Genomic DNA, 144,179 nt, shown 5'->3' on the forward strand with positions numbered 1-144,179 from the left:
AAAGATATGACTCTATATGAATGCCTCCGGCGGTGTACCGGGATGTGCAATGATCTAGCGTAGCAATTACATCAAAAAACGGACAAGCCATGAAAACATCATGCTAGCTATCTTACGATCATGCAAAGCAATATGACAATGAATGCTCAAGTCATGTATATGATGATGATGGAAGTTGCATGGCAATATATCTCGAAATGGCTATGGAAATGCCATAATAGGTAGGTATGGTGGCTGTTTTGAGGAAGGTATATGGTGGGTTTATGGTACCGGCGAAAGTTGCGCGGTACTAGAGAGGCTAGCAATGGTGGAAGGGTGAGAGTGCGTATAATCCATGGACTCAACATTAGTCATAAAGAACTCACATACTTATTGCAAAAATCTATTAGTCATCGAAACAAAGTACTACGCGCATGCTCCTAGGGGGATAGATTGGTAGGAAAAGACCATCGCTCGTCCCCGACCGCCTCTCATAAGGAAGACAATCAATAAATAAATCATGCTCCGACTTCGTTACATAATGGTTCATCATACGTGCATGCTACGGGAATCACAAACCTCAACACAAGTATTTCTACAATCCACAACTACCCACTAGCATGGCTCTAATATCATCATCTTTATATCGCAAAACTATTGCAAGGAATCAAACATATCATATTCAGTGATCTACAAGTTTTATGTAGGATTTTATGACTAACCATGTGAATGACCAGTTCCTGTCATCTCTCTAAATAGATATAAGTGAAGCAAGAGAGTTTAATTCTTTCTACAAAAGATATGCCAGTGCCCTAACAAATCTAAGTGAAGCAAAAGAGCATTCTACAAATGGCAGTTTTCTATGTAAAGAGAAACAGGCAATCCAAACTTCAAATGACATAAGCGAAGCACATGAAGCATTCTATAAAGCCATACTCAAAAGATATAAGTGAAGTGCAATGAGAATTCTATAAATCAACTAAGGACTATCTCGTACCAGCATGGTGCATAAAAGAAAGATGAAAACTAAATGCAAAAGACGCTCCAAGATTGCACATATCACATGAACGAAACGAACCCGAAAACATACCGATACTTGTTGAAGAAAGAGGGGATGCCTTCCGGGGCACCCCCAAGCTTAGATGCTCGAGTCTCCTTGAATATTTACATGGGGTGCCTCGGGCATCCCCAAGCTTGAGCTCTTGCCTCTCTTCCTTCTTCTCACATCAAGACCTTCTCGATCATCGAACACTTCATCCACACAAAACTTCAACAGAAAACTTGGTAAGATCCGTTAGTATAATGAAGCAAATCACTACTCTAAGTACTGTTGCAAACCAATTCATATTTTGTTTCTGCATTGTGTCTACTGTAATATAACTTTTTCATGGCTTAATCCAGTGATATGAATCGATAGTTCATCAAAACAAGCAAACTATGCATCAAAAACAAAATCTGTCTAAAACAGAACAGTCTGTAATAATCTGAACATTCACCATAGTTCTGATACTTGAAAACTTATACCAAAATTAGGAAAAATAAACAATTTGTATAGGAAGATAGTGCAAAAAGAATCAGAACTGTTTGACATTCCAACTAAAAATGTAAAATCGCGCGTTACAGCCAAAGTTTCTGTCCTGCACCGTACAAACCATCAAGCAAATCTAAACATCCTAAAGGCAAACCTTGGAACATTATTTTTATAATACAATGGAATTGTACAAGGGGATAATTATTTTTATTGAAAAGTTTCTGTAATCAAGATTCACAAAGTTTCCATGAGCATGAACAAAGTTCAAGGCTAGCTCCCACTTCAATAATGCTTTGTCTTTCTCACTTTTGCTTTCCTTTTTGAAAAAGTTTTGGGTTCCCCTCTTTATTTTTGTTGTTTTTAAACTATATAAAAGCACTCAACAGAAATAAATGACTCTCTAAAACTTCTGGGTTGTCTCCCTGGCACTTTAAAGCCATTAAGCTAGGCATATAGTGCTCATGTAATGGATCCACCCGGATCCCAAGGTATATCAAAGCCAATTTTAATTAACAGTGATTTGTAATTTAGTGGTGAGCACAAGGTAACATATATCATGTAATGACGAAGTCTAACTCTCTTCCTATGCATCGGCATGTCATAAAAGAACAATTCATGCACACATAGTAAAGGCCAATGCATAGTATAAACAGTTTCTTGCAATTTTATCATATTGGAAACACAGAGAGGTGGAGATATAGTTCCTCTCTCATAATAATTGCAAGTAGGAGCAGCAAGCACATGCATATTATATTCATCAAAATCATCATGTGCAACGGTAAAAGGCAACCCATCAATATAATCCTTAATAAGGGCAATTTCTCCGATATAGTGTAGTCGGGAGAATTCAAAAAGATAATAGGACTATCATGTGTGGGTGCAATAGCAACAATTTCATGTTTAACATAAGGAACTATAACAAGTTCATCTCCATAAGCATAATTCATATTGGCATCTTGGCCACAAGTATAGCAAGCATCATCAAAAAGGGATATTTCAAGAGAATCAACGGGATCATAACAATGATCATAGCAATCATCCTCCGGTAAGCACGAAGGGAAATTAAACAATGTATGAGTTGAAGAGTTACTCTCATTAGAAGGTGGGCACGGGTAGCTAATCCGCTCTTCCTCCTTTTGTTCTTCGCTCTCCTCATCATCTTTTTCATCCAATGAGCTCATAGTTTCATCAATTTCTTCTTCCATAGACTCCTGCAAAATATTAGTCACTTCTTGGACAGCGGAGTAGTCCTCAATATATGGTTCAACATAGGCATTAGAAGCATAATTATCATAGCAATATTTAAGTATGGCAAAAAAAATTAGATTTGTAAAGAGTAGCACCATACTTTTCAATCAAAGAAGGAATTTCGCAAGCACCCTTAAAAGCAACAAATTCTTCAATTTATTGAACATCATAGTAACTATAAACACCCTTAGCATACGAAGATACGATTCCATTATCACTAAACTCACATTGGCAGGGAAGGTGTTTCTTAGGGTTTTTAGAACAACAAGTAAAATCGTATATTTCACATAAATTCCAAGCATATCATTGCAAACGATGAATTTGACCCAATAGAATTTTCCCCTTTTCAGATATTCGGTGTCGCACATAACAAGCATGCTCATCTAAAGATTTTCCCTCAACTAAGCTAGTTGGGGTTTCAGCACGAGCACATATGGATCGAAGATGATCCAAGTAATAAGCTTCAGCAATGTGATAGATTTTGAGTGGTTCTTCAACCATTGGTTCAGTAGGTACAACTAATTTTTTTTGGTATTTTGCATTTCCTACCCATAACTAAAGATAGAAAACAACTAAGAACAGCAAATAAAAATTACTTAGTGATAAAGCAAACAAGCACACACGAGAATATTCACCCCACGCTATTGCTCCCCGGCAATGGCGCCAGAAAAAGGTCTTGATAACCCACAAGTATAGGGGATCGCAGCAGTTTTCAATAAGTAAGAGTGTCGAACCCAACGAGGAACTAAAGGTAGAACAAATATTCCCTCAAGTTCTATCGACCACCGATACAACTCTACGCACGCTTGACGTTCGCTTTACCTAGAACAAGTAAGAAACTAGAAGTACTTTGTAGGTGTTGTTGGATAGGTTTGCAAGATAATAAAGAGTACGTAAATAAAAAGTAGGGGCTGTTTAGATAAAGAAACAATAAAGTAAATATAGCGAGTGTGGAAAAGTGGTGGTAGGAGTTGTGAAATTGTCCCTAAGCAATTCACTACTTTACTAGACCGATAGCAAGTATTATGTGGGAGAGGCCACTGCTAGCATGTCATCCCTGACTTGGAATTCTATGCACTTATGATTGGAACTATTAGCAAGCATCCGCAACTACTAATGTTTATTAAGGTAAAACCCAACCATAGCATTAAGGTATATTGGTCCCCCTTCAATCCAGTATGCATCAATTTCTATGCTAGGTTGAAGCTTCTGTCACTCTTGCCCTCCAATACATAGTCCTATCAACATACAAATAACCCTAGGGTGTGATCCACATTTGCAATCATATGATGGGCACCAAAGGACAGCAACATAACCACAAGCAAATTAAATCAATCATAGCAATTCATCAACCACCGATAGGACAACGAAAATCTACTCAGACATCATAGGATGGCAACACATCACTGGATAATAATATGAAGCATAAAGCACCATGTTCAAGTAGAGGGTACATCGGGCTGTGGGAGAGTGGACCGCTGTAGATAGAGGGGGGAAGGTGATGGATATGTTGGTGAAGATGGCGGAGGTGTTGGTGTAGATCACGGTGATGATGGTGGCCCCCGGTGGCACTCCGGTGCCACCGGAAGCGAGGGGGAGAGAGCCCCCCTCCTTCTTCATCTTCATTGACCTCCTCCCTAGGTGGGAGAAGGGTTTCCCCTCTGGTCCGTGGCCTCCATCGCATGGGAGGGTCGAGATCCCCTCCGAGATTGGATATGTCTCTCTGTCTCTCTCTGTTTCTGCGTTCTCAGATTCTTCCCTTTCACCTTTTCTTATATTCCCGGAGATCCGTAACTCTGATTGGGCTGAAATTTTAACACGATCTCTATCCGGATATTAGCTTTCTTGCGGCGAAAGAAGGGCATCAACCACCTTACGGGTGGCCCACGAGGGTCAGGGGCGCGCCCCCTGCCTCGTGGTCACCTCGGGCACCGTCTCGCGTGGATTTTTCTTCCTAAAAATCATATATATTCCAAAAAAAATCTCCGTCAGTTTTTATCCCGTTTGGACTCCGTTTGATATGGATATTCTGCGAAACAAAAAACATGCAACAAACAGGAACTGGCACTGGGCACTGGATCAATATGTTAGTCCCAAAAATAGTATAAAAAGTTGCCAAAAGTATGTGAAAGTTGTAGAATATTGGCATGGAACAATAAAAAAATTATAGATACGACGGAGACGTATCAATAATCCCCTACATTAAACTCATGCTTTTGTATCCTTTTGTCATGCCATCTTTTAACCTTTTCTTTAAACAACTTGGCATTTTCATAGGCTTGGGTTCTCCATTCATCAAGTGAGCTAATATCAAATAGCCTCTTGTCACCGGCAATTTTAAAATCATAATTGAGTTCTTTAATGGCCCAATATGCCTTGTGTTCTAGTTAGAGAGGTAAGTGACATGCTTTTCCATAAACCATTTTATACGGAGACATACCCATATGATTTTTATATGCAGTTCTATAGGCCCATAATGCATCATCAAGTTTCTTGGACCATTTTTTTCTAGATCTTTTTACAGTCTTTTGCAAAATTAATTTGAGCTCTCTATTACTCAATTCTACTTGACCACTAGACTGAGGATGATAAGGAGATGCAATTCTATGGTTAACATCATATTTAGCAAGTATTTTACGGAAATCACCATGAATAAAATGTGAACCACCATCAGTCATTAAATATCTAGGACTCCAAATCTTGGAAAAATAACTTCTTTAAGCATTTTAATAGAAGTGTTATGATCAGCGCTACTAGTTGGAATAGCTTCTACCCACTTAGTAACGTAATCAACAGCAACTAAAATATGTGTATATCCATTAGAGGAAGGGAAAGGTCACATATAGTCAAAGCCCCAGACATCAAATGGTTCAATAACAAGTGAATAATTCATAGGCATTTCTTGACGTCTACTAATATTACCAATTCTTTGACACTCATCACAAGATAAGAAAAACTTACGGGCATCCTTGAAGAGAGTAGGCCAATAAAAACCAGATTGCAATACCTTATATGCAGTTCTCTCTCCAGCATGGTGTCCTCCATAAGCTTCGGAGTGACACTTGCATAGGATCTGTTCCTATTCATGCTCAGGTACACAACGTCTAATAACACCATGTACTCCTTCTTTATAAAGATGTGGGTCATCCCAAAAGTAATGCCTCAAATCATAGAAGAACTTTTTCTTTTGCTGGTATGTGAAACTAGGTGGTATAAACTTAGCAACGATGTAATTAGCATAATCAGCATACCATGGAGCAATATGAGAAGCATTTATGACATTTAATTGTTCATCGGGAAAGCTATCATCAATAGGAAGTGGGTCATCAAGCACATTTTCTAACCTAGACAAGTTGTCTGCAACGGGGTTCTTAGCTCCCTTTCTATCAATAATATGCAAATCAAATTCTTGTAGCAAGAGAACCCATCTAATAAGTCTAGGTTTAGCATCTTTATTTTCCATAAGATATTTAATAGCAGCACGATCAGTGTGAATAGTTACTTTAGAATCAACAATATAAGGTCTGAACTTATCACAAGCAAATACAACCGCTAAGAATTCTTTTTCAGTAGTAGCATAATTTCTTTGAGCATTGTCTAGGGTTTTACTAGCATATTGAATAATATTTAATTTCTTATCAACTCTTTGTCCTAGAACAACACCTACAACATAATCACTAGCATCACACATAATTTCAAAGGGTAAATTCCAATCAGGTGGCTGAACAATAGGTGCAGAGATCAATGCTTTCTTAAGTATTTCAAATGCTTCTACACAATCATCATCAAAAACAAATGGTATATCTTTTTGTAATAAATTAGTCAGAGGCCGAGAAATTTTTGAGAAGTCCTTAATAAACCTCCTATAAAATCCGGCATGGCCAAGGAAACTTCTTATACCTTTGATGTCCTTGGGACATGGCATCTTCTCAATAGCATCAACTTTGGCTTTATCAACTTCAATACCTCTTTCAGAAACTTTATGCCCCAAGACAATACCTTCATTAACCATAAAGTGGCACTTTTCCCCATTCAAGACAAGATTAGTTTCTTCACATCTCTGCAAAACTCGATCAAGGTTGCTCAAGCAATCATCAAAAGAAGATCCATAGACGGAAAAATCGTCCATGAAAACCTCGCAAATCTTTTCACAAAAGTCAGAGAATATAGCCATCATGCATCTTTGAAAGGTAGCAGGTGCATTACATAAACCAAAAGGCATACGTCTATAAGCAAAAGTACCAAAAGGGCAAGTAAAAGTAGTCTTTGGTTGATCTTTGGCTGACACAGGTATTTGAGAGAAACCAGAATAACCATCTAGAAAGCAAAAATGTGTATGTTTGGATAATCTTTCTAGCATTTGATCGATAAAAGGTAAGGGGTAATGATCCTTTTTATTAGCCTTATTTAATTTGCGGAAATCAATTACCATCCTATAACCTGTAATAATTCTTTGAGGGATCAATTCATCTTTATCATTAGGAACAACAGTAATACCTCCCTTCTTAGGGACATAATGGACTGGGATTACCCACTGACTATCAGCAACGGGATAGATTATACCTGCCTCAAGGAGCTTTAGTATTTCCTTTCTTACCACTTCTTTCATTTTAGGATTCAGCCGGCGTTGATGATCACGAACTGGTTTAGCATCTTCTTCCAAATTAATTTTATGTTGACATAGAGTGGGACTAATGCCCTTAAGATCATCAAGAGTATACCCAATAGCAGCACGGTGCTTCTTCAGAGTTCTCAATAATCTCTCTTCCTCATGCTCTGAAAGGTTAACACTAATAATAACAGGATATATCTTTTTCTCATCGAGATAAGCATATTTAAGAGTATTAGGTAACGGTTTAAGCTCAAACACGGGATCACCCTTGGGTGGAGGAGGATCCCCTAAGATTTCAATAGGCAAATTGTGTTTCAGAATAGGTTCCTGTTTAAAGAATACTTCATCTATTTCCCTTCTTTCATTCATAAACATGTCATTTTCATGGTCTAGCAAGTATTGTTCTAAAGGATCACTAGGAGGTACGGCAATAGAAGCAAGACCAAGAATTCCATCCTTACTAGGTAATTCTTCTTCATGGTGTTGTCTACTAAATTTAGAGAAATTAAATTCATGAGTCATATCATCTAAACTGACACTAACAACATCCCTTTTGCAATCTATGGTAGCATTAGCAGTGTTCAGGAAGGGTCTACCAAATATAATGGGACAAAAGCTATCTTGTGGGGAACCAAGAACAAGAAAATCAGCAGGATATTTAGTTTTCCCACACAAGACTTCAACATCTCTAACAATTCCCATTGGTGAAAGAGTATCTCTATTGGCAAGTTTAATTGTGACATCAATATCTTCTATCTAAGCAGGTGCAATATCATGCATAATTTCTTTGTATAAGGAATGAGGTATTGCGCTAGCACTAGCACCCATATCACATAGGCCATGATAAAAATGATCTCCTATTTTAACAGAAATAACAGGCGTGCCTACCACGGGTCTAGGTTTATCTTTAGCACATGGTTTAGCAATTCTAGCAGTTTCATCACAAAAATAAATAACATGCCCATCAATATTATCAGACAAGAGATCTTTAACAATAGCAATATTAGGTTCAACTTTAACTTGCTTAGGAGGTGTATATGTTTTAATATTGCTTTTATGAACTATAGTTGAAGCTTTAGCATGATCCTTTATCCTAATAGGGAAAGGTGGTTTCTCAACATAAGCAGTAGGAACATAGGATCATTATAAGTGACAATCTTTTCTTCAACTTTAATAGGTGCAACTATTTTTACTTCTATGGGAGGATGATATTTAAACCACTTCTCCTTGGGGAGATCAACATAAGTAGCAAAAGATTCACAGAAAGAAGCTACTATCTCAGAGTCAAGTCCATATTTAGTGGTAAATTTACGAAAAATATCGGTATCCATAAAAGATTTAACACAATCAAAACTAGGTATCATACCTGACTCCTTACCTTTGTCGAGGTCCCAATCTTCAGAGTTGCATTTAATTCTTTCCAATAAATCCCATTTGAATTCAACAGTCTTCATCATAAAAGAACCAGCACAAGAAGTATCAAGCATGGTGCGATTGTTATCAGAAAGCCGAGCATAAAATTTTTGAATAATCATTTCTCTTGAGAGCTCATGATTGGGGCATGAATATAACATTGATTTAAGCCTCCCCCAAGATTGAGATATGCTTTCTCCTTCGCGAGGCCAAAAATTATATATGTAATTGCGATCACGATGAACAAGATGCATAGGATAAAACTTCTGATGAAATTCCAATTTCAATCGTTTGTAATTCCAAGACCCCATATCATCACATAGCCTATACCATGTCGATGCATCTCCCTTCAAAGATAAAGGGAAGACCTTCTTCTTAACAACATCTCTGGGTACACCTGCAAGCTTAAATAATCCACAAACTTCATCCACATATATTAGATGCTCATCAGGATGTTTTGTTCCATCTCCTAAAAAAGGATTAGCTAGCATTTTTTCTATCATACCCGAAGGAATTTCAAAGCAGACATTTTCATTTTCATTTTCAGTAGGTTCAGTAGGTTGAGGAGCAACTCTTTGCTCTACTGGTCGGGGTGAAGATACCCCGAACAAGCCCCTCAAAGGATTACTTTCCATAGTAACAAGTGACAGTAAATTTCAGCACACTATATAAATTTTTCCTCACCAAATTCCACCTACCAAAGGCGCCTCACTCCCCGGCAACGGCGCCAGAAAAGAGTCTTGATGACCCACAAGTATAGGGGATCTATTGTAGTCCTGTCGATAAGTAAGAGTGTCGAACCCAACGAGGAGCAGAAGGAAATGATAAGCAGTTTCCAGCAAGGTATTCTCTACAACTACTGAAATAAGTGGTAACAGATGGTTTTGTGATAGGATAGTTTGTAATGAGTAACAAGTAACAAAAGTAAATAAAGTTCAGCAAGGTGGCCCAATCCTTTTTGTAGCAAAGGACCAGCCTGGACAAACTCTTATATGATGTAAAGCGCTCCCGAGGACACATGGGAATATCGTCAAGCTAGTTTTCATCACGCTCATATGATTCACGTTCGGTACTTTGATAATTTGGTATGTGGGTGGACTGGTGCTTGGGTACTGCCCTTACTTGGACAAGCATCCCACTTATGATTAACCTCTATTGCAAGCATCCGCAACTACAACAAAAGTATTAAGGTAAACCTAACCATAGCATGAAACATATGGATCCAAATCAGCCCCTTACGAAGCAACGCATAAACTAGGTTTAAGCTTCTGTCACTCTAGCAATCCATCGTCTACTTATTACTTCCCAATGCCTTCCTCTAGGCCCAAATAATGGTGAAGTGTCATGTAGTCGACGTTCACATAACACCACTAGAGGAGAGACAACATACATCTCATCAAAATATCGAACGAGTAACAAATTCACATGACTACTAATAGCAAGACTTCTCCCATGTCCTCAGGAACAAAAGTAACTACTCACAAAGCATAAACATGTTCATAATCAGAGGGGTATTAATGTGCATATAGGATCTGAACATATGATCTTCCACCAATTAAACCAACTAGCATCAACTACAAGGAGTAATTAACACTACTAGCAACCTACTAGCACCAATCCCGGACTTGGAGACAAGAATTGGATACAAGAGATGAACTAGGGTTTTGAGAGGAGATGGTGCTGATGAAGATGTTGATGGATATTGCCCTCTACCAATGATAGGAGCGTTGGTGATGACGATGGCGATGATTTCCCCCTCCGAGAGGGAAGTTTCCCCGGCAGAACAGCTCCGCCAGAGCCCTAGATTGGTTCTGCCAAGGTTCCGCCTCTTGGCGGCGGACTTTCATCCGAGAAGATGGATTGTTATTTTTTCCCATCGAAAGACTTCATATAGCAGAAGATGGCCACCGGAGGGCCACCAGGGGCCCACGAGGTAGGGGGTGCGCCCAGGGGGGTAGGGCGCGCCCCCACCCTCGTGGGTAGGGTGTGCCCCCCCTGGTGAATCTCTTCCGCTGAGTATTTTTTATATATTTGGAAAACGTCTTCCGTGAAGTTTCAGGACTTTTGGAGCTGTGCATAATAGGTCTCTAATATTTGCTCCTTTCCAGCCCAGAATCCCAGCTGCCGGCATTCTCCCTCTTTATGTAAACGTTGTAAAATAAGAGAGAATAGGCATAAGTATTGTGACATAATGTGCAATAACAGCCCATAATGCAATAAATATAGATATAAAAGCATGATGCAAAATGGACGTATCATCCCTCGAACTCTTGATCCAGCAGAGGATCGAGGGAGAGTTTCATCAGCATGACGGCGTGGTGACGCTGATGGTGATGTGATCCGCTCAGAGATTCACCTAAGCACTATGACGCTATGACCGGAGGAGTAGACTGTGGAGGAGGGCACCACACACGGCTAAGAGAACAACTGATGTGCTATGGGGTGCCCCATGCCCCTGTATATAAAGGAGGGGAGGAGGAGGCTGGCCACCAAGGGGGCGCACCATGGGTGGGAGTCCTACTAGGACTCCACTCCTAGTAGGATTCACCCCCCTTTCCCTTTCTCATCGGAGGGGAAAAGGAAGGAGAGGGAGAGGGAAAGGGGGCCGCGCCCCCTTCTCCTTGTCCTATTTGGACTCCCTTGGAGGGGGCGTGCTCCACCGCTTGCGGGCTCCCCTCTCTCTCCCTAAGGCCCATGTAGGCCCAATACTTCCCCGGGGGGGTTTCGGTAACCCCTCGGTACTCCGAAATATACCTGAACCTTTCTGAAACCATTATGGTGTCCGAATACCATCGTCCAATATATCAATCTTTACCTCTCGACCATTTCTAGACTCCTCATCATGTCCGCGATCTCATCCGGGACTCCGAACAAGCTTCGGTCACCAAAAACACATAACTCATAATACAAATCGTCATCAAACGTTAAGCGTGCGGACCCTACGGGTTTGAGAACTATGTAGACATGACCGAGACACATCTCCGGTCAATAACCAATAGTGGAACCTGGATGCTCATATTGGTTCCTACATATTCTAGAAGATCTTTATCGGTCAAACCGCAATAACAACATACGTTATTCCCTTTGTCATCGGTATGTTACTTGCCTGAGATTCGATCGTTGGTATCCTCATCCCTAGTTCAATATCATTACCGGCAAGTCTCTTTACTTGTTCCGTAATGAATCATCCCGCAACTAACTCATTAGTCACATTGCTTGCAAAGCTTATAGTGATGTGCATTACCGAGAGGGCCCACAGATACCTCTCCGATACTTGGAGTGACAAATCCTAATCTTGATCGATGCCAACCCAACAAACACCTTCGGAGACACATATAGAGCATCTTTATAATCACCCAGTTACATCATGACATTTGATAGCACACAAGGTGTTCCTCCGGTATTCGAGAGTTGCATAATCTCATAGTCAGAGGAATATGTATAAGTCATGAAGAAAGCAATAGCAATAAAACTTAACGATCATTATGCTAAGCTAACGGATGTGTCTTGTCCATCACATCATTCTATAATGATGTGATCCTGTTCATCAAATGACAGCACATGTCTATGGTTAGGAAACTTAACCATCTTTTGATTAACGAGCTAGTCAAGTAGAGGCATACCAGGGACACTCTGTTTTGTCTATGTATTCACACATGTACCAAGTTTCCGGTTAATAAAATTCTAGCATGAATAATAAACATCTATCATGATATAAGGAAATATAAATAACAACTTTATTATTGCCTCTAGGGCATATTTCCTTTAGTCTCCCACTTGCACTAGAGTCAATAATCTAGATTACATTGTAATGATTCTAACACCCATGGAGTCTTGGTGCTGATCATGTTTTGCTCGTGGAAGAGGCTTAGTCACCGGGTCTGCAACATTCAGATCCGTGGGTATTTTGCAAATCTCTATGTCTCCCTCCTTGACTTGATCGCGGATGGAGTTGAAGCGTCTCTTGATGTGTTTGGTTCTCTTGTGAAATCTGGATTCCTTCGCTAAGGCAATTGCTCCAGTATTGTCACAAAAAATTTCATTAGAACCGATGCACTAGGTATTACACCTAGATCAATATGAACTCCTTCATCCAGAATCCTTCATTTGCTGCTTCTTAAGCAACCATGTACTCCGCTTCACACGTTGATCCCGCCACGACGCTCTGCTTGGAACTGCACCAACTGACAGCTCCACCATTCAATATAAATACGTATCCGGTTTGTGACTTAGAGTCATCCGGATTAGTGTCAAAGCTAGCATCGATGTAACCATTTACGACAAGCTCTTTGTCACCTCCATAAATGAGAAACATATCCTTGGTCCTTTTCAGGTATTTCAGGATGTTCTTGACCACTATCCAGTGCTCCACTCCTGGATTACTTTGGTACCTCCCTACTAAACTTATAGCAAGCTACACATCAAGTCTGGTACACTACATTGCATACATGATAGAACCTGTGGCCGAAGCATAGTGAATGACTTTCATTTTCTCTCTATCTTCTGCAGTGGTCGGGCATTGAGTCTGACTCAATTTCACACCTTGTAACACAGGCAAGAACCCTTTCTTTGACTGATCCATTTTGAACTTCTTCAAAACTTTATCAAGGTATGTGCTTTGTGAAAGTCCAATTAAGCGTCTTGATATATCTCTATAGATCTTGATGCCCAATATATACGCAGCTTCACCGACGTCTTTCATTGAAAAATTCTTATTCAAGTATCTTTTTATGCTATCAAGAAATTTTGTATTATTTCCAATCAACAATATGTCACCCACATATAATATTAGAAATGCAACAGAGCTCCTACTCACTTTCTTGTAAATACAGGCTTCTCCAAAAGTATGTATAAAACCATATGCTTTGATCACACTATCAAAGCGTATATTCCAACTCCGAGAGGCTTGCACCAGTCCATAAATGGATCGCTGGAGCTTGCACACTTTGTTAGCACATTTAGGATCGACAAAACCTTCTGGTTTCATCATATACAACTCTTCTTTAAGAAATCCATTAAGGAATGCAGTTTTGACATCCATTTGCCAAATTTCATAATCATAAAATGCGGCAATTGCTAACATGATTCGGATAGACTTAAGCATTGCTACAGGTGAGAAGGTCTCATCATAGTTAACTCCTTGAACTTGTCGAAAACCTTTTGCAACAAGTCGAGCTTTGTAGACAACAACATTATCGCCAGGGTCAGTCTTCTTCTTGAAGATCCATTTATTCTCTATGGCTTGCCGATCATCGGGCAAGTCAACCAAAGTCCACACTATGTTCTCATACATGGATCCCATCTCAGATTTCATGGCCTCAAGCCATTTCGTGGAATCTGGGCTCATCATCGCTTCCTCATAGTTTGTAGGTTCGTCATGGTCTTGTAACATGACTTCCAGAACAGGATAACCGTACCACTCTGGTGCGGACCGTGCTGTTGTTGACCTACGAGGTTCGGTAGTAACTTGATCTGAAGTTTCATGATCATCATCATTAGCTTCCTCACTAATTGGTGTAGACATCACTGGAACTGATTTCTGTGATGAACTACTTTCCAATTCAGAAGAAGGTACAATTACCTCGTCAAGTTCTACTTTCCTCCCACTCACTTCTTTCGAGAGAAACTCCTTCTCTAGAAAGAATCCATTCTTGGCAACAAATATCTTGCCTTCGAATCTGTGATAGAAGGTGTACCCAACAATTTCTTTTCGGTATCCTTTGAAGACACATTTCTCCAATTTGGGTTCGAGCTTATCAGGTTGAAGCTTTTTCACATAAGCATCGTACCCCAAACTTTTAAGAAACGACAGCTTAGGTTTCGTGCCAAACCACAGTTCATATGGTGTCGTCTCAACAAATTTAGATGGTTCCCTATTTAACGTGAATGCAACCATCTCTAAAGCATAACCCCAAAACGATAGTGGTAAATCGGTAAGAGACATCATATATCGCACCATATCTAATAAAGTACGGTTACAATGTTCGGACACACCATTACGCTGTGGTGTTCCAGGTGGTGTGACTTGCGAAACTATTCCACATTGTTTCAAATGAAGACCAAACTCGTAACTTAAATATTCACCTCCACGATCAGATCGTAGAAACTTTATTTTCTTGTTACGATGATTTTCCACTTCACTCTGAAATTCTTTGAACTTTTCAAATGTTTCACACTTATGTTTCATTAAGTAGATATACCCATATCTGTTCAAATCATCTATGAAGGTCAGAAAATAACGATACCTGCCGCGAGCCTCAACACTCATCGGACCGCATACATGAGTATGTATTATTTCCAATAAGTTAGTGGCTCGCTCCATTGTTCTGGAGAACGGAGTCTTAGTCATCTTGCCCTTGAGGCACGATTCGCAAGCATCAATTGATTCCAAAAACCCATCAGCATGGAGTTTCTTCATGCGCTTTACACCAATATGACCTAAACGACAGTGCCACAAATAAGTTGCACTATCATTATTAACTTTGCATCTTTTGGCTTCAATATTATGAACATGTGTATCTCTATGATCGATATTCAACAAAAATAGAGCACTCATCAAGGGTGCATGACCATAAAAGATATTACTCATATAAATAGAACAACCATTTTCCCCTAATTCAAATGAATTACCATCTCGCATCAAACAAGATCCAGATATAATGTTCATGCTCAACGCTGGCACCAAATAACAATTATTCGGGTCTAAAACTAATCCTGAAGGTAGATGTAGAGGTAGCGTGCCGACGGCGGTCACATCGACCATGGAACCATTTCCTACGCGCATCGTCACCTCGTCCTTAGCTAATCTTCATTTAATCCGTAGCCCTTGTTTCGAGTTGCAAATATGAGCAACAGAACCGGTATCAAATACCCAGGCGCTACTACGAGCATTAGTAAGGTACACATTAATAACATGTATATCAAATATACCTTTCACTTTGCCATCTTTCTTATCCACCAAATACTTGGGTAGTTTCGCTCTCAGTGACCACTCCCTTTGCAGTAGAAGCACTCAGTTTCAGGCTTAGGTCCAGACTTGGGCTTCTTCCCGGGAGTAGCAATTTGCTTGCTACTCTTCTTGAAGTTCCCCTTCTTCCCTTTGCCCTTTTTCTTGAAACTAGTGGCCTTGTTAACCATCAACACTTGATGCTCCTTCTTGATTACTACCTCCGCAGCCTTTAGCATTGCGAAGAGCTCGGGAATTGTCTTTTCCATCCCTTGCATATTGTAGTTCATCACAAAGCCTTTATAGCTTGGTGGCAGTGATTGAAGAACTCTGTCAATGGCACTATCATCAGGAAGATTAACTCCCAGCTGAGTCAAGTGGTTATGGTACCCAGGCATTCTGAGTATGTGTTCACTGACAGAACTTTTCTCCTCCATCTTGCAGCTATAGAACATGTTGGAGACTTCATATCTCTCAACTCGGGAATTTGCTTGAAATATTAACTTCAACTCCTGGAACATCGCATATGATCCATGACATTCAAAACGTCTTTGAAGTCCCGATTCTAAGCTGTAAAGCATGGCACACTGAACTATCGAGTAGTCATCAGCTTTAGTTTGCCAGACGTTCATAACATGCGGAGTTGCTCCTGCAGCGGGCTTTGCACCTAGCGGTGCTTCTAGGACGTAATTCTTCTGTGCGGCAATGAGGATAATCCTCAAGTTATGGACCCAGTCCGTGTAATTGCTACCATCATCTTTCAACTTAGCTTTCTCTAGGAACGCATTAAAATTCAAGGGAACAATAGCACGGGCCATTGATCTACAACAACATAGATATGCAAAAAAACTATCAGGACTAAGTTCATGATAAATTTAAGTTCAATTAATCATATTACTTAAGAACTCCCACTTAGATAGACATCCCTCTAGTCATCTAAATGATCACGTGATCCATATCAACTAAACCATGTCCGATCATCACGTGAGATGGAGTAGTTTTCAATGGTGAACATCTATATGTTGATCATATCTACTATATGATTCACGTTCGACCTTTCGGTCTCAGTGTTCCGAGGCCATATCTGCATATGCTAGGCTCGCCAAGTTTAACCCGAGTATTCTGCACGTGCAAAACTTTCGTACACCCATTGTATGTCAACGTAGAGCTTATCACACCCGATCATCACGTGGTGTCTCGGCACGACGAACTGTAGCAACGGTGCATACTTAGGGAGAACAGTTATACCTTGAAATTTAGTGAGGGATCATCTTATAATGCTACCACCTTACTAAGCAAAATAAGATGCATAAAAGATAAACATCACATGCAATCAAAATATATGACATGATATGGCCATCATCATATTATGCCTTTGATCTCCATCTCCAAAGCACCGTCATGATCTCCATCGTAGCGTCGTTGTTGTCTCACCAACTATTGCTTCTACAACTATCGCTACCGCATAGTGATAAAGTAAAGCAATTACATGGTGAGTTGATACGTCCATTTTGCATCATGCTTTTATATTGATATTTATTGCATTATGGGCTGATATTACACATTATGTCACAATACTTATGCCTATTCTCTCTTATTTTACAAGGTTTACATGAAGAGGGAGAATGCCGGCAGCTGGAATTCTGGGCTTGGAAAGAAGAAAATATTAGAGACCTATTCTGCACATCTCCAAAAGTCCTGAAATTTCATGGGAGCATGTTTCAGAATATATAAAAAATATTGGGCGAAAGAAGTACCAAAGGGGGGCCACCCACCATCCACGAGGGTGGGGGGCGCGCCCCCTGCCTCGTGGGTCCCCTGGCAGCCCTCTGATGCCCATCTTCTGCTATATGAGGTCTTTCATCTGGAAAAAAAAATCATAAGCAAGCTCACCAGACGAAACTCCGCCGCCATGAGGCGGAACCTTGGCGGAACCAATCTAGGGCTCCGGCGGAGCTGTTCTGCCGGGGAAACTTCCCACCGGGAGGGGGAAATCATCACCATCGTCATCACCATCGATCCTTTCATCGGGAGGGGGTCAATCTCCATCAACATCTTCACCATCACCATCTCCTCTCAAACCCTAGTTCATCTCTTATATCCAATCTTTGTCTCTAAGTCTCAGATTGGTACCTGTGGGTTGCTAGTAGTGTTGATTACTCCTTGTAGTTGATGCTAGTTGGTTTATTTGGTGGAAGATCATATATTCAGATCCATTATGCATATTAATACCTCTCTGATTATGAACATGAATATGCTTTGTGAGTAGTTACGTTTGTTCCTGAGGACATGGGAGAAGTCTTGCTATTAGTAGTCATGTGAATTTGGTATTCGTTCGATATTTTGATGAGATGTATGTTGTCTTTTCTCTAGTGGTGTCATGTGAACGTCGACTACATGACACTTCACCATTGTTTGGGCCTATGGGAATACATTGGGAAGTAATAAGTAGATGATGGGTTGCTAGAGTGACAGAAGCTTAAACCTTAGTTTATGCGTTGCTTCGCAAGGGGCTGATTTGGATCCATATGTTTCATGCTATGGTTAGGTTTACCTTAATACTTGTGTTGTAGTTGTGGATGCTTGCAATAGGGGTTAACCATAAGTGGGATACTTGTCCAAGGAAGGGCAGTACCCAAGAACCGGTCCACCCACATATCAAATTATCAAAGTACCGAACGTGAATCTTATGAACCTGATGAAAACTAGCTTGACGATAATTCCCATGTGTCCTCGAGAGCGCTTTCCTCTATATAAGAGTTTGTCCAGGCTTGTCCTTTGCTACAAAAAGGATTAGGCCATCTTGCTGCACCTTATTTACTTTCATTACTTGTTTCTCGTTACAAATTACCTTATCACAAAACTATCTGTTACCGATAATTTCAGTTCTTGCATAGAATACCTTGCTGAAAACCGCTTATCATTTCCTTCTGCTCCTCGTTGGGTTCGACACTCTTACTTATCGAAAAGGCTACGATAGATCCCCTACACTTGTGGGTCATCAAGACTCTTATCTGGCATCGTTGGCAGGGAGTGAAGCGCCTTTGGTAGGTGGAATTTGGTAAGGAAAAATTTATATAGTGTGCTGAAATTTACTGTCACTTGTTACTATGGAACATAATCCTTTGAGGGGCTTGTTCCTTTCCCCGACCAGTAGAGCAAAGAGTTGCTCCTCAACCTACTGAACCTACTGAAAATGTTTACTTTTAAATTCCTTCGGGTATGATAGAGAAACTGCTTGCTAATCCTTTTACATGAGATGGAACATTGCATCCCGATTTGCACCTAATCTATGTGGATGAAGTTTGTGGATTGTTTAAGCTTGCAGGCATGCCCGAGGATGTTATCAAGTAGAAAGTCTTCCCTTTATATTTGAAGGGAAAGGAATTTACATGGTTTAGGCTATGTGATGATATGGGATCATGGAATTACAACCGATTTGAATTGGAGTTTCATCAGAAGTTTTATCCTATGCATCTGGTTCATCGTGATCGTAATTATATATATAATTTTTGGCCCCGCGAAGGAGAAAGCGTCGCTCAAGCTTGGAGGAGGCTTAAGTCAATGTTATATTCATGCCCCAATCATGAGCTCTCAAAAGAAATGATTATTCAAAAAATTTATGCTCGGATTTCTCTCAGTAATCGCTCCATGCTCGATACTTCTTGTACTGGTTCTTTTATGATGAAGACTATTGAATTCAAATGGGATTTATTGGAGAGAATTAAACACAACTCTGAAGATTGGGACCTTGACGAAGGTAAGGAGTCAGGTATAATACCCAAGTTTGATTGTGTTAAATCTTTTATGGATACCGATGCTTTCATGAATTTAGCACTAAATATGGACTTGACTCTGAGATAGTAGCTTCTTTATATGAATCCTTTGCTACTCATGTTGATCTCCCTAAGGAGAAGTGGTTTAAATATAATCCTCCCATTGAAGTAAAAGTATTTGCACCTATTAAAGTTGAAGAAAAGGCTATCACTTATAATGTTGATCCTGTTGTTCCTACTGCTTATATTGAGAAACCACCTTTCCGTGTTAGAATAAAGGATCATGATAAAGCTTCAACGGTGGTTCGTAAGAGTAATAATAGAACACCTACACCCTCTAAGAAAATTAAAGTTGAACCTAGTATTGCTATGGTTAAAGATCTCTTGGCCGATAATATTGATGGACATGTTACTTACTTTTGTGATGAAGCTTCTAGAATTGCTAGACCTGATACTAAAAATAAACATAGACCTATTGTAGGCATGCCTGTTATTTCTGTTAAAACAGGAGATCATTGTTATCATGGCCTATGTGATATGGGTGCTAGTGCAAGTGCAATACCTCATTCCTTATACAAAGAAATTATGCATGATATTGCACCTGCTGAGATAGAGGAAATTGATGTTACAATTAAGCTTGCCAATAGAGATACTATTTCACCAGTTGGGATTGTTAGAGATGTTGAAGTCTTGTGTGGGAAAGTTAAATATCCTGCTGATTTTCTTGTTCTTGGTTCCCCACAAGATGACTTTTTTCCCATTATATTTGGTAGACCCTTCTTGAATACTGTTAATGCCCAGATAGACTGCAAAAAGGATGTTGTTACTATTGGTTTAGGGGATATGTCTCATGAGTTTAATTTTGCTAAATTTCGTAGACAAACCCATGATAAAGAATTGCCTAGGAAATATGAAATTATTGGTCTTGCTTCTATTGCCGTGCCTCCTAATGATACTTTAGAACAATATTTGCTAGACCATGAGAATGATATGTTTATGAATGAAAGAAGAGAAATTGATGAAGTATTCTTTAAACAGGGACCTATTTTGAAACACAACTTGCCTGTTGAAATTCTAGGAGATCCTCCTCCACCCAAGGGTGAGCCCGTGTTTGAGCTTAAACCTTTACCAGATACTCTTAAATATGCTTATCTTGATGAAAAGAAGATATATCCTGTTATTATTAGTTCTAACCTTTCAGTGCAGGAAGAGGAGAAATTATTGAAAACTCTGAAGAAGCACCGTGCTGCTATTGGATATACTCTTGATGATCTTAAAGGCATTAGTCCCACTCTATGTCAGCACAAAATAAAATTGGAGAAAGACGCTAAACCAGTTGTTGATCATCAACGATGCTTAAATCCTAAGATGAAAGAAGTGGTAAGAAAAGAAATACTAAAGCTTCTGGAGGCAGGTATAATTTATCCTGTTGCTGATAGTCAGTGGGTAAGTCTTGTCCATTGTGTCCCTAAGAAGGGAGGTATTATTGTTGTTCCTAATGATAAAGATGAATTGATCCCACAAAGAATTGTTACAGGTTATAGAATGGCAATTGATTTCTGCAAATTAATAAAGCTACTAAAAAGGATCATTACCCTTTACCGTTTATTGATCAAATGCTAGAAAGATTATCCAAACATACACACTTTTGCTTTCTAGATGGTTATTCTGGTTTCTCCCAAATACCTGTGTCAAAAGAGGATCAAGAAAAGACAACTTTTACTTGCCCTTTCAGTACCTTTGCTTATGGATGTATGCCTTTTGGTTTATGTAATGCACCTGCTACCTTTCAAATATGTATGACTGCTATATTCTCTGACTTATGTGAAAAGATTGTTGAGGTATTCATGGATGATTTCTCCATTTATGGAACTTCTTTTGATGATTGCTTAAGCAACCTTGGTCGAGTTTTTCAGAGATGTGAAGAAACTAATCTTGTCTTGAATTGGGAGAAGTGCCACTTTATGGTCAATGAAGGCATTGTCTTGGGGCATAATATTTCTAAAAGAGGTATTGAAGTTGATAAAGCAAAGGTTGATGCTATTGAAAAGATGTCGTGTCCCAAGGACATTAAAGGTATAAGAAGTTTCCTTGGTCATGTCGGTTTTTATAGGAGGTTCATTAAAGACTTCTCTAAAATTTCCAAGCCTCTGACTAATCTTTTACAAAAAGATGTTCCTTTTGTCTTTGATGATGATTTTGTAGAAGCATTTGAAATACTTAAGAAAGCCTTGATTTCTGCACCCATTGTTCAGCCACCTGATTGGAATTTACCATTTGAAATTATGTGTGTTGCTAGTGATTATGCTGTAGGTGCTGTTTTAGGACAAAGAGTTGATAAGAAATTAAATGTTATTCAATATGCTAGTAAAACTCTAGACAATGCCCAGAGAAATTATGCTACCACTGAAAAGGAATTTTTAGCAGTTGTATTTGCTTGTGATAAGTTTATACCTTATATTGTTGATTCTAAAGTAACTGTTCACACTGACCATGCTACTATTAAATATCTTATGGAAAAGAAAGATGCTAAACCTAGACTTATTAGATGGGTCCTCCTACTACAAGAATTTGATTTGCACAATATTGATAGAAAGGGAGCTGAGAACCCCGTTGCAGACAACTTGTCTAGATTAGAGAATGTTCTTGATGACCCACTACCTATTGATGATAGCTTTCCTGATGAACAATTAGCTGTCATAAACGCTTCTCGTACTGCTCCATGGTATGCTGATTATGCTAATTATATTGTTGCTAAATTTATACCACCTAGTTTCACATACCAGCAAAAGAAAAAGTTCTTCTATGATTTAAGACATTACTTTTGGGATGACCCACACCTTTATAAAGAAGGGGTAGGTGGTGTTATTAGACATTGTGTACCTGAGCATGAATAGGAACATATCCTATGCAAGTGTCACTCCGAGGCTTATGGAGGACACCATGCTGGAGACAGAACTGCACATAAGGTATTGCAATCCGGTTTTTATTGGCCTACTCTCTTCAAGGATGCTTGTAAGTTTGTCTTATCTTGTGATGAATGTCAGAGAATTGGTAACATTAGTAGACATCAAGAAATGCCTATGAATTATTCACTTGTTATTGAACCATTTAATGTTTGGGGCTTTGGTTATATGGGACCGTTTCCTTCCTCTAATGGGTATACACATATTTTAGTTGTTGTTGATTACGTTACTAAGTGGGTAGAAGCTATTCCAACTAGTAGTGCTGATTGTAACACCTCTATTAAGATGCTTAAATAAGTAATTTTTCCGAGGTTTGGAGTCCCTAGATATCTAATGACTAATGGTGGTTCACATTTTATTCATGGTGCTTTTCGCAAAATGCTTACTAAGTATGATGTTAATCATAGAATTGCATCTCCTTATCATCCATAGTCTAGTGGTCAAGTAGAATTGAGTAATAGAGAGCTTAAATTAATTTTGCAAAAGATTGTTAATTGATCTAGAAAGAATTGGTCCAAGAAACTTGAAGATGCATTATGGGCCTATAGAACTGCATATAAGAATCCTACGGGTATGTCTCCGTATAAGATGGTTTATGGAAAAGCATGTCACTTACCTCCTAAACTAGAACATAAGGCATATTGGGCCATTAAAGAGATCAATTATGATTTCAAACTTGCCAGTGAGAAGAGGCCTTTTGACATTAGCTCACTTGATGAATGGAGAACCCAGGCCTATGAGAATGCCAAACTGTTTAAAGAAAAAGTTAAAAGATGGCATGATAAAAGGATGCAAAAAACGTGAGTTTAATGTAGGTGATTGTGTATTGCTATACAACTCTCTTTTAAGATTTTTTGCAGGAAAACTTCTCTCTAAATGGGAAGGTCCTTACATTATCGAGGAGGTCTATCGTTCCGGCGCCATAAGAATAAACAACTTCGAAGGCATAAATCCAAGGGTGGTGAATGGTCAAAGAATCAAACATTATATCTTAGGTAATCCCATAAATGTTGAAACTAATGTTATTGAAACCGTAACCCCGTAGGAATACATAAGGGACACTTTCCAGAACGTTTCAGACTCCGAAAAGGAATAGGTATGTGGTACGGTAAGTAAACTGACCCCAAAACAGTTCTAATGGCAATTTTTCTCTGTTTTGGAATATTTCAGAAAATAGGAAAATAAGCACTCCGGAAAGGACACGAGGCTTCCGAGAGGGTGGAGGGCACGCCCTACCCCCTGGGCGCGCCCCCTGCCTCGTGGACACCTCGCGTGCCCTCCGGACTCTGTTTTCTTGCACGATACTTCTTTTGGTCTGTAAAAAATCATTATATAATCTCCCGAAGGTTTTGACCACCGTATCATGCAAATATCCCTTGTTTTTGTTTCGAGCTGTTTCTGCAGTAGATCTAGAGCAAGATGTCTTCTCAAGAGTCAGTCGGGGAGAGTCGGGTGTCTCATCCGACACCGGGACCAAGAGCAAACAATGATGCTGACCACTCTGGGCCATCAACGGAGGAAGAGATGGAGGCCGGCCTAAAAAGGATAGATGCCATGGAAGAGGATCAAGAATTTACTTCTTGTTTCCGAGCCGAATTCACGATGGTATGACACTAATTGGGGTTGTTGAAAGTTGGCCTGGGGCTGGTATACTCCTGAGGCTGATAGTTGGTGCGAGGTGCATGGGCTCTCGGCTGCTGATAGGTTGGCTTGACCGGGGCTGGCAGCCATGGGCGAGGCTTCTGGTTGCTCGAGCTACCCTTGCTGATCATCTTGCGCTTACGAGTATCGTCCAAAGCACGTCGCTTGTCCTCAAGCATGAGTGCCTTGTTCACCAGATCAGGAAAGGTTGGGCAGTCACACACAACAAGCGAATACTGCAGAGTCTGGTTAAGGCCTTCCATGAAGAGCTCCATTTTGGCAGCATCGGTGCTGACATCCTGAGGAGCATACCTTGAGAGAACACTGAACTTCTGCATGTACTCCTTGACAGTGCTACTTCCTTGCTTAAGGGCTCGGAATTCACGCTTCTTGATGGCCATGATTCCGGAAGGAATGTGGGCCTTGCGGAATTCTGCCTTGAAGTCATTCCAAGTGATGTTTTGCTCAGCATGCATGGACTTGAATCCATCCCACCAAGCTCTGGCAGTTCCCCAGAGACAGTGAGCAGCATATGCCACCCTCTCACGGTCCTCAATGCATCCGACTAGTTCCAGTAGATCCTCAATGGCGCGGACCCAGTCGTCTGAGTCCAGGGGTTCAGTAGTCTCGATGAAGGTGGGTGGTGCATGCTTCTTGAACTCCACCAATGTGGAACGTCCATTGCCATTTCCCGTCGGCTGGCGATTGACAGCCTGAGCAATCATCTGGAGGGCTGCAGTGTTGGCTTGGCGTTCCTCTCGGAAGGCTTGGAGAAGCTGAGCCATGTCCATGTTTGGAGGTGGTGGCGGTGGTGGAGCTTGTCCTTGGGTTTGGTCCTGACTGGCTCCTGCTCCGGCTTCTTGCTGCTGGGTAGAGGTACCAGTACGTGTTACAACAGGCATCCTGTTGGAGCGGTCAAGGTCTCATGATTGGGAAAGAGGAGGGGAAGCAATATAGATGGGATGCCTAGTAAGGGGGTTGGTATGACACTAATTGTTTTCATGCAAGGGCCAAAAGGCCAAACACATTCATTAAAATCCAAATGGGTGATGTAGTCGCTTACAAGTTCCTGAAGGAAAGCATGACGTCCATCAAACACATCAAAAGCAAACACAACACTACATGGTTTCATATGAACCATTACAAGGACTCGACTTCGCCTAGGGGTACATGACCTATCCTACCGTAGGGGTTACTAACAGGCATATCCGGGTTGCGAATGATGCCTAAGTGGTGGAACGCTCGGTTGCGTAGTCTGGCTCTTCCGGGTCTTCCTCCTCGTCATCAGTAGCATGACTTCCTTCATTGCTCGAAGGGGTGCGGGAGTGGAGGAGCTCGACACGGCGTTGCTTTGCCTGTGGTGTGAAGAGCTTGCGGTAATCCTTTGCGCTCATGCGGTGCTGATGTGGTGGTTCTTCATCCTTTGGGGGTCTTCCGCCTCAGTATGCGATTGCGGGCTGACCAGGGGGAGCGCCTTCCTTCTTGATCCTATCCGTCTTCCCTTGTGCTTGGCGAAGAAGTGCCCTGGTCTCATGAAGTTCCTTTCGGAGCTCCATTGACTCCGAGGCCAAGTGTTGTGCCAAACTATCGACACAAAGGCTGAAGTAGGTCTGGAATCGGAGTGCAAGTCCTTCTTCTAATGGTGGAGCTGGTGCACTGCTCTCATCCTCACCTTCCTTCCGGTAAGGCAAGAAGCGGGTTGCCAACTCGTCTGCCATCTCTGGAAGAAGGTCTCAGAGGCGGGTGAGTGCCTTGAGGGTTGCCGTCTCGACGGCAAGAACCAGTGTTGCCATCTGGGGTCCCTCGAAGAACCAGCTTGTTGGAGAGTCATTAGCCTTCATGATCACTTCCACATGATACTCCGTCTCGGTGTCATTGATCCAATGCTCATGGTAGGTGAAAGTGGGGGCTCGGTAAAACTGACACTTCTTGAGGCTATCCTCGAGAAGCACGGGAAATCCGGTGGTCAGCAAGTCTTCGGGTACGGCAACCATCTACAAAGGTTGAATGGGAGAGGTCAATATGGAAATATATCTTGGGTTTGGTAAGCTTAGAAGAGAAGAGGAGTATAAATGGTTTTGCAAAACGGGTTTTATCCTAACTAACGCCCATGCTAACTAAGGCTTCCTACAGTTAGGATGGCTCTGATACCAGCTCTGTGGGGACCCGACTCATAAGTCGTGATCACGGAATGCACGTGTACAGTGATCCCAGAGATCAATGCTCACTGAACACACAGAAGCTGAATAACAAGAGTCTTACATCCATACATATCGTCTTACACAAATTATGACCATTATGGTCAAGTCTTACATAGATAAAGCCACAAGGGTTGAATACCAAATAAACTTAAGCGGCGGAAATCTTTGTTGATAAGTAGAACCCATGCCATCTGCCTTAACCCTACAGGCATTCTGACTGGGAAACATCCTAGTTGACATGTTCGTCTCCAAAGAACTCTTCTTCGAACTCCTGTTCTTCCGTGCCTGGCCAATTAAATAACCAGTGGCAAGCCAATAAGTACTTTGAATGTACTCGCAAGCAACCCATGTTTTGGCTCAAGATACAACAATGCATGACATAGGTAAATTTTTGCAGAAAGCTAATTTTGTCGTGTTATGACATGCTCAATAACTGGTAAATCATGCATCACATGAATTCAAGTAACCATAGGGGCTGGTTACATATATCAACATAAAGGGAGTGGGCTCCAACCCAACTCATCCATGTCAAGTCCTTTGACTTGGCCCAAGTAGTACTTCCCACACACACTGGTTCTTAAACAAGTGGACGTAGCCCAAGAGCGGTTACCCAACTGTCCTTGACCGTGGACACGGCTATTCGAATAGTTTTACACTCTGCAGAGGTTCCACACTTTACCCACCAGATCCGGGGAACTTCCGTGTCATCCACGACCCGTGGTACCTCAAGTACCCGGGGTAAGCACCCGATCACTATCTTTCCCTAGACGACACTAACATAGAGTTCACTCGATTGACAGTAACCCCCGTGCCCAACATTTCACATCTTAAAATTGTGGGGCCTCGCTCCCATTTTCATCACATACCACAAGCACGGGGTACCAACGGTGTGTCTGGTGCCCTGTGAAGACAGTCATGGCCGCCCTACCTGGCACGACCCCGTCCCAAGAGAGCGCAACAACAACTCTCCCGTCACTAGTAATGCGGGCTCCAAGCTAGTATCGGCCTAGGTAATCAATAATGCCCTTTCCCATATAAGGGTAGAGTGGTTGCGCATGTAAGGTTGGAATAACGATCGCAACTTAAACCAATCCGTTTGAAAAACAACACACACACTTGCCTCGGTACACCACTTCATCATCAAGTGGCTACCCAACTCATCATCTCCCTCAGGCATAAGTGGCACCCGGCGGGGTTTTCGAAAAGTCTTTTGAAAATACTTTGTCTCCATCACCATGCATATTCCCGTCCCCTTTTTGCATAGCAACTACTTTAGCATCCTATCTACCCTCACCGGCATAACCCTCATAAGAAGGTAGGGTCATGCACAATGCAAGTATCAACGATGAAGTAACGGTGGCAAACCACCCCATGTGGTCACCACAGTATCATGTCTCCGATGCAAGCAATAAAAGTGCTATATGACATGCATAAAAAGGGTTTCATAGACATGGTCAAAGGGCTGCTTGCCTGTCTCAGCAAAGTCTTCTGGGTCTTCAAAGTCTTCTGGTGCAACTCCTTCGTTGGCAACGCAATCTATCGTCGCAAAATAATAGCGAGAAAAATAAGGCAATAATAAAACAGAAAAACCAAAGTGCTTAGAAAAATGTCAACTCATTTTTGTTAAATACTAGGGTGAAAACTAAGAAGGGGAAAATTCCTAGTTTTGGATTTGGAGTCATGGAAACAGTACTAGAAATTCTAATGACATGCTTAAATGCTCAAATTCAAATTTAAATTTGAACAGTGAAGAAAAGTTGGTTTGATAAGAATGAAAACTGCACCAATAAATAGGTGGGATTATTACAAGAATTTAGGAGTTGGAATTATTGCATTTGGATGAATATTTAATCATGTGGAATTTTTACAAGTTGATAGAAAAGAAAAAGGGGAAGGGGCACTGTGCCTGCTGGCCAGAACAGCCGCTGGGCAGCGGCCCAGCCGAGCCGACGCGCGCGCCAGATTTTTAAACCTGATGGGCGGGGCCCGGCATCAGTGAGAGAGGGCGCGGGAGAGGGAGAGGACAGAAAGGCTGACGGGCGGGGCCCCTTGTCAGGGTCGTCGTCAACCCTCGTCCGACGGCGGCGAGGCTTACCGGCGACGATGCAGGGCACGGCGAGCTTGGCCAAGGGCAGGGACAGACTCAGCGTGGCGTCGCCGTTCGGGTGGGGGTGGAACCGGTCTCCGGGGTGGCCTGGTTGGCCGGCGACGAGGTCACGCGGTGGAGGGGCTTCAGCGGTGGCGGTTCCGGCCATTTCCAGCAGCTACAGAGAGGGGAAACAAGGGGGAAAGGATCAGAGAGCTGCAGGGGTTCCAGATCGAGAGGAAAGGGGGCCGGGGACGGCCTGTACCTCGCGAACTCCAGCGAGCCGAAGCGGCGGAGCTCGAGCTCGATCTCGAGCTCGGGCTGCTCCGGAAAGGAACTGGGGGTGCAGGGGGATGAGAGAGGAGGGAGAAGGAGGAGGGGGACAGAGGCATGGCGTCACAGACGTCGAGGCGCATCGTCGGGCGTGCCGGGGAGGCCCGAGGTGGCCGGAGGCGGTTGGAAGGGGGCGGCTACAATGCGGGATCCCACTGTAGCACACTCCAGAGCGCCCCAATGGCCAGCATGGCCATTTTCTATGCAATGTGGGCGCGGCCAAAAGTGTCTGGTAGCTCTAGGGGGAAGTAAAGAAGTGGGAGATGGCCTTGGATGCCCTGGGTGGCCAGTAGGAGAAGAGAGAGGTAGAAGAAGAGGGAGAGAGGGGCTGTCCAAGGAGGTAAATGGGGGTATTTTACCCCTCAATAATTGAGTAATGGCCAGGGGAGGGTTACTGGAGGTAGGAGAGGACTAGGAGGAGCTGTGGTAAAAAGTTGATCTCAAGGAGAATAGTGTTAGTGGTCAAAATGGTGATCTTTGAAAAGTGGCAGAAAGTGTTTGATAATGGTTTGGGCCAGTAGATGATTTTCAATTGCCATGAGACTCCACAGGGTGAAATGACACATATAATTAGGGCCTTCCACCAATTTGGAGCTTATTTGGGCAAAGTTGCCAATGCAACTTTTGTAAATCCTAGAAATTACCAGAAATAAACTTGTGTAGATCTAGTTGAGCAAATCACTTCCCCTTGATGAACCACTTGGTGTAGTGGCCTCATTTGGTCATGTGAACATGCTCACAAAAGTTGGGGTCAAGGAGAGAAAGTTGGTAGTACAAAATTGTTCAAATTTGATTCTGGTCAGAGAGGGTTTTGGGGCATTTTGGTGAACCAAAATGATCTTGATTGACATGAGGCTTTGCAAGGAGATCACAATATGCATTTGTGACTTGATGGATTTTCCTTGGATTTTCATGAAAATATTTCCTGTAGAAATATTTCAAATCCTTGAAATGGGCAAAAATGGTTTTGGGAGATTTTGTCCAATATTTTGAACATGACCATGTGTTAAAACTCTTATATATGGGAAATATATGCCCACCGAGTTTCCCTGATTTTTGTCAAATATTTTTAAAACAACAAAATAAATTTTCCCTATTAAAGACCATTTCTGGACTTAAGAAAAGCTTTTAAATAAAATAGGAGAATAAATTTTAAAATTATTTTTTTGTGGTTTATGGGAATCCTATATCTAATAGGTTTCAAATATACTCTTTGAAATATTTTTCATACCCCAAATCAAGTACTTGTAGTGCAAGCCTCAATTCAGGGGTTTTTGGAAAATTAATTTTTGAAAATACTATTTGGCCAAATTATTTTTGTAAGAAGATACTATATTGCACTATACACATGGCATGATCATTGGGCAGAAGTTTGGAGCAGGGAGATGAAGTACAGAAGGTGGAGGAGTTGACTTTAAAGAGCACTTGAAAATCACAGAGAGAAAACCAACTCCAAAATAAAAAACCAAATAATGCAAAAGTTTTTGTTGGTCCAAGTTTTCATGCTTTATTAATGCAAATGAAATGTTACAAAATGAGGGTGTGACAGACCTACCCCCCTTACAAGAATCTCGTCCCCAAGATTCCTAAACTAGGCTTTAAAGAGATACGAAAACTCAGATCTAAGGTAGTCTTCACGTTCCCAGGTTGCTTCTGCTTCAGTGTGGTTGCTCCACTGGACCTTGAAGTACTTGATGGCGGCTTCGAGTGCGGCTTCAGCCTCATCCAAAATGCAGATGGGTCTCTCGCGGTAGGTCAAATCGGGCTGAAGGTCAATGGCTTGGTGATCGACGTCCTTGTAAAGATCAGGCTTGTCTGGAACTTGGAGACACTTCCGGAGTTGTGACACGTGGAATACGTTGTGCACATCGGATAGTTCAGGTGGCAGTTCCAACTGGTAAGCCACTTCTCCTCGTGTTCAGTGATCTTGAAGGGGCCGATGTATCTTGGTGCGAGTTTTCCTTTGACATGGAAGCGCTGGGTTCCCTTGAGAGGTGTGACCCGGAGATAGACATGGTCTCCAACTCGGGAAGGTCATGTCTCTCCGACGTGAGTCACGTAGCTCTTCTGCCTTGACTTGGCAGTCTTCAAACGCTCTCTGACAAGCTGGACTTGCTCTTCTGCTTCACGGAGGATATCGGGCCCAAAGACTAGTCCTTCTCCGGTCTCTGACCAATTGAGGGGTGTGCGACACTTGCGTCCGTACAACACCTCAAATGGTGCCATCTGGAGGCTTGACTGATAACTGTTGTTGTAGGAGAACTCGGAAAAAAAGGGAGGCAATCTTCCCACCTAGCTCCATATGCTAAGACACAGGCTCGGAGCATGTCTTCGAGTATCTGATTCACTCGTTCTGTCTGACCTCCGGTCTGTGGGTGGAAAGCAGTGCTGAAGGACAACTTGGTCCCCATGGCCTCTTGGAACTTCTTCCAGAACCTTGAGGTAAACTGGGTTCCTCGATCTGACACAATCTCCTTGGGAACACCATGAAGGCTTACGATTCTGTTGATGTAGAGGCTGGCTAGCTGGTTTCCCTTGTAAGTCGTTTTGACAGGAATGAAATGGGCTACTTTGGTCAAATGGTCGACTATGACCCAGATGGAGTCATGTCCCTTATTTGACCTGGGTAATCCAGTGATGAAGTCCATTCCGACTTTATCCCATTTCCATTCAGGCACCTTGAGAGGCTGTAACAATCCAGCGGGTCGCTGATGTTCAGCTTTGACCCTTTGGCATATGTCACACTTAGCGACGAAAGTGGCTATCTCTCTCTTCATGCCATGCCACCAGAATCTTTCCTTTAGGTCTTGATACATCTTGGTTCCTCCGGGGTGGATGGAATACGGGGTGTCATGAGCTTCTTGCAAGATCAAATTCTTGAGCTCAATCTTGTTGGGTACGCAAATGCGATTCCCAAACCACACAATTCCTTGCTCATCCTCTGAGAATCCTGGGGCCTTGCCTGCCTTGATCTTCCTCTTGATGCCTTCAATACTTCGTGTCCCTTCTGAGCTTCCTTAACATCATCCATCAGGGTAGGCCTAACTTCGAGGTTGGCCAAGAATCCTGGTGCAACCAGTTCCAACCCGAAGCTTTCAAGTTCTTCATACAAGGCGGGTAGCCTTTCCTTAAGCATAGCGTTCAAGGAACAAGCCTTTCTGCTTAATGCATCTGCTACCACATTAGCCTTCCCAGGGTGGTATTGAACACTGAGGTCATAATCCTTGATCAACTCTAGCCATCTTCTCTGCCTCATGTTCAATTCCTTCTGAGTGAAAATATACTTCAGACTTTTGTGATCCGTGTATATCTCACACCGCTTCCCTAGGAGGTAATGTCGCCATGTTTTCAGGCATGAACTACAGCTGCCAACTCAAGATCATGAGTAGCATAGTTCTCTTCATGAGGCCGTAGTTGCCTTGAAAGGTAAGCTACGACTCTGCCTTCTTGCATCAGAACACCTCCCAGTCCGGTTCTTGACGCATCACAATATATCACAAACTCCTTGTGTATATCTGGTGTGGCCAGAACTGGGGCGGTGGTCAGTCTCTTCTTCAGCTCCTGGAAGCTCTTCTTCGCACTTCGGCGTCCATTCAAACTTCTTGTCCTTCTTCAAGAGCTGAGTCATGGGTCGTGCAATGCTTGAGAATCCTTCAACGAACTTGCGGTAATATCCTGCGAGTCCGAGGAAGCTTCTGACTTCCTTCACATTGCTTGGGGATTGCCATTCAGTCACGGCTTCAATCTTAGTGGGATCGACCGACAATCCTTCTTCAGTCAAAACATGACCCAAGAATCCAACTTCACGCAGCCAAAATTCGCACTTGCTGAACTTGGCATACAGTTGGTGCTCTCGAAGCTTGTCTAGGACCATCCTCAAGTGTTGCTCGTGCTCTTCTTCCGTCTTCGAGAAGACAAGAATGTCATCAATGAAGACAACGACAAACTTGTCCAAATATTCCATGAAGACCTTATTCATGAGATACATGAAGTAAGCTGGGGCATTGGTCAATCCAAAGGACATGACCGTGCACTCATACAGGCCATATCTGGTTACAAATGCCGTCTTCGGAATATCTTGGGGTCTGATTTTCAGCTGGTAGTACCCAGATCTGAGGTCGATCTTGGAGAACACCTTGGCCCCATTGAGTTGATCAAACAGATCTTCAATCTTGGGAAGTGGATACTTGTTCTTGATTGTAACTTCATTGAGGGAGCGGTAGTCAATGCATAAGCGGATGGTACCGTCCTTCTTTGCCACAAACAGAACAGGTGATCCCCAAGGGGAGGCACTAGGGCGGATAAATCCCTTCCTCAACTGCTCTTCCAGTTGCTTCTTCAACTCTGCTAACTCTTCCGATCCCATTCTATAAGGCTTCTTATAGATGGGTCCTGCTCCGGGTATGAGCTTCGATGATGAACTCAATGTCTCGGTCAGGAGGCATTCCCGGTAGCTCATCAGGAAAGACATCGGGGTATTCGCATACTACCGGCACTTGCTCCAATCCAACTTCAGTCAGACAGTTGACTTGGTTGGCTTGAGCAGAGGAGGGGTTGGAGGCAAATTTAACTTCGACTCCTTGGTCATTGGTCACAGTGACAGACCGGTTGGCACAATCTAACAAGCCTTGGTGCTTGATGAGCCAATCCATTCCTAAGATCACATCCAAGCCTTGCGATCTTAAGATGATAAGGTCTGCTAGGAAGTCTACCCCATTAATGACAATCCCGACTCCTTTACATCCTATCTTGGCTCTCATCTCTGCTCCGGGGGTTTGTACCACCATAGGGTTATTCAGGGGTGTAGGGGTCATGCCACTTTTTAATGCAAACTTTTGGGTGACAAATGAATGCGTGGCTCCAGAATCAAACAAGACAGTTGCAGGTGCTGAGTTGACAAGGAACGTACCCAGCACGACGTCCGGGTCTTCCTGGGCTTCTTCTGCAGTGACATGATTCACACGACCCTTGCCGTTGTTGGGTGGTTGCGGGGAGCTTGGTTCCTTGGTGGCATCCCACGGCCTTGGCCTGGTTCTCGTATTGGGCGCGGGGCGTCGGGCTTCTTGTTGGGGCAATACTTGGAGTAGTGTCCTGCCTGACCACATCCGAAGCAAGTGACTTGATTGGGGTTGCTGCTCTTGCCGGCATTGTTATTGGGGTTGTTGAAAGCTGGCCTGGGGTTGGCATACTGCTGAGGCTGATAGTTGGTGCGGGTGCAGGGGCTCTTGGCTGCTGATAGGTTGGCTTGACCGGGGCTGGCTGCCACGGGCGAGGCTTCTGGTTGCTGGAGCTACCCTTGCTGATCATCTTGCGCTTACGAGTATCGTCCAAAGCACGTCGCTTGTCCTCAAGCATGAGTGCCTTGTTCACCAGATCAGGAAAGGTTGGGCAGTCACACACAACAAGCGAGTACTGCAGAGTCTGGTTAAGGCCTTCCATGAAGCGCTCCCTTTTGGCAGCATCAGTGCTGACATCCTCAGGAGCATACCTTGAGAGAACACTGAACTTCTGCATGTACTCCTTGACAGTGCTACTTCCTTGCTTCAGGGCTCGGAATTCACGCTTCTTGATGGCCATGATTCCGGAAGGAATGTGGGCCTTGCGGAATTCTGCCTTGAAGTCATTCCAAGTGATGTTTTGCTCAGCATGCATGGCCTTGAATCCATCCCACCAAGCTCTACAGTTCCCCCGAGACAGTGAGCAGCATACGCCACCTTCTCACGGTCCTCAGTGCATCCGACTAGTTCCAACAGATCCTCAATGGTGCGGACCCAGTCGTCTGCATCCAGGGGTCAGCAGTCTCGATGAAGGGGGTGGGTGCATGCTTCTTGAACTCCACCAACGTGGAACGTCCATTGCCGTTTCCCGCCGGCTGGCGATTGACACTTGAGCAATCATCTGGAGGGCTGCAGTGTTGGCTTGGCGTTCCTCTCGGAAGGCTTGGAGAAGCTAAGCCATGTCCATGTTTGGAGGTGGTGGCTGGTCTTGGGGTTTGGTCCTGACTGGCTCCTGCTCCCGGCTTCTTGCTGCTGGGTAGAGGTACCAGTACGTTTACAACAGGCATCCTGTTGGAGCGGTCAAGGTCTCATGATTGGGAAAGATGAGGGAAAGCAATATAGATGGGATGCCTAGTAAGGGGGTTGGTATGACACTAATTGTTTTCATGCAAGGGCCAAAAGGCCAAACACATTCATTAAAATCCAAATGGGTGATGTAGTCGCTTACAAGTTCCCGAAGGAAAGCACGACGTCCATCAAACACATCAAAAGCAAACACAACACTACATGGTTTCATATGAACCATTACAAGGACTCGACTTCGCATAGGGGTACACGACCTATCCTACCGTAGGGGTTACTAACGGGCATATCCGGGTTGCGAATGATGCCTAAGTGGTGGAATGCTCGGTCGCGTAGTCTGGCTCTTCTGGGTCTTCCTCCTCGTCATCGGTGGCCTGACTTCCTTCATTGCTCGAAGGGGTGGGGGAGTGGAGGAGCTCAACACGGTTGCTTTGCCGGTGGTGTGAAGAGCTTGCGGTAATCCTTTGCGCTCATGCGGTGCTGATGTGGTGGTTCTCCATCCTTTGGGGGTCTTCCGCCTCGGTATGCGATTGCGGGCTGACCAGGGGGAGCACCTTCCTTCTTGATCCTATCCGTCTTCCCTTGTGCTTGGGAAGAAGTGCCTTGGTCTCATGAAGTTCCTTTCGGAGCTTCCATTGATTCAGAGGCCAAGTGTTGTGCCAAACTATCGGCACAAAGGCTGAAGTAGGTCTGGAATCGGAGTGGAAGTCCTTCTTCTAATGGTGGAGCTGGTGCACTGCTCTCATCCTCACCTTCCTTCCGATAAGGCAAGAAGCGGGTTGCCAACTCGTCTGCCATCTCTGGAAGAAGGTCTCGGAGGCGGGTGAGTGCCTTGAGGGTTGCCGTCTCGACGGCAAGAACCAGTGTTGCCATCTGGGGTCCCTCGAAGAACCAGCTTGTTGGAGAGTCATTAGCCTTCACGATCACTTCCACATGATACTCCGTCTCGGTGTCATTGATCCAATGCTCATGGTAGGTGAAAATGGGGGCTCGGTGAAACTGGCACTTCTTGAGGCTATCCTCGAGAAGCACGGGAAATCCGGTGGTCAGGAAGTCTTCGGGTACGGCAGCCATCTACAAAGGTTGAATGGGAGAGGTCAATATGGAAATATATCTTGGGTTGGTAAGCTTAGAAGAAGAGGAGTATAGATGGTCTTGCAAAAGGGTTTTATCCTAACTAACGCCCATGCTAACTAAGGCTTCCTACAGTCAGGATGGCTCTGATACCAGCTCTGTGGGGACCCCGACTCATAAGTCGTGATCACCGAATGCACGTGTACAGTGATCCCAGAGATCAATGCTCACTGAACACACAGAAGCTGAATAACAAGAGTCTTACATCCATACATATCGTCTTACACAAATTATGACCATTATGGTCAAGTCTTACATAGATAAAGCCACAAGGGCTGAATACCAAATAAACTTAAGCAGCGGAAATCTTCGTTGATAAGTAGAACCCATGCCATCTGCCTTAACCCTACAGGCATTCTGACTGGGAAACGTCCTAGTTCGCATGTTCGTCTCCAAAGAACTCTTCTTCGAACTCCTGTTCTTCCATGCCTGGCCAATTAAATAACCAGTGGCAAGCCAATGAGTACTTTGAATGTACTCGCAAGCAACCCATGTTTTGGCTCAAGATACAACAATGCATGACATAGGTAAATTTTTGCAGAAAGCTAATTTTGTCGTGTTATGACATGTCAATACTGGTAAATCATGCATCGCATGAATTCAAGTAACCATAGGGGCTGGTTACAGATATCAACATAAAGGGAGTGGGCTCCAACCCAACTCATCCATGTCAAGTCCTTTGACTTGCCCAAGTAGTACTTCCCACCACACACTGGTTCTTAAACAAGTGGACGTAGCCCAAGAGCGGTTACCCAACTGTCCTTGACCGTGGACACGGCTATTCGAATAGTTTTACACTCTGCAGAGGTTCCACACTTTACCCACCAGATCCGGGGAACTTCCGTGTCATCCACGACCCGCGGTACCTCAAGTACCCGGGGTAAGCACCCAATCACTATCTTTCCCTAGACGACACTAACATAGAGTCCACTCAATTGGCAGTAACCCCCGTGCCCAACATTTCACATCTTAAAATTGTGGAACCTCGCTCCCATTTTCACCACATACCACAAGCACGGGGTACCAACGGTGTGTCCGGTGCCCTGTGAAGACAGTCATGGCCGCCCTACCTGGCACGACCCCGTCCCAAGAGATCGCAACAACAACTCTCCCGTCACTAGTAATGCGGGCTCCAAGCTAGTATCGGCCTAGGTAATCAACAATGCCCTTTCCCATATAAGGGTAGAGTGGTTGCGCATGTAAGGTTGGAATAACGGTCGCAACTTAAACCAATCCGTTCGAAAAACAACACACACACTTGCCTCGGTACACCACTTCATCATCAAGTGGCTACCCAACTCATCATCTCCCTCGGGCATAAGTGGCACCCGGCGGGGTTTTCGGAAAGTCTTTTGAAAATACTTTGTCTCCATCACCATGCATATTCCCGTCCCCTTTTTGCATAGCAACTACTTTAGCATCCTATCTACCCTCACCGGCATAACCCTCATAAGAAGGTAGGGTCATGCACAATGCAAGTATCAACGATGAAGTAACGGTGGCAAACCACCCCATGTGGTCACCACAGTATCATGTCTCCGATGCAAGCAATAAAAGTGCTATATGACATGCATAAAAAGGGTTTCATAGACATGGTCAAAGGGCTGCTTGCCTAGCTCAGCAAAGTCTTCTGGGTCTTCAAAGTCTTCTGGTCCAACTCCTTCGTCGGCAACGCAATCTATCGTCACAAAATAATGACGAGAAAAATAAGGCAATAATAAAACAGAAAAACCGAAGTGCTCAGAAAAATGTCAACTCATTTTTGTTAAATACTAGGGTGAAAACTAAGAAGGGGAAAATTCCTAGTTTTGGATTTGGAGTCATGGAAACAGTGCTAGAAATTTTAATGACATGCTTAAATGCTCAAATTCAAATTTAAATTTGAACAGTGAAGAAAAGTTGGTTTGATAAGAATGAAAACTGCACCAATAAATAGGTGGGATTATTACAAGAATTTAGGAGTTGGAATTATTGCATTTGGATGAATATTTATTCATGTGGAATTTTTACAAGTTGACAGAAAAGAAAAAGGGGAAGGGGCACTGTGCCTGCTGGGCCAGAACAGCCGCAGGGTAGCGGCCCAGCCAGCGACGCGGCCCAGCCGAGCCGACGCGCGCGCGCCAGATTTTTAAACCTGACGGGCGGGGCCCAGCGTCAGTGAGAGAGGGCACGGGAGAGGGAGAGGACATAGAGGCTGACGGGCGGGGCCCATTGTCAGGGTCGTCGTCAACCCTCGTTCGACGGCGGCGTGGCTTACCGATGACGGTGCAGGGCACGGCGAGCTTGGCCAAGGGCAGGGACGGACTCAGCGTGGCATCACCGTTCAGGTGGGGGTGGAACCGGTCTCCGCGGTGGCCTGGTTCACCGGTGACGAGGTCACGCGGCGGATGAGCTTCGGCAGCGGCGGTTCTGGCCGTTTCCGGCAGCTACAGAGAGGGGAAACAAGGGGGAAAGGATCAGAGAGCTGCAGGGGTTCCAGATCGAGAGGAAAGGGGGTCGGAGACGGCCTGTACCTTGCGAACTCCGGCGAGCCGAAGCGGCGGAGCTCGAGCTCGAGTTCGAGCTCGGGCCGCTCTGGAAAGGAATTGGGGTGCAGGGGGATGATTAGGGGAGTGAGAGAGCGAGTGGTGAGGAGAGCAGGGCTCGGGGAGACCCTTAAATAGGCGGGCGATGGTCCACCAAGGACCCGTGCGCCGGCGAGCCTGCTGCGGTTGCTACGGGTCACGGGGGCGCGCGTGGGCGTGTCTGGGGTGCTTGTGGGGTTGGTCTAGGGCGAGGGGAGAGAAGAGAGGGAAAGCAGGGGGGCCAGGGCACCGCGCGTGCGAGCGCGCTCACTGGGGCGCTCGGGCGGCCGGCGTGCGTGCGAGCTGGGGCGAGAGGAGGGAGAAGGAGGAGGGGGCCGACCAGCTGCTGTGTTGCGGACGTCGAGGCGTCTCGTCGGGCGCGCTGGGGAGGCCCGAGGTGACCCGGGGCAGTTGGAAGGGGGCGGCTACAGTGCGGGAGCGCACTGTAGCGTGCTCCAGAGCGCCCAAATGGCCTGCATGGCCATTTTCTATGCAGTGTGGGCACGGCCAAAGGTGTCTGGTAGCTCTAGGGGGAAGTAAAGAAGTGGGTTGTGGCCTTGGATGCCCTGGGGAGCCAGTAGGAGAGGGGAGAGGTAGAAGAAGAGGGAGAGAGGGGCTGTCCAGGGAGGTAAATGGGGGTATTTTACCCCTCAATCATTGAGCAATGGCCAGGGGAGGGTTACTGGAGGTAGGAGAGGACTAGGAGGAGCTGTGGTAAAAAGTTGAGCTCAAGGAGAATAGTTTTAGTGGTCAAAATGGTGATTTTTGAAAAGTGGCAGAAGGTGTTTGATAATGGTTTGGGCCAGCAGATGATTTCCAACTGCCATGATACTCCACAGGGTGAAATGACACATATAATTAGGGCCTTCCACCAATTTGGAGCTTATTTGGGCAAAGTTGCCAATGCAACTTTTGTAAACCCTAGAAATTAGCAAAAATGAACTTGTGTAGATCTAGTTGAGCAAATCACTTCCCCTTGATGAACCACTTGGTGTAGTGGCCTCATTTGGTCATGTGAACATGCTCACAAAAGTTGGGGTCAAGGAGAGAAAGTTGGTAGTACAAAATTGTTCAAATTTGATTCTGGTCAAAGAGGGTTTTGGGGCATTTTGGTGAACCAAAATGACCTTGATTGACATGAGGCTTTTCAAGGGGGTCACAATATGCATTTGTGACTTGCTGGATTTTCCTTGGATTTTTGTGGAAATATTTCCTGTAGATATATTTCAAATCCTTGAAATGGGCAGAAATGGTTTTGGAAGGTTTTGTCCAATATTTTGAACATGACCATGTGTTGAAACTCTTATATATGGGTAATATATGCCCACTGAGTTTCCCTGATTTTTGTCAAACATTTTTAAAACAATAAAATAATTTTTCCCTATTAAATACCATTTCTGGCCTTAAGAAAAAGCTTTTAAATAAAATAGGAAAATAAATTTTAAAATAATATTTTTGTGGTTTATGGGAATACTATATCTAATAGGTTTCAAATATACTCTTTGAAATATTTTTCATACCCCAAATCAAGTACTTGTAGTGCAAACCTCAATTCAGGTGTTTTTGGAAAACTAATTTTTGAAAATACTATTTGGCCAAATTATTTTGTAAGAAAATACTATATTGCACTATACACATGGCATGATAATTGGGCAGAAGTTTGGGGCAAGGAGATGAAGTATAGAAGGTGGAGTAGTTGACTTTAAAGAGCACTTGAAAAACCACACAGAGAAAACCAACTCCAAAATAAAAGCCAAATAATGCAAAAGTTTTTATTGGTCCAATTTTTCATGCTTTATTAATGCAAATGACATGTTACAAAATGCAGGGTGTGACATGACCTCTCTATTAAGCCTAGGTTGGGTTGCAGCGTATTGTTTGGCCGAGGCCGGGCATGACCTAGGAAAGTGTGTCCGGCCAGAGTTAATCGAGCGTGGAGGGTATGTTGGTGCACCCCTGCAGGGAAGAAAACATCCATCGATAGCCTATCCTACGGTAACGGACACTTGGAGTTGTATCCCAATCTATACAACTAGAACTGGATACTTGAGATGAGAAATGGATACTATGGCTCTAGGATTGCTTTCTCGTAGGGAGTCGAGAAAGGATCTAAGGGAGTCCTGGATTAGGGGGTCTCCGGATAGTCGGACTATATCCTTTGGCCGGACTGTTGGACTATGGAGATACAAGATTGAAGACTTCGTCTCATGTCCGGATGGGACCCTACTTGGCGTGGAAGGCAAGCTAGGCAATATGGATATGTACATCTCCTCCTTTGTAACCGACCTTGTGTAACCCTAGCCCTCTCCGGTGTCTATATAAACCGGAGGGTTTTAGTTCGTAAGAGGACATACAATCATACCGTAGGCTAGCTTCTAGGGTTTAGCCTCTCTGATCTCGCGGTAGATCAACTCTTGTAATACTCATATCATCAAGAACAATCAAGCAGGATGTAGGGTATTACCTCCATCAAGAGGGCCCGAAGCTGGGTAAACATCGTGTCCCTTGCCTCCTGTTACCATCCGCCTTAGACGCATAGTTCGGGACCCCCTACCCGAGATCCGCCGATTTTGACACCGACATTGGTGCTTTCATTGAGAGTTCCACTGTGTCGTCACCATAAGGCTTGATGGCTCCTTTGATCATCGCTTGCGATGCGGTCTAGGGTGAGGCTTTCCTCCCCGGACAGATCTTCATATTCGGCGGCTTCGCACTGCGGGCCAATTTGCTTGGCCATTTGGCGTCCCTGGCCATCAGGTCAGATTTGGAAACTTGAACTACACGGCCGGCATCCATGGAGACTTGATCTTCGATGGATTCGAGCCCATGCCGGACGCGCCGCACAATCGCGACGAGCAAGACGTAACTCTGCCGTCGGATAGTGTTCGGGAGATCGCATCCGCAGCTACTCCGGCTGTTAATCTGGAGCAAATTGCGCCATCCGAGAGCGGAGGGATAGACCCCACCATGGAGGCCGCACTCTCAGTGGCGTTAGAGCCAGATACTGACTTCACCCCTTTCGAGAGCCGCGTCGCCGAACCACTGGATTTATCCCCGGCCACGGACTCCGAGCCGCCTACATCCGTGCCTGTCGAATCCGACGAGGCACCGATCATGGAGTTCACCTCCGTGGATATCTTTCAGCACTCACCTTTCGGAGATGTGCTAAATTCATTAAGGTCTCTCTCCCTGTCAGGAGAACCTTGGCCGAACTATGTACGGCTAGAATGGGATGCGGACGATGAAGAAATTCGCTGCCCACCACCACCCACTTAGTAGCCACTGTCGACGACTTAACCGACATGCTCGAATTCGACCCCGAAGACATCGACGACATGGAAGACGATGTAGGAGACGAACAGGAACCACTGCCCATAGGGCGCTGGACCGCCACTTCATCACATGACATATACATGGTGGATACACCCAGAGAGGGCAATGGCAAAGAGACAGCGAAGGATGCCCCCTCCAAGCAACCCCGGCGCCGACGTCAGAGGCGCCGCTCTAAGTCCCGCCATAGCAAAAACAACGATAACAGCATAAGAGGAAATAATAGTCCAGTCGACTCTAGAAGAAATGACGACTGCACCACCCCGGTGGCAGAGCATGATCAAGATGCAAACTGCAAACATAGTACGGATCCGACATCCGACCACGACGACGCCAAGGATAAGCCTCATCAAACCCCGTCCGGGGAAGAAAACAGTCCAGACGAAGATGCACACATCATCCCGGAAATTCTGCAGAAGGCTTATTGCCACAACGAGGAGCCTGAAGAAATAGAAGCAAAGGCTCAAGTTCGCACAAGATACTCTCAACAGCAAGTGGAACAAAGTAATAAAGTATGGTGGAAGTTACCATAAAAATAGCTATCCAAAGCGCAAGCTATTACCGGAATTCGACGATGAGGCCTTAGAGCCCATACAGCCGAAAAGTGATACGGCGAACCGGCCGGATCCACCACCTTGTGAACGCGATAGAGCGGCTAACAAAGTCGCACATAAGTCAACACACGATCTACGTGAGAACCTGCGTCAAAAATCCGGCGCGACCAGATCTATCTATGGATCTAGGAAGCGCGCTACGGTACAAAACCAACACCGAATACTACAGCCGTCCGAACACCATAGCGCATCCCATTACAGGGGTGCCGCACACCCCTTATGTTTCACTGATGAGGTGCTGGATCATGAATTCCTAGAGGGATTCAAACCGGTCAACATAGAGGCGTACGACGGAACCACAGACCCTGGAGTCTGGATAGAGGACTTCATCCTCCATATTCATATGGCTCGTGGAGACGATCTCCATGCCATTAAATACTTGCCCCTCAAGCTTAAACGCCCAGCTCGGCACTGGCTGAAAAGCCTCCCCAAAAACTCAATTGGAAGTTGGGAGGAGCTCGAGGACGCTTTTCGGGCCAATTTTCAAGGGACTTACGTCCGACCTCCAGATGCAGACGATTTAAGTCATATAATCCAACAGTCCAGAGAGTCTGCCCGAAAGCTTTGGAACAGGTTCCTCACCAAGAAGAACCAAATCGTCGACTGTCCGGACGCCAAAGCCTTAGCAGCTTTTAAACACAGCGTCCGAGACGAATGGCTCGCCAGACACCTTGGTCAAGAAAAACCGAGAACAATGGCAGCCCTAACAAGCCTCATGACCCGCTTTTGTGCAGGAGAGGACAGCTGGTTAGCCCGTAGCAGCACCAGCGACCCAAGCACATGTAACGCCCTCGATGCGGCTATAGCTCCCACGTGTCGAGGCACGACTTAGAGGCATAACTGCATTGAAAGCAATGTCGCAAGTTAGGCAATCTTCACAACATCCCATGTAATATAGATAATAAAAGGGGAGATACATAGTTGGCTTACACTCACCACGTCAATCAAAGTACATAAATAGCATTACAACATTCAAACACTCATGGCCCGACTACGGTGCCAAAATAAAAGAACAACCCAACATGCGACACGGTCCCGATCACCCCAACTAGGCACCACTACTGATCATCAAGGAAAGACACGTAGTATCGGCGTGAGTCCTCGTCGAACTCCCACTTGAGCTCAAGAGCGTCATCTGGAGCGGAATCATCAGGCCCTGCATCTGGTTTGGAAGTAATCTGTGAGCCACAGGGACTCAGCAATCTCGCACCCTCGCGATCAAGACTATTTAAGCTTATAGGTAAGGGCAAGGTAATATATGTGGAGCTGCAGCAAGCGACTAGCATATATGGTGGCTAACCTGTTCGCAAAAGAGAGCGAGAAGAGAAGGCAAAGAGCGAGCGAGTAACTAGAGGGCATCCTGCGGCAAGCATTACTCCAACACCGTGTTCACTTCCTGGACTCCGCCGAGAAGATACCATCACGGTAACTCACACAGTTGATTCATTTTAATTAAGTTAAGGTTCAAGTTATCTACAACCGTACATTAACAAATTCCCATCCGCCCATAACCGCGGGCACGGCTCTCGGAAGTTCAAATCCCTGCAGGGGAGTCCCAACTTAGCCCATGAAAAGCTCTCACGGTCAACGAAGGAATAGACCTTCTCCCGAGACATTCCGATCAGACTCGGTATCCTGGTTCTACAAGACACTTCGACAGGTTAAAACAAATCCAGCAACACCGCCTGAATGTGCCGACAAATCCCGATAGGAGCTGCGCATATCTCGTTCTCAGGGCACACTCAGATGAGCTCTCCATACAACTAAAAACCAAACCTCGAGTTTCTCCGAGGGGGCGCTGCACAGGACTCTAGTTTGGACCAACACTCAGAGGAGCACTGGCCCAGGGGGGCTTAAAATAAGATGACCCTCGGGCTCCGGAAACCCAAGGGAAAAAGAGGCTAGGTGGAAAATGGTAAAACCAAGCTTGGGCATTGCTGGAAAAGCTTTAATCAAGGCGAACTATCAAGGGGTTCCCATTATCACCCAACCGCGTAAGGAACGCAAAATCCGGGAACATAACACCGATATGACGGAAACTAGGGCGATAAGAGTGGAACAAAACACTAGGCGAGAGGCCGATCCTTCCACCCTTTACCAAGTATATAGATGCATTAAGATAACAAGATAATATAATGATATAAGTAAATAATGTTCCAACAAGGAACGGTCTCCAATCTTCACCTGCAACTAGCAGCGCTATAAGAGGGGCTGAGCAAAGCGGTAACATAGCCAATCAACGGTTTGCTAGGACATGGTGGGTTAGAGGTTTGACATGGCAATTTGGGAGGCATGATAAGCAAGTGGTAGGCATCGTAGCATAGGCATAGCAAAAGAGCGAGCATCTAGCAAAGCAAAGATAGTAGTGATTTCGAGGGTATGATCATCTTGCCTGCAAAGTTGTCAGAGTTGACGGGATCCTCGAAAGCAAACTCAACGGGCTCCTCGTTAGCGAACTCATCTCCCGGCTCTACCCAAACAAGACAAACAAGCAATAAGGACACAATCAACCACGTGCAATGCTCAAACAATATGATGCAAAGACGGTATGCTATGCGGGATGCAATATGTGATGCATATGCAAGATTTGACAAGGAAAGAATGAACCTGGCCTCAACTTGGAAATCCAAATGTGCCAATGGAAATATGAGATGAAATCGCTTGGAAACGATATAAAGAACGCCGGGATCGGAGTTACGGTTTAGAAATGGCAAGCAACTCAAATATGACTACGTTCTGCGATTAACAGCAAGTAGCCATCTAAATGCAACAAGATGAACATGCTACAGCACCCAAACATGGCATCAAAATACATGGCAGGGATCCATTCGTGATGCTTAACAAAATACTAGCACTGAGCTACGGCCAATTCATCCATTAACAGGTTCAAACAAGCATGGCAAAAATGCATTTGGTAAACAGATTTCAGACTTGGTGAAATTAACACTTGTCTGGAATTTTAGATCAGGTAGCACAGTTTGGAGCATAAAAACTATATGCGACAGGACCTGAACATGGCAAAGTAAAGCATGGAATGGAGCTACTCAAAGAGCTTAACAAAAGTCCCTTAGTGACCTTGAGCCAAAAGGGATCAGAAAATACATTTGCAAGCATGTGAACATGGCAAAAACATAATCAGTTCTCAGACTTAGTGAAAACTGGAGCATGCTGAAACAGATATCAAGTAGGCATGTTTACGAGCTCGATGCACTCACTACAGAGCATTTCATGACAAACTAAGCATACACCCATCAAAAATACACAAAATACAAGCTAGACATGGCAAGAACAATAACATAGCATGCACGGATCAACTACAACATCCTCGGCAAAATTGCTAACAAGTAGACAATCTGCCCAGATTCACGAAATGGCAAAAGTAGAGCTCGATTGACTCAAGTTAGGGTGCTCCATAATTGCAAACATAGACATGGATGGATAGAGCACTAGAAGATTAACAGAACATCCTTACTGATCATCCTCAAAAGAGGCACGGATCACTAGGAAACAACAAGAACATATGGCATATTGAGATAAACAGCTCAAGGACTTAGTGGAAATGCCAAGTCCCTGAAATCAGCATTAACGAATGCATCACTTTGCAAGCTTGTGCTACTCACCACACACATCACAAAAATACATGGATTGCACCTCTGGATAGATGGCAAAACATATAACAAAACTCATGTAGAGCTCAGGGGCATATCATGCACACAACAAACATGGCAAAAATGACAAATATCTAATTGGAGCAGCAGATCTAACAATTATCTCAAATAACATTCTTCTAACAGCATTTCGGGCATCAAGATGAACTCAAATGAAAATGATGCAGTGAGATGAAATGATGTTCTCTCTGAGACGAACATTTTGATATGCTATATGCCCAAAATGGAGCTACAGATGCAAAGTTACGACATGATGAACATGGGCAAAATATTAGGGTTTCAGGGATAAAAGTCAACCGAGACGAATCGCAGATCTAGATCCGGCCGGCACGCTTTACGAGGTTCGTCCTCGCCGGAGATGGAGCTTGAGCTCGTCGGAGAGAGGCCGACAGGGAAGGAGGAAGCGCAGGACAGCGCCCGCCGGAGCTTGCCGAGGCGGCGGGATGGCGGCGCGGGCGCGGCGGCAGAGGCGGCGGGCACCGGAAGCCGGGGCGGCGCGCGCCGGTGAGGGAGACGGGCGGCGGAGGGAAGTCCGGTGGGGCGGCCGGCAGCGGGGAAGATGGCCCCGGGCGGCGGCGCGAGGCAACGGGCCTCGGGGGCCCCTCCTAGGCCTCCCGGGCCGGCGGCGATGGCGAAGTGGGGCGGCGGCGCGACCCAATCGGCGGCTGCCACGTGGCGTCGGTGGGCGGACCGGACACATCCGTCGGCGGTGGTTTTGTCCGGCGGCGGCGGGTGGAGATGGATCTAGGATTTTCGGTGGAAGGAGAAGGAGATTTTTGGGGGTGTCTTTAAATAGGCATAGAGGGAGCTAGGAGAGTCCAAATGAGGTGTGGTTTTCGGCCACGCGATCATGATCGAACGCTCTAGATGATGGAGAGGGTTTTGGTGGGTTTTGGACCAAATTGGAGGGGTGTTGGGCTGCAACACACACGAGGCCTTTTCGGTCCCTCGGTTAACCGTTGGAGCATCAAACGAAGTCCAAATGGTACGAAACTTTACAGGCGGTCTATCGGTAGTAAACCAAGGCCGCTTGGCAAGTCTCGGTCCAATCCGGAAATGTTTAATCCCCACACACAAAAGAAAGGTAGAAATGACCACCGGAGGAGAATGAAGCGCCGGAATGCAACACGGACAACGGGGAAAATGCTTGGATGCATGAGATGAACACGTATGCCAATGCAATGCACATGATGACATGATATGAGATGCATGACAACGAAAACAACACATGGAGACAAAAACCCTAACCCGAGAAAATAAAATAACTTAACGCCGGAAACGGCAAGAGTTGGATTACATATTAGGAAAATCATATCCGGGGTGTTACAGCACATCCGAAGTTAGGGATGGCAATGGTAAACCAAGACGCAAGAAAAACAAGCGTCGAATTAAAGAAGGTAGCCCAGATAACACGGCGGTAAATGCCGGATTTAGGGGCTCCCGACCAGGTTAGCGGAAAAAGCCTTTCAAAGGCAGCAGAGAAGGACAATCTGGCCTAAACACAATTCTTGACAAACGCTGTCAGATTCATGGCACCCCAAACAAACCTGCAAATCATACCCACTGAGAATGTTGGGTCTTCAAGCAGGCCGGTAAGCTAAACGCCGAACACAAAGAGGAAGAGACACCAAGCGAAGATGAGGATGAGCCTCGCCAGCAAAGCACCGGAGGACAAAAAAAGTTCCCACCAGAGGTTAAAACAGTAAACGTGATCCATGTGACAAAGAGGAGAAGTAAGCATGCACTCCGAGGCACACGCGCCATAGAGCCCGTCACCCCTAGGTTCAATCCCTGGTTGACCTGCCCGATCACTTTTGATCATAGGGATCACAAGACAAACATCTGGCATGAAGGACTGACGGCCTTGGTGTTAGACCCAATAATAAATGGGTACCATTTCACACGAGTCCTCATGGACGACAGCAGTGATCTAAATCTGATATATCAGGACACAGTCCGCAAAATGGGGATAGACCCGACACAAATAGGCCACAGTAATACTACCTTCAAGGGAGTAATACCAGGCCAAGAGGCCCGCTGTACGGGCTTTCTACTACTAGAGGTGGTATTTGGTTCTCCCGATAACTTCCGAAGCGAAAGGTTAACTTTTCACATTGCCCCATTCCGAAGTGGCTATCAAGCACTCCTCGGAAGAACGGCTTTCACTCGTTTTAACGCAATACCGCATTATGCTTTTCTCAAGCTTAAGATGCCCAGTCCACATGGCATCCTCTCAGTTAGTGGAAATACCGAACGTTTCCCACGTACGGAAGAGTATGCGGCGGCTCTAGCAGCCGCAAACTAGACGGCCTAACCAACCAGAAAAATGGCAGGTCGTAAGACCACGGACACGGTCAAACGAATCCGGCGTTCCACCATATATACATGAGATTGGCTTGGTGATCAAACCCTCATAAACGATACCAGGGGCTTCCCGCGTGTAATCAGGGACAACCCGGCTCAACTTGGCTTCTCTTGAATTTTGATAGTTCATTAATAATAACCAACTCTTCTTTTGTTGGCACGGCAACTTTCACCTAAGTTCTTTCCTTTTGCAGATGACAATCGTGCTACACCCGTCCAGGACACGTCACAACGGAGACACAGGCGCAGATGTGCAGCACGGACCCGCCCAAAGGTTTCTTTTTAGATTAAGACCCTGCGTAAACCTTTCTTACTTTCTCTTGTTGCTCACATCCTTCGGATACTCCACACAACCGAGAAGGATGCTGGCGTTATTGGCATGTGGCCACGCCAGGATTTTGCACGTACCTGGACACATGGGGTTTCTTATTAAGGGCATTGTTTAGGCCGGTATATGTTATAAAGACCGAACACCTTAGGGAGTGTTCGGCGTCGCGAGTTTGGCCCTATATGCATCAGCTCCGAATCATGTCTTTGATCAAATGTTGGGTTTGCCCGGCTCCGACGTTTTGGTACCTTACGTTCCGTTATATCGGCTAAGGTAGCACTGGGAGAACTACGGCGATTGTGTCCTGGTTCATCCGGATGAGCACCTCAGTAGAGAAAGCCGAAAACTAACTGTCATGATATAGCGAGAGACTGGTCAACCACTTGATGACTCATCGGAATCTTCAGGATTCCTCCGCATTAACGAAGGGCCGTTTCCCGGTCATATACGTACGCGCCCCATATTCGGACGAGCGCAGAAGTACCAGGGGCTATATAGTAGCCCCACTGTCAAACTCCTATGGCTAAGTGAAAGTGTTAAAGCAATATAGTCCGATTGCCTCGTTCGCTACACTATCACCTCCTTAACGGACCATGACGTTGGATCAAGTGTGGATATGCATCTTTTGTGAACACCCCCGCATTATATGCATGGGGGCGGAAGCCGACGACTGCAAACTTTCAGGTTATACACATATATACATAAACGGCCGCAAAGAGGCACCATAGTACTTTCGGGAAAAAGTATAAATACAGCCTTGATAATTCAATAAAACATTGTTTTTACAATGGGAATACATCTCACTTCAACATAACATTCTTCAAGCACTGAGCCTCTGTCGAACGAGCGCCTTCAAGAACTTCTTCAAAGTAGTGTTCGGCAGCCACTCGGCCTACGGATGAACCCTGTGTCGCAATAGTGGTGGCCTCCATCTCCGGCCAGTATGTCTTTACACGGTCAAAGGCCATCCGTGCACCCTCTATGCACGCCGATCTCTTTACAGCATCGATGCGCGGCACAGCACCAAGGAATTGTTGCACTAAACTAAAGTAGCTATTCGGCCTTGGCCCTCTCGGCCACAGGTGATCCACAACGGACCTCCTGGCAAGTCCGGACAACCTATGGAGCTCGGCCCACTCGGCCAATCGCTCATTCAATAGTAGCGGACGGACTGGAGCGTGAAACTGTGACCAGAACAACTTCTCGATTTCGGGACCTTTCTGATCCTTGAAGTACTTGGCCGCATCAGCAGCACTCACAGCCAAACCCATGTACGCGTCTGCAGAACTCCATAGCCGGTCCAGAGGAGCATACTTTGGATCTCCGAACTTAGTCCACAACAAGAAGGGTTTCCCAGACACGATATCTGCAGCTTGATTCAGCTCCTCCTTCGTAACTCTGATTTTGGAGCGGGCTTCCTTGGCAGCCACCAGGGCCTTCTCCAGGTCCATCGCCTTCGCCCGGTTTTCTTCTTCAAGAAGCTGGTAACGGTCAGCGGTATCTTTTAACTCTACAGGCACGGTTGGGTTACCCACGTTTGTATTAATGAGAATCCCGTGATCAGGGGGACACGATCTCTCTTTGACAAGACGTGTCAAGGAAACCGCCTCGCGTTATGTGCGGAGCTGGTTAAGAAAAATGGTTCAAATAAAGACCGGGTCGTGACGTGATGTCATGCTATCAAAACATGTCAGCAGATTAGATTTGTGGAAATATTATTCTCTCTGCGGTGGTATGTGGAACCTATTTTGTAGGGTCAGACACTATCCTTGTATTTCAAACTCTTCCATGGTGTATTCGGAGGGGGAACCTGCCTTGCAATGCCGAACACAATACTTCGCGTCGGACCCATCATCTTTGAAGCCTGGTTCAGGGGCTACTGAGGGAGTCCTGGATTATGGGGTCTCCAGACAACCGGACTATATCCTTTGGCCGGACTGTTGGACTATGAAGATACAAGATTGAAGACTTCGTCTCGTGTCCGGATGGGACCCTACTTGGCGTGGAAGGCAAGCTAGGCAATACGGATATGTACATCTCCTCCATTGTAACCGACCTTGCGTAACCCTAGCCCTCTCCAGCGTCTATATAAACCGGAGGGTTTTAGTTCGTAGGAGGACATACAATCATACCATAGGCTAGCTTCTAGGGTTTAGCCTCTCTGATCTCGCGGTAGATCAACTCTTGTAATATTCATATCATTAAGAACAATCAAGCAGGACATAGGGTATTACCTCCATCAAGAGGGCCCGAACCTGGGTAAACATTGTGTCCCCTGCCTCCTGTTACCATCCGCCTTAGACGCACAGTTCGGGACCCCCTACCCGAGATCCGCCGGTTTTGACACCGACAGGATCTCTGGCCGAGGTTGATAATACTACTACTACTTTACATTATGTTGATCTGTACTCTTCTAAATGCTGCAAGATGCTTGAAGATGCTAGTCTTCCATAGGACTAGGCTCTCCCCTCTATTCTGGCATTTCTGCAACCCAGTCCACATATACAACCTTCCTTTGATAATGTTGAGTATGTAGTGTAGATCCTTGCTTGCGAGTACTTTGGATGAGTACTCACGGTTGCTTTGCTCCCTCTTTCCCCCTTTTTCCTTTCATCCCGATTGTTGCGACCAGATGACGGATCCCAGGAGCCAGGCGACACCACCGACGGTTACTACTACACCGAGGGTGCCTACTACTACGTGGAGACCGCCGACGACCAGGAGTAGCTAGGAGGCTCCCAGGCAGGAGGCCTTGCCTTTTCGACCGTTGTTGCTTTTGTGGTAGTCTTCTTAAGTCAAACTTGTTTAACTTATGTCTGTACTCAGATATTGTTGCTTCCGCTGACTCTTGTGTATTTGAGCTTATGTATTTGAGCCCTCGAGGCCCCTGGCTTGTAATATAAAGCTTGTATTATTTTAATTTGTGTCTAGGGTTGTGTTGTGATATCTTCCCATGAGTCCTTGATCTTGATTGTACACATTTGCGTGTATGATTAGTGTACGGTCAAATCGGGGGCGTCACAAGTTGGTATCAGAGCCGATTGCCTGTAGGTAGCCCCCTTTCCAACTCCTTGGCCGAAGTCATGTCTAGTCACTACAAAAAACTTTTACTAAAATGGCTGTGTGGCCTATGGGCCCACATTGCCATTGGGTGGTATTAGGATCTTTTACTCCTCGTCTATAATCCGGGACTCTGATCTCTCTTCTATTCGGGTTAAATGGTTTTACTAACTCAAACATTAGGATCTCGTGATCACATCTGCCCGGAGAGCCCCTTATTTCAGATGATCGCCTACTGCATCAGAAGATTCCGAAGATACTCTATGATATTATCTCGAGACTTTGTGCCTGTTGCCTTTGCAATTCCCTACCACCGAAATATCCTTATGGATAACTACACACACTTGCTAATCTTACATTCTATCCCATTGATCTTGTTATTACAAGATGCCCTGGACTGCTCTCCTTTGTTCCAAGAATCCTTTGAGCTTACTGCCTTGCAGTTCCTTGTCACCTGAATACCCCTACAGATAATTTTGTGCACCTATCGAGTATCCTCTCATCCTCAGTTGATTCATGTATTTCACAAAAGTCTTCGTAATACCATTCGTTCTTGTGAAAATCCTCAACAACCTATTGTTCTTGAATTTCTTGCTTGCTTGCATTATGGTTAATACCATAAGTCTAGTAATCTTATTGTCATCCTCTGTCATTATCATTTTGAGTCTGTTGATACAATATGTTGTGAATGCTCGCAATCCTCAATCAAATCCTAGAATTCATCCTTCCGGCTCAGACGTCATTTTAACATGTGCTGGATCTCGACCAATCAAATCGCCATCGATTGTACCCCTAAGGCTATTCTACCTATCCATCCCTAATCAGAGCATTGCTTCTGATCCCTTGTCTTGGAATTCATAATTCCTTTGCAATTGAGATTTGAATTGTTAGTTGTTTATATAATCTGATCTCCTTGCATTCTTTCTTCCTATGGTTGAATACTGATGCTCACATCAGATCCCTTGTGGACCACTAGACCCCCTTTTTTCGGATTTTATCCGACAACGTCCTTCATATTCAATAAGCTTGTGAGACTTTCCTCGGATACATAATGCTTTTGGTAAATTGTATCCTCTGCTTTCTCAAGCATGCTCTACTACCGAGCTTGTGTTATTTATTCTTGAAATTTATGATATATGTTTCCAAGATGCCCCAATGGGTTGAATCTATGCCTTCCCTAATCTGTGTGAACTCAAAAGTTGTGCGGGTTATACTCTACTGGCTTTTCGTCAGATAAAATTTCAATACTACAGCTTCATCAAGAGCGAGAAGTAAAATGAAAGGTTATGCATTGTAGAAGTGGGAGTCGACCCTGAACCTTTGTGTTCATGCCCACGGACACGGTGTGGAACTTATCATGAAAGCTTCTTGCAAGGATATTTAATCATTTGAATAATTCTTTCGGTATCGTACATTGGATCCCTTGCAATAATGGTCTCGACCATATTTCCTCCTTGATCCCATTTACTGGGTAAGTTAAAATTACTTATCCTCTGCAAATCATTCCCCCCGTCCAACCTCTACTCCGATTTACCTTCTAGCATTACACCTAGTACTTGATAATGGGAAGCTTTATACCCCATCACATCATTCCTAGCCTGATTGGCTATATTTCTATCGTGTCAACTTTTAACTGTGCTACCTGGTCCTTATGCCCGGAGCAACTTCCGACGATGATCTAAGCTTACGTCGATCTTCCTCATCTTATCATTTCGCCTTGAACAACAAGCTTAATTTCGAGTTTGTGTCGTACCCATGGTTCCAATAACCTGTTGCTTCATCATTCCTTTGACTGGATGTCATCGCCGATTGATTACATCTTCATGAAATCTCTTGACAAATGTGTCGTGATCATCATCAACATTCTGAGCTTTTCCAGGATATCAATCGAATTCATGATGAGAAATACAATCCTTCCCCTCGATGATTTATGTTATCACCGATAACATTCTTGCCTTCCCCAACACAAACTTGTTCATATAATTTTGGAAATACATCCTTTTTGGCATGTCGATGGATTGTGGCTGAGCCCGTTGGCCACACCCTCATCTTTTCCCTACTAAAATTGTATGACTTGTTTTCTAAGTTATTTCCGATGGATCCTTGGTGTATCCAAAGTCAGACCTTTGCTTGAAACCATGTCAATGCTATCTCGAAGCATGTCTGTGGTAATCCGATCTCCAATAAGAACATTTGAAGCACGATACTAAATTTTCTTTATCAATTATCCAAACACCGTTGTATGGGTAATGTCATGAAATTTCTTTCCCCTTACCTAAATGGTTTTATACTTCTATCCTGTCATGGATATCATGCTCTGCTTGTCCTTGGGAAGGATATACCCCCTGAAATATGTGTTTAAACACATTTTCCTTTCCATTATTCTGTTTAATCTGACAATTACATTTTCCTTTCCATTGATTTGTTTAAACCTTATTATGATCGATATTATATAAGCAGTAATATTTCCCTGCTTGCAGACTAAGGCATAGCCTAGTGGTGGGAAGGGGCTGATGCCTTCCCACCCACCCAGGTTCAAGGCTTGGTACTTGCAATTTGGGTTTGTTGCACCAATTATGCTGTAGGGGGTTCCCTTACAGTCTTTCTATCAAAAAATATATTTCGTTGCTTATGTAAACACCTCGTTGTATCACTCTGTTAGTAAGACCCTGTTACTATTGTTGATGACATTTCGGTAGCCACCGATGGACGAGAACTTTGCCTAATGGCCCGCCTCATTCAACGAGCAGGAAAATGGTTCTCTTCGTCCCTCGCCCTTGGTACCGACGTTGTTGCCGACATAACTGACAGGCTACCCGCTGACATGCCTTGCTATCATGACCGTGCAAGATGTCATCGCTCCTTCTATTTTAACCCACATGGGGGGCCCATAACCCACAGTTCCACATGATTTGAACCTGACTCTCCTGTATATCCTTTATTCCGAAGTATCATTTGCTCTTGTCTTTGTGTGTTATCATGAGCCATCGTCCGAGAGATGCTCTATTTCCGATGCTCCGAACCCCCTTCTCACACTCTGTTCAGGTATCGATCATTTGTCCATTCGCTTGAAACTTCCTATTGTACCTTCATATTTCTCTCTTGATGTTTTCTTAAGTTTCAACTCGAGAGACACTTCTACCACATTCCCTGAATTGTTCACCAGATAATTAACCCTAGAAGGGTCAGTTCTTTCGAAGTTACTCTTTACTTCCGCACTTAAATCTCGGGACGAGATTTCTTGTAGTGGAGGAGATTTGTAACACCCCCGGTGTAATGATGCTACAGTAACCCGTGGGGTTAAGCTAATCATTTTGCTAAGCAAGTGTTTGGTCATCATTGTCTCCTATCCAGTTCAAATTCCAGTTGAATTCAATTTGAATTTATGTGTGAAATTCAAAAAATGCTCAAACATGAAAACTAAAATGTTCATCATGTGGAAAATAATCATCTGGTAATACTTGTTTTGAACCAACATTTTTGCAAAGTGCCTAAATGGCCTAAAATAGCTATAACAGAAAGTTGTTAAAAGAAAAGGAAAAGAGAAAGAGCACATGCCACTGTGCACTGGGTCAAGTGCACAGTGCCTGGCCCGAGCCTTGGCCCACTCCAGCTGGTCCGGCCCAGCCCATCCACGGGTCGCCTTCTCCCCCCGTTCCCCCTACCAGGGTCGCAACAGGGGCGAGCTCCGCCGGACCGCCTCGACGGCGACTCCCCGAAGAGGATAAGGTCGACCCCTCCCCTCGACGCCTCGACCTCCTCCCCACCTACCTCCACTCACCTGTCTCACCTCCCAGGTCCACCCCGCTCTCCCCCCTCTCTGTCTCGGCCACTCACCTCACCCGAGCGCCGTCGACGCCATGGTCGCGCCATAGCCACGACCACCTTCTTCCCTGCACCGTGCCTCCCTGTCCATACTCTCTGTCGGCGTCGTCTACGCCGCCTACGCCAAGCGCCTGGAGCCGGGGAGCAACGGAGCGCCCGCATCGCCGTCTTCTTCCTCCTTGGCCCGGCAGACTCCATCGACGATTCGCTCCGGCGAGCTCTCCCCCAAGCCCGCTTTGCTCACCTGTAGGTCACGGTGAGCCCCTGCCTTCTCCCCCACCCTTCTCGTCGATGATCGTACCTCGTAGCCACCATCCCTGCTATGGCTGAGCCCTCCGTCACGGACGCTCGTCGCCGGCCACCTCCCGGTGACCAAATGGCCACGCGCAGTAGTCCATCGCCGTCGCACGTGCATGTAGAGGTCCCTTGGTCATTTAGTTCGTCCGCAAATGAGCTGCCGTTGCTCTCCCGCATCGAGCCGAGTTTCGGCTACCGCCGTCGTCGACGCTGCGCCTTGCTCGGATCAACTCCAGCCCCCGCGACCACCGCCGTTGGATGCGCGAGATCGACCGCAGCCGAACGAGCCTAGCCGCATCCGATTTGAGCCACCGTAGCGCCGTTTCCGTCGAGCACCCGTATGCGCCGCCGCCTCTGCTCATCGTCAGCAACAATTCTGGCCAAGTCTGGCTGCGCTACCGCCACCACTCAATGCGCGGCACCGTCAGCGTTCGAACACAAGCAAAACCACGTGAAACGGTGCCCCGTAGCGAAATTCCGAGCGTCTCCGGCGAGCTCGCCTCCGCGGGAGGCCAGCGGAGCAACTCCGACGCCGGCCATCTACGTGGCTAGATGGGCCCCGCCCCTGGGTCACTGACGTGTGGGCCCGGTGGGTCCTATTGACTGGTTTGACCCAGTCAACCGCTGACTGGGCACACCTGTGCCACTGACGTATGGGCCCCACCGCCTAATTGGTCAAATTAAAACATTTCCTAAATAAACTTAATTAGTTAACCTATTTATCCACTGATAGGTGGGGCCCACACTACAAAAAAATACACATCTGTGACATTTTGGGCCAAACGAATTTTTTTCTGTCATACTTATGACACTTCTATGATGATAATTGTGACAAAACCCGGTATCATCATAGATGTGGTGGGGGTCCTACTTCTATGAAAAAAAATCATGACAGAAAATGGGCTTTTTGTCCTGGGCGGGCCGGAGACGCAGCTGCCTGACATTCTTTGGGCCATCCATGACGGGAAAAACCGTGGTAGAAGCGAGGGCGCAGAAAATATCGGGGAGTCCCCGGTTATGGTGGGTGGTCGGGGGCCGTTTCTCTTGTACGTACGCGCGTGTGTGCGAGGCGTTGGGCTCTAACTGAACCCGAGCGATCGCACTGCAGGTTACGCGTTACTGAACCTGAGCGATCGATCGATGCTGCCTCTGGATGAACAGTGAGCGTTGCGTGGGGGGGGGGTGGATGAACAGTTCCCGGTGGGGGTGGATGAACAGGACCCCGTGGTGTTGCCTCTGGATGAATATTACCCCAATCAATCGAGCCGGTTGGGGCTGGATGATAAGGACCCCGTGGAGGGCAGGATGAACAGGACCACCCCGTGGAGGGCAGGATGAACAGGAGGCGGTGGAGGGCAGGATGAATAGTAGCCCGTGGAGGGGTGGTTGAACAGGAGCCCGTGGAGAGGGCTGGTTGAACAGTAGCTGGTGGAGTAGCGCGCGGTGGAGGCTGGTTGAACATGAGCCCGTGGATGAACAGTCGCAGGTGGAGGCTGGAAGAGCTCGACGGTGGATGAACAGTAGCCCGTGGAGGCTGGAGGGGGTCAACGGTGGAGATGAACAGTATCCCGTGGAGTCCCGTTTTGAGGTACGCCACACCCCTCCTGATGAACAGGACCCCCGTTTCGATCGTAGCGCTCCAACACAAGTCCGTTTCCTCCGTTTTGCGGTACGCCACACCCCTCCCGATCAACAGGGCCCCCGTTTCAACCGTAGGAGGTCCATTTCCTCAGTTTTGCAGTACACCAGACCCCTCTCGATGAACAGGATCCCGTTTCGAACGTGTCCGGTCGAACACAAGGCCGTTTCCTCCGTTCTGTGGTACGCCAGGCCTTGTTTCCATCTTTTGTTCCGTCCAGGCCCTCCCAATGAACACGACGACGCATTCTATTCCGACCCAGCCGGTTGGCTCCCCATTAACACGACGACGACGTTGTTTCTCCGTTCCGACCCAGCCATGTACATGAGCCCTGGCCGTACGTATGCACGAGTAGGCGTTCGAGACCCCGCCCGTATGTACGTATGTGGCCGTATTTTCTTTCTTGCACACTGGCCGCTGTACGTACGTGTACATGCTACATGCGCGCCTCTACTACGACATGTGCGCGCCTCTACATCGACCAGTATGTACATACACTTTCGCGACCAGAATGACAATGCTACATACGCTTCGACCAGGTGGGTCCTGACTGTCAGGAACTTCCTTGCGTGCGAAGATGTAGCTGGTGGGTCCCAGCAGTCAGGGAGGCGAATCATTTTTTTTGCCCGGACGCACTTCTTTGCGTGCGAAGATGTAGCTGGTGGGTTCCAGCAGTTAGGGGAAACGTTTTCTTTGCGAAATACGGTGGCCCGTCTGGTGGGTCCCCGCTGTCAGGTGGAGGAATAATTATTTTGCGCGTAATAAGGAGGCACTTCCTTGCTGCGGCCGTGGACCCAGCTGTCAGCCTCTCCATGTACAGACCACGTCCGATGGAAGCCGTTCCTTGACCACGTTGACCACGCCGCACCAAGAGCACCAGGGCGGTGGACGACGGCGAGGCCTAGGAAGGGGACGACGTGGAGCCGGGGAAGACGCGACAGTGGATGCCCACGCGTAGAGGAGTATGAGGGTTCACTGGTTCGCTGCGGTGTGAGGCTGCCGTCGCCGTAGAATAACAGGGGGTGTGGGTGAGTAGAGGGATGGCCTCGCCAACGGTGGGAATAGTAGGGGTGGTGAGGCCTCCGCGGCAGCACAGCCGGCCACGAGAGGCAGGAGCATGTGGCACGACCAGTGCTGCTTTGGGCGGCTGGAGCAACAAGACCAGAGGTTGAAGAAGCACTACGGCCGTTTGATGGACATCGTACGGTCAATGGAGCTAGAATCATTCATATTGACTAAGTTAACAAAGCACTCCATCCCCGTCAACTTAATAGGCCCACAAGTCATCCTCCCACCAAGGTGGGTCTCAACCAGCAGGGGGAGTATTCAATTTTTTGTGCGTAATAAGGAGGCACTTCCGGTGGGTCCGAGCTGACATCGGGGGGAACATTTTTTTCACGCAATACGGTGGCCCGTCCAATGGGTCCCAACAGTCAGGGGGCAAGCGTTTTTTTTCGCGAAATACGGTGGCCCGTCCGGTGGGTCCCTGCTGTCAGGTGGAGGAATCATTATTTTCTGCGTAATAAGGAGGCACTTCCTTGCTGCTGTCGTGGACCCAGCTGTCATCCTCTCCATGTACAGTCCATGTCCGATGGAAGCCGTTCCTTAACCATGTTGACCACGCCGCGCCGAGAGCACCAGGGCGGTGGACGATGGCGAGGCCTAGGAAGGGGACGGCGCGGAGCCAGGGAAGACGCGGCGGTGGAAGCCCGCGCGGTGAGGAGTACGAGGGTTCACTAGTTCAGCTGCGGTGTGAGGCTGCCGTCGCTGCGGAATAACATGGGGTGTGGGTGAGTAGAGGGATGGCCTGGCCAGCGGTGGGAGTAGTAGGGGGCGGTGAGGCCTCCGCGGCATCATAGCCGGCCACGGGAGGCAGGAGCACGCGGCACGACCAGCGCTGCTTTGGGCGGCTGGAGCAAGAAGACCAGAGGTTGAAGAAGCACTACGGCCATTGGATGGACATTACGGTCACTGCAGCTAGAATCGTTCATATTGACTAAGTTGACAAAGCCCTTGGTACGCGTCAACTTAGTAGGCCCACAGGTCAGCTTCCGAAACGGTGCGCCCCAGATGTCAGGGGGAGGAATCATTTTTTGGGTGGGTGAAGCTAGAATATCCGAGATTGAAGGAGAAGCACGGCATCCGTTGGATGGACATCCAACGACCACTGCTGCTAGAACCGTGTGTTGACTATAATAAGTTCACAAAGCCTTGCATACGCGTCAACTTCTTTTTTTAGGGGACGCGTCAACTTAGTAGGCCCACAAGTGTGTGGGAGAGAACTTATAGCCCATTTGCTATTTGTAAGAATGTAAAACCTATTTTTGAATTCTAATGGAATTTACTACAACCCATTTACAGTTTGCTAAAAGTACAACCCATTTTCTAGCTAGGACAATGATTAATAATTTCAACCAACCGTTCAAGACATAACTCAATAAAATTTCCCACATTTTGATGGGATCCGAAATATTTTTATCCCGAAATTTCTAGTCAGATTAAATATTAATTTGTATTACGTAAAAATCTAACTAAACATTGCGCATGCAATAATTAAAAATTAAGATTTTCAAAATCCATAAATAATATTTTATAAACTAATTCCGTGGTTGGTGCATTTTTTTATAGTTACTGCCCAGTTTTTATAATTACATCCCATTTATTAATTTTGAAAGCCCATTTTCCTGTTAAGCCTAATGCATTCCTCCTAGGAAAGATTTGCAGCCCAGCAGGGCGGAGAATAACAAGTTGACCTTGCCTGGGTATTCCTCAAAAAACGTATAGCTAGGCTAGCCATTTTCATCTTGAAAAAAATTAATATCTTTTTTTTGAGGGCTTAAAAAAATTAATATCTTGAAAAAAATTAATATCTGGGCTGGATATCTGTCCTGGGCTAGACGGGCCACAGCCCACCCAGTTAATACCCTGCCCTCCTATGAACAACAACGAAAACATCGCGAAGAAAAACTCTGCAGTTCTCACGCCTCAAAAACACAAATACTGCTCGAGCTGCTTGGTCCCAGCTGTCGGCCACACCTTGTGCAATTCTCTCGTTTATTGACGACATAGGTTGACAATGGTGTGGGACCGTGATGTCAGGAAACCAGGAGGAAGCAAAAAAATGTAGTTGTACATAATAAGGAGGCACTTGCGTACGTACGGCTATGGCCCTAGTGGGTCCGTACTGTCAACCAGTCAAAATAAAGTCATCGTCTGAATCCTCATGTTCATTGACCATGTTAACAATGCTCGGCGCCACAGTGAGCGCAACAACTCGAAGGACGACGGAGAGGGCCTCGCGGGCCCTACGGATGGTCTGATACAGCGTCCACTGCTCATTCAGGAAGCTAGGATCATCAGACACCTATGAGCACCTTCGAGAGACTGAGACGACATGAAACGGTAAGGCCGTGCTTGGAAGCTCTAGTTTATTTCACAACTGTATTAAGATACAAGTGTAATTTACTCGTCATCGGAAACAACGCGTAAAATACAGGCGTAATGAAACCGAGGGCCCGAGGTCTGTAAGTAAACCGGCGGGTTACGCGTGTAATTTGAGAGACCGGTGTATATTTTACTAGTCGAAATCGACCAACCAAGTGCTTCTCCCGAGACCATCTGCTTTTATTTACAAGCGTCAGTTTTACAAGCGGTTTTGATTGGAAAACGATGATCCAATCACAGCCTAAGATGATGAGTTGGTCGGAAGATCATATGATTTCACGTCTAACCTAACCGACTTGTCGTATAGGCTATGAATGAAACATAAGACGATGAACTTTTTAAGCACGGAAACAACAGAAGAGGATGATCTTCCTAACAAGCAAATCACTGGCATTAGATCGACATGCAAAACAATACGAAGCATTCTTCTCAAGAGGCACGGTGAACAGCTCGTGATGCCGCATGCCACAACATTCCAAGCTCAACTTTGCAATCAAACACAAGGTCTGGCATTACATAGACAATATTCAGAACAAACTCTTAAAGTATCTTACATAAGTCAACATTCATGTGACTATGCATCTCAGCAGAGTAAATGTTTACTTCTGAACTGAAGACAGGAATAGGAAAAAACGATCGACGTTGCTCACAGCAAAGGGCGTCCCACTCAAAAATATCAAATGCATGTCTTCTGGCTAACATCAATAAGCAAAAATTGACAAGGTTTTCCAATTCCAATATATTAAACTAATGTCAACTTTGACAAGCTTTTCCCATTCAAAATATCTAATGCCTATGATTGTGGAACGGGCAGGGTTTGTCATCAGTTTGTCATCTGATAGTCCGGTGGCTCAAGGTGACGACGAATGATTAGAGAACCATTCAATGTATTGTGCATGATGAAGTATTATTATGGAGGACACGAACCATCTGAACATTTTGTGTAGTTCCACTAAAATCAAGCTGAGCATCCCTGTGGATTTCGTATTTATATGCTGCCAGAAAACAAAGACACATCATCACACACATGAATATTGAACCCAGTGTCAACCCACCAATCGGTGGGCTAACAAACTGAAAGTACGGTAAACAGATTACCATACCCAGATGCCCCATTATTGTTGCTTAGAGTGACATTGACAAACTTGGAGTCCTGTCCTGGCTTCTTGGTACGTACTTGTTTGGGCACTTGTTTGCCCAGTGTTCCTCCGAACCACAAGTAAAGCAGCCATCTCTGCAGACTAGTCATGTCACCAGCGTCTACTAATACTCTGTAAAGCTTCTCTATCATTCCTTGTGTAATGTAGTGCAAACAGTGACTGCTTCTTTCTGCAAAGTGGTAAGACCAACTGGACCCACTAATGCAGCAGTTTGCCTTAGACACATGGGCTCCTTTTGTTCAGTTCAACTAAAATCAAAGTCGGAATAAAACCGAGCTTTAATTTTGATATCCCTGTAAGCAACAAAAGGTATAAGGGAAACAATTACTGAGAAATAATTGTTGATGAGTTGTACTCCCAGAAGAAAAACATCTACTGATCTACCTTATCTTAATGGGAAACAAAGCAGGAGAGTAGCAATTCTCAATCAGTGTGATTCATTCATATTAACTGAGACATTATCTTAACAATGCCTTGTTTCAATATGTATAAAGAACGACAAAGCACAAAAGTATCATTCCTAAAACAATGCGACTGATTCATTTTAACAGAGACATTATCTTAACAATACCTTGGTTAAACATGTAGAAAGAACTACAAAGTTGGATATTACCATTTGTAAAACACTGTAACTGATATATAATAACAGATACATTATCTGAACAATACATTTCTTAAACATGTACTCCGGCCGATCCCTAACAGAAATGGTACTCCCACCGATCCCTAACAAGTGTTGCAGTTTTGAACTAAGATTCAGTAGTTAATTCTGAGGAAAGTAGGTACTGACCTTTCAAGACCAAGATTTGAAACAACGCCTGAGGTGGATCTAAAAGAGATCTCAACACATATATGGAAATCCGGTCTCATTTTGTGAAGTTCCACCAAAATTAAACGAAGCAAAATGTCGCAATATCAACAAGTTGAATAGTTATCCCTATTTTAACATAGGCAAAAAATGAATCAATTACTGGCCAATAAAGGAGGATGAAACATGCGGCCACAAAAATGGTAATCCCGCCAATCCCTAACAAGTGTTGCAGTTTTGAAATAAGATTCAGTAGTTAATTCTGAGAGTGGCATTGCTTAATTCTACCAGCGGCATTAGATTAACAAAAAGCATAAATAGTTCCATGGGAGAGTGGGCGCAACAACAACATGTGCTTCCATCTACCTATAAAGGGGGTGATGCAGAGTTTGTTGTAACAAAGCAACAAGCATAATGTTTGGGTTGGTCCCATTTTTGTTCACTACTTAATGGGAAAAGACAGCAATACAATAGCTTCAATTCAACATTTATTTAAAACAGTACCAATACAAGTAGCACAACATCTCAAAACACACTGCATGATCATGTGGATGAAGGCAAGTACCAACCTATCATGACGCACACAAGATCACGTAAGAATCTGCCAACACGAATAGGAAATCCAATCTCGTTTTGTGCAGTTACTCTGAAATCAAGTAAAGTCGCCGGTGAGACATTTAAGTTTGCTATAGCAACATGTTGAATAGATATCCCTGATTTAACAGAGGCAAAAAAGGAGACAATTACTGCAATAAAGGAGGATGAAACATGCGGCCACAAAAAGAAGCATCTACCTTATCTTGATGGAAAACAAAGTATAGGACAATAGCATTTCTAAAACAGTTGCATTGATTCATATTAACAGAGAAATTCTCTTAAAATAGTTCAGTAGTTAATTCTGAGGGTGGCATTGCTTAAAAAATACAATAGCTTCAATTCAACATTTATTTAAAACAGTACCAATACAAGTAGCACAACATCTCAAAACACACTGCACGATCATGTGGATGGGACATGGGACATGCCAGCACCATGTGACACGTATAAATGGGTCATGCAGAGTATGTAGCCAAGCAGCATATCTGCGTTGGTCCCATATTTGTTCTCTTTGAAACTTTTTCTGATGTGAGGGCAGCAAATCTAGTCCTGCACAGACTACCCGACACCCTGGTTTCTTTCCCTTTTCAACAAAGAGTTGGGTTGCTTACAGATGTGTGTACTGGGTTACCCCCTTTTCCCCTTTTCGATCAACAAAGCGGCTGGATAGCTAGTCTATACTACTTTCCCTCCCTCCTTTCCTCATTGAACCACGTCCTAGATTCATGCTCCACCCCACCGCACCCTTCTTTCCTCTTTGAACCAAGACCTAGATTCGACTACAGAATCGAAAAAGATCAGCATGCAGCTAGACCAATGACGGTTTCAAAGAAACTTATACCTTAGGGTCGTCGGGATGTGGCAAGGCGTGCGACGGGAGGTCGGATCTACCCACACTACATACGACAGCGAGGAGGAAGGGGTCGGTGGCCCTCCCGCACAGGCGCTGGGTGAAAGAGAAAAGCGCAGCCGACAGCGGATTGCAACCAAGGTGAACTGACGAAGGATATCATCTTTGTGGGTAACAAGCAACGAGCACTGATGGAAGATATCTTGTTTTTCATTGAAAATTGATCAGCTTCACCAACTGACACAACCATGAGGCGCAACCATGAGCATCGATAGGTCATCGTGGTGATGCATCATCCATTTGGCATCAAGTTTGGGTGAGGCACCTATGAAGTTCAAAAAATCCTCACTGTGGTCTGTTTCTTCTCAGTAGTCAAGCTCGAGGAAGGAAGAACCACGTGGCAGAGGACAGTGAGGAAGAACAACAATGGCCATCCAATTTTGTGCAGTTCCACTAAAATTGAGGAAGACATGCCCGGGTATGGAGTTACGCATCGCTGTATCCAAAAATATAAAAAAAGGATATAGTGTTGTTACTTTGTTTTACAAGATTAACAACAGCATCTTTGTTTTACAAGATTAACAACGACATCTCAATTTACAATAAGAATTATGAAAAGTACACCAACAAACAAAAGCATCATGATTATCTTGACGGGAACTAAACCAGGATACCCAAGAAAAAAGCATTTCTTCATTTAACTAGTGATAGTATTAGATTAGCAGCAGCAATAGGAGCATATGGACAATGACCGCACAACCACCATGTAATTTTTGTCGAAACAAAATGTATACCTCCACCGAGGCATAGATCAGGACAACTTTTCGAGCGGCATTTCCTCTATAATAGTAGGTGATGTTGGACCAGCCGACGAACCCTAGCTACTATACATGGGGAGCTGGGGAGTAGTCGCATAGAAGAAAACCCGCATGCAGCAACTTGGGGAGCTGTACCAGTACAAGAAGTTATACCTCAGGTGGGCGAGATGTCGCTTAGGCGGGTGGGCGGGATCTGCCCACACGACGGCAGCGAACAAGGGCGCGGAGGACCTTCGTCCGCGCCAGCACCGGCTCTGAGAGGACGGTGCACATCGGCTTCCTCCATCACCGGCGACGACAACGTCAACGCCGCACCTCCTCACCTCCCGCGGCGGATGGGATTCGGCCGGATCTGTGACCACGGGTGAGGAGAGAGATAGTGTGGACAATGTCATCTTGTTTTGATATGGAGAGGGTGAGAGAGCGAGACGCGAGAAATTCTATCAAACAAGAGGCTATAATGGAGTAAAACAATCTCTCCATAGCAGTGGTTTTAAATAGAATACGCGTGTTCCCCGAAAAAAGAAACGAAAACTGATGGACAATTGTTTAACGTACCAAGAAAGAAAACTCGATCAAAAACACGCCCCCGCTTCCAGGTCGCGAGAGTCGTCGCGCACACACACATAGACATAGACATGCATATCCGTGTTTACGTAAAATTCCATTTCCATCTCCATCTCCAATCATATTTGTCCAACTGGCACATTATTTACGTTGTTAATTATATACGCGGCAATATTAACGTACACCATATCTTGTTTGCGGGCGTCCGGACCGCTGCCACGGCCGTTCCTGACCAACCCGAACCCTCTTCATCACCCACGCGTGCTTCCCGCCCGAAACAGTCAGTGCCGCATTCATGCCCGGCCAGAGCGGACGCGACCTCTCATTGGCGCCAGCATTGAAGTGGCGCGCCGGTCAAGAGAGCGTCGCCCGCGCCGCTTCCTGGTGCACACGACTGCTCCACGTTCAAAGGTCGCAATAGCCGGCCACAACATGCATGTAAAAAGTTCTTGGGAGTCCGTGCTACAGCTAGCTGTCCTCCCAACTCGTCAATCTCTTCCAGTAGTACTAGTACTCCATGGCGTGATCCATCGACAAGCAGGCGGGAAAATTATCGTATACTCGGTTTGCGGTGAGTGGCATGCCAAGCGACCGTGTGGGGTCGAGCCCTGGAGGAGGGTGAGCCACGAACGTGACAGACGTGATTTAAATGTTGGTTTTGCTCGATGGCGCGATTCAACGAAACGAAACGTTGGTTTCTCTCCGTTTCCATTTTTTCTTCGGAAAAACAGAAACTTTCCACTCCATTTTCATTCCTTTTCGACCAACAAAGCGACACGGAGATGGAGCTACGTGTGGAGCTGCGGCAGTGAAGCAAGCCAGATCCAAAAGGAAGATGGACTACCTGGGATGTCGGGCTGTAGCTAGAAGGGCGGTTGGGACGCGACATCAGCCCATACCGCGGTGACCCCCAATTGGGACGCATCGACTGTGGATTTTCTCCCTCGCCGATGTCGACCGCGTCTACGCACAACATTGTTCCCTTCCCCCAGCTGCGGGATCAGGCTGGATATGTGACCAGCGGTGTGGCCACCGTCGTTCTATGCTTGTGAAGAGAGCAACCCAAGCAAGCAGACTTGTAGCTTAGGCTCCTGCTAGTGTATATATAGTGGTTTTCTTTTTCTCTCCATATCAACCATTTGATATTGCGTACGTGTCATTGAAGAGTGAAATGATGGTTGCTTCTTCCGACTAACTTACTGTGTGATTTGACTGCTCCTTTAGTGGCCCCTACACGTAGTCACCCTACGTGTATGCAACAGTGACACATACACATGGACGCAAAAACGCGCGCGATGCCCTAATGCATGCATGTCTGAGCACACGATGGAACACACATGGTCACACTCAAGTGCTCAACCTACACGTGCATGCACACACATACTCAGCCAGGGTGAGCTAGTGACCGTATAAACACCAGAAAATGTATATATTGAGCGCAATGAGTGTATTATGAAGTCCACTGACCGTATTTTTACAAATATACAGTGACAGACAGCGTATTTATCTCGTTTGAAATTAAGCCATATTAACCGGAGAGGAGGTAGTATGGACTAGCATTACTTTTCTGTGTCCCATCAACTTGCCGAACAAGGAGAAGCTTGCAGGATGGGAGAAGCTTGCACGCGGTGGCTCGCAGGACAAGGAGAAACTTTTGACTAATGCAAGCTGTCCTTCGCTCTGGCGGTGGACGTGCAACAGTTAATTTGGTGTCAGATTGCTAGAAGCATACACTATACTAGTTGTACTATTATTGTTGCACTTCCCGAAGAGGCGAAAAGCCAAGCGCAAAGTTTACTAGTACTAGTACTACTACTATAGTCTATAGAGGTAGTACTAGGAACCGGATGGAGGAGCGTCTGCACTCTTATTATATTTTTAAAATGTGATAAAGCAATCTTCAACACATTTGGTTCTCTTCGAGGGTTCTCGCATGTGATAATGGAAGTTGATTGCATGGAACACTCGCCACAATTCTCGCTTAATTCTGGCTCGTATCCTTTTACAAATAGGAGCGCTCGGTAATATTTCCTCTTTTTTTGTTACCCAGCATGTAAACAGGTCAGCAAACCTTGCGGCGCATCTTTGTGCGAACTGTGCTTGCTGCACTTTGAATGTGGCCGAGAGCTGGCTTGATGAAACACCTCGCTTCCTACTTCTTTTTTGCGGGGTACCTCGCTTCCTAGTGATCAGTGTCTTGGCTTGTCCTAAGAATGCTTATATATGAATAAATCTCTCTCATTTACCCGCAAAAAGATTAAGCCATATTAACTGGAAAGGAGGGAGTATGGACTATCACTACTTGTTGGTGTGTCCCGTCAACTCGCAGAACGAGGAGAAGCTTGCAGGACAAGGTGAAGCTCGCTTATGCCTTTTGACTAATGCAACGTACCCTCGCCCAGGCGGTGGACATGCATCAGTTCATTCGGTGTCAGATTGCCAGAGGCATACACTGTAGTACCGAACATGTGGAGTACCATCATTGTTCGACTTCACGAAGAGGCGAAGAGCCAAGCACAAGGTTTAGTAGTACAAGTAGTACTACTACTAGAACCGCATGGTGGAGCCTCTGTACTCTTATTTTTCTTAATCTTTGATAAAGTACACATTTATTCCAGAGAAGGGCGGAAAACGGCAGCCCAACATGTAATGATGATATCAATCAACCATGCTCGAATATATCTTGGCCTCCGTGCAAGCCCGTCTGTGTGTTCTCGCTCCTCGTCTCTCTCAAGGAACGACGGGTTGGCCATTTTGCCGTCAATTGAGATCGGTTTGCTCACACTCCGGTCCCACTTGTCAGTGATATGCCAAGAGGAGGTGCGTTGACCGACTAGCCATACGCGTACTTGGTTTTGCACCTTCATACTACTCCTCTGTAACACCCACGATGCGGCTATATCTCCCACGTGTCGGAGCACGACTTAGAGGCATAACCGCATAGTAGGCATGTCACAAGAGGGGTAATCTTTACACATCCCATGTACCGAATATGAAAGGGATAAAGAGTTGGCTTACAATCGCCACTTCACACAATACATAAATATAGCATTACATCATCCAGAATACAATCAAGGTCCGACTACGGAACCAAAATAAAAGAAGACCACCCCTAATGCATAGGTCCCCGATCGCTCCGACTGGGCTCCACTACTGATCAACTGGAAACGAAACAACACAACGAACACGATCTTCATCAAGCTCCTCCTTGAGCTCGGTTGCGTCACCTGCACGGTTATCATTGGCACCTGTAACTGGTTTTGGAAGTAAACTGTGAGCCACGGGGACTCAGCAATCTCACACCCTTGTGATCAAGACTATTTAAGCTTATGGTTAGGGAAAAGGTAGTGAAGGTGGAGCTGCAGCAAGCACTAGCATATATGGTGGCTAACTTATGCAAATGAGAGCGAGAAGAGAAGCAAAGCACGGTCGTGAACTAGAAGTGATCAAGAAATGATCCTGAAACTACTTACGTCAAACATAACACAAGAACCGTGTTCACTTCCCGGACTCCGCCGAAAAGAGACCATCACAGCTACACACGCGGTTGATGCATTTTAATTAAGTTAAGTGTCAAGTTTTCTACAACCGGACATCAACAAATTCCCATCTGCCCATAACCGCGGGCACGGCTTTCGAAAGTTCAAAACCCTGCAGGGGTGTCCCAACTTAGCCCATCACAAGCTCTCACGGTCAACGAAGGATATTCCTTCTAGCGGGAAGACCCGATCAGTCTCGGAATCCCGGTTACAAGACATTTCAACAATGGTAAAACAAGACCAGCAAAGCCACCTGATGTGCCGACAAATCCCGATAGGAGTCGCACGTATCTCGTTCTCAGGGCAACACCGGATGAGACTAGCTATGAGTAAAACCAAACCTCAAGTTTCCTCGAGGTGGCCCCGCAGGCAGCTCGGTTCGGACCAACACTCAGAGGAGCACTGGCCCCCGGGGGGGGGGGTTAAAATAAGATGACCCTGGAGTCTGCAGAACCCAAGGGAAGGAATATGGTGGTAGGTAGGCAAATGGTAAAACCAAGGCCGGGCCTTGCTAGAGGAGTTTTATTCAAAGCGAACTGTCAAGGGGTTCCCATTATAACCCAACCGCGTAAGGAACGCAAAATCAAGGAACATAACACCGGTATGATGGAATCTAGGGCTGCAGGAGTGGAACAAAACACCAGGCATAAGGCCGAGCCTTCCACCCTTTACCAAGTATATAGATGCATTAATTAAAATAAGAGATATTGTGATATCCCAACATATCCATGTTCCAACATGGAACAAACTTCATCTTCACCTGCAACTAGCAACGCTATAACAGGGGCTGAGCAAAGCGGTAACATAGCCAAACAATGGTTTGCTAGGACAAGGTGGGTTAGAGGCTTGACATGGCAATATGGGAGGCATGACATAGCAAGTGGTAGGTATCGTGGCATAGGCATAGCAATAGAGCGGGCAACTAGCAAGCAAAGATAGAAGTGATTTCGAGGGTATGGTCATCTTGCCTGCAAAGTTCTCCGAGTTGACGATAGCTTGAACCTCGTAAGCGTACTCAACGGGTTCCTCGATCATGTACTCGTCTCCCGAATCTAGCCAAAGCAAGAACACAAGCAAGGGAAAACACAATCAACCACGGTGCAATGCGCAAGCAACAAGATGCAAAACATGACACGATATGCGGGGTGTAATATGCAATGCATATGCGTGCCCCGGAAGGAAAATATTGAACCAGGCCTCAACTTGGCAAATCTAGCGAGCCGCTGGAAAGATGAGTTGATTTCGGTCAAAATCGATATAAAGATCACCGGAAACGGATGCACGGTTTGCAAATGGCAAGCAAAACAAGAATGCCACAATTCTGCGATTAACAGCACGATGCCATCTAGAATGCAACAAGAAACTAAGCTACTGCACTCCAACATAGCAACAAAGCACATGGCAGTGATCTACTCAAGATGCTTGACAAAAGATGAACACTGAGCTACGGCTAAATCACACAATAACAGGCTCAAACAAGCATGGAAAAAGAGCAAAAGATAACAGCCTCTCAGACTTAGTGAAAATAGCAACATGTCAGGATTTAACATCAGGAAGCAATGTTTAGAGCAAGATAACAACATGCTACAGGAACAGGACATAGCAATACAAGGCATGGCATGAATCTACTCAAAGCATATAACAAAAGTCCCTTACTGACCATAAGCCAAAAAGGATAAGAAGATATGATGGTTCCCTTGTAAACATAGCAAGTTTCGTTAACAGATTCAGACTTAGCAGAAAACTGGACATGGCATAAACAGAAATAAGAAGGCATGTTTGCGAACTCGATGCACTCAACACAAGGCATTGCATGACAAGCTAAGCATACTACCAGCAAGAAGACATGTTCATGAAGCTAACCAAAGCAAGAACAAGTTCATAGAATGCATGGATCAACTACAACAACCTTGGCAAAATCGAATTACACGTAAACAATCTGCCAGGAACATTTTATAGCAAAAGTAGAGCAAGATTGAGTCATGCTAGGGCACTCCATAATTGCAAACAAAGACATGGCTGGATAGAGCAGAACAATATCTCAAAATCATCCTTACTGAACATGCTCAAAAGAGGCATGGATCTCTCTGTAGCAACGTGAATACATGCCATAAAAATAACAACAGAGCAAAGACTTAGTGAAATTCTAAGCCTCTGAAATCAGCAATATCACGAGAGCTACTTTGCATGCTTGTGCTAGTCACCACATTGATCACAAAAATACATGGCATACACCCCTGTAAATTGTTGGGGAACGTAGCAATAATTCAAAATTTTCCTACGTGTCACCAAGATCAATCTATGGAGTCATCTAGCAACGAGGGAGGAGTGGATCTACATACCCTTGTAGATCTCGCGCGGAAGCGTTCAAGAGAACGGGGTTGATGGAGTCGTACTCGTCGTGATTCAAATCACCGATGATCCTAGCGCCGAACGGACGGCACCTCCGCGTTCAACACACGTACGGAGCAGCGACGTCTCCTCCTTCTTGATCCAGCAAGGGGGAAGGAGAGGTTGATGGAGATCCAACAACACGACGGCGTGGTGGTGGAAGTAGCGGGATTCCAACAGGGCTTCGCTAAGCGCTGCGGGAGGAGGGAGATGTGTCACGGGAGGGAGAGGGAGGCGCTAGGCCTTAGGTATGGTTGCTCCTCCTTTTCCCCACTATATATAGGGCCAAGGGAGAGGGGGGAGGCGCAGCCCTAGCCCCTTCCTCCAAGGAAGGGCGCGGCCAAGTGGGGGAGGAGTCCATCCTCCCCAAGGCACCTCGGAGGTGCCTTCCCCCTTTAGGACTCTCCCTTTTTTTCTCTTCTCTTGGCGCATGGGCCTCTTGGGGCTGGTGCCCTTGGCCCATATAGGCCAAGGCACACCCCCTTCAGCCCATGTGGCCCCCCGGGGCAGGTGGCCCCACCCGGTGGACCCCCGGGACCCTTCCGGTGGTCCCGGTACAATACCGATGACCCCGAAACTTGTCTCGATGGCCGAAATAGCACTTCCTATATATAATTCTTTACCTCCGGACCATTCCGGAACTCCTCGTGATGTCCGGGATCTCATCCGAGACTCCGAACAACTTTCGGGTTACCGCATACTAATATCTCTATAACCCTAGTGTCACCGAACCTTAAGTGTGTAGACCCTACGAGTTCGGGAGACATGCAGACATGACCGAGACGTTCTCCGGTCAATAACCAACAGCGGGATCTGGATACCCATGTTGGCTCCCACATGTTCCACGATGATCTCATCAGATGAACCATGATGTCAAGGACTTAATCAATCCCGTATACAATTCCCTTTGTCTAGCGGTATTGTACTTGCCCGAGATTCGATCATCGGTATCCCTATACCTTGTTCAATCTCGTTACCGGCAAGTCTCTTTACTCGTTCCGTAACACATCATCCCGTGATCAAATCCTTGATCACATTGTGCACATTATGATGATGTCCTACCGAGTGGGCCCAGAGATACCTCTCCGTTTACACGGAGTGACAAATCCCAGTCTCGATTCGTGCCAACCCAACAGACACTTTCGGAGATACCTGTAATGTACCTTTATAGCCACCCAGTTACGTTGTGACGTTTGGCACACCCAAAGCACTCCTACGGTATCCGGGAGTTGCACAATCTCATGGTCTAAGGAAATGATACTTGACATTAGAAAAGCTTTACCATACGAACTACATGATCTTTGTGCTAGGCCTAGGATTGGGTCTTGTCCATCACATCATTCTCCTAATGATGTGATCCCATTATCAACGACATCCAATGTCCATGGTCAGGAAACCGTAACCATCTATTGATCAACGAGCTAGTCAACTAGAGGCTTACTAGGGACATGGTGTTGTCTATGTATCCACACATGTATCTGAGTTTCCTATCAATACAATTCTAGCATGGATAATAAACGATTATCATGAACAAGGAAATATAATAATAACTAATTTATTATTGCCTCTAGGGCATATTTCCAACAGTCTCCCACTTGCACTAGAGTCAATAATCTAGTTCACATCGCCATGTGATTAACACTCACAGGTCACATCGCCATGTGACCAACATCCAAAGAGTTTACTAGTGTCACTAAACTAGTTCACATCATCATGTGATTAAGACTCAATGAGTTCTGGGTTTGATCATGTTTTGCTTGTGAGAGAGGTTTTAGTCAACGGGTCTGCAACATTCAGATCCGTATGTACTTCGCAAATTTCTATGTCATCTCCTAGATGCAGCTACCACGCTCTATTTGGAGCCATTTCAAATAACTGTTCTACTTGGAGTTATTCTAAATTGTTGCTCCATTATACGTATCCGGTATCTCTACTCAGAGCTATCCGGATAGGTGTTAAGCTTGCATCGTCGTAACTCTTTACGTCGAACTCTTCATCACCTCCATAACCGAGAAAATTCCTTAGTCCACTAGTTACTAAGGATAACTTTGACCGCTGTCTTGTGATCCATTCTTGGATCACTCTTGTACCCCTTGACTGACTCATGGCAAGGCACACTTCAGGTGCGGTATACAGCATAGCATACTGTAGAGAGCCTATGATAAAAGCATAGGGGACGACCTTCGTCCTTCCTCTTTCTTCTGCCGTGGTCGAGCTTTAAGTCTTAACTTCATACCTTACAACTCAGGCAAGAACTCCTTCTTTGACTGGTCCATCTTGAACACCTTCAAGATCATGTCAAGGTATGTGCTCATTTGAAAGTACCATTAAGTGTTTTGATCTATCTTTATGGATCTTGATGCTCAATGTTCAAGTAGCTTAATCCAGGCTTTCCATTGAAAAACACTTTCCAAATAACCCTATATGCTTTCCAGAAATTCTACGTCATTTCTGATCAACAATATGTCAACAACATATACTCATCAGAAATTCTATAGTGCTCCCACTCACTTCTTCGGAAATACAAGTTTCTCATAAACTTTGTATAAACCCAAAATCTTTGATCATCATCAAAGCATACATTCCAACTCCGAGATGCTTACTCCAGTCCTTAGAAGGATTGCTGGAGCTTTGCATACTTATTAGCATCTTTCAGGATTGACAAAACCTTCCGGTTTGTATCACATACAACCTTTCCTCAAAAACCGTCGAGGAAACAATGTTTTGACATCCTATCTGCAAGATTTCATAAATAATGCAGTAATCGCTAATATAATTCCAACAGACTCTTAGCATCGCTACGAGTGAGAAAGTCTCATCATAGTCAACTCCTTGAACTTGTCGGAAAACATCTTAACGACAAGTCGAGCTTTCTTAATGGTGACATTTACCATCATTGTCCGTCTTCCTTTTAAAATCCATCTGCACTCAACAGCCTTATGACCATCGAGCTGTTCTGTCAAAGTCTACACTTTGTTTCCATACATGGATCCTCTCTCGGATTTCATGGCCTCGAGCCATTTATCGGAATCCGGGCCCACCATCGCTTCTCCATAGCTCGTAGGTTCATTGTTGTCTAGCAACATGACTTCCAAGACAGGATTACGTACCACTCTGAAGTAGTACGCATCCTTGTCATCCTACGAGGTTTGGTAGTGACTTGATCTGAAGTCTCATGATCACTATCATAAGCTTCCACTTCAATTGGTGTAGGTGCCACAGGAACAACTTCCTGTGCCCTGCCACACACTAGTTGAAGAGACGGTTCAATAACCTCATCAAGTCTCCACCATCCTCCCACTCAATTCTTTCGAGAGAAACTTTTCCTCGAGAAAGGACCCGATTCTAGAAACAATCCTTTATTGCTTTTGAATCTGAGACAGGAGGTATACCCAACTGTTTTGGGTGTCCTATGAAGATGCATTTATCCGCTTTGGGTTCGAGCTTATCAGCCCGAAACTTTTTCACATAAGCATCGCAGCCCCAAACTTTTAAGAAATGACAGCTTAGGTTTCTCTAAACCATAGTTCATACGGTGTCATCTCATCGGAATTACGTGGTGCCCTATTTAAAGTGAATGTGGTTGTCTCTAATGCCTAACCCATAAACTATCGTGGTAATTCGATAAGAGACATCATGGTATGCATCATATCCAATAGGGTGCAGTTATGATGTTCGGACGCACCATCACACTATGGTGTTCCAGACTGTATTAGTTGTGAAACAATTTCCACAATGTCTTAATTCTGTGCCAAACTCGTAATTCAGATATTCATCTCTATGATCATATCATAGACATTTTATCCTCTTGTCACGACGATCTTTCAACTTCACCCTGAAATTACTTGAACCTTTCAATAATTCAGACTCGTGATTCATCAAGTAAATATACTCAACATCTACTCAAATCATCTGTGAAGTAAGAACATAACGATATCCACTACACGCCTCAGCACTCATTGGACTGCACACATCAAAATGTATTACTTCCAACAAGTTGCTTTCTATTTCCATTTTACTGAAAACGAGGCTTTCAGTCATCTTGCCCATGTGGTATGATTTGCATGTCTCAAGTGATTCAAAATCAAGTGAGTCCAAACGATCCATCTGTATAGAGTTTCTTCATGCATATCTACCAACAAACATGGTTCGCATGTCTCAAACTTTTCAAAAATGAGTGAGTCCAAAGATCCATCAACATGGAGCTTCTTCATGCGTTTTATACCGATATGACTTATGTGGCAGTGCCACAAGTAGGTGGTACTATCATTACTATCTTATATCTTTTGGCATGAACATGCGTATCACTACGATCGAGATTCAATAAACCATTCATTTTAGGTGTAAGACCATTGAAGGTATTATTCAAATAAACAGAGTAACATTATTCTCTTTAAATGAATAACCCTATTGCGATAGACATAATCCAATCATGTCTATGCTCAACGCAAACACCAAATAACAATTATTTAGGTTTTAATACCAATCTCGATGGTAGAGGGAGCGTGCGATGCTTGATCATATCAACCCTGGAAACACTTCCAACACATATCGTCAGCTCACCTTTAGCTAGTCTCCGTTTATTCCGTAGCCTTTTGTTTCGAGTTACTAACACTTAGCAACCAAACCGGTATCTAATACCCTGGTGCTACTAGGAGTACTAGTAAAGTACACATCAACACAATGTATATCCAATATACTTCTATCGACCTTGCCAGCCTTCTTATCTACCAAGTATCTAGGGTAATTCTGCTCCAGTGGTTGTTCCCCTTATTACAGAAGCACTTAGTCTCGGGTTTGGGTTCAACCTTGGGTTTCTTCACTAGAGCAGCAGCTGAATTGCCGTTTCATGAAGTATCCCTTTGTTCCCTTGCCCTTCTTGAAACTAGTGGTTTCACCAACCATCAACAATTGATGCTCCTTCTTGATTTCTACTTTCGCGGTGTCAAACATCGCGAATATCTCAAGGATCATCATATATGTCCCTGATATATCATAGTTCATCACGAAGCTCTAGCAGCTTGGTGGTAATGACTTCGGAGAACCATCACCATTTCATCTGGAAGATCAACTCCCACTCGATTCAAGCGATTGTTGTACTCAGACAATCTGAGCACAAGTTCAACAATTGAGCTTTTCTCCTTAGTTTGTAGGCTAAGAAAATCGTCGGAGGTCTTATACCTTTTGACGTGGGCACGAGCCTGAAATCCCAATTTCAGCCCTCGAAACATCTCATATGTTTCGCGACGTTTCAAAAACCGTCTTTGGAGCCTCAATTCTAAACCGTTTAACTGAACTATCACGTAGTTATCAAAATGTGTATGTCAGATGTTCGCAACATCCACAGACAATGTTCGAGGTTCAGCACACTGAGCGGTGCATTAAGGACATCAGCCTTCTATGAAGCAATGAGTACAATCCTCAGTTTACGGACCTAGTCCGCATAATTGCTACTATCAACTTTCAACTAATTTTTCTCTAGGAACATATCTAAACAGTAGAACTAAAGCGCGAGCTACGACATAACTTGCGAAGATCTTTTGACTATGTTCAGGATAATTAAGTTCATCTTATGAACTCCCACTTAGATAGACATCCCTCTAGTCATCTAAGTGATTACATGATCCGAGTCAACTAGGCCGTGTCCGATCATCACGTGAGACGGACTAGTCAACATCATTGAACATCTTCATGTTGATCGTATCTTCTATACGACTCATGCTCGACCTTTCGGTCTTCTGTGTTCCGAGGCCATGTCTATGCACATGCTAGGCTCGTCAAGTTAACCCTAAGTGTTTTGCATGTGTAAAACTGTCTTACACCCGTTGTATGTGAACGTAAGGATCTATCACACCCGATCATCACGTGGTGCTTCGAAACGACGAACTGTAGCAACGGTGCACAGTTAGGGGAGAACACTTCTTGAAATTTTAATGAGGGATCATCTTATTTACTACCGTCGTTCTAAGCAAATAAGATGTATAAACATGATAAACATCACATGCAATCAAATAATAGTGACATGATATGGCCAATATCATATAGCTCCTTTGATCTCCATCTTGGGGCTCCATGATCATCTATTACAAGAACATGATCAATCTCATACATCACATATATCATTCATCACATCCTTTTGGCCATATCACATCACATAGCATACCCTGCAAAAACAAGTTAGACGTCCTCTAATTGTTGTTTGCATGTTTTACGTGGCTGCTATGGGTTTCTAGCAAGAACGTTTCTTACCTACGCAAAACCACAACGTGATATGCCAATTGCTATTTACCCTTCATAAGGACCCTTTTCATCGAATCCGATCCGACTAAAGTAGGAGAGACAGACACCCGCTAGCCACCTTATGCAACTAGTGCATGTCAGTCGGTGGAACCTGTCTCACGTAAGAGTACGTGTAAGGTCGGTCCGGGCCGCTTCATCCCACGATGCCGCCGAATCAAGATAAGACTAGTAACGGCAAGCATATTGAACAAAATCAACGCCCACAACTACTTTGTGTTCTACTCGTGCATAGAAACTACGCATAGACCTAGCTCATGATGCCACTGTTGGGGAACGTAGCAATAATTCAAAATATTCCTACGTGTCACCAAGATCAATCTATGGAGTCATCTAGCAATGAGGGAGGAGTGGATCTACATACCCTTGTAGATCTCGCGCGGAAGCATTCAAGAGAACGGGGTTGATGGAGTCGTACTCGTCGTGATTCAAATCACCGATGATCCTAGCGCCGAACGGACGGCACCTCCACATTCAACACACGTACGGAGAAGCGACGTCTCCTCCTTCTTGATCCAGCAAGGGGGAAGGAGAGGTTGATGGAGATCCAACAACACGACGGCGTGGTGGTGGAAGTAGCGGGATTCCAACAGGGCTTCGCTAAGCGCTGCGGGAGGAGGGAGATGTGTCACGGGAGGGAGAGAGAGGCGCCAGGCCTTAGGTATGGTTGCTCCTCCTTTTCCCCACTATATATAGGGCCAAGGGAGAGGGGGGAGGCGCAGCCCTTGCCCCTTCCTCCAAGGAAGGGCGCGGCCAAGGGGGGGAGGAGTCCATCCTCCCCAAGGCACCTCGGAGGTGCCTTCCCCCTTTAGGACTCTCCCTTTTTTTCTCTTCTCTTGGCGCATGGGCCTCTTGGGGCTGGTGCCCTTGGCCCATATAGGCCAAGGCGCACCCCCTTCAGCCCATGTGGCCCCCCGGGGCAGGTGGCCCCACCCGGTGGACCCCCGGGACCCTTCCGGTGGTCCCGGTACAATACCGATGACCCCGAAACTTGTCCCGATGGCCGAAATAGCACTTCCTATATATAATTATTTACCTCCGGACCATTCCGGAACTCCTCGTGATGTCCGGGATCTCATCCGGGACTCCGAAAAACTTTCGGGTTACCGCATACTAATATCTCTATAACCCTAGCGTCACCGAACCTTAAGTGTGTAGACCCTACGGGTTCGGGAGACATGCAGACATGACCGAGACGTTCTCCGGTCAATAACCAACAGCGGGATCTGGATACCCATGTTGGCTCCCACATGTTCCACGATGATCTCATCGGATGAACCATGATGTCAAGGACTTAATCAATCCCGTATACAATTCCCTTTGTCTAGCGGTATTGTACTTGCCCGAGATTCGATCGTCGGTATCCCTATACCTTGTTCAATCTCGTTACCGGCAAGTCTCTTTACTCGTTCCGTAACACATCATCCCGTGATCAACTCCTTGATCACATTGTGCACATTATGATGATGTCCTACCGAGTGGGCCCAGAGATACCTCTCCGTTTACACGGAGTGACAAATCCCAGTCTCGATTCGTGCCAACCCAACAGACACTTTCGGAGATACCTGTAATGTACCTTTATAGCCACCCAGTTACGTTGTGACGTTTGGCACACCCAAAGCAGTCCTACAGTATCCGGGAGTTGCACAATCTCATGGTCTAAGGAAATGATACTTGACATTAGAAAAGCTTTAGCATACGAACTACACGATCTTTGTGCTAGGCTTAGGATTGGGTCTTGTCCATCACATCATTCTCCTAATGATGTGATCCCGTTATCAACGACATCCAATGTCCATGGTCAGGAAACCGTAACCATCTATTGATCAACGAGCTAGTCAACTAGAGGCTTACTAGGGACATGGTGTTGTCTATGTATCCACACATGTATCTGAGTTTCCTATCAATACAATTCTAGCATGGATAATAAACGATTATCATGAACAAGGAAATATAATAATAACTAATTTATTATTGCCTCTAGGGCATATTTCCAATATAAATATGGCATGGCATAGCCCAAAACACATGTAGAGATCATGCCCATATGCAGCACACAATAATCATGGCGAAAATGACAAATGCTCGTAAACTGATAAGAATCAGCACCTAACATTATGAAGCACTCTTGCAACAGTCATTAGGGCATCAAGATGGACTCAAACAAGCATGGTGCAATGGAACAAAATGAAGAGGACAACCAGACGAACAATTTGATATATCATGCGCATGAAACGGAGCTACGGTGATGAAGTTATGATGCGATGAACATGGCCTGAAAATATCACAGATTCGGGACTTAGAGAAAATCAACTTCCGGAAAGTCAACTCAGGATGACACGAAGCGGGATGGAGGGATCCGGTTGCGGGCGACGCGTTTGGTTCATTGAAGTGGTGGATCTGGTCCACCTTTTCCAGATCCACCGGAGAGAGAACTCTGGCGAGCTTGGAGCGGTCGCCGGTGGGATTCCGGCGAGCAAAGCAGCGACGGCGAGCTGGAGTCGGCGGGGCCGAGCGGGTGCGGCGCCGGCGAAGAGCTGCGGCAGCGGAGCAGCTAGGAGACGGAGTGCGGCGGCCGGAGCAGCGCCGGCGAGGCGGCGGACGCGCGGCGAGGTGCCGGCGAAGGGCGACGAGACGACCTGCAGCTCGGGCTCCCGCGCGGGGAGTCGCTTGGGCGAGCGGTGGCGGCGACCGGGCCAGGCGGGCCCGCGATGGGCTCCGTGGGCCGGCGCGGTGGAGACGGCGGCGGAGGACAGGTGGCGGCTCCGTATTTGGCGAGGGCGAGGGCGGACACGTCCGGTCGCCGGGCGGACATGTCCGGCGGCGTGAGGAAGAGGAGGGCTAGGGTTCATCCGCGAAAATTTCGAAGGAGACACACACATATATATATAGGTAGAGGGAGCTAAGAGAGTCCAAATGAGGTGCGGTTTTCGGCCACACGATCGTGATCGAACGACCAAGAGGATGGAGGGGGTTTGGATGGGTTTTGGGCAACTTTGAAGGTGTGTTGGGATGCAACACACACAAGGCCTTTACGGTTCCCCGGTTAACCGTTGGAGTATCAAACAAACTCCAAATGGCACGAAACTTGAGAGGCGGTCTACCGGTGGTGTACCAAGGCCGCTTGGAAAATCTAGGTCCATTCCGAGAATGTTTAACAACCACACATGAAAAGAGACAAAAGGGGACGCCGGAGGACATAGGAGCGCCGGATTGCAAAATGGACAACGGGGAAAATGCTCGGATGCATGAGACGAACATGTATGCAAATGCGATGCACATGATGACATGATATGAAATGCATGACACGCAAACAAATGACAAGGCAACAACAACGAATAACTGGAAGACACCTGGCACAACGGTCTCGGGGCGTTACAACACTCCACCACTACGAGAGGATCTCGTCCCGAGATCTAGAATGGCACCGGAGGGAAACGAAAGAGAAGATAAGAGGTAAAACTAAGCTGCTTCTTTGACAAACGAGTGAAACCAAAGAACCTTGCGAGGTTGAACAAATTGAAGGAAAGAATGCAACAGAGATGAATGAAGTTGAAAACACTCCGTTACGAACGAGGAACAAGGGAGAACAAATTCGGGCAGAACTCCGGTTGAAAAGTGATACGAAACTTGAAAAGGTGAAAAGAACTTGAGTAGAGGACACAACACTCCGGATAAAAGGATAAACATGAAAAGATCATGATCTTCACAATTGGAGATGATGACTGAAAAGAGCAACATCACAAAGCCTCCAGAAGAAATGAAAGAATGGAATGGAATGGACGGAGGGGAACAAGATCTTGAGAGAGCATGCTTACAACAAATGCTGGAATGGAGTTGTTGAATTATCAACAACGAAAAGCATAAACTTGATATGGTCTTATGGAATACATCTCAAAATTATGAGGTGACAATCTGCCACTCATGGAAAAAGATTGGATTGATAAGAACAAGGAGACGAGAAACTATTCTCACCGGGAGGATAAGGAATACTTGGGTCATTGATAGGCACCACAATTAGCAACATTCCTTAGGGAAAGCTTTAGGTGAAATCTAACCCAATATACTCCAATGAAGAGATTGATGGGTTTAAAATATCTCATTCTTAATAACTTGTGAATCATGAAACATGAACTCAAATTATCAAGAATGACATAATACCACCTCAAATGATACGATAGAAAAAATTGCATTTTGGAATGCAAGATGAAGAATACTTGAACTCCTCAAAACAAACATGTGTTAATCACCATGTTTATTTGAAAGTATAGCTTGGCGCATCTTACTTCAAGAGCAAAAACTTAAGGACAATTGAAGAATGAAAGGAATCCTTGATGAACCACCATGTTGAGCCTTCGTGAGAACTCCGGTAACAAAAGAATGATAAAAAGAAAGAGAAGTTGAAAACACAAGTTGAATCCTTGCAATGATTAGATGGATCTTCATGATAATGAGAGCTTGGAACTCTGGGAAAAGAAAAGATGAACCAATTGAAACCGAGAATTTGATGAACCTCCGGAATAAGGAATTGAAACAACGAATAAATTGATATGATAATGAAGGAAGAGAACTCTTGAACAAACCACCATAAGAATTTAAAATGGAAGTTGCAAAGGCATAATTCACCGAGAAGAATTGGATAACGAACGAAGATACTTTGGGGATTTTGATACAAGTAAACGAAGAGATCCTGAACTGATTAGACGATATTTAAATGATGCACCGGTAAGATTTAGAAAATGAGAGCTGAAAGCTGGAATGAATAAACTCGAAATGATGGCCTTCGGAGAATCAAACTGAAAAGACTCTTGAATTGCTCCGGATGGGTGAAAAGAATTCTCGCAATCGAAAACAATTATGAGAGGATGGTAAACAAGCTAGAACCATGAATCTTGAGAGACGAATAAGATTGAGGAGAAACTCTTCTTCGGTCTTCAAAATCCGAGAATGACGACGAGAAACACCACCATGATTTGTTGAGGCACTCCGGAATGAAAATTAGAAAGGTTGAACCAACGATGAAAGAATTTGAAAGATCTTGGAGAAATACATATGACTGATGATAATCCATTCTTACGTCAAACTTTGAAAGAATTTAGGCTAGCTCCGGGAAAATTAGGAGAGTCAGGTAAGATCCTGGGAAAAGACCTGTGGGTTAGGGCCCACTCAAAAGATACACCATCGAACGATTACTTGAAAGGAAGATTGCACCGGTTGATTTAAAATGGCTTGAATGAGATAATATCCTCAAAAGAACTTGAGGGAATAGAGAATGGAAACTTGAATCTTCCGAGATATCTTCAGCACTTCGGATCAATTGAATAGCGATAAGTGCCTGATTAAGAGGTGCACCGGTATGAGAAAACATTTGAAACAAGGAAAGGGATATGATCAACACCGAAAACTTGAATTGAATCCACCGGAGAAGAAAACGAGAACGAAGAATGGTGAACTAGAAGCTTTCTTAGTATCTTCCTGAGAATCACCGGATAAGAACATTGACAGAAAAGAATGGAGAGACTTCACATCAATAAAAGGACACTTGAATGAGAAATCCGAGTCCTTGAAGAAAAAAGGGTTGGGTGGGTGGGAAAACAAAGACAACTTGGAGACGGATGAAGCAAACACCGTTGAGAAGAACTGAGTTGATCTTGCGGATGTTGAAATGATCGGATGCACTTGAAGAGAAGCACAACGGTTGAAAAGGATTGACATGACAATCTTGATTATCAAGAGGGATTAGTATTCACATAGAAATGTGAGAACACCACTTAAGAAAGGTATGGAATCAACACTTGACATTGAAGCAACTCGAATACCACAACTCAAAGCAAAACAAAGGATTGGCTTGCAAAATAAGCCGGAACAAACATATGATAGAGATTTCGTCCGAAGTTTTCATGGTGGGGCCCACACGGGCTCGATCGTACATCACCATCATGTACAAGGCAGTGCACATGACATACGAAGCATTCCCGAGTTAGCATAGCCAAGGACTCTTTAAGACACAACGAGACCACTGTAAAACCAACCGTGGATAGGTGGACCACTAGACGTCGAACCCCAATTTCATATCATACATCTGTCGGAAAGAAATCCTAGGAGCTACTTGAATTCCCACTTATAAACTCCCGAAACTTTCTGGTTATGCAATCGGGTGTTGGGGATACAGGGGAAGCATAATATCTCACCCAAAACTAGCAAATCCTACATCCAGCTGTATCCATCCTTCAACACATAACCAAGAAACCTTCGGAAATCATTTACCTCAACCTTCGAAAAGCATCCGTTATACGATTTATGGCAATACTCCCGAACTCCCGCCCCATTACTGGGTGGCGTCGACGTTATCTCACCAACAACTGCATAAAAGAGATTTTCGATATTGGCGAAACTCAAGTATTCGAGAACTGCAACGCTAAAATTGTGACCACAACACCTCGGAGCTCAACTCCCCGGGACACTGCCACAACCCCTAAATGTCAGGAGGCACTCGTCACAAAACCATCGGAACGATTCCAAGATACCCGCGCGATCCTAATTTTTTTAGTAAAATTTGAGAAGAGAAGAGTCAAAACTCTACGTCAGGAGGCTTCACCAGAGCGATGAAGGGACTGAGGAGTAAAAAGAATCCTACTCTCCGATATATATAATCCTATAAGACTCAAAACATTTTTCTAGACTCAACAACGCCAACGATTCGATCAAGCAGGGGGCTCCTAAGTCGGGGAAGGCTCTGATTACCAACTTGTAACACCCACGATGCGGCTATATCTCCCACGTGTCGGAGCACGACTTAGAGGCATAACCGCATAGTAGGCATGTCGCAAGAGGGGTAATCTTTACACATCCCATGTACCGAATATGAAAGGGATAAAGAGTTGGCTTACAATCGCCACTTCACACAATACATAAATATAGCATTACATCATCCATAATACAATCAAGGTCCGACTACAGAACCAAAGTAAAAGAAGACCACCCCTAATGCATAGGTCCCCGATCGCCCCGACTGGGCTCCACTGCTGATCAACTAGAAACAAAACAACACAACGAACACGATCTTCATCAAGCTCCTCCTTGAGCTCGGTTGCGTCACCTGCACGGTTATCATTGGCACCTGCAACTGGTTTTGGAAGTAAACTGTGAGCCACGGGGACTCAGCAATCTCACACCCTCGCGATCAAGACTATTTAAGCTTATGGGTAGGGAAAAGGTAGTGAAGGTGGAGCTGCAACAAGCACTAGCATACATGGTGGCTAACTTACGCAAATGAGAGCGAGAAGAGAAGCAAAGCACGGTCGTGAACTAGAAGTGATCAAGAAGTGATCCTGAAACTACTTACGTCAAACATAACACAAGAACCATGTTCACTTCCCGGACTCCGCCGGAAAGAGACCATCACAGCTACACACGTGGTTGATGCATTTTAATTAAGTTAAGTGTCAAGTTTTCTACAACCGGACATTAACAAATTCCCATCTGCCCATAACTGCGGGCACGACTTTTGAAAGTTCAAAACCCTGTAGGGGTGTCCCAACTTAGCCCATCACAAGCTCTCATGGTCAACGAAGGATATTCCTTCTAGCGGAAAGACCCGATCAGTCTCAGAATCCCTGTTACAAGACATTTCGACAATGGTAAAACAAGATCAGCAAAGCCACCCGATGTGCCGACAAATCCCGATAGGAGTCGCACGTATCTCGTTCTCAGGGCAACACCGGATGAGACTAGCTACGAGTAAAACCAAACCTCAAGTTTCCTCGAGGTGGCCCCGCAGGCAGCTCGGTTCGGACCAACACTCAGAGGAGCACTGGCCCCCGGGGGGGGGGGTTAAAATAAGATGACCCTGGAGTCTGCAGAACCCAAGGGAAGGAATATGGTGGTAGGTAGGCAAATGGTAAAACCAAGGCCGGGCCTTGCTAGAGGAGTTTTATTCAAAGCGAATTGTCAAGGGGTTCCCATTATAACCCAACCGCGTAAGGAACGCAAAATCAAGGAACATAACACCGGTATGACGGAAACTAGGGTGGCAAGAGTGGAACAAAACACCAGGCATAAGGCCGAGCCTTCCACCCTTTACCAAGTATATAGATGCATTAATTAAAATAAGAGATATTGTGATATCCCAACATATCCGTGTTCCAACATGGAACAAATTTCATCTTCACCTGCAACTAGCAACGCTATAAGAGGGGCTCAGCAAAGCGGTAACATAGCCAAACAACGGTTTGCTAGGAAGAGGTGGGTTAGAGGCTTGACATGGCAATATGGGAGGCATGATATAGCAAGTGGTAGGTATCACGGCATAGGCATAGCAATAGAGTGAGCAACTAGCAAGCAAAGATAGAAGTGATTTCGAGGGTATGGTCATCCTGCCTGCAAAGTTCTCCGAGTTGACGATAGCTTGAACCTCGTAAGCGTACTCAATGGGTTCCTCGATCATGTACTCGTCTCCCGGATCTACCCAAAGCAAGAACACAAGCAAGGGAAAACACAATCAAGCACAATGCAATGCGCAAGCAACAAGATGCAAAACATGGCATGATATGCGGGATGTAATATGCAATGCATATGCGTGCTCCGGAAGGAAAAGATTGAACCAGGCCTCAACTTGGCAAACCAAGCATGCCTCTGGATAGATGAGTTGATTTTGGTCGAAATCGATATAAATATCACCAGAAACGGATGCACGGTTTGCAAATGGCAAGCAAAACAAGAATGGCACAATTCTACGATTAACAACACAATGCCATCTAGAATGCAACAAGAAACTAAGCTACTGCACTCCAACATAGCAACAAAGCACATGGCAGTGATCTACTCAAGATGCTTGATAAAAGATGAACACTGAGCTACGGCTAAATCACACAATAACAGGCTCAAACAAGCATGGCAAACGAGCAAAAGATAACAGCCTCTCAGACTTAGTGAAAATAGCAACATGTCAGGATTTAACATCAGGAAGCAATGTTTAGAGCAAGATAACAACATGCTACAGGAACAGGACATAGCAATACAAGGCATGGAATGAATCTACTCAAAGCATATAACAAAAGTCCCTTACTGACCATATGCCAAAAAGGATAAGAAGATATGATGGCTCCCATGTAAACATAGCAAGTTTCGTTAACAGATTCAGACTTAGCAGAAAACTGGACATGGCATAAACAGAAATAAGAAGGCATGTTTGCGAACTCGATGCACTCAACACAAGGCATTGCATGACAAGCTAAGCATACTACCAGCAAGAAGACATGTTCATGAAGCTAACCAAAGCAAGAACAAGTTCATAGAATGCATGGATCAACTACAACAACCTTGGCAAAATCGAATAACACGTAAACAATCTGCCAGGAACATTTTATAGCAAAAGTAGAGCAAGATTGAGTCATGCTAGGGCACTCCATAATTGCAAACAAAGACATGGCTGGATAGAGCATAACAACATCGCAAAATCATCCTTACTTAACATGCTCAAAAGAGGCATGGATCTCTCGGTAGCAACGTGAATAAATGGCATAAAAATAACAGCAGAGCAAAGACTTAGTGAAATTCTAAGCCTCTGAAATCAGCAATATCACGAGAGCTACTTTGCATGCTTGTGCTAGTCACCACATTGATCACAAAAATACATGGCATACACCCCTGTAAATATGGCATGGCATAGCCCAAAACACATGTAGAGCTCATGCCCATATGCAGCACACAATAATCATGGCGAAAATGACAAATGCTCGTAAACTGATAAGAATCAGCACCTAACATTATGAAGCACTCTTGCAATAGTCATTAGGGCATCAAGATGGACTCAAACAAGCATGGTGCAATGGAACAAAATGAAGAGGACAACCAGACGAACAATTTGATATATCATGTGCATGAAACGGAGCTACGATGATGAAGTTATGATGCGATGAACATGGCCTGAAAATACCACAGATCTGGGACTTCGAGAAAATCAACCTCCGGAAAGTCAACTCGGGATGACACGGAGCAGGACGGAGGGATCCAGTTGCAGGCGACGCGTTTGGTTCGTTGAAGTGGTGGATCTGGTCCACCTTTTCCAGATCCACCAGAGAGAGAACTCCGGTGAGCTTGGAGCGGTCGCCGGCGGGATTCCGGCGAGGAGGAGGCCGGCGAGCTAGAGTTGGCGGGGCCAAGCGGGCGCGGCGCCGACGAAGAGATGCGGCGGCGGAGCAGCTAGGCGACGGAGAGCGGTGGCCGGAGCAGCGCCTGCGAGGCGGTGGACGCCGGCGGAGGCGCGGCGAGGTGCCGGCGAAGGCGAACGCCAGAGAAGGGCGACGAGACGACGTGCAGCTCGGGCTCCGGCGCGGGGAGTCACTCGGGCGAGCGGCGGCGGCGACCGAGCCAGGTGGGCCCGCAATGGGCTCCACGGGCCGGCGCGGTGGAGGACAGGTGGCGGCTCCGGATTGGGCGAGGGCGAGGGAGGACACGTCCGGTCACCGGGCGGACATGTCCGGCGGCGCGAGGAAGAGGAGGGCTAGGGTTCATCCACGAAAATTTCGGAGGAGACACACACATATATATATATATAGGTATAGGGAGCTAGGAGAGTCCAAATGAGGTGCGGTTTTCGGCCACGCGATCGTGATCGAACGACCGAGAGGTTGGAGGGGGTTTGGATGGGTTTTGGGCAAATTTGAATGGGTGTTGGGCTGCAACACACACGAGGCCTTTACGTTTCCCCGGTTAACCGTTGGAGTATCAAACGGACTCCAAATGGCACGAAACCTGACAGGCGGTCTACCGGTGGTGTACCAAGGCTGCTTGGAAAATCTCGGTCCATTCCGAGAATGGTTAACACCCGCACACGAAAATAGACAAAAGGGGACGCAGGAATACATAGGAGCGCCGGATTGGAAAACAGACAACGGGGAAATGCTTGGATGCATGAGATGAACATGTATGCAAATGCGATGCACATGATGACATGATATGAAATGCATGACACGCAAACAAATGACAAGGAAACAACAACGAATAACTGGAAGACACCTGGCGCAACGGTCTTGAGGCGTTACATCCTCCCTCCATCACAGTTTACAAGGCGCGCTTCATTATGATGCATTTCTCTCATTACGTTTCCACCACCAGAGAGACTTTAGACGCGTTTGGTTTAATGCTCAATTAATTAGGGCGTGGTAACCGCAATTTTCTCTCGATGTACTACTACGGAGTGGAGTAAGTGCATGCATGTGTGTACCCGGGGTGGAAGCACTGCATGCATGTGTGTACACATTATTTCCTCTAGTAATAGACACCGTGCTATAACTACCAATGCTATTTTTCAGGCCGATCGCTAGTCGCCTTGGTCCCAGAGATTTTCTCTTTTTCTGAAGCGCGCTCTATAAACAGTGACAGATGGAGTAGTATGAGCGGATTCAAAGAAGAGCGTATTGATGGTTGCTTCTTCCGAGCAACTTACAGTGGGAAAGGTGGGGCTTATGATTTGACTGCTCATTACTCACTATTAATGCGGTGCAACGACTGGTCTGAGTCTCCCATGCGGCTGTGCACTACCCCCTCGGTTCTTAAATATACTCCGGAGTATTTGTCTTTATAGAGATTTCAACGAGTGACTACTCAAATATTTGTCTTTTTAGAGATTCAAATGGACTACTACATACGGAAGTATATAGACATATTTTAGAGTGTAGATTCACTCATTTTGCTCCGTATGTAGTCACTTGTTGAAATATCTAGGAAGATAAATATTTAGGAACAGAGGGAGTACACATACGAAGCAAAATGAGTGAATCTACACTCTAAAATATGCCCATTTAAAATTTGTGAAAAGACAAATATTTAGGAACGACGGAGTATAATTTTGTGCATGGCACATGGACCCGGATGCCGAAGAGGCTTCTGGCAATGCTATCAAGCTTCCAGCATTTGTTTACATAATGGACGTACTATACAAATAATTTTCCAGCGACATGAAATTGTACAATGGTGTGATCTTTCAGCTTTTGTTTCGTGTGTCTTGCCATCGATGCTCTTTCGGAAACAATAAAAAAACTAACTTCCTTGCTAATCAGAGCTAATATTTACATCACAACTAAAGACAAAGTTGTGAGAAGGTGTTAAATTAAAATTGATCCATGCTTTCATTGGCAGCAACGTCCCCGCAGCTCTGTCTAAATCAACAAGGCATGTTGGGAAAAAAGTAGCTGTCTGGAGCATGCAACATTCCGATCATTTTGTGCAGTTCCACTAAAATAGAGCTGAGCGTCCCTGTTCCAAAGATATTAATTGTGATTACAATAATAGAGGACTACTGATGAAACAATAAACACACAAAGAGAAGTCGTCACCTTTGTAGTCTCTCTTAGGACTAACTAGTTGGAGAAGATTAGGCTTGGAGTTGGATGAGGAGGATAGAGCAAAACCAATCTCCCTTTGTGCAGTCGCAATGAAATGTAGAGACGTTGCCCGTGTGACATTTTGGAAGAACTGCATAAAACACTCTTAAGAAAAAAGTGATTTGTGCAGTTCACCAAAGGTCGCAATAGCAACGAGGTGAAATGGATAGCCCTATTTGCAAAAAAGAGGTAGAAAGGAAACAATTACTGGCCAATAACAGTTGATGACACATGCGACGACAAAAAAGAAGCATATTCCTTGTCCTAAGGGAAGATAACAACATGATTGTGTTTGTCTAAAACGGTGTGAGGACGAGATTGCAATATGGAAAGTACACCGGATGAGCTACGTTTTGGGCAAAGAACTATGGAAGATCCACATGCAACGACGTGGGAAGACGGGCAGTGGAGCAAGGCCGGAGGGGATACCTGGAGGTCGTCGGGATGTAACTAGGTGAGCGGCGGCGGGCAGAATCTGCCCATACTGCGGCAGCGAGCAGGTGGCGTAGGCCCTACCACGCCGGAGCTTGGTCAAAGAGAATGGCGTGTACCACAGATCGGGATGTGCTGCCTCGGCGCTGTCGAACGGAGAAACGATGCACGTCCTCCCTTTCTGCCGGCGGACGAGATGCGACCGGCTCAGTGACCAACGGTGAGAGAGAGCGAGAGAGTGTCACACCCTGATTTTCATGCCACAACACTTAAGCTAATAAATCATGATAAAATGTGGTTTGACAAAAACTTTTGAGTGTTTTGGACCTTGCCTTGTTTGGATTTTGTCTGTTGTTTGCAAGTGCTCTAAAAATCAAATAAATCCTCCAACTCCTATACTTCATCTCCTTGCTCCAAACTCTTGAACCAATGATCATGCCATGTGTATAGAGCAATATAGTATTTTCTTACAAAAATAATTTGGCCAAAAAGTATTTTCAAAAATTAGTTTTCCAAAAACCCCTGAATTAAGATTTGTACTGCAAGTACTTAATTCAGGGCAGTAAAAATCTTTCCAAAAATATGTTTGACTCCTATTAGATATAGGATACCCAGAAACCACAAAAATATTATTTTAAAAGTTATTTTACTATTTTATTTAAAAGCTTTTTCTTAAGGCCAGAAATGGTCTTTAATAGGGAAAACTTATTTTACTGTTTCAAAAATATTTGACAAAAATCAGGGAAACTCAATGGACAAATATTGTCCATATATAAGAGCTTCAACACATGGTCATGTTCAAAATATTGGTCAAATCCCTCAAAAACCATTTCTGCCCATTTCAAGGATTTGAAATATTTCTACAGGAAATATTCCCCAAAAATTCCAAGAAAATTCTAGCATGTCACATATGACATGTTTGATGATCTTGCCAAGTATCATGTCATGGAGAATAGTATAACCCCATGAAATCTCCCCAAAACCATTTCTGTCCATTTTGAAGTTTGAGCAACTTTACATTTCCAAACATGTCCAAATGTTCTCAAACCTTGTGAACATGCTCAAATGGTCTAATTATTCATCTAGACCAAATGGCACAAGTTGGAGAGAATGTTATCTTGCTCAAAGTGCCCCAAAACCCTTCCTGTTCAGAACCAAATTTGAACAGCTCTACATTGGCAACTTTCTCCTTTTGATCTCAACTTTTGTGGACATGTTCATATGACCAAATGAGGCCACTAAACCAAGTAGTGCATCAAGGAGAAGTGTTATGCTCAACTGGATCTACACAAGTCCATTTCTGCTCATTTCTAGGGTTTACAAAAGTTTCATTGGGAACTTTGCCCAAATAAGCTCCAAATTGGTGGAAGGCCCTAATTATATGTGTCATTTCACCCTGTGGAGTATCATGGCAATTGGAAATCATTTGCTTGCCAACACCCTTATCAAACACCTTCTGCCACTTTTCGAAAATCCCCATTTTGACCACTAAAACTATTCTCCTTAAGCTCAACTTTTTACCACAGCCCCTCCTAGTCCCATTTCACCTCCAGTAACAATGGCAAGTCCACAGCTCCATTATTGGATGGGTAAAACCCCACTTTCTCTCTCTGGACAACCCATTTGCACACTTCTTCCCCCCTCCTCACTCCAGTGGCCATCCATGGCATCCAATGCACCACTCCATTTCTTTACTCACTCCTAGACCTGCTAGACACCAAAAGACGCGCTCACCATGCATAAAGAATGGCCATGCCGGCCATTTGGGCACTCTGGAGCGCGCTACAGTGCGCTCCCTTACTGTAGCCGCCCCCGTCCAACCACCTCCGGCCACCTCGGGCCTCCCCCGCGTGCCTGCCGATGTGCCTCGGCGTCCGCAGCATGCTACACGGTCGGCCCCCTCCTCTCTCCTCCTCCCCGCGCCTCCGCGCTAGCGAACAGAGGCCGCCCGAGCGCGCCAATGGAGCGGCTCACACGCGCGCGTCTCTGACCTCTCCCCGCTCTCTCCCTTAGCTCCCCTCGGCATAGTCCACTCCCAGGAACACCCCAGACACGGCGCCAGCTCCTCCCAAGCCCTGCAGCGATGAGCGTGAGCTCGCCGGCGCACGGGTCTATGGGACCTCGCTGCTTGCCTATTTAAAGGCCTCCCCGAGCCCTTCTCTCCTCACCGCTCGCTCTCTACACCACCAAACCCTCCCCCTGCACCCCCAGTTCCTCTCCAGAGCCGCCCGAGCTTGAGATCGAGCTCGAGCTCCGCCGCTTCGGCTCGTCGGAGTCCGCGAGGTACAGGCCTCCCCCGCTCCTCCTCTGCCCCGATCTGAAACCGCCTCCTCCCACTGATCATTTCCCCTCTCTCCCCCGCCTCGTTTGCAGCCGGAGTCGACCGGAACGAGCACCACCCGAAGCCTCTCCGCCGCGAGACCTCGTCGGCGGCAAGCCAGGCAACTCCGGTGACGTCCAGCACCTCCACCCGAACGGCGACACGACGTTGAGCCCAGCCGTGCCCTCGCCCGACCTCGCCGTGCCCTGCATCGTCGCCGGTGAGCTCGCCAGCCACCTGGACTCGGGGTTAGGGATGACAGGCGGGCCCCGCCTGTCAGCCTCTCCCCTCCATTGCCCCCCTCTCTCTCGCTGACGCCTGGGCCCCGCCCGTCAGGTTTAAACCTGGCGCGCGGTGCGCTGGGCCGCGTCGCTGGCTGGGCCGCTGCCCTGCGGCTGTTCTGGCCCAGCAGGCACAGAGCCCCTTTCCCTTTTCTTTTCTGAACAATTTGTAAAATCCATAGATAGTTCAAATTAACTCCAAATTGGATGATTCAAATTTCTAGTAGTTCCTAAAATCATGCCCTATCACATGGTGCTTTTTGCACATTTTTCTAGCACATTTCCCTTCACACATATTAAGTAAATCCTATTTTCTTATTTCTGTGCTGAACTTTAGAAAATCACAGAGAGCCCATTTTTGATCCAAATTCCATGATTCAAAATCCTAGATGTCTATAAGTTCAAAACTTAGTTTTTGAACATTTTTACTAATACTTTCTGTATCACCTCAAATAATGGTCTATTTCTTCATATATAGCCAACTTTGTAAATTCATAGGAAAATCATTTGAACTCCAAATCCAATGAAACCAACTCCTAGATGCTTCTAAAATCATGGTTTGTTAAATGGGTGCCTTTGCTCATTTTTCAAAAATATGTTTCTCTACACTTCTTGCAAATCCATAAACCCCTTGATTCCATCATATCAAAATGTTTAGAAATATCCATTGATCCAATTCCAATGAAATTACTTTGGTCATTCCTCACATGGCCAGAGGTATCCTAGAAAAGTCAAATCAATATTTTTGGAGCACTTTTATTTCTACCTTGTTGTGTTGCTTATTATGGTTGCTTTCAACGATAGTTGACGAAGTAGACAAAATGCTTGGAGTTGGACCAGAGCTATTTGAAGACCTCGAAGACTTTGCTAAAACAGGGAAGCAGCCCTTTGACCATATTTATGAAACCCTTTTTATGCATTTCATATAGCACTTTATTATTATTGCATCGGAATCATGATGAGATGGTAACCACTTTGATGGGTTGCCTCTGTTACCTCCTCGTTGATACTTGCATTGTGCATGGCCCTACCTCCTTATGAGGGTTATGCCGGTGGAAGTAGATAGGATGCTAAGTAGTGCTACGCAAAAGGGATGGGAATATGCATGGTGATGGAGACAAAGTATTTTCAAAAGACTTTTCAAAAACCCCCACTGGGTGCCACTTATGCCCGGGGGAGATGATGAGTTGGGTAACCACTTGATGACGAAGTGGTGTACCGAGGCAAGTGTGTGTTGTTTTTCAAAACGGATTGGTTTAAGTTGCGACTGTTATTCCAACCTTACATGCGCAACCACTCTACCCTTGTATGGGAAAGGGCATTATTGATTACCTAGGCCGATACTAGCTTGGAGCCCGCATTACTAGTGACGGGGGAGTTGTTGGTGCGCTCTCTCGGGACGGGGTCCTGCGAGGTAGGGCAGCCAAGAACATTTTTATGGGGCACCGGACACACCGTTGGTACCCCGTGTCAGTGGTATGTGATGAATATGGGAGCGAGGCTCCACGATTTTAAGTTGTGAAATGTTGGGCACGGGGGTTACTACCAATCGAGTGGACTCCATGTTATTGTCGTCTAGGGAAAGATAGTGATCGGGTGCTTACCCCGGGTACTTGGGGTACCGCGGGTCGTGGATGACACGGAAGTTCCCCGGATCTTGTGGGTAAAGTGTGCAACCTCTGCAGAGTGTAAAACTATTCGAATAGCCGTGTCCACGGTCAAGGACAGTTGGGTAACCGCTCTTGGGCTACGTCTACTTGTTTACAAACCAGTGTGTGTGTGTTGGATACGTGGGAAGAACTACTTGGGTCAAGTCAAGGACTTGACATGATTGAGTTGGGTTGGTGTCCACTCTATTTATGTTGATATCTGTAACCTGTCCTCATGGTTACTTGAATTCTCCTGATGCATGTCTTACACGTTGTTGAACATGTCATTGCACTCAAAACTAGCTTTCCGCAAAAATTTACCTATATCATGCATTGTTGTATCTTGAACCAAAACATGGGTTGCTTGCGAGTACATTCAAAGTACTCATTGGCTTGCCACTGGTTATTTTATTGGCCAGGCATGAAAGAACAGGATATGATGAAGAATACTTCGGTGACGAACATGCGAGCTAGGACGCTTCCCAGTCAGAATGCCTGTAGGGTTAAGGCAGATGGCATGGGTCCAAGTTATCGACGAAGATTTCCGCTGCGATGTTATACTCAAGACTTGACCATAATGGTCCTACTTGTGGAATACGGTATGTATGGATGTAAGACTCTTGTTATTCAGCTTCTGTGTGTTCAGTGAGCATTGATCTCTGGGATCACTGTACACGTGCATTCGGTGATCACGACTTATGAGTCGGGGTCCCCACAGAGAGAGAGGCCACCGCAGCCTTGTGTGAGATATTCTGAAGAGAGACAAACCAGGCAAGAAGGCTCCATTGTGAGATACTCTGAAGAGAGACAAGCCATGCGTGGTACACGACCTCCGTAGGTAAACAACCGCTACACGCATTCAAATTAGCACGTGGGCTGCCATTTTGTACAGAAATGAGCTCCATCGTGTACCCGCACGGGTGTGGCTGGGCACGAAGCGTGAGTACATGCACTGAGCACCTATTCTCTTCTTGTATACGTACACCACCTACGTGGGGTTGTGTGAGAGAGATACAAACGTAGAGAGATATAGTGTGTGGGTTCATGAGAGTTTTTTTGGGGGGGGTGGGGTCAACCAAAAAATGTAACATATGCAATGTGTGTGAAATAGAGTCCTGGATATATCATATATATAGAGGAGGCGATCCATGAGAAGAGAGTGGATGTATCATCGGCTTGATGTGTCCAGAGAATCGAAGAGAGGGATGGTGTGTGTGTGTGTGTGTGCACGCGCGCGATCGATAAAGAGTGCCATCGAATTTGTGTGTGCCCACGTCAAAGATATAGAGTGGCTGGCCTACTAGAACGTGAGAGGGGACATGTGCAGTTTGTCTCTGTGGCATGGATACCTACCTGCAACGCTCGACTATCGGTGTGGGGGGGGGGGGGGGGGGGAGGGAGGCCTAATTAACTATAGAGGTACAATGGCTGGTATATGTGTGGAGGAGGAGAGAGGCCTACCTCATGTATTAAGGGAGATCGATCTACCTCATGTATTAAGGGAGATCGATCGACATCCATGCATATGTGTAGGAGAGGAATAAGGTTGCGAGAGAGACAGAGCTAGAGTGTTGGAGGGGGTGGTAGTGGAGTTGCTTCTAACAAATGGTGGGATAGCTTGCTAGACAACCGGAGGGCACGCCTGCAATATCAATAAGAGAGGGGATGGCTGCCTGTCTGTGCACGTGCGTGTGAGAGACGGGTCAGGAGGCATGCACGAATGATGAGCGGGAGGGGGGGCGATATGGATGTGGTAAGCAGACATAACTACATAGGAAGATCAACCGTCCTTTGTTAGAGAAAGGAGAGACATAACTTGTGAGGTACGTCGATCGATGGGGGGGGGAATAGTTATAGTCGACCTAGGTATATGTTGGGAGATCGATCGGTATACACGCATGTGTGTGTTAGAAACAAATGAGGCACGGGGAGAAGGGTAGAGAGAGAGGGATGCATCCAGGAGGTGGTGCGAGAGTCATACTATATCGAGGGGGGAGAAGTGTGCGAGTACGAGATCGATGAAAAGAGTGGTGGGAGTGAGGCATGGACGGTGATAAGAGAAGAGGGAAAGCTTGTGTTTTGTGCTAGGCACACCTGGCTAGAGAGGCATATCGATCGATGTGTGCCGTAAAGAAGGAGCTGGGGGGCCTACACACACGGTGGGTGAACGACCTAAAGTGAAAAGACGAATCTGCGCGATGGAGCTAGAGAATGCTGAGGGAGGGTTAGAGGGATGCGGGCGTATGCATGCACGAGAGAAAGTTAGCGCTATCTAGCTACAAAGATAATAGGATTGTGTGGGTGTAAAAGACGAATAGAGGATCATACTTCATTATAAAAAGCGAATTCTGTTATTTGAAGAATTTATCATAGTGTTTTAAACCGACACATGTGTGAATATATATAACGGTGATACACATGGTGTGGTTATGAACATGTTATACTACATATAATATATTTTATCTCTACTCTTATAAAAAACGGAGTTGTTGATGATGGTGCCATCCTGCAATATAGGCCGTCCGATTTATATCTGACGAATAGGAAGGAAACTATGTCAATTTTGAAAAAAGATACCCACACCCCTCTCCATATTTGCAAATTAGGCCTCCCCTTGATCATGTTGATGTTCTGTGGAACGCATGGACATCTTGCTAGTACTACGTATAACATATAGAACATTGATCATAATTTGGGCTAATGTGTGGCTTTTGCAGATTATGTCTAAATATTTGTCATAATGTAGGGGGTGAGGCACTATACTATGTGTGATAAACATGGTGTACACGTATGGAACATGGTTTAGATTATGAATATATAGTTATTACATCAAATGTACTATTATTTGGAATCAACATCAAGTGTATTCAAAAAATAGAATTCGAGTTCATGTAGTACACATAGTTCATATCTATCTCTATAGTAATCATGTGGTGTGTTATTAAGGTAATACACGAATGATGGTTGAAGTTGGCAACAATCATGATTGTAGATTGTTATTGAAATAGAGAAACGAATTCAAATTCAGATCAAATTGCAGCGGTAGTATAGACATTTGGAACGCACTAAAATGTTGGTATGAGTAGGTTACATGCATTATACAGCAAGCGAAAAAATTTAATTGGACATAACATGGATTCATACTACCGAATAGCATTTAATTGCACTAAATTGTTGGTATGAGTAGCTTTAAATAGCATTTTTATAGTAAAACGGGGCAAGACTCTCTCTTTGTGTGGTGTGAATAGTTTTATTTTTTCATTTTCTTTTTGGTTGAGGGAAGTGCGAATTGATTTGGTACGTGCAAGTACAATATTACACGTTAGGCTTGTCCCTAAAATTCAACCCGCACCTTGTTATATCCCGAAAATTCAGATATCGTGCTCCCAAAACTGGCGCCTTCACAACCCGCTGGAGGAAATATGCCCTAGAGGCAATAATAAAGTTATTATTTATTTCCTTATATCATGATAAATGTTTATTATTCATGCTAGAATTGTATTAACCGGAAACATAATACTTGTGTGAATACATAGACAAACAAAGTGTCACTAGTATGCCTCTACTTGACTAGCTCGTTAATTGAAGATGGTTATGTCTCCTAACCATAAACAAAAAGAGTTGTTATTTGATTAACGGGATCACATCATTAGGAGAATGATGTGATTGACATGACCCATTCCATTAGCTTAGCACCCGATCGTTTAGTATGTTGCTATTGCTTTCTTCATGACTTATACATGTTCCTATGACTATGAGATTATGCAACTCCCGTTTGCCGGAGGAACACTTTGTGTGCTACCAAACGTCACAACGTAAATGGGTGATTATAAAGGTGCCCTACAGGTGTCTCCAAAGGTACATGTTGGGTTGGCGTATTTCGAGATTAGGATTTGTCACTCCGATTGTCGGAGAGGTATCTCTGGGCCCACTCGGTGATACACATCACATAAGCCTTGCAAGCATTGCAACTAATGAGTTAGTTGTGAGATGATGTATTACAGAACGAGTAAAGAGACTTGCCGGTAACGAGATTGAACTAGGTATTGGAATACCGACGATCGTATCTCGGGCAAGTAACATACCGATGACAAAGGGAACAACATATGTTGTTAATGCGGTCTGACCGATAAAGATCTTCGTAGAATATGTAGGAGCCAATATGGGCATCCAGGTCCTGCTATTGGTTATTGACCGGAGACATGTCTCGGTCATGTCTGCATTGTTCTCGAACCCATAGGGTCCGCACGCTTAAGGTTACGATGACAGTTATATTATAAGTTTATGCATTTTCATGTACCGAAGGATGTTCGGAGTCCCGGATGTGATCACGGACATGACGAGGAGTCTCGAAATGGTCGAGACATAAAGATTGATATATTGGAAGCCTATGTTTGGATATCGGAAGTGTTCCGGGTGAAATCGGGATTTTACCGGAGTACCGGGAGGTTACCGGAACCCCCCGGGGAGCTAGATGGGCCTTAATGGGCCTTGGTGGAAAAGAGAAGAGGCAGCCCATAGTGGGCCGCGCGCCCTTCCCCTTCCTTGGTCCGAATTGGACAAGGAGAGGGGGCCGGCCCCTCTCTCTCTTTTCCCCCCTCCGCGAGTCCTATTCCAACTAGGATTGGGGGGGGGATCCTACTCCCAAAGGGAGTAGGACTCTTCTGGCGCGCCCTATGTGGCCGGCCAGCCTCCCCCCTTTGATCCTTTATATACTGAGGCAGAGGCACCCTAGAGACACACAAGTTGATCCACGTGATCATATTCTTAGCCGTGTGCGGCGCCCCCAGCCACCATAGTCCTCGATAATATTGTAGCGGAGTTTAGGCGAAGCCCTGCTGCAGTAGTACATCAAGATCGTCACCACGCCATCGTGCTGACGGAACTCTTCCCCGACACTTTGCTGGATCGGAGTCCGGGGATCATCATCGAGCTGAACGTGTGCTAAAACTCGGAGGTGCCGTAGTTTCGGTGCTTGATCAGTCGGACCGTGAAGACGTACGACTACATCAACCAAACGCTTCCATTGTCGATCTACAAGGTACGTAGATCACACTCTCCCCTCGTTGCTATGCATCACATGATCTTGCATGTGCGTAGGAAATTTTTTGAAATTACTACGTTCCCCAACAGTGGCATCCGAGCCTAGGTTTTATATGTTGATGTTATATGCACGAGTAGAACACAAGTGAGTTGTGGGCGATATAAGTCATACTGCTTACCAGCATGTCATACTTTGGTTCGGCGGTATTGTTGGACGAAGTGGCCCAGACCGACATTACGCGTACGCTTACGCGAGACCGGTTCTCCCGACGTGCTTTGCACATAGGTGGCTTGCGGGTGACAGTTTCTCCAACTTTAGTTGAATCGAGTGTGGCTACGCCCGGTCCTTGCGAAGGTTAAAACAACACCAACTTGACAAACTATCGTTGTGGTTTTGATGCGTAGGTAAGAGTGGTTCTTGCTTAAGCCCGTAGCAGCCACGTAAAACTTACAACAACAAAGTAGAGGACGTCTAACTTGTTTTTGCAGGGCATGTTGTGATGTGATATGGTCAAGACATGATGCTGATTTTTATTGTATGAGATGATCATGTTTTGTAACCGAGTTATCGGCAACTGGCAGGAGCCATATGATTGTCGTTTTATTGTATGCAATGCAATCGCGATGTAATGCTTTACTTTATCACTAAACAGTAGCGATAGTCGTGGAAGCACAAGCTTGGCGAGACGACAACGATGCTACGATGGAGATCAAGGTGTCGCGCCGGTGACGATGGTGATCACGACGGTGCTTCGGAGATGGAGATCACAAGCACAAGATGATGATGGCCATATCATATCACTTATATTGATTGCATGTGATGTTTATCTTTTATGCATCTTATCTTGCTTTGATTGACGGTAGCATTATAAGATGATCTCTCACTAATTATCAAGAAGTGTTCTCCCTGAGTATGCACCGTTGCGAAAGTTCTTCGTGCTGAGACACCACGTGATGATCGGGTGTGATAGGCTCTACGTTCAAATACAACGGGTGCAAAACAGTTGCACACGCGGAATACTCAGGTTATACTTGACGAGCCAAGCATATACAGATATGGCCTCGGAACACGGAGACCGAAAGGTCGAGCGTGAATCATATAGTAGATATGATCAACATAGTGATGTTCACCAATGAAACTACTCCATCTCACGTGATGATCGGACATGGTTTAGTTGATTTGGATCACGTAATCACTTAGAGGATTAGAGGGATGTCTATCTAAGTGGGAGTTCTTAAGTAATATGATTAATTGAACTTAAATTTATCATGAACTTAGTCCTGGTAGTATTTTGCAAATTATGTTGTAGATCAAAAGCTCGCATTGTTGTTTCCCTGTGTTTATTTTGATATGTTCCTAGAGAAAATTGTGTTGAAAGATGTTAGTAGCAATGATGCGGATTGGATCCGTGATCTGAGGTTTATCCTCATTGCTGCACAGAAGAATTATGTCCTTGATGCACCGCTAGGTGACGGACCTATTGCAGGAGCAGATGCAGACGTTATGAACGTTTGGCTAGCTCAATATGATGACTACTTGATAGTTTAGTGCACCATGCTTAATGGCTTAGAATCGGGACTTCAAAGACATTTTGAACGTCATGGAGCATATGAGATGTTCCAGGAGTCGAAGTTAATATTTCAAGCAAATACCCGAGTTGGGAGATATGAAGTCTCCAACAAGTTCTATAGCTAAAAGATGGAGGAGAATCGCTCAACTAGTGAGCATGTGCTCAGATTGTCTGAGTACTACAATCGCTTGAATCAAGTGGGAGTTAATCTTCCAGATAAGATAGTGATTGACAGAATTCTCTAGTCACCATCACCAAGTTAGTAGAACTTCGTGATGAACTATGATATGCAAGGGATAACGGAAACGATTCCCAAGCTCTTCATAATGCGGAAATTGATGAAGGTAGAAATCGAGAAAAACATCAAGTGTTGATGGTAGACAAGACCACTAGTTTCAAGAAAAGGGCAGAGGGAAGAAGGGGAACTTCAAGAAGAACAGCAAGCAAGTTGCTGCTCAAGTGAAGAAGCCCAAGTCTGGTCCTAAGCCTAAGACTAAGTGTTTCTACTGCAAAGGGACTGGTCACTGGAAGCGGAACTACCCCAAGTGATTGGCAGATAAGAAGGATGGCAAAGTGAACATAAGTATATTTGATATACATGTTATTGATGTGTACTTTACTAGTGTTTATAGCAACCCTTCAGTATTTGATACTAGTTCAGTTGCTAAGATTAGTAACTCAAAACGGGAGTTGCAGAATAAACAGAGACTAGTTAAGGGTGAAGTGACGATTGTGTTGGAAGTGGTTCCAAGATTGATATGATCATCATCGCACACTCCCTATACTTTCGGGATTAGTGTTGAACCTGAATAAGTGTTATTTGGTGTTTGCGTTAAGCATGAATATGATTTGATCATGTTTATTGTAATACGGTTATTCATTTAAGTAAGAGAATAAATTGTTGTTCTGTTTACATGAATAAAACCTTATATGGTTACACACCCAATGAAAATAGTTCATTGGATCTCGATCGTAGTGATACACATAATCATAATATTGAAACCAAAAGATGCAAAGTTAATAATGATACTGCAACTTATTTGTGGCACTACCGTTTAGGTCATATTGGTGTAAAGCACATGAAGAAACTCCATGCTGATGGGCTTTTGGAATCACTTGATTATGAATCAGTTGATGCTTGCGAACCATGCCTCATGGGCAAGATGACTAAGACTCTGTTCAACGGAACAATGGAGCGAGCAACAGATTTGTTGGAAATCATACATACTAATGTATGTGGTCCGATGAATATTGAGGCTCGCGACAAGTATCATTATTTTCTGATCTTCACAGATGATTTGAGCAGATATGAGTATATCTACTTGATGAAACATAAGTCTGAAACATTTGAAAAGTTCAAAGAATTTCAGAGTGAAGTGAAAAATCATCGTAACAAGAAAATAAAGTTTCTACGATCTGATCGTAGAGAAGAGTATTTGATTTACGAGTTTGGCCTTTAGTTAAAAATAATGTGAAATAGTTTCACTACTCACGCCACCTGGAACACCACAATGTAATGGTGTGTCCGAACGTCATAACCGTACTTTATTAGATATGGTGCGATCTATGATGTCTCTTACCGATCTACCACTATCATTTTGGGGTTATGCATTAGAGACAGCTGCATTCACGTTAAAAGGGCACCATCTAAATCTGTTGAGACGACACCGTATGAACTATGGTTTGGCAAGAAACCAAAGTTGTTGTTTCTTAAAGTTTGGGGTTGCGATGCTTATATGAAAAAGTTTCATCCTGATAAGCGCAAGCTCAAATCGGAGAAGTGCGTCTTCATAGGATATCCAAAAGAAAATGTTGGGTACACCTTCTATCACAGATCCGAAGGCAAGATATTCGTTGCTTAGAATGGATCCTTTCCAGAGAAGGAGTTTCTCTCGAAAGAAGTGAGTGGGAGGAAAGTAGAACTTGATAAGGTAATTGTACCTTCTCCCTTATTGGAAAGTAGTTCATCACAGAAATCTGTTCCTGTGGCTACTACACCAATTAGTGAGGAAGCTAATGATGATGATCATGTAACTTCAGATCGAGTTACTATCGAATCTCATAGGTAAACCAGAGTGAGATCCGCACCAGAGTGGTACGGTAATCCTGTTCTGGAGGTCATTCTACTTGACCATGATGAACCTACGAACTATGAAGAAGCGATGGTGAGCCCAGATTCCGCAAAATGGCTTGAGGCCATGAAATCTGAGATGGGATCCATGTATGAGAACAAAGTATGGACTTTGGTTGACTTGCCCGATGATCGGCAAGCAATTGAGAATAAATGGATCTTCAAGAGGAAGACGGACGCTGATAGTAGTGTTACTATCTACAAAGCTAGAATTGTCGCAAAAGGTTTTCGACAAGTTCAAGGTGTTGACTACGATGAGAGTTTCTCACTCGTATCTATGCTTAAGTCTGTCTGAATCATGTTAGCAATTGCCGCATTTTATGAAATCTGGCAAATGGATAAACAAAACTGCATTCCTTAATAGATTTATTAAAGAAGAGTTGTATATGATACAACCAGAAGGTTTTGTCAATCCTAAAGGTGCTAACAAAATATGCAAGCTCCAGCGATCCATCTATGGACTGGTGCAAGCATCTCGGAGTTGGAATATACGCTTTGATAAGTTGATCAAAGCATATAGTTTTATACAGACTTGCGATGAAGCCTGTATTTACAAGGAAGTGAGTGGGAGCACTACAACATTTCTGATAAGTATATGTGAATGACATATTGTTGATCGGAAATAATGTAGAATTATTCTGCAAAGCATAAAGGAGTGTTTGAAAGGAATTTTTCAAAGAAAGACCTCGGTAAAGCTGCTTACATATTGAGCATCAAGATCTATAGAGATAGATCAAGACGCTTGATAAGTTTTTTCAATGAGTACATACGTTGAAAAGATTTTGAAGTAGTTCAAAATGGAACAGTCAAAGAAAGTCATTCCCTATGCCTCAGCCATAGGTTCTATAAAGTATGCCATGCTGTGTACCAGATCTATTGTATACCCTACACTGTGTTAAGCAAGGGAGTACAATAGTGATCTAAGAGTAGATCACTGGACAGCGGTCAAAATTATCCTTAGTGGAATAAGGAAATATTTCTCAATTATGGAGGTGACAAAAAGGTTCGTCGTAAAAAGTTACGTCGATGCAAGTTTTGACACAGATCTGGATGACTCTAAGTCTCGATCTAGATACATATTGAAAGTGGGAGCAATAAGCTAGAGTAGCTCCGTGCAGAGCATTGTTGACATAGAAATTCGCAAAATACTTACGGATCTGAATGTGACAGACCCATTGACTAAAATTATCACACAAGCAAAACATGATCACACCTTAGTACTCTTTGGGTGTTAATCACATAGCGATGTGAACTAGATTACTGACTCTAGTAAACCCTTTGGGTGTTGATCACATATCGATGTGAACTATGGGTGTTAATCACATGGTGATGTGAACTATTGCTGTTAAATCACATGGCGATGTGAACTAGATTATTGACTCTAGTGCAAGTGGGAGACTGAAGGAAATATGCCCTAGAGGCAATAATAAAGTTATTATTTATTTCCTTATATCATGATAAATGTTTATTATTCATGCTAGAATTGTATTAACCGGAAACATAATACTTGTGTGAATACATAGACAAACAAAGTGTCACTAGTATGCCTCTACTAGACTAGCTCGTTAATCGAAGATGGTTATTTTTCCTAACCATAAACAAAAAGAGTTGTTATTTGATTAACGGGATCACATCATTAGGAGAATGATGTGATTGACATGACCCATTCCATTAGCTTAGCACCCGGTCGTTTAGTATGTTGCTATTGCTTTCTTCATGACTTATACATGTTCCTATGACTATGAGATTATGCAACTCCCGTTTGCCGGAGGAACACTTTGTGTGCTACCAAACGTCACAACGTAAATGGGTGATTATAAAGGTGCCCTACAGGTGTCTCCAAAGGTACATGTTGGGTTGGCGTATTTCGAAATTAGGATTTGTCACTCCGGTTGTCGGAGAGGTATCTCTAGGCCCACTCGGTAATACACATCACATAAGCCTTGCAAGCATTGCAACTAATGAGTTAGTTGTGAGATGGTGTATTACAGAACGAGTAAAGAGACTTGCCGGTAACGAGATTGAACTAGGTATTGGAATACCGACGATCGAATCTCGGGCAAGTAACATACCGATGACAAAGGGAACAACATATGTTGTTAATGCGGTCTGACCGATAAAGATCTTTGTAGAATATGTAGGAGCCAATATGGGCATCCAGGTCCTGCTATTGGTTATTGACCGAAGACATGTCTCGGTCATGTCTGCATTGTTCTCGAACCCATAGGGTCCGCACGCTTAAGGTTACGATGACAGTTATATTATGAGTTTATGCATTTTGATGTACCGAAGGATGTTCGGAGTCCCGGATGTGATCACGGACATGACGAGGAGTCTCGAAATGGTCGAGACATAAAGATTGATATATTGGAAGCCTATGTTTGGATATCGGAAGTGTTCCGGGTGAAATCGGGATTTTACCGGAGTACCGGGAGGTTACCGGAACCCCCCGGGGAGCTAGATGGGCCTTAATGGAAAAGAGAAGAGGCAGCCCATAGTGGGCCGCGCGCCCCTCCCCTTCCTTGGTCCGAATTAGACAAGGAGAGGGGGCCGGCCCCTCTCTCTCTTTCCCCCCCTCCGCGAGTCCTATTCCAACTAGGATTGGGGGGGGGATCCTACTCCCAAAGGGAGTAGGACTCTCCTGGCGCGTCCTATGTGGCCGGCCAGCCTCCCCCCTTTGATCCTTTATATACTGAGGCAGAGGCACCCTAGAGACACACAAGTTGATCTACGTGATCATATTCTTAGCCGTGTGCGGCGCCCCCAGCCACCATAGTCCTCGATAATATTGTAGCGGAGTTTAGGCGAAGCCCTGCTGCAGTAGTACATCAAGATCGTCACCACGCCATCGTGCTGACGGAACTCTTCCCCGACACTTTGCTGGATCGGAGTCCGGGGATCGTGATCGAGCTGAACGTGTGCTAAAACTCGGAGGTACCGTAGTTTCGGTGCTTGATCAGTCGGACCGTGAAGACATACGACTACATCAACCAAACGCTTCCGTTGTCGATCTACAAGGTACGTAGATCACACTCTCCCCTCGTTGCTATGCATCACATGATCTTGCGTGTGCGTAGGAATTTTTTTGAAATTACTACGTTCCCCAACACCCGCGTCTTGCTATCCCGAAATTACAACGCGCGCGAAAACTCCCTCCAGCTGCCAAATCCCGACACGCGAAATCCCCCTTCTAACCCTGAGCCGAAAGGGCCGCTAGTTCAAATCGGTGCGGGGTACTTTTGTAACACACCCTACATTTGGACAAGCGCGTCCCTAAGTCATGGTTCACCCCTCCCATCGCCTCCTTTTTGCCATTCGAAATCCTAGGCCGCCATAACCTCTCCGCTCCAGCCGCGAAACCCCACCCTCCTCCATCCGCCACCTCACCGCTGCCCAGCTGGAGCCTCTTCCGCGACGACATCGTCCACCGCAACAGCTCAACGTCCCTCGTCCACCTCCCTAGATGAGGATCCGTCGTCCATCTCGTCGTCCCGCCGGTTCAGCTGCCCCGTCCTCCACCTCCAAGGAGCTGCTCCGACGATCGCCTTGTCTATCGCGGATACTCCATCCCCATAGCGCCGCCTTAACCTGCTCCACTGGAACCGCAACATCCTCACTGACTCCTCGGACGAAGCCGAGGCCTACTCGGCGCCACCAAAGAGGTTGTACACTCATCGCATCGCACCTTCTCCTTAGGTCGACCTCCCGGCACCGACGGTGCTCCATCCCGCACCCCCATGGAGCGGCTACCTTGAAGCCGGCGCCGTGGGCGACATCTCCACGACGGCTCTCCCCCAGTGCGAGGACCCTTTAGCGGCGGCGTCCATACCAGCCGGATCTGCTGCTGCTGCTTCGGCTCTCGCTCGATCGCTCGCTCGCCCAGCTGCTGCTGCTCCGGCTCTCGCTCGCTTGCTCGCGCTGCTGCTGCTGCTCTCCCCCTCGCTCGTGCTGCTGCTCTGCTCCGATTTAGCTACACTTCAGTCGACTGAATCGACTTTTGGGTCAGTCGATTTTCAGGGGGTGGGGGGCTCGCCGGAGTTAAGGAAGAACCACTCGCAACGGAAACGGGGGCTCGCTGGGGAGGTACCCCACTATCTATCTTAGGGTTTAGGGTGGGGGCGGGGGCCTATAGGGCTGGCCGGGGCGGCGGCGCACCAGCGGTGGGGAGTTGTTTTGGGGCGGCGAGGCGACTCTCGGGCCGGCGGTTCGGCCGGTGGTGGCTGGCGGCCCAGGGGGGTGCATGTTGAAGATGAACTGTAGGCCTTCCCTAAACTACATGTCAAGTGTCTCTCTGCTACCATTGCGTTCAGTTTCGACAGTAACATTCAGATTCCACAGTAAATTTCAGTTTCGACAGTTAAGTTTAGAGTCAACAGTTTTTACCTCATCTGTTGTAGTTAGGTGGTTTTGGTGATGTAAATTTTACATCTGTTTTACATCAGCTATTGGAGATGCTATTAGAATCCCACTTGAGATTGACGATGTCTGTCTTGTGCTGCTTCAGCCTTGACGTCTTACGGCTCACCGGGGCTGCTCCAACGATAGAACGATCCATCACAACAGAGCAGTGCCCTGGACGCTGTCTACAGATTCCTCAGATCTTCTTCCACACCTCCGACATCCACCTCTGCCTCAACTGCTTCAGCGACCAACCCAATGATGCTGAGGTCGACACGGCTACGGCAAAGAGGTTGTACACTTGTTGCATCACTTATTACTATACATTCATGTCGATCCATTAGGGCTATTTTGGTTCAACGGAAAAACATAGCAATAGGGAATTTTCCAATGGCACTCTACTATTCAATTATTCATGCATTTTGTTGAAAGGAATGAAGCAAAACATCCACCTGGACCTACTTTTCAAAATCCTATGCATGAAAACAAGACCAAGTGCATTAGTGGCAGAATAACATTCTAACTGTACACGCTTTCATATGGTTTCACTTTATTTTGCCATGTTTCTTTGCATTCCTCTGCTCTTCCAATTCCTGTAAACCAAACACTCAAGTTGACAGAAATCCTGTGTTTACAAATGCTCTGTTTACCATGTGCATTCCTATCCTATTCTGGTGTTTTTCCTATCCCTGCGTTTTTAGAATCATGCAAGCCAAATGAGCCCTTACAGAATTACTTCAGTTACAGGTAGGTGTCGAAGGGAACTTTGTGTGGTTTGTCCTGCTCCTGCCGCGACGTCGTCCACCTCAACTGAGCTGCTCCATCGACAGAAACATCCACCAAACCAGACATCACGACTCCTGACCATCTTTCGCCGGCTCAGATCTCCTTCCCTGCCACAGGCACCCACCGCAACAGCATCACCATCATCGACTCAGCAGATGAACCTGATGAGTACATGGGTCCACAAGAGAGGTTGCACTCTTTTGTTTCTGCTTATGTTATGCATTGCTTAAAATTACCTGCTACTTTATCGTCTTGTTCACCTCTTGGACTCCAAGTCAGGTCCAAATTAATGTTCAAACTTGAGTTCTAAATTAGTTGTGGGGCACAATCAAGGAAGCAATGAATAGTATCTCTGTCTAATATTTGGTTCACCTAGGGTATGCCTATGTTGTTCATCTTGGGTGGGAAACAAATAGTAAAGCAATCATCATATGTCTTTTTATTAAATTAAAGCAATCATCGGCCTGCTATCATTATTTTTGGATCCATCCACTGGTTGTTACCATCACTCTAAATTTCTGCATGCTCTCCTTACATAATCTCACCATATTTTTTTCGTATGCATGTCAGATATTGTACACAGTCATGCTGAACATGTAGAGAAAAAGAGAAGAGTTTTGCGCGGCAATACAATGTCATGCAGACATCGCTCCATGGTGGGTTCAATGGAAAACCCTCCCCACCACTCTCCAGATTGTAATCCAGAGGAAGATATCTGTTCTGAGGCGGATTCAGACGCCGCTGATCACTCCTATTTACCTTGGCATGATGGTGTTAGTCATATCATGCATATGTTGCCTTGCAGTGCCTATTTTTGACATCATATATGTCATCTGCTTAGTTTAGACATGTTCTGTAATGCCACATGTTTAGTTTCTATATCATATATGGGAATTGTGCAGTCTCATGTCTTTTAGCCAGCCATAATATACGTGAAATGTGCAATGCCATCCTGTTTAACCAAGCATCATATATTTGAATGATATCTTGTCCATCCTTTTCTTCATTACATTTCCATTTGTCGACAATGTTTGTACATTAAACTACTCTTCGTGTGAATCAGCCATTTGGGTGGGAGATGGGAAAATCTGCAGTGAAAACAAGGTCTTCAGCGTAGACAATGCTACCTGTTGAAGCAGATCTCTTGTTGGGTCCCGATAGCTCCTCAGAGATGGATTCAGAGACAGATGACCAGTCCTATTCCCCCACCGAGTTGTATGCTCTAACTTGGCACGGTTATACTGCTCATATCATGCATATGGTGTCTTGCATTGCATAGATTAGACATCATATACACAATATTCAACACCATGTTCTCAGTTCAGACATCGTATCTAATGCCCTTTGTTTAGCATATAAATCACATATGTGAATTAAATGATGTGATCCTGATTACTTACATAACATGTAGGTGAATTATGTCATGCGATCCTGTTTAGTTATTCATCATATCTTTGAATTATGTTATGCTATGCTATCCAGTTTAGATAGACATCATATATGTGAAATTATGTCATGCTATCCGTTTTAGTTAAACAATATACATGTCAACTATTTCATGCCCTCTTTTTTCCACACTATCTATTGCATCTGTCTCTCATACAATGTCTGTACATTCAACTATGTTTCCTATTTATCAGCCATTTGAATTGGAGCGGGTGATGCCAACATCTAGCGGACTAAAAACACAGTCTTCAAATAAAACAGTGCTACCTCTTGGTGGAGATAGCACCCCGGTTGTACATGCACGAGAACCAAGCCTACCACACATAACCCAAACTCTCACAGATTGTACCCCTATTGCGATGGACAGAGAACCAGCTTCACCCAAACTAACCCCAACCCCAGCAGATAGTAACCCAGTTCCTGTTGACACAACACCATCTCCACCATAGAGCTCCCAAACAAGAGCAGTTAGTAAGGCAGCTCCAGTGCCCAAAGGACCAGTACTACCACGACGAACCCCAACTCCACCAGTTAGTACGCCTATTCCCGTGGAGGAAGCACAACCGGCTAGTTGTAGTTTAGCATCTATCACATTTGATGTTGTTAAATCGTATGTGTGTATCTTCCCATCTTGGAAATATTATACTGAAGATGAAGGAAAATGCCAGTTGTAGGTGTTTGTCCAAGAGTTATGTGTAAGTAATGTTATTCATGGCAATTACTTTGCTTTGTCGCATACATCCTACCTCCATGATGGTTATAATACAGCAAATTTTCCTGTTTTTCTCTATAGAGAAGGACTGATTTGGAAACTCACGACGAGGTAACCTATGCTAATACCTCTGCTATCTTCAAGAATGCTTGGTGGCAGTATTGGAATTACATGAAGAAAACGTACTTCACCGGCAAAGTAACTCATCAAATTCCCTTACGTTCTCCGGAGACACATTTACTGGACGATGACTCAGAACGCCTTATTCTGTACTGGCCCCTAACCAAGAATGTGGTAAGGTCTATGAGCTCATTTTCTATTTTAAGTACTATATTCTTGCGTCTTACTGTACTCTATTCATGTAGAACAAGTGCCTAAACCTGAAGAACAATTGTTCTAATTTAAGATTCCATTGCTATCATAGTTCAAAAAAGCGCTAGGCGTTAATTGTGCGTTTTGCCACCGCCTTGCACTTTACTGACCAAAGCGCATGCTTATGCGCAATGTGTTTCGCCAACGCCTAGAGCCTAGGCATGCTTAAGCGCTTGCTTAGGCGTGCCTTTTTTAACTATGATTGCCATCGTGCATACTGCTTTGCTCTTGTATCACTGTATTTACTCATACAAACTTATTTTTAAATTGAAGGATCCAATCGAAACTTCAATGACACAACAGGTATGTTCACACATGTCTCTTTAACAGGCTTGATATTATCAATAGCTCTGTTAATTTCAATTTCAATTGTGTATACAGTTGACTTCTCATATCATGCACATTACTAGCATCACAACAGAGCCAATAGTGTTGTTGTACATGTAGACCCGTGGTACACATCCGAAATCTTGTTGTGTCATGTAGTTTCCCACGCTTTGTATTCTTTCACTACTGCTTTGTCTTGAACTGATATGATTTGAACCATGTCTCTATTTTGATTTGGGAAGACAATGCAGTGACCATTGGACATAGATATATGTTTTTTGATGCTTTTATTATGTACTAGTACTTGGCAATAGAAGACTTGGTAGTTTAATCCTGTCCACCTTACTAATGAACTGGTTCACCGAAATGAGTTTCCTATACTAGTACATGCTAAACTATTATGTGTCTGCTTGTTTCTTCTTTTAGAATGCTGACAGAATATTGGGGAAGAGTGCCTTATTAAGCAATGGTAAAGGAAGTAATGCAGATAAGGTTCAGGATAGTGACACATCCTTGTTGGTCTCCAACAAAGCTGATAAAACAGCTAAGGAAGACTATCTCGAAGACAGTGAGACAACCCCAAAGTCCTGTCTTGGTTTAGTGTTGGAGTTACTAGCCACTACCGCTTGCACAAGCTATTCAAACTCACTGTATGAATCAGTTCGGTTTCTTGAGTCTCAACTACAAGCTGAAAGACATCGATCAGCTGTGCTGCGACAAGAAGCGGAAGGACTGTGGAAGTCCCTGGATCATTCAGATGCATACTTTCTGGTGCAACAACAAGCGTTGGAGGATTTTAGCGCCAAACAGGACAAAGCTAATAAGCTTGCTAAGCTTATTGCCAGCATGGTGGATACCACGTTTCTTGAGCTCTTCTGAAGTTGTTTCAGTTATGCTCTTGTTTTGCTGCCACATTTATTTGCATTGGTGGCCAATTTTGATGGCCAGTGTATGTAATATGCTGCTTTGTTCCCTATATTTGCACTGGTGGCGAACTTTGATGCCCAGTGGATGTAATATGTGTAATAGCAGTAATAGGCTAGCGTTAATTGCTTGCTTATTTATTTCCTTATTGTCTTGTTTAGTTGTTTGCTTGTAGTCACTGCAGTTCTTTTTCTGTGTTTTTCTAGTGGCCACAATAACCTATTTTTGGAAACTAGGCCAAAATAATCATGGCAACACATGGACTGTTGTAACCATGGGCCTCCTGCGGGCCGTATGATCCATGGGCCTTCTACGGGCCATAGGATCCATTGTCCTTCTATACGGGCCGTAGGATCCATGGGCCTTCTACGGGCCGTACAATCCATGGGCCTTTTACAGGCCATAAGATCCATGGTCCTTCTACGGGGCGTATCGTCATTTAGCCAATCATGGGCCGTACTATTCGTGGACAATAACGGGCTGTTTATTGGCCGTATTTGATAACTCTATGAAAAGAGCCCAACGGGTTTTTTTCGACATGAAAACGGCCCAATGTATTAACGAGCCACAAACGGGCTGACAGTAACCACGGGCTGAATTTGGCCCACAAGCAGAAAATGACAGTAACGGGCCATAAGTAACGGAATGCTGGAAATGAGCCCAAGAATAAATGGGCCCTGAGAAGGCCGAAAGATATCATGGGCTGGAAACGGCCCAACGGAATAATGGGCTGTTAATGGGTATAAAGTGATACACTGTTCATTACGGGCCAGTTTTACCACGGGCCGTTAAGGGGCCGAGGGTTACTAAGGGCCTCATATGGGCCGAAAGACGTCATGGCCATACATGGGCCGGAAGTTAAAACAAGCTGGAATTATATTGGACGGCCCAGATGACGCTACTGGCCTAATTTGGATAGGCCGTAAATGGGCCCTGGGATAGCGGGCTGTAAATGGGCTATATGCGAACAGGCCGTTAACAGGCTTGCTGTGGTCCGGCCCGCCACCTTTTGACCAAGTCAAACGGGCCGACCTTTTCACAGGAATGGGCCTCTGTTGGGCCATGCCACGTGTCGGCGTATCATAGGCGCTTTGGGTCCAATGAGTGGATGACATTTGTCCCAACGGTGAGCCGACACGTGTTTCCTCCAGCCAATGATGATTTTGCACATGGAAAATCCCCATTGGTCGGGGTTGTTAACGGGTTATCGGATCCAAAACCGGACCCGATAGCTTAACGGCGTTCCGTTACGGTGGATACCACGTGTCGGTCACCCTTGACGAAAGCACTTCTGTGACGCGCGATTTATCGTCATGGAAGTGGACACTTCCGTGATGATAATTTTGGTAATGTCATGGAACACTTCTATGACAGCACATGTATGACTATCTTGATTCTGTCATAAATTTTTCATGGATGTACATGCATGACAGAAAACGTGACCTACTGTGACAAACACGTATCATCACGGAAGTGTATTTTTTTTGTAGTGCCAGCTACGAATTAACCTCATCGTAGTTTAGATAAACTCTGTTAAGGCCTCTCTCTATGACAGATGGGACCCACTGGTCAGTTTGACCAGGTCAGCCGTCCTGTTGACTGCTGACGTCATAGTGATGCCATGCTGACGTAGTTTTTCTTTTTTGTTAATTTAATTAATTCCAGGAAGTGGTTTAACCTTTGAAAATTCATAGAATTTAAACCGTAACTCGGATGAAAATGTTTTCTACATGAAAGTTGCTCAAAAAAATGAGGCGAACCCGAATATGCTACCCACATACCTGTCAGATGCCTCTAACTATCTAAACATGGAACATTCCCCCTTCGGTCATCTGTCTGACATAGGTCCGGAACCGGGAATACCTTCCCGGTTGAATTCCCCTTTCACCTGTGTCGTGCAACACTACGTTAGAACACTCCTAGCGCCACATATTGCCATGTTTTGCCTTGTGATGCTTTGTTTGCTCTGTATTTATTGTTTCTCCCCCCTTCTCTTCGGTAGACCCCATGGCGACTGCCGTTGCCACTGTGATCGACTACGTCAACGATGGCCCCTCCTTGTCTGAGCAACCAGGCAAGCCCCCCTTTGATCATCTCGATATCGCCCATTCCATTCTCTCATGCTCGCATTAGATTTTGCTATTGTTATTGTTTGCTCCTATTTTGATACATAGCCTGCTTTTGTAACCTGCTCATTGTACCTTACCTGCTTATCCTAAACTGCTGAGTATAGGTTGGTTAGTGATCCATCAGTGACCCCCACCTTGTCCTTGTTGCCCCTGCTTCATCATCGAAGACCCGTTCAACGGGATCGAAGACCAGAGCCCGACACCTCACATCACTTCACGCCCCCTTTTTTGCTCGACTCTGCAGAGTTACCATCGAGTGCCGAGGGTGGAACCTCATACATCACTCCTGATGAGATCTCTGTAGTGTAGCTATCCGGTTGTGGTTATCGAGGGTGATTTCCTCCTTAACCACTTCCGATACGGCTCTGTCGTGCAACCCCACAAGTGTGAACCTCGAGGGTGGATCCTCTTATGTTCACCTTGATGATTACATCGAGTGGAATTCACCGGGGGTGATTCCTCGGGTTTTCCCCTTGGTGTTAGACACACGGTTACTATGGTTACTATGACTTTACACTGAACCATGTTACTAAAGACGGGTCGGCCCTGAGTGGTACCCGCGTGAGCTTATTTGCGAGTGATGTGGAGTCGGGTTGACCTGGAAGGTGCCCGCGAGATTCTTACGAGGCGTGGCCGGGCATTCTTAGCCCTTGCCGCAAGTCCTCGAGACAGGGTGACGGGGTCACATCTTTTGTTAGTCTCTGCTTGTTACCGCGCGTTCCTAATCCACAACGATTTGGATATTTGATCCTAGTGGCCTCTGGCCTGATAGCACTAACAATCACATGGGCATTGTGTGGGCGTTCTGCGTCGTATGCATCAGCCGAAGCTTACTAGACGTCAGCGACTGAGCGGCGCGCGCCGGGTTGGACTGGTAAGCACCTGCCTTTTTAAAGGAGGTAGCTAGGTCTGCTCACCGGCCGCGTTCGCAACGTGCAGGAGTTCCCGGGGCAATGGCCCATGACCCCCGGGGGCATAGGCTTAGTCCGGCGTGCTGACCTCTCTATTAAGCCTAGGTCGGGTTGCGATGTATTGTTTGGCCAAGGCTGGGCATGACCCAGGAAAGTGTGTCCGACCAGAGTTAATCGAGCATGGTGGGTAAGTTAGTGCACTCCTGCAGGGAAGAAAACATCTATCGATAGCCTATCCTACGGTAATGGACACTTGGAGTTGTATCCCGATCGATACAACTAGAACTAGATACTTGAGATGAGAAATGGATATGAGAAATGGATAGTATGGCTCTGGATTGCTTTCTCGCACGAAGTCGAGAAAGGATCTCTGGCTGAGGTTGACAACACTACTACTACTACTACTTTACATTATGTTGATCTGTACTCTTCTAAACGCTGCAAGATGCTTGAAGATGCTGAAGATGCTAGTCTTTGATAGGACTAGGCTCTCCCCTCTATTCTGGCATTTCTGCAACCCAGTCCACATATACAACCTTCCTTTGATAATGTTGCATATGTAGTGTAGTTCCTTGCGTGCGAGTACTTCGGATGAGTACTCCAGGTTGCTTTGCTCCCTCTTTCCCCCTTTTTTCCTTTCATCCTGATTGTTGCGACCAGATGACGGATCCCATGAGCCAGACGACACCACCGATGATTACTACTACACCGAGGGTGCCTACTACTACATGGAGACCGCCGATGACAAGGAGTACTTAGGAGGCTCCCTGGCAGGAGGCCTTGCCTTTTCGATCGTTGTTGCTTTTGTGCTAGTCTTCTTAAGTCAAACTTGTTTAACTTATGTCTGTACTCAGATATTGTTGCTTCCGCTGACTCTTGTGTATTCGAGCTTATGTATTCGAGCCTTCGAGGCCCCTGGCGTGTAATATAAAGCTTGTATTATTTTAATTTGTGTCTAGAGTTGTGTTGTGATATCTTCCCGTGAGTCCTTGATCTTGATCGTACACATTTGCATGTATGATTAGTGTACGGTCAAATCGGGGGCGTCACATCCCGTAGCTATGCAACATCCATGGGTGAAAGGAGCTTTAGCCATCACGGGCAAGCTCCTTAAGGTAATAATGGGCCTCAGGCAGCAAGTCAATAAGCTTGAAGAAGAGAATCGTATCCTGAGGGGCATCATCGCCAAGAATATCACGTCACCACCTCCGAAGAAAGAGACATAAACACTGGTATGGGCACTCCCCTTGGCAACTGCCAAGCTTGGGGGAGTGCCCCGGTATCGTATCACCTTCACACTTATATCTTTACCGTTTTTCTTAGTTCGACCTTTTGGTAATATCTTGATCTAGTAGAATAAAGTTTTAGCATGATCTAGTTTTGAGTTTTGCTTTATGATCCTTCTATCTAATCGAGGCTGTGAGCTATATATAATAAAGATTAGTTTTGAGTCAAGGGCTTGATTATCCTGCTATGATCTCGAGGGAATAAAAGAGAAGATAAAGAATACAAAGAAATAAAGAGATCATATGGATCTTATGGAGAGTAATGACTTCACATATAAAGAGTATGATGAGTAAAAGTTGTTGAGAGTTGACAAACATAGTTTTGGGCATCATTGCAATTAATAGGAAGTAATAAAGAAAGATAGGTTTTCACATATAAATATACTATTTTGGACATCTTTTATGATTGTGAGCACTCATTAAAATATGACATGCTAAAGAGTTGATGTTGGACAAGGAAGACAACGTAATGGCTTATGTTTTCTTACATCTGGAATAAATTATATTGTCATGGATCATCCAACATGTTGATCTTGCCTTTCCCCCTCATGCTAGCCAAATTCTTTGCACCAAGTAGATATACTACTTGTGCTTCCAAATATCCTTAACCCAGTTTTTCCATGAGAGTCCACTGTATCTACCTATGGATTGAATAAGATCCTTCAAGTAAGTTGTCATAGTTGCAAGCAATAAAAATTGGTCTCTAAATATGTATGATTTATTAGTGTGTAGAAAATAAGCTTTATACGATCTTGTGATGTGGAAGAAATAAAAACGATGGACTGCATAATAAAGGTCCATATCACAAGTGGCAATATAAAGTGACGTTCTTTCGCATTAAGATTTTGTGCATCCAACCATAAAGCACATGACAACCTCTGCTTCCCTCTGCGAAGGGCCTATCTTTTATTCTTGTCTTATACTTCATACAAGAGTCATGGTGATCTTCACCTTTCCTTTTTACATTTTATCCTTTGGCAAGCACAATGTGTTGGAAAGATCCTGATATATATAGCTAATTGGATGTGAGTTTTCATGAACTATTATTGTTGACATTACCCTTGAGGTAAAAAAGGTTGGGAGGCAAAACTATAAGCCCCTATCTTTCTCTGTGTCCGATTAAAACTTCATACCCATAAATATTGCATGAGTGTTAGCAATTGTGAAAGACTAAATGATAGTTGAGTATGTGGACTTGCTGAAAAGCTCTTATATTGACTCTTTCCGATGTTATGATAAATTGCAGTTGCTTCAATGACCGAGATTATAGTTTGTTAGTTTTCAATAAAGTTTCTGATTCATACTTGAAATTGTGAATGAATTGTTACTTTAGCATACGAAATCATATGACAATATATATGTGTGTGTGTGTGTGTGTGTGTGTTGCTGTTCTAAGAATGATCATGATGCCCTCATGTCCATATTTTATTTTTCGACACCTCTATCTCTAAACATGTGGACATATTTTTCGATTTCGGTTTCCGCTTGAGGATAAGCGAGGTCTAAGATTGGGGGAGTTGATACGTCCATTTTGCATCATGCTTCTATATCGATATTTATTGCATTATGAGCTGATATTACACATTATGTCACAATACTTATGCCTATTCTCTCTTATTTTAAAAGGTTTACATGAAGAGGGAGAATGCCGGCAGCTGGAATTCTGGGCTGGAAAAGGAGCAAATATTAGAAACCTATTCTGCACATCTCCAGAAGTCCTGAAATTTCACCGGAGCACGTTTCAGCATATATAAAAATATTGGGAGAAAGAAGTACCAGAGGGGGGCCACCCACCATCCACGAGGGTGGGGGGCGTGCCCTACCCCCCTGGGCATGCCCCCTGCCTCATGGCCCCCTTGTCAGCCCTCTGATGCCCATCTTCTGCAATATGAGGTCTTTCGTCCAAAAAAAAATCATAAGCAAGCTCACTACATGAAACTCCGCCGCCACGAGGTGGAACCTTGGCGGAACCAATCTAGGGCTCCGGCAGAGCTGTTCTGCCGGGGAAACATCCCTCCGGGAGGGGGAAATCATCACCATCGTCATCACCATCTATCCTCTCATTGGGAGGGGGTCAATCTCCATCAACATCTTCACCAGCACCATCTCGTCTCAAACCCTAGTTCATCTCTTGTATCCAATCTTTATCTCTAAGTCTCAGATTGGTACCTGTGGGTTGCTAGTAGTGTTGATTACTCCTTGTAGTTGATGCTAGTTGGTTTATTTGGTGGAAGATCATATGTTCAGATCCATTATGCATATTAATACCTCTCTGATTATGACCATGAATATGCTTTGTGAGTAGTTACGTTTGTTCCTGAGGAAATGGGAGAAGTCTTGCTATAAGTAGTTATGTGAATTTGGTATTCGTTCGATATTTTGATGATATGTCTGTTGTCTTTTCTCTACTGTTTTCATGTGAACGTCGACTACATGACACTTCACCATTTTTTGGGCCTAGGGGAAGGCATTGGGAAGTAATAAGTTGTAACACCCACGATGCGGCTATATCTCCCACGTGTCGGGGCACGACTTAGAGGCATAACCGCATGGTAGGCATGTCGCAAGAGGGGTAATCTTTACACATCCCATGTACTGAATAAGAAAGGGATAAAGAGTCGGCTTACAATTGCCACTTCACACAATACATAAATATATCATACATCATCCAGAATACAATCAAGGTCCAACTACGGAACCAAAATAAAGAAAGACAACCCCAAATGCTAGATCCCCGATCGTCCCAACTGGGCTCCTCTACTGATCATCCGGAAAAGACACATAGTAACTGTTGGATTTCATAGTAATTTCAAAAAATTTCCTACGCACACGCAAGATCATGTGATGCATAGCAACGAGAGGGGAGAGTGTTGTCTACGTACCCACGCAGACCGACTGCGGAAGCGTTGACACGACGTAGAGGAAGTAGTCGTACGTCTTCACGATCCAACCGATCAAGCACCGAAACTATGGCACCTCCGAGTTCGAGCACACGTTCAGCTCGATGACGATCCCTGGACTCCGATCCAGCAAAGTGTCGGGGAAGAGTTCTATCAGCACGACAGCGTGGTGACGATCTTGATGCACTACAGCAGCAGGGCTTCGCCTAAACTCCGCTACAGTATTATCAAGGAATATGGTGGCTGGGGGCACCGCACACGGCTAAGGAATAGATCACGTGGATCAACTTGTGTGTTCTAGGGTGCCTCTACCTCAGTATATAAAGGACCAAAGGGGGGAGGCTGGCTGGCCACAAGGGGCGCGCCAGGAGAGTCCTACTCCCTCCGGGAGTAGGATTCCCCCTCCCCCCAATCCTAGTTGGAATAGGATTCCTCGGGGGGGGGGGAAGAGAGAGAGGGGGCCGGCCACCTCTCCTAGTCCTAATAGGACTAGGGGAAGGGGGGGAGGCGCGCGGCCACCTTGGGCTGCCCCTTTCTCCTTTCCACTAAGGCCCACTAAGGCCCATATGGTTCCCGGGGGGTTCCGGTAACCTCCCGGTACTCCGGTAAAATCCCGATTTCACTCGGAACACTTCCGATATCCAAACATAGGCTTCCAATATATCAATCTTTACGTCTTGACCATTTCGAGACTCCTCATCATGTCAGTGATCACATCCGGGACTCCGAACAACCTTCGGTACATCAAAATGCATAAACTCATAATATAACTGTCATCGTAACCTTAAGCGTGCGGACCCTACGGGTTCGAGAACAATGTAGACATGACCGAGACACGTCTCTGGTCAATAACCAATAGTGGGACCTGGATGCCCATATTGGCTCCTACATATTCTACGAAGATCTTTATCGGTCAGACCGCATAACAACATACGTTGTTCCCTTTGTCATCGGTATGTTACTTGCCCGAGATTCGATCGTCGGTATCCAATACCTAGTTCAATCTCGTTACCGGCAAGTCTCTTTACTCGTTCCGTAATACATCATCTCCCAACTAACATATTAGTTGCAATGCTTGCAAGGCTTATGTGATGTGCATTACCGAGAGGGCCCAGAGATACCTCTTCGACAATCGGAGTGACAAATCCTAATCTCGAAATACGCCAACCCAACATGTACCTTTGGAGACACCTGTAGTACTCCTTTATAATCACCCAGTTACGTTGTGACGTTTGGTAGTACCCAAAGTGTTCCTCCGATAAACGGGAGTTGCATAATCTCATAGTTATAGGAACATGTATAAGTCATGAAGAAAGCAATAGCAACATACTAAACGATCGGGTGCTAAGCTAATGGAATGGGTCATGTCAATCAGATCATTCTCTTAATGATGTGATCCCGTTAATCAAATAACAACTCATTGTTCATGGTTAGGAAACATAACCATCTTTGATTAACGAGCTAGTCAAGTAGAGGCATACTAGTGAACTTTGTTTGTCTATGTATTCACACATGTATTATGTTTCCGGTTAATACAATTCTAGCATGAATAATAAACATTTATCATTAACGGCTCGAATCCTCGTCGAACTCCCACTTGAGTTCGGTAGCATCCCCTGCATTGGGATCATCGACACCTGCATCTGTTTGGAAGTATCTGTGAGTCATGGGGACTTAGCAATCTCACACCCTCGCGATCAAGACTATTTAAGCTTAAAGGTAGGAAAGGGTAGTGAGGTTGAGCTGCAACAAGCACTAGCATATATGGCGGCTAACTTACGCAAAAGAGAGCGAGAAGAGAAGCAAAGCACGGTCGAGAAGCTAATAGTGATCAAGAAGTGATCCTAAAGCTACTTACGTGCAAGCATAACACGAGACCGTGTTCTCTTCCTGGACTCCACCGAAAAGAGACCATCACGGCTACACACGCGTTTGATTCATTTTAATTAAGTTAAGTTTCAAGTTCTCTACAACCGGACATTAACAAATTCCCATCTGCCCATAACCGCAGGCATGGCTTTCGAAAGTTCAAAACCCTGCAGGGGTGTCCCAACTTAGCCCATCACAAGCTCTCACGGTCAACGAAGGATATCCTTCTCACGGGAAGACCCGATGAGTCTCGGAATCCCGGTTACAAGACATTCGACAATGGTAAAACAAGACCAACAAAGCCGCTCGATGTGCCGACAAATCCCGATAGGAGTCGCAAGTATCTCGTTCTCAGGGCACACCGGATAGGTCAAGCTACGAGTAAAACCAACCCTCAAGTTGCCCCGAGGTAGCCCCGCAGGTTGCCCGTTTCAGACCAACACTCAGAGGAGCACTGGTCCGGGGGGGTTTAAAATAAAGATGACCCTTGAGTCTGCAGAACCCAAGGGAAAGGTATATGGCGGTAGGTAGGAAAATGGTAAAACCAAGGTTGGGCCTTGTTGGAGGAGTTTTATTCAAGGCGAACTGTCAAGGGGTTCCCATAACACCCAACCGCGTAAGGAACGCAAAATCAAGGAACTTAACACCAGTATGACGGAAACTAGGGCGACAAGAGTGGAACAGAACACCAGGCATAAGGCCAAGCCTTCCACCCTTTACCAAGTATATAGATGCATTAAAGTAAACAAGATATAATAATGATATCCCAACAATATCCATGTTCCAACATGGAACAAACTTCATCTTCACCTGCAACTAGCAACTCTATAAGAGGGGTTGAGCAAAGCGGTAACATAGCCAAACAACGGTTTGCTAGGAAAGGTGGGTTAGAGGCTTGACATGGCAATATGGGAGGCATGATATAGCAAGTGGTAGGTATTGGGGCATAGCAATAGAGCGAACAACTAGCAAGCAAAGATAGAAGTGATTTCGAGGGTATGGTCATCTGGCCTGCAAAGTTCTCAAAGTTGACCAAAACTTGATCCTCGTAAGCGTACTCAATAGGTTCCTCGATCATGTACTTGTCTCCCAGCTCTACCCTAAGCAAGAACACAGGCAAAGGACCAACAATCAATCACGGAGGAATGTGCAAGCAACATGATGCAAAACATGGCATGACATGCGGGATGTGATATGCAATGCATATGCGTGCTTCAGAAGAGAAAGAATGAACAAGGAATCAACTTGGAAAAACAAGTGTGCCGCTGGAAAGATGAGATGATTTTGGTCGAAATCGATATAAAGATCACCAGAATCGGATGCACGGTTTGCAAATGGCAAGCAAAACAAGAATGGAACAATTCTGCGATTAACAGCACGATGCCATCTAGAATGCAACAAGAAACTAAGCTACTGCACTCCAACATAACAACATAGCACATGGCAGTGGTCTACTCAAGATGCTTGACAAAACATGAACACTGAGCTATAGATAAATCACACTAGAACAGGTTCAAACAAGCAAGGCAAAAGTGCAAAATATATCAGCTTCACAGACTTAGTGAAAATACTAACATGTCGGGAATAACATCAGGAAGCAATGTTTAGAGCAAGCAAACGACATGCTACAGGAACATATCATAGCAAAACAAGGCATGGCATGAATCTACTCAAAGCATAGAACAAAAGTCCCTTACTGATCATCAGCGAAAAAGGCACAGAAGATGTGATGGCACCCATGTAAACATAGCAAGTTTTATAAACAGATTCAGACTTAGCAGAAAAAACTAAGCATGGCATAAACAGAGTTATGAAGGCATCTTTGCGAGCTCGATTCTCTCACCACAAGGCATTGCATGACAAAACAAGCATAGCATCAGCAAGAAGACATGTTCATGAAGCTAACCATGGCAAGAGCAAAATATAGCATGCCTGGATCAACTACAACACCCATGGCAAAATTGATTAACATGTAAACAATCTGCCAGGAGCATTTTATAGCAAAAGTAGAGCAAGATTAAGAAATGCTACAGCACTCCATAATTGCAAACAGGGGCGTGGATGGAGATAGCATAACCATATGTCCGAATCATCCTTACTGAAGGAACTCAAAACAAGCATGTATCCCACTGTAGCATCTAGTTTACATGGCATAAAATAATAGCAGACCAAGGACTTAGCAAAATCCTAAGTCCCTAAAATTAGAAATATCACGAAGGCTACTTTGCATGCTTGTGCTAGTCACCACATTGATCAAAAAAATACATGGCAAGCACCCCTGTAAAGATATCATGGCATAGACCAAAACACATGTAGAGCTCATGCCCATATGATGCACACAACAAATGTGACAAAAATGACAAATCCTCATATTCTGATAAGTAACAGGAGCAAACATTTTATAGCACTCTTGCATCAGCGATTTGGGCATCAAGATGGACTCAAACAAGCATGCCACAATGGAATGAAATGAAGAGCATCTCCCAATGAACATTCCGATATATCATGCGTATGAAACAGAGCTACGGTCATGGACTTATGATGCAAAGAAGAGAGGCATAAAAATTAGCAGAAAAAGGACTTAGACGAAAAATCGGGTCAACCTCCGGGTCCAGATCTAGGGTTCGTCGGGGCATGGAAGTCGAGGTGGCTGGAGTTCGTCGCCGCGGGGGAGGAAGAAGGGCGGCGAGCTCCTCTGGGCCGGATCTCGCCGGATTCGGCCGATGGCGAGCCGGAGAGGCGACGGGGGAGGTCCGCGGGTGGAGGGCGGCGCGCGCGGAGGTGGTGGTCGGCGCTGGCGCGGGACCCAGCGACGCGGCGACGCGGTTGGAGGGCGGCGGCGGAGGCGTTGAGAGGCGCGGGCGGCGGACGGGCCCCGCGGGCCTGAATCGGGTCCGGCGGGCAGCGGCGGCGGGGACAGCGCGATGGACACATGTCGCGCCCTCACTGGAGCGGGGCGGCGGCGAAATTCGTCCGGCGGCGGAGTGGGAATATTTTAGGGTTCGTCAGCGCGAGAAAGTGGAGGGGATCACATATTTATACCTAGGAGGAGGTAGGAGTGTCCAAATGGGGTGTAGTTTTCGACCACGCGATCGTGATCCGATGGCGGAGGACATGGAAGAGGTTTGGATGGTTTATTGGGCTGTTTTGTAGGGGTGTTGGGCTGCAACACACACGAGGCCTTTGCGGTTCCCCGGTTAACCGTTGGAACATCAAACGGACTCCAAATGACACGAAATTTGACAGGCAGTCTACCGGTGGTATACCAAGGCCACTTGGCAAATCTCGGTCCATTTCGAGAACGTTTAACACCCGCTCACGAAAAGAGACAAGAGGGGGACGCCGGTGCACGTAGGAGTGTCTGATTGCAAAACGGACAACGTTGAAAATGCTCGGATGCATGAGATGAACATGTATGCAAATGCGATGCACATGATGACATGATATGAAATGCATGACATGAACAAAATGCGAAACGAAGACAAACCTAACCACGAAGGGAATCTCATAACTTAAAGCCGAAATGGCAAGAGTCGGAGTACAAATATGGCAAGTTACATCCGGGGTGTTACAACACTCCACCACTACGAAAGGATCTCGTCCCGAGATCTAGGACTGAAAGAACTCCGGATATTCGGAACGGAGGTGGTCCTCGCGTTCCCAGGTGGCTTCTCGATCGGAATGGTGTGACCACTTCACTTTCAGGAATTTGATAGACTTGTTGCGAGTCTTGCGCTCGGTTTCTTCAAGAATATCAACGAGATGCTCATGATAGGACAAGTCTTCTTGGATATCAATCTCTTCGAAGTTGATGGTGCGCTCAGGAGTCTTGAAGCACTTGCGAAGCTGTAACACCCTCGATGCGACTATAGCTCCCACGTGTCGAGGCACGACATAGAGACATAATCGCATTGAAGGCATATGTCGCAAGTTAGGCAATCTTCACAACATCCCATGTAATATGATAATAAAAGGGGAGATAACATAGTTGGCTTACACTCGCCACGTCAATCAAGTACATAAATAACATTACATCATCCAAACACTCATGGCCCGACTACAGCGCCAAAATAAAAGATAACCCAACATGCGACACGGTCCCAATCACCCCCAACTGGGCACCACTACTGATCATCAGGAAAGGAAACATAGTAACGTTGAGAGTCCTCGTCGAACTCCCACTTGAGCTCAAGTGCGTCTCCTGGAGCGGAATCATCAGGCCCTGCATCTGGTGTAATAGTAATTTGTGAGCCACAGGGACTCAGCAATCTCGCACCCTCGCGATCAAGACTATTTAAGCTTATAGGTAAGGCAAGGTAAATATGTGGAGCTGCAGCAAGCGACTAGCAAATATGGTGGCTAACTTATTACAAAAGAGAGCGAGAAGAGGAGGCGAAGCGCGAGCGAGAAACTAGAGAACAACCTGCGCAAACATTACTCCAACACCGTGTCCACTTCCCGGACTCTGCCGAGAAGAGGCCATCACAGTAACACACTCAGTTGATTCATTTTAATTACGTTAAGGTTCAAGTTATCTACAACCGGACATTAACAAATTCCCATCTGCCCATAACCGCGGGCACGGCTTTCGAAAGTTCAAATCCCTGCAGGGGAGTCCCAACTTAGCCCATGACAAGCTCTCACGGTCAACGAAGGAGTAGACCTCCTCCCAAGACGTTCCGATCAGACTCGGTATCTCGGTTCTTCAAGACACTTCGACAGGTTAAAACAAATCCAGCAACACCACCCGAATGTGCCGACAAATCCCGATAGGAGCTGCACGTATCTCTTTCTCAGGGCACACTTAGATGAGCCAAACATCGGGTAGGCCAGCCCAGAGTTGCCCCTGGTAGCCCCGGACATCGCTCGGTGGGACCAACACTCAGAGGAGCACTGGCCCGGGGGGGTTAAAATAAGATGACCCTTGAGTCTGCAGAACCCAAGGGAAAGAAAAGGCTAGGTGGCAAATGGTAAAACCAAGGTTGGGCATTGCTGGAAAAGCTTTAATCAAGGCGAACTATCAAGGGGTTCCCATTATAACCCAACCGCGTAAGGAACGCAAAATCCGGGAACATAACACCGATATGACGGAAACTACGGCGGCAAGAGTGGAACAAAACACTAGGCGAGAGGCCGAGCCTTCCACCCTTTACCAAGTATATAGATGCATTAAGATAACATAGCAGTATAATGATATCGCAACAAGTAAATAAATGTTCCAACAAGGAACAGCCTCCAATCTTCACCTGCAACTAGCAACGCTATAAGAGGGGCTGAGCAAAGCGGTAACATAGCCGATCAACGATTTGCTAGGACATGGTGGGTTAGAGGTTTGACATGGCAATTTGGGAGGCTTGAAAGCAAGTGGTAGGCATCGGAGCATTGGCATAGCAAAAGAGCGAGCAAACTAGCATGGCAAAGATAGTAGTGATTTCGAGGGTATAATCATCTTGCCTGCACAGTTGTCAGAGTTGACTGGATCCTCGAAAGCAAACTCAACGGGCTCCTCGTTAGCGAACTCGTCTCCCATCTCTACCCAAACAAGACAAACAAGCAACAAGGATACAATCAACCACGTGCAAGGATCAAGCAATATGATGCAATGATGATATGCTATGTGGGATGCGATGCGGGATGCATATGCAAGATATGACCGGAAAAGCATGAATCTGGCCTCAACTTGGAAATCCAAGTCTGCCACTGGAAATATGAGATGAAATCGCTTGAAAATGATATAAAGAACGCCGGAATCGGAGTTACGGTTTGGAAATGGCAAGCGATTCAAAATTGGCACCGGTCTGCGATTTACAGCAAGTAGCCAGCTAAATGCAATGAGATGAACATGCTACAGCACCCAAACATGACAACAAAATACATGGCAGGGATGCATTCAAGATTCTTAACAAAAGTCTAGCACTGAGCTACGGCCAATTCATCCATTAACAGGTTCAAACAAGCATGACAAAACTGCATATGACAAACAGATCTCAGATCAGGTAGCACTCTTCGGAGCAGCAAAACTACATGCTACAGGACCTGAACATGGCAAAGTAAAGCATGGCTTGGAGCTACTCAAAAATCTTAACAAAAGTCCCTTAGTGACCTTGAGCCAAAAGGGATCAGAAAATACAATTGCAAGCATGTGAACATGGCAAAAAACATATTCAGTTTTCAGACTTAGTGAAAACTGGCACATGCTGAAACATAACTCAAGTAGGCATGTTTACGAGCTCGATGCACTCACTACAGGGCAAGTCATGAAAAGCTAAGCATACATCCATTAAGAACACACAAAATGCAAGCTACACATGGCAAGAACAATAGCATAGCATGCACGGATCAACTACAACATCATCGGCAAAATTGCAAACAAGTTGACAATCTGCCCAAATTCACAAAGTAGCAAAAGTAGAGCTCGATTGACTCAAGCTAGGGTGCTCCATAATTGCAAAAAAGGACATGGATGGATAGATCACTACAATATTAACAAAACATCCTTACTGATCATCCTCAAAAGAGGCACGGATCACTAGGAAACAAACATGAACATATGGCATCATGAGATAAACAGATCAAGGACTTAGTGGAAATGCTAAGTCCCTGAAAACAGAATTAGCAAGTGCACCACTTTGCAAGCTTGCACTAGTCACCCCACACATCACAAAAATACATGGGTTGCACTTCTGGAAAGATGACAAAACCCTTAACAAAACATATGTAGAGCATCAGGGCATATCATGCACACAATAATCATGGAAAAAATGACAAAATCCTAAATGGAGTAGCAGATCTGACAATTAACTCAAGTAGCCCTCTTCTAACAGCATTTCGGGCATCAAGATGAACTCAAATGAAAATGATGCAATGGAATGAAATGATGTACTCTCTGAGATGAACATTTTGATATGCTATATGCATGAATCAGAGCTACGGATGCAAAGTTACGGGGCTATGAACATGGGCACTTGAGCTAGGGTTTCGGAAAAAAAAATCAACCGAATCTGGATCTGGATCTCGCCGGGCACTGTTCACCGGCGCCGGATTTGTCGGGAAGGCGGCCACCGGAGCGGATTCCGGCCGGCGCGGGTCGCCAGAGCGACAAGGGCGGCGGGTGCGGTGGCTTGGCGAGGCGGGGAGGATCGGCGGCGAGGCGGCGCGGCCGGGCAGCGAGGCGGCGCGGGGGCGGCGGAGCGGTGTGGAGGCGGCGGAGCGGCGCGTCGGCGGCGAGCGGCGTGGTAGCGGCGCCGAGCGGCCGGAGCTAAGGAAGAGGCGGCACGGCGGGGCACCCCGGCGCGGCCCAGTCGGGAGGAGGAGCGGGCCGGCCCCGGGCCTCGCGGGCCGGCAGTGGGAGGCGGCGCGGGGAGGCCACGTGGCGGCCTGTGACTGGCTGGGCGCGGCGGCGCGATTCCGTCCACCCAGGACGGACGTGTCCGGCGGCGGCGCGAGGTGGATTTTTAGGGTTTCGGGGAGGGGGATCCGAGATTTTCGAAGAGGACCTATTTATAGACATAGAGGGAACTAGGAGAGTCTAAATGAGGTGCGGTTTTCGGCCACGCGATCGTGATCGAATGATCTAGATGATGGAGCAGGTTTAAGTGGGTTTTGAGCCAAATTGGAGGGGTGTTGGTCTGCAACACACACGAGGCCTTTTCGATCCCTCGGTTAACCGTTGGAGTATCAAACGAAGTCCAAATGGTACGAAACTTGACAGGCGGTGTAACGGTAGTAAACCAAGGCCGCTTGGCAAGTCTCGGTCCAATCCAGAAATGTTTAATCCCCACACACGAAAGAAAGGTAGAAATGACCACCGTAGGAGAACGAAGCGCCGGAATGCAAAACGGACAACGGGGAAAAAGCTCGAATGCATGAGACGAACACGTATGCAAATGCAATGCACATGATGACATGATATGAGATGCATAACAACGACAACAACACACGGAGAAAAAGACCCGAACCCGAGGAAATAAATTAACTTAACGCCGGAAACGGCAAGAGTTGGAGTACAAATTGGGAAAGTTACATCCGGGGTGTTACAGAAGCTATGACACGTGAAACACGTCGTGCACATTTGCGAAGTTGGACGGAAGCTCAAGTTGATAAGCGAGATCGCCTCTTTTGCCAATGATCTTGAAAGGACCCACGTATCTAGGGGCAAGCTTCCCTTTGATACCAAAGCAACGAGTGCCTTTCATTGGAGAGACGCGGAGGTAGACATGGTCTCCGATCTCGAAAGCCAAGTCACGGTGCTTGCTATCATAGTAACTCTTCTGGCGTGATTGCGCGGCTTTGAGATTTTCATGTATGACTTTGCACATTTCTTCAGCTTCTGTGATTACGTCATTGCCAAGAAGTTGGCGTTCACCAGTCTTTGACCAATTAAGAGGAGTACGACACTTTCTGCCATAGAGCATCAAATGGACTCCAAATGACACGAAATTTGACAGGCGGTCTACCGGTGGTATACCAAGGCCGCTTGGCAAATCTCGGTCCATTCCGAGAATGTTTAACATCCGCTCATGAAAAGAGACAAGAGGGGGACGCCGGTGCACGTAGATCCTGCCAGTTGCCGATAACTTCTACAAAACATGATCATCTCATACAACAACGTGTATCACATCATGTCTTGACCATATCACATCACAACATGCCCTGCAAAAACAAGTTAGACGTCCTCTACTTTGTTGTTGCAAGTTTTATGTGGCTCCTACAGGCTTCTAGCAAGAAGCGTTCTTACCTACGCATCAAAACCATAATGATTTTTTGTCAAGTGTGCTGTTTTAACCTCCAACAAGGACCAGTCGTAGTCAAATTTGATTCAACTAAAGTTGGAGAAACAGACACCCGCCAACCACCTTTATGCAAAACAAGTTGCATGTCAGTCAGTAGAACCGGTCTCATGAACGTGGTCATGTAAGGTTGGTCCGGGCCGCTTCATCCAACAATACCGCCGAATCAAAATAAGACGTTTGTGGTAAGCAGTATGACTATTATCGCCAACAACTCTTTGTGTTCTACTCGTGCATATCATCTATGCATAGACCTCGCTCTGATACCATTGTTGGGTAACGTAGCATGCAATTTCAAAAAAATTCCTACAATCACGCAAGATCTATCTAGGAGATGCATAGCAACGAGAGGGGGAGAGTGTGTCCACGTACCCTCGTAGACCGAAAGCAGAAGTGTTAGGTTAACACAGTTGATGTAGTCGAACGTCTTCATGATCCAACCGATCTAGTACCAAACGTACAGCACCTCCGAGTTCAGAACACGTTCAGCTCGATGACGTCCCTCGAACTCTTGATCTAGCAAAGGGTCGATGGAGAGTTTCGTCAGCATGATGGCGTGGTGACGGTGATGGTGATGTGATCCGTCAGGGCTTTGCCTAAGCACTACGATGCTATAACCTAAGGAGTAAACTGTGGAGGGGGGAACCGCACACGGCTAAGAGAACAGCTGACGTGCTATGGGGAGCCCCCTGCCCCCGTATATAAAGGAGGGGAGGCGGAGGCCGGCCACCAAGGGGGCGCACCATGGGGGGAGTCCTACTAGGACTCCACTCCTAGTAGGATTTGCCCCCTTTTTCTTTCTCACCGGAGGGGAAAAGGAAAGAGAGGGAGAGGTAAAGGGGGCCGCGCCCCCTCCTCCTTGTCCTATTCGGACTCCCTTGGAGGGGGGCACGCGCCACCCCTTGCGGGCTCCCCCTCTTGATACGTCTCCAACGTATCTATAATTTTTGATTGTTCCATGCTATTATATTATCAACCTTGGATGTTTTATATGCATTAATATGCTATTTTATATTATTTTGGGACTAACCTATTAACCTAGAGCCTAGTGCCAGTTTCTATTTTTTCCTTGTTTTTAACTATCGCAGAAAAGGAAAATCGAATGGAGTCCAATTGATCTGAAACTTCACGGAGATCATTTTTGGACCAGAAGAATCCCACGGAGTACCGGAGGTGGGCCAGATGTGTCCCGAGGGCACCACGAGGGTGGGGGGTGCGCCCTACCCCCTGGGCGCGCCCCCTGCCTCGTGGCCGCCTCGGGAACCCCCCTGACTTGTCCCCGACTCCAACACCTCTTATATAACCCCAAACTTCCAGAAAGAATAGATCGGGAGTTCCACCACCAGAAGCCTCCGTAGCCACTGAAAACCAATCTAGACCCGTTCCGGCACCCTACCGGAGGGGGGAATCCCTCTTCGGAGGCCATCCTCATCATCCCGGCGCTCTCCATGACGAGGAGGGAGTAGTTCACCCTCGGGGCTGAGGGTATGTACCAGTAGCTATGTGTTTGATCTCTCTCTCTCTCTCTCGTGTTCTTGAGTCGGCATGATCTTGATGTATCGCGAGCTTTGCTATTATATTTGGATATTATGATGTTTCTCCCCCTCTACTCTCTTGTGATGAATTCAGTTTTCCCTTTGAAGTTATCTTATTGGATTGAGTCTTTAAGTATTTGAGAACACTTGATGTATGTCTTGCATGTGCTTATCTGTGGTGACAATGGGATATCACGTGATCCACTTGATTTATGTTTTGGTGATCAACTTGCGAGTTCCGTGACCTCGTGAACTTATGCATAGGGGTTGGCACACGTTTTCGTCTTGACTCTCCGGTAGAATCTTTGGGGCACTCTTTGAAGTTCTTTGTGTTGGTTGAATAGATGAATCTGAGATTGTGTGATGCATATCGTATAATCATACCCACGGATACTTGACGTGACATTGGAGTATCTAGGTGACATTAGGGTTTTGGTTGATTTGTGTCTTAAGGTGTTATTCTAGTACGAACTCTTGAATAGGTCGATCAGAAAGAATAACTTTGAGGTGGTTTCGTACCCTACCATAATCTCTTCGTTTGTTCTCCGCTATTAGTGACTTTGGAGTGACTCTTTGTTGCATGTTGAGGGATAGTTATATGATCCAATTATGTTATTATTGTTGAGAGAACTTGCACTAGTGAAAGTATGAACCCAAGGCCTTGTTTCCCAGCATTGCAATACCGTTTACGCTCACTTTTACCACTTTCTACCTTGCTTTTTTTATATTTTCAGATTACAAAAACCATTATCTACTATCCACATTGCACTTGTATCACCATCTCTTCGCCGAACTAGTGCACCTATACAATTTACCATTGTATTGGGTGTGTTGGGGACACAAGAGACTCTTTGTTATTTGGTTGCAGGGTTGCTTGAGAGAGACCATCTTCATCCTACGCCTCCCACGGATTGATAAACCTTAGGTCATCCACTTGAGGGAAATTTGCTACTATCCTACAAAATTTTGCACTTGGAGGCCCAACAACGTCTACAAGAAGAAGGTTGTGTAGTAGACATCAAGATCTTTTCTAGCGCCGTTGCTGGGGAGGTGAGTGCTTGAAGGTATATCTTTAGATCTTGCAATCGAATCTTTTAGTTTCTTGTTTTAGCACTAGTTTAGTTTATAAAAGAAAATTACAAAAAATGGAATTGAGTTTGCCTCATACGCTTCATCTTTTTAATATTTTTCGTGAGAATGATGGAAAGGAAAATTGTGCTCATGTGCTAGAAGAGGAAGTCTATAAAATGTTTGGCACTAAATCTTTGAATGATGATCATGATTGCAATGTTGTTAGTATGAACTCCTTGAATATCCATAGTACTAATGATGATTGCACTAGTCATAATGAAAATGTCTCTTATAAGCATGTCAATTTTTGTGGAGTGCATAGAGTTTGCAAGTACACACCAAATAGGGAAGATAGATTTTGCAAGAGGCATAAGTATTTGGAAACTAAATGGTTGCAAGAAAGGCTAGATGTTTGTGCTGAAAATTTAAAATTTCTTCACCATACTTGTGAACTTTACAATGAACATGGTCGTTTAAATCTCAAATGCAAATTGTTTCATGATCGTATCGTCTCCCAAAATTGTGATGATTTGATTTCCCTTGCACATCATAATGAACTTAGTTTGCTTTTGGGTTATGAAGAAATGAAACATATAACTAAGCATATTCCAGAATATAACCTTGAGAAATTCCTCGATATTGATCTAGAAGAAATTTTTATGTATTGTGCGGTGAATTGCATTGAAAATACTTATATTGCCAATTACAGAAAGAAAAAAATAGAGGATGAAGAGAATACTAATGAAAGGGAAGAGGCTTCCCAATATCCTCCTATTATTACTTATGATGAATCAGGTAACGAGGAGGAGCCTTCTATTCAACCAATCTCATCAATAAGGAGCTCCAAAAAGAGGATCGAACCCGCACATAATGTGAAGAATAAAAAGAAAAGATGGAGAAGTAAAGGTAAAAATGTATCCCTCCCAAATGATGTTGCTCCTACTACTCATTGTGATGATGATAATTGTTATACTATTGGTGCTATCCATACTATTAATGATGAGAGTGATTATGCTTATGATATGAAAGGCCCAAGCTTGGGGATGCTATGTTTGATGAGAATGACATGTTTGGGAATATATTTGCTGCAATTAATGTTTGTCCCAAGCTTGGGGATGCTATGTTTAATGAAGGTGATACTTTTAGCCGCCCAAGTTTTGATATGCAAATTTGTTATGATGATAGCATGCCCCCTACTTATGATGATTATATTGATGAAAGTGGGTTTGGAAGAGTGTCAACTTTAGGAAGTAATGATCCCACTATTTTGGAGGGTGTTGAATTTTATTGAGATAATTATGAAAGTGGATTTGGAGAGGTCATGACTTTATTTAGTAATGATTCCACTATCTTGGAAGAGGTTTCAATCAATTATGATGAGAACAAAGTTGGTACTTATGATAATTATTGTGATGATACATATGCTATAAAAAGTAGTGATGATTATATTAAAACTTGTCATGATTATGATTACCCTTTTTCTGAACATTACTCTTTTAATGTGGAAACAATTTATAGTATTCGAGTTTCTTATGATACTCCCACTATTCCGAATGAGAAGAATTTTGCTTATGTGGAGAGTAATAAAATTACTATGCTTGTATATCATGAAAAGAATGCTTTATGTGATGGTTATATTGTTGAATTCATTCATGATACTACTGAAAATTATTATGAGGGAGGAATATATGCTTGTAGGAATTGCAATAATATCAAGTTTCCTCTCTGTGTGCTTAAAGTTTTAAAGTTATGCTTGTTTTGCCTTCCTATGCTAGTTGATTATTGTTCCCATAAGTTGTTTGCTCACAAAATCCCTATGCATAGTAAGTGGGTTAGACTTAAATGTGCTACTCATATTCTTCATGATTCTCTCTTTATGTTTCAATTCTTATCTTTTATGTGAGCATCATTGAAATCATTATGCCTAGCTAGGGGCGTTAAACGATAGCGCTTGTTGGGAGGCAACCCAATTTTTTATTTTTGTTACTTGATTTTTGTTCCTGTTTAGTAATAAATAATTCATATGGACTCTGTTTAGATGTGGTTTTATGTTTTAATTAGTCTTTGTGCCAAGTAGAACCTTTGGGAAGACTTGGGGAAAGTCTTTGCGATCATGCTGTAAAAAACAGAAACTTTAGCGCTCACGAGATTTGCTGCCATTTTTTATTGGAGAGTGCTATTTAGTTAATTCTTTTTGAATATGATTAATAGATAAATTCCTCACGTCCATCAGTTTATTTTAGAATTTTTGGGGTTCCATAAGTACTCAGAACCTACAGATTACTACAGACTGTTCTGTTTTTCACAGATTCTGTTTTCATTATGTTGTTTGCTTATTTTCATGAATCTATGAGTAGTATCGGAGGGTATGAACCATAGAGAAGTTGGAATACAGTAGATATTACACCAATATGAATTTATAATGAGTTCACCACAGTACCTAAGTGGTGATTTATTTTCTTATACTAACGGAGCTTACGAGTTTTCTGTTAAGTTTTGTGTTGTGAAGTTTTCATGTTTTGGGTAAAGATTCAATGGACTATGGAATAAGGAGTGGCAAGAGCCTAAGATTGGGGATGCCCAAGGCACCCCAAGGAAATATTCAAGGACAACCAAAATCCCTAGCTTGGGGATGCCCCGGAAGGCATCCCCTCTTTCGTCTTCGTTCATCGGGAACTTTACTTGGAGCTATATTTTTATTCGCCACATGATATGTGTTTTGCTTGGAGCGTAATTTTATTTTCTTTTGTTTTGCTTGCTGTTTGAATAAAATTTTAGAGAGTCTTCACATAGTTGCATAATTATTCGACTACTCATTGATCTTCACTTATATCTTTCGGAGTAGTTTGTCATTTGCTCTAGTGCTTCCCTTATATCCTTTTAGAGGACGGTGGTGGTTTTATTTTATAGAAATAGATGAACTCTCATGCTTCACTTATATTATTTTGAGAGTCTTTAGAACATCATGGTAGTTTGCTTTGGTTATGAAACTAGTCCTAATGTGATGGGCATCCAAGATGGGTATAATAAAAACTTTCATAAAAAGTGCATTGAATACTATGAGAAGTTTGATACTTGATAATTGTTTTGAGATATGGAGGTAATAATATCAAAGTCATGCTAGTTGAGTAGTTTTGAATTTGAGGAATACTTGTGTTGAAGTTTGCAAGTCCTGTAGCATGCACGTACGGTAAATGTTGTGTAACAAATTTGAAACATGAGGTGTTATTTTATTGTCTTCCTTATGAGTGGCGGTCGGGGACGAGCGATGGTCTTTTCCTACCAATCTATCCCCCTAGGAGCATGCACGTAGTGCCGAGGTTTTTGATGACTTGTAGATTTTTGCAATAAGTATGTGAGTTCTTTATGACTAATGTTAAGTCCATGGATTATACGCACTCTCACCCTTCCATCATTGCTAGCCTCTTCGGTACCGTGCATTGCCCTTTCTCACACTGAGAGTTGGTGCAAACTTCGCCAGTGCATCCAAACCCCGTGATATGATACACTCTTTCACACATAAACCTCCTTATATCTTCCTCAAAACAGCCACCATACCTACCTATTATGGCATTTCCATAGCCATTCCGAGATATATTGCCATGCAACTTTCCACCATTCCGTTCATCATTGTCATATTGCTTTGCATGATCATGTAGTTGACATCATATTTGTGGCAAAGCCACCGTTCATAATTTTTCATACATGTCACTCTTGATTCATCGCAATCCCATTACACCGTCGGAGGCATTCATATAGAGTCATACTTTGTTCTAATATCGAGTTGTAATCATTAAGTTGTAAATAAATAGAAGTGTGATGATCATCATTTTCTAGAGCATTGTCCCAAGTGAGGAATAAAAAAAGAGAGAAAGACCATAAAAAAGAGAAGGCCCAAAAAATGAGAGAAAAAGAGAGAAAGGACAATGCTACTATCCTTTGCCACACTTGTGCTTCAAAGTAGCACCATAATCCTCATGATAGAGATTCTCTTCTTTTGTCACTTTCATATACTAGTGGGAATTTTTCATTATAGAACTTGGCTTGTATATTCCACAATGGGCCTCCTCAAGTGCCCTAGGTCTTCGTGAGCAAGAAAGTTGGATGCACACCCACTTAGTTTCTTTTGTTGAGCTTTCATACATTTATAGCTCTAGTGGATCCGTTGCATGGCAATCCCTACTCCTTTCATTAACATTCAAGGACAACCAAGAGCCTAAGCTTGGGGATGCCCCGGATGGCATCCCCTCTTTCGTCTTCGTCTATCGGTAACTTTACTTGGAGCTATATTTTTATTCACCACATGATATGTGTTTTGCTTGGAGCGTCATTTTATTTTATTTTGTTTTGCTTGCTGTTTGAATAAAATACCAAGATCTGAAATTATTAAATGTTAGAGAGTCTTCACATAGTTGCATAATTATTTGACTACTCATTGATCTTCACTTATATCTTTCGGAGTAGTTTGTCATTTGCTCTAGTGCTTCACTTATATCCTTTTAGAGCACGGTGGTGGTTTTATTTTGAAGAAATAGTTGAACTCTCATGCTTCACTTATATTATTTTGAGAGTCTTTAGAACAGCATGGTGCTACCTCTTGAGCACTGCATTGGATTTCCCCGAAGAGGAGAGGATGATGCAGCAAAGTAGCGTAAGTATTTCCCTCAGTTTTTGAGAACCAAGGTATCAATCCAGTAGGAGGCTACGCTCGAGTCCCTCGTACCTACACAAAAACAATAGCTCAACACAACCAACGCGCTTAGGGGTTGTCAATCCCTTCACAGTCACTTATGACAGTGAGATCTGATAGAGATGATAAATAATATTTTTGGTATTTTTGGTATAGAGATGCAAAGTGAAAACTAAAAGGAAAAGTCAAAAGCAAAGCAATAATAAAGTGATGGGGATTGATATGATGAGAAGGAGACCCGAGGGCCATAGGTTTCACTAGTGGCTTCTCTCAAGAGCATAAGTAATCTACGGTGGGTGAACAAATTACTGTTCAGCAATTGACAGAATTGAGCATAGTTATGAGAATATCTAGGTATGATCATGTATATAAGCATCACGTCCGAGACAAGTAGACCGACTCCTGCCTGCATCTACTACTATTACTCCACTCATCGACCGCTATCCAACATGCATCTAGAGTATTAAGATAAAAACAGAGTAACGCCTTAAGCAAGATGACATGATGTAGAGGGATAGTTTCATGCAATATGATAAAAAAAACCCATCTTGTTATCCTCGATGGCAACTATACAATACGTGCCTTGCTGCCCCTTCTATCACTGGGAAAGGACACCGCAAGATCGAACCCAAAGCTAAGCACTTCTCCCATGGCAAGAACAACCAATCTAGTAGGCCAAACCAAACTGATAATTCGAAGAGACTTGCAAAGATAACCAATCATACATAAAAGAATTCAGAGAAGATTCAAATATTATTCATAGATAGACTTGATCATAAACCCACAATTCATCGGTCTCAACAAACACACCACAAAAAGAAGATTACATCGAATAGATCTCCACGAGAGAGGGGGAGAACATTGCATTGAGATCCAAAAAGAGAGAAGAAGCCATCTAGCTACTAACTATGGACCCGTAGGTCTGAAGTAAACTACTCACACTTCATCGGAGGGGCTTGGATGATGATGTAGAAGCCCTCCATGATCGATGCCCTCTCTGGTAGAGCTCCGGAACAGGCCCCAAGATGGGATCTCATGGATACAGAAAGTTGCGGCGGTGGAATTAGGTTTCTGGCTCCGTATCTGATCGTTTGGCGGTACGTGGATATATATAGGAGGAATAAGTACGTCGGTGGAGCAACAAGGGGCCCACGAGGGTGGGGGCGCACCTGGGGGGGCAGGCATGCCCCCCTACCTCGTGGTCTCCTGTTAATTGGCTTGACGTAGGGTCCAAGTGTCCTGAGTTGTATTCGGTGAGAAAATCACGTTCCCGAAGGTTTCATTCCGTTTGGACTCCGTTTGATATTCCTTTTTTCTTCGAAACCCTAAAACAGGCAAAAACAACAATTCTGGGCTGGGCCTCCAATTAATAGGTTAGTCCCAAAAATAATATAAAAGTGGATAATAAAGCCCAATAATGTCCAAAACAGTAGATAATATAGCATGGAGCAATCAAAAATTATAGATACGTTGGAGACGTATCAAGCATCCCCAAGCTTAATTCCTGCTCGTCCTCGAGTAGGTAAATGATAAAAATAGAGTTTTTGATGCAGAGTGCTACTTGGCATAATTTCAATGTAAATCTTCTTAATTGTGGTATGAATATTCAGATTCAAAAGATTCAAGACAAAAGTTCATATTGACATAAAAATAATAATACTTCAAGCATACTAACAAAGCAATTATGTCTTCTCAAAATAACATGGCCAAAGAAAGCTATCCCTACAAAATCATATAGTCTGGCTATGCTCTATCTTCACCACACAAAGTATTTAAATCATGCACAACCCCGATGACAAGCCAAACAATTGTTTCATACTTTTGACATTTTCAAAACTTTTTTGATCTTCACGCAATACATGAGCGTGAGCCATGGATATAGCACTATATGTGGAATAGAATGGTGGTTGTGGAGAAGACAAAAAGAGGGGAAGATAGTCTCACATCAACTAGGCGTATGAACGAGCTATGGAGATGCCCATCAATAGATATCAATGTGAGTGAGTAGGGATTGCCATGCAACGGATGCACTAGAGCTATAAGTATATGAAAGCTCAACAAAGAAACTAAGTGGGTGTGCATCCAACTCGCTTGCTCATGAAGACCTAGGGCATTTTGAGGAAGCCCATCATTGGAATATACAAGCCAAGTTCTATAATGAAAAATTCCCACTAGTATATGAAAGTGACAGAATGAGAGACTCTCTATCATGAAGATCATGGTGCTACTTTGAAGCACAAGTGTGGTAAAAGGATAGTAACATTGTCCCTTCTCTCTTTTTCTCTCATTTTTTGGGCCTTCTCTTTTTTATGGCCTCTTTTTCTTTTCTTTTTATTTTTCGTCCGGAGTCTCATCCCGACTTGTGGGGGAATCATAGTCTCCATCATCCTTTCCTCACTTGGGACAATGCTCTAAAAATGATGATGATCACACTTTTTATTTTTTTACAACTCAACAATTACAACTCAATACTTAGAACAAAATATGACTCTATATGAATGCCTCCAGTAGTGTACCGGGATATGCAATGAATCAAGAGTGACATGTATGAAAGAATTATGAATGGTGGCTTTGCCACAAATACGATGTCAACTACATGATCATGCTAGCAATATGACAATGATGGAGTGTGTCATAATGAACGGAACGGTGGAAGTTGCATGGAAATACATCTCGGAATGGCTATGGAAATGCCATGATAGGTAGGTATGGTGGCTGTTTTGAGGAAGGTATTTGGTGGGTGTATGATACCGGCGAAAAGTGCGTATAATCCATGGACTCAACATTAGTCATAAAGAACTCATATACTTATTGCAAAAATCTAAAAGTTATCAAAGCAAATTATTACGCGCATGCTCCTAGGGGGATAGATTGGTAGGAAAGGACCATCGCTCGTCCCCGACCGCCACTCATAAGGAAGACAATCAATAAATAAATCATGCTCCGACTTCATCACATAACGGTTCACCATACGTGCATGCTACGGGAATCAAAAACTTTAACACAATCATTTCTCAAATTCACAACTACTCAACTAGCATGACTCTAATATCACCATCCTCATATCTCAAAACAATTATCAAGCATCAATTTTTTTCTTAGTATTCAACGCACTCAAAAGAAAGTTGTACAAATCTTGAATACCAATCATATTATTATTAAGCAAATTACCATGCTATTAAGATTCTCAAAATAATCTAAGTGAAGCATGAGAGATCAATAGTTTCTATAAAACAAATCCACCACCGTGCTCTAAAAGAAATAAGTGAAGCACTAGAGAAAAATTATATAACTCAAAAGATATAAGTGAAGCACTAGAGTAAAACTATAGAGCTCAAAAGATATAAGTGAAGCACATAGAGTATTCTATCAAATTCCAAATTATGTTTGGCTCTCTCAAAAGGTGTGTACAGCAAGGATGATTGTGGTAGACTAACAAGCAAAGACTCAAATTATAAAAGACGCTCCAAGCAAAACACATATCATGTGGTGAATAAAAATATAGCTCCAAGTAAAGTTACCGATAGAAGTAGACGAAAGAGGGGATGCCTTCCGGGGCATCCCCAAGCTTTGGCTTTTAGGTGTTGTCAGTGTCAAAACCGGCGGACCTTGGGTAGGGGGTCCCGAACTGTGCGTCTAAGGCGGATGGTAACAGGAGGCAGGGGACACGATGTTTTACCCAGGTTCGGGCCCTCTTGATGGAGGTAAAACCCTACATCCTGCTTGATTATTCTTGATAGTATGAGTAGTACAAGAGTAGATCTACCACGAGATCAGAGAGGCTAAACCCTAGAAGCTAGCCTATGGTATGATTGTATGTTGTCCTACGGACTAAAACCCTCCGGTTTATATAGACACCGGAGGGGGCTAGGGTTACACAAGGTCGGTTACAAAGGAGGAGATATACATATCCGTATTGCCTAGCTTGCCTTCCACGCCAAGCAGAGTCCCATCCGGACACGGGACGAAGTCTTCAATCTTGTATCTTCATAGTCCAACAGTCTGGCCAAAGGTCATAATCCGGCTGTCCGGATACCCCCTAATCCAGGACTCCCTCAGTAGCCCCCGAACCAGGCTTCAATGACGATGAGTCTGGCGCGCAGTATTGTCCTCGGCATTGCAAGGCGGGTTCTTCTCCAAATTTCGAACGTTTGTTAATTAGTATCCGGCCCCATAAATGTTGGACCTCTTGGCTTCTGCGCCCAATAAGGGCTATCTTCCACGCATCGAATGAATACGAGGCGCCAGGGCATTTTTACATTCACCCCCTAGCCAATAAATAAATTGTCTATTAAAGGGATGGGGATTCTTAGATCCAATCCATGTCATCCTCCCCCAGCGAGAATCCATTGGAGCGTGTTTCGGAAAAATCCACTCCAGCATGGCCGACCTCCACAGCTCCTCCTCCCGCCGCCATAGCCCTAAGCCCAGCGATTGGGAGAGGTGTTCTGTTCCACACAGTCGATTAGTCGAACTGTAGACTAAGAGACTTCTCCCTCCAGCGTATATGGTTCCCGTCCGAGCCGGGCTCGCCACCTACAATGGCGGGGAGCAAGCGGAGAGCTTCCCCAGCCCCTCTATGGGGGAGCGGGTATGCCTTGTTCCTTACTTATTAAGGGGACTCGGATTTCCTATTCATCCGTTCCTCCATGGGCTCCTGGAGTTGTACGGCCTCCAACTGCATAATTTCACCCCTGCTTCCATTTTACACATTGCCGGCTATGTTGCCCTCTGCGAGTTATTCCTGGGCTATGAGGCTCATTTCGAGCTATGGAAAAGGTTATTTTGCCTCGTCCCCCGCACACAGAAGGGGTCACTTTATCAAGTGGGCGGAGCCGAAATATGGCACATCACCGAAACCGGATACCTGCCCGGTACTCCAAAGAAGACGTCTGAAGACTGGCCTTCGGAATGGTTTTATATGGAGGACGTCCCCCTTCCGGATCCTGTTCGGCGGGGTCTTCCTGAGTTCAACAATGCTCCTCTGAAGAAACACCAAAGTTGGCGCCCACGGAGACCCCAGGAGGAAGACAACGGAGAAGTCCTTTACCTGATGAACCGGATTAAAGCGCTGGCTCAATCAGGATTGACAATAATCGAGGTTATGTAAATATGCATAATGTGGGGAGTGCAGCCACTTCAATATCGAGGGCATCCCCTGTGGTGTTTTAACGGGGAAGATGATGCCACCCATTATGGGAAGAAGGGTCCGGACAACACTGCTGCTTTAGCAAAAATTATGTCTGAGTTGTTCAAGGGAGAGGGAGAGGAGTTCATCCGCATCAAGCCACGAGATGGATTCTCCATGTACAACCCTCCAAGCTGGGTGAGTTATATCTCCTTACTCCCATTCTTCCCGCACTATTTGTTGTAGGTACTCACCTTGCCACTTTGCGGAAGGAACTGCGAAAAGCCATAAGGGAGGTCAACAGCACATCTCCACAACCAGAGGACCCTGACCGGGCCCTCGGTCCCGGACTCGAAGAAGATCCGGACATATTCGTGAAGCTAATAGACCAGCAGTTCTATCAATTAAGCTGTGATGACGCCATGGTGGCCATTCCGGTCGACTATCCAGGACTGCTTCCTGCGTCGCCCGTAAGAAAAACCAAAATCCCAACTCCAAAAACTAGGATCCCCTTTTAGACACTTCACCTACCACATACATATGGTGTTTTACAGGGAAGGCCTTCGGGACGCCGTGTCGAACCCGCAGCAACTCGCCTACAAGAGGCATCGAGGCCGGGCAGGCCAAAAAGGAAGGCGGTCAGGACGGAGACGCCGACGCAGAGGTATGACAAAAACCCCGATCCATGGTTGTCATCTTTCTCAAAATTTAATGACGTCCATGTTTCTCTAACAGAAAAACGCTCGCCGGAATATGTCCGGTGAGGCTGCCGATCATGCTTCCACCAGTCGGGCTCCAGGACCGGACATAGAGGTGGAAGCCGGCATGGGCGGATGCCGGATACTCCCCCTACAGAGGATGCAGATAGACTATCCGCTACAAATTCAGAAGTGGAGAGTGCCATGAATCATAGGCATCGCCGAGCCGTACTACGTGACGCTTGTTTTTCCCAGAGGCATTTGATGCCTTCAATTCTGGAGACGCGTA

The sequence above is a fragment of the Triticum urartu genome, chromosome 6 (assembly GCF_003073215.2).
Source record: "Triticum urartu cultivar G1812 chromosome 6, Tu2.1, whole genome shotgun sequence".
Classification (NCBI taxonomy): domain Eukaryota; kingdom Viridiplantae; phylum Streptophyta; class Magnoliopsida; order Poales; family Poaceae; genus Triticum; species Triticum urartu.